Source organism: Gallinula chloropus, assembly GCF_964237585.1.
Source record: "Gallinula chloropus genome assembly, chromosome: 3".
NCBI classification, from domain to species: Eukaryota; Metazoa; Chordata; class Aves; order Gruiformes; family Rallidae; genus Gallinula; species Gallinula chloropus.
The window spans coordinates 19,621,348-19,765,526 of record NC_140087.1 but is presented as its reverse complement, the minus strand read 5'-3'; the positions used below and the strand labels follow the sequence as shown (position 1 = coordinate 19,765,526).

The 144,179-nt window shown below is 39.4% G+C and overlaps 1 long non-coding RNA gene across 1 annotated transcript; it reads left to right on the top strand.

Moving 5' to 3' along the window:
- The first annotated feature begins 40,867 nt into the window (after positions 1–40,867).
- On the top strand, positions 40,868–88,126 carry LOC311190536. The gene is made up of 4 exons (XR_014617219.1): positions 40,868–40,907; positions 72,998–73,071; positions 74,978–75,064; positions 88,095–88,126. It is a non-coding gene; the product is annotated as an uncharacterized lncRNA (long non-coding RNA).
- Positions 88,127–144,179: the final 56,053 nt, after the last annotated feature.

Sequence of the window (144,179 nt, the reverse complement as noted above, 5' to 3'; positions counted from 1 at the left end):
TTTGTGCAAGTATTGAATGAGGTAGGATTAGGACTACGAGCAAGGTGTGGCATTGCTTAATTCTGTAAAGCCTAATTACTACCCAGAAAATGCAAATGGTACCCTGAATTACTTAAATTCTGTTGAAATTTTAAGCCATGGTTGATAATATTTCATGATTTTTTAATGTAGTTCCTTTAGACAAATTTAATGACTCTGCATGCTGCAAACAACAAATTACAATTAATGGATCAAACATGCACACAAATCCTGAGGTCACTCTTTTAATTGGTTCATTGATTTCAAAAAACATGGCCTTCAATGTTTTGAGCCAAAGGAGATTATTGGTAGCTAGCACTGATGCATCTTACTGGGTCTGTTGTTACAGGGGTAAATAGTTCTTTCACCAGCAACTTAAAAAACCTTTGATTTTGTTGCAGAATCATTATTTTCCCCACCTTTCTGCTGATACGGTCCAAATTAAAATCCCTTAACAAGAAAAAGATCTGATTTGCAAGATTTGTAATAGCTACGTTGAATTCAACTGCCTGTGCAGGAAAGATGTGAGCTCACATTATCCTCCTCTTCTTCTATTTGCTCGACAGAATATTTGGTTTATATAGCCTGTTTCTGAAAATACTAGTGGTGAGTGGATGGGCAGAGGCATTAGGAGCAATATTGAATTTTGTAATAAGGGGAAAGGGAGAGATGTGAAGAAAGGAAGGAATATCCCTAGTCTGAGATCTCCCCCTGCGCCTCTCCTGGCATGGTACAGAGATAGGCTGCCTCTTGTACATGGGAAGGAGTAGAAGTGCAACCTCTCCCTAAATAATTAAATGAATACTTAACCTGCAGGTTTAAAGCTTACAGTATATTATAAAACAATTATGTTTCCTTTGCATTGAAAAGCTGAATTGCCATTCTGGTTCTTTTGTCATCCGCATGCGTGAGTTTGGAGCAATTAGTATGAATATATTGCAGGTGCAGTATCTCAGGAAATTACAAGAAGCTGTGCTGTGTTTTTGTACCATAGAGGAGTGCCAGAGCTATAACTCTTGGAAGAGTTGAAAACTGGAGGGATGTGAGCATCTGAAGTGTGATTTTTACAATCATAACAAGCACCAATAGCTGCTATATAATAGGCATGAAATGAATGCCGTATTTTCTCAGATCGTTCTGCTATTCATTTAATTTAACTGGAGATTGCAAACTATTTAATTTCAGATTGTGCCTTACCTTCCTCATGTGCCCAGTTTATCTTTCTAACTGTAAATAAAGGTTTTTCAATGGTAACAGCAGTGTTAGCTTTGATGTTACCTCCGGACAACATCCTATTCCGGTGAAAATACCCCTTTACATGTTTGTTAAGGTAAACTACTTGGGAATTCATCAGCCCAGAGTTTTGTTTGATATCATTTTGTTATATGTAATTGTTCATGTAAAACTGATCCTTGTACCAGACTCTGAGATGCAGTTTCATTTTTCAAGTGCAAGTTCCTTATAAATTCTGGTGAGCATGGTAAGAGGAACATTTCCTAAGCCCAGATCCCAAAGTGACATAAATGGTGACTTTATTTATTTTATTTTTTAGTGGAGTGATAGCAATTCCCATCTGCTGAGGATTTGACCCTTAAGTGTTACATGACCTGATAGTAATTTCTGCTGATGTTCCATTTATCTGAGTAGAACAGAGGGACCTCAAAGACCACGGTGATTATTCATATATGGTTTGATGCCCTTTTATTCCACCACCGAGGCTTAAAGGAGTCACTGTGGTAATAAGATTCATGCCCACCATTTTACCTATGTGAAATCACTGACTTGATAAATGATATTGATATGGAACGTTTCCTTCTTTGAGGGTATGAAAGGAGAAATTAATCCTGGGGAATTCAACACAAAACCCAGTGACCTCAGCCAAAAACATTCGGACATGGGAAAATTTCTGATAACCACTGTTGCACACGCAGAGCGACACACAAGTGTACCCACTGACTTTGACTTTTGGGAAGTGGCAAAGGAGGACGAAATGCAAGTACCAGATCAGAAACACAGCCTATGGCAAAAATAAGGAGTTTTCAGGTTGTCAGCTTGGTGAGTCATCTCCTCAGTGTTTCCATAAATACGACAACATCAGCAACTACCCCTTACTTTTAGCTGCAGTAACATACACATACAGTTCAGTGGAGTGGGAGGAGGTAAGTGGGCTTACGCTGAAATGGAAATACCAGGAGGAGGGTATCACATGAAACAAACTTCTGGAGCAGGTGATACTTGTGAAAGGATAAAGACTATTTGTTCTGTAGAGAGCAATCCTAAAAACACAGTTGCTTGCTGGGGTGTTATATGAGAGAAAGATGCACATTAAGACAGTGCTGCACTGTGAGATGCACAGATGCTTTTAGAGTGCTAGCTTTTAATGCCACAAAACAGGACACTCTCAGCTCCTGTTTAAAGTTTTAATGGTAACAGAAAACCTATTTTTTTCATATAATCTGAGTCTGAGAACCCCCCTTTTTCTGTACTGGTTATGCAGTAAGGAGATTTGTGGGCTCCATAGCACTATCCCTCTCCTCTCTCTCTGGGTTCTCTGCATGGGTCTGTAGCTAATGTGGCAACACCTGTCCTATATTTCAAGTGTAGCAGGAGGCCTTTTGAGCAAACTATCATTTAGAAAAGAACTAGAGATTGCACAGTCCCCTGTGGCTCTGGGAAAATTTAATGGAGTTGGAGACTAATCCCCCCACCATTGCTCCGTGGAGCATGGGGAGCAAATTCCCTTACCTCCAAGCAAGAAGTCAAATGTGCTCAGAGAGGGGCCTCAGTCAATTTTTCTCTTTTCCTCTTTCTCAGGTACAGTTTTCTATGGGAACAACTGAGGATTGACCCTATGGAAATTAGAATTTGAGAAGACCTATTATAAAATTGATTTTATTTCCTTGTCACTGCAAAGTTGTTCCCTATAGCATGTTCTCTAATGATTTATCCAGGAGTTTCAAACTTTGTAAGTACCGGTGGTTCTGTATTTCCCTGGCCTGTCTCACTGACGGATGGCGTAGAGATGGGGATCGCAAGATGCAGCAGAGATGAAGAGAGAGATAGCCAAATAAGATAAAGATGAAATTTCTTTTTTACTCTAGGAGTAAACTACTTGGGAGGATCAAGAGTGAGACCAGCAGCATTTGTGGTGTATATCCTGGGTGATACAGTAGTTTATGACTAAGCTAAGTTTAAAGACAAAGAAAGAAATTTGCCTCTGAGAGAAGCCCAACCACTTCTGAAGTTATCTCCTTTTAAATCTATTGAAACTCTTTCTCCGCTCTTTTCTTAGAGTATGCTTGCACAGTATCTGCAAGAAGAGCTTCTTGTTTCGACTTTCCTCACCCCTATTCTCTTAATAATGTCTCCCTCCATGCAGCCCCCTGCCCACACACACTTCTTGCAAAGCAGATGTGATGTGAAGTTCTAAAATGACACAAGATAAGATGTTCTCAAAGAATCTCTGATCTGCTGAGCAATATCTAGCAAGATTTGCAACTCCAAATGAATCACCATAAATAAAAAAAACCCAAACCTTTCAGCACCTTACAGCTCCTGAGTAACAAAAGACAAAACATTCCTGGTTTTGCTTATCACTTCTTATTGCCAACATTACAGGTGGCTTTGCTATTTGTTCAGTCCTATCATGTTGTCCACCTGGCTCTTGCATTGTCTCAAGCAGCCACAGCAATATTCTGTCTCTTCTTCTGCTCATTCCACCAATAACAAAGTTGGTGAAGGGTCCAGAGCACAAGTCTTATGAGGACCAGCTGAGGAAACTGGGCTTGTTCAGCCTAGAGAGGAGGCTGAGGGACACATCTCTCTCTGCAACTATCTGAAAGGAGGGTGTAGCCAGGTGGGTGTTGGTCTCTTTTCCCAGGTAACAAGTGATAGGGCAAGAGGAAATGGCTTCAAGTTGCACAAAGGGAGGTTTAGAATGGATAGTGGAAAAATTACTTCACCAAAAAGGTTGTCAATCATTGGAACAGGCTGCCCAGGGAAGTGGTTGAATCACCATCCCTGGGAGTGTTTAAAAGACGTGTAGAGATGGAGCTTGGGGATGTGGGGTAGTGGTGGATTTGGCAGTGCTGGGTTAATGGTTAGACTTGTTGATCTTAATGGTCTTTTCCAACCTAAATTATTCTATGACTCTATGAGTCTATGATATAGCAGTGCATGGGTAATGTGATGGTTGAGGATAATAACCTGGTATCTTTTCTGCCTTCTACATATAACATTTGGTATTTGCTATTTTGTATTGACTGTAGAAGTTTTTACACAGACAGCAAATGCAGTTGTGAATTCAATCTCTCAGTTTCTCTTTTCATGAAGCACCTTTTATCTTTTTTTTTTCTTTCATTGCTTTTGCTTTGTTTGTTCAAATTAAATATTTATTGCGCTTTAAAGAAGAATGAACTTTCAGTACAAGATAATAAAGGATTTATCTGATGATAAAACATGTAAATCTTTCCAGAAACTTCAGGAGGATTTTAATATTAATGCAGATCAAATATGGAAATATATGCAACTTGAGAATAGTTTTATGGAAACGGGAAGAGCTGTGGAGTCAGTGTAGGAGTAATCCTTATTAGGATGAGGTTTTGATATTGATAAGACAGATATACAATATCTCAATTTTTTTTTTTTCATGCTTCAATCTCTTCATTCTTTTGTGAGAGGACAGAAAAGAATGACAAGTCTTTTTTTAAAAAAATAAACTGCTGAATAAATCATTAGAGAACAAACTACAGGGAACAAGTTTGTAGTGACAAGGAAAGAAAATCAGTTGTGTAATAGGTCATCTCAATTTCTAATTTCCAGAGTCAATCATAGATTAATTATAGACAATTAATATTTTACTATTTTTAATATTTTAATAAGAATGGATATCCCTCCTCCTGTGGTGCCCTCAGGGTAACTCTTCCTTTATCTTAGTATCAATTTCAATACAATGAGGGCCTAGTACTCAGTATTCCTAACCTAATACAAGTACTTAATTTTTATTTTTTTTTAAATCTTCCATTTAATCTTTTAAAAATATCATTAAAATAAGGCAATGTACTTTATCAAAGAAAAAAACCACCCCACAAAAAAACCCACCCCAAACTAAAATCCTAGATGCCCAAATAATGAGTTTGGAGAAAAATGAGAGGAGACATTTCAGGAGGTTGGATACAGGTGAATTTTTAACTTCTCAGCATCCTTTCCAGATTTTAGAATTATTTTTCGAGAATAGGTCATGATACAGGTAGTGAAATTTCATAGCTTTTGATATAACCATTAAGGAGGAACATGGAATAGAAGGGTATTGGGCTTCCTACTGCATGCCTAAATGGAATATTCCATTTTGGCATTATCTGATCACCAGTTTTCGGACAGCACCATCCTATTTTAAATTGGCTAACTTGTGTACCTGCTTATATCTTAACACCAATCAATTTTGCTTTTATCTTAACACCAATCAATTTAAGAAATATTGACATGATTGCAGATAATTGGGATAGAAAAATTCAGAACAAGATCAAGGACTTAATAAATTACGATAGGCTTTTGAGAAAGTCCTCAAGGATCTAAGTCTTTTATTGTGTGAAGTCCAGGCTTCCCATGCCCAGAAATACACTGAGTACAGAATATTACAGAGGAAGTGTTACTCCACAGCCTCTACTTTTCAGAACTTTGTCTCTTCTTTACAGGTGGCTTCCCTCAGAACGAAATCCTCAAAGATCCACAGTCGTGTTTAGGGTGTGGCGTAGAGGGTGCAGAGCCAGAGACCACCTCATTCTTCTAACACTTTCTTATAATACTCTCTCTTCTCAGCCTTAATGCTACCTTTTTGAAAGAGATTTCAAATTCTCCCAGTGTGATGATTTTGCAAGTCCTCATATGAAACTCATTTGTGCTGCATTTTAAAATAATTCCTTAAAACGCCCTGCTCCCATTTATCATTCAATGTGTAGGTTTCATTCACTTGCTATGTTTTAGGACATGCTCTTGGCTAACTAGTGCAAAGCCTCTGAAGGGTGTTTTGCTCATTAGAGAGGCATTTTCCTGTTAAAGAAATATTTGCCTTTTTATTTTAAAACGTCTCATTGGATAAATAGTATACAGACTTTTCTGAGACGTGCTTTGAGGGCAGCTGCTTGGAAAATGAAGAACAGAGCCTTCAGATCTCTGAAATTAATGGCAAAGCTCAGTGAAATTTGGATTAGACTGTGATGATAAAGAAATCTGAAACAGAAACATCGTTAAAAGATACTGGTAATGGAATTGTGAGTTTATTTGTCTGAAAAACAGATTGCGAGGTAATAAATAATGAATTATTGTTAAGAAGTACATCTGTCTAAAGGGAAAAATGTCTTGTTGAATGCATTTTACATCTGTACTGATGAAATTATTAAAATAAGTACCTTTGAGATAAGCGGATGTAGTATAAGACGACCACATGAACAGAGGACTAGGGGGCTTTTATGTTAATTAAATGGTGGACGCACAGTGAAGAGACAAATTGTTAATATATGCTAAACACAGAAAATCTAGAAGACCATCTGATATGTTCTGTCAGAGGGAAAACATGTCTGTTTAATTAAGGGCTGTAATATTGCATGTATGCTTGCAGGCAGAGATAAGGTAGCTAATCTAGCTTTTCCTGAGGTGCACTCTGTCTTTTTAGTGCTTAAATTTCAACCTTAAGATCCCCCTAATGTTGCTGTTTGTATGGGATTGTTTCTCAGTTTCTGGCACATAAGCGATTCCCTGAGAGATAGATGCACTTCCAAATAATCACTGCTTGTCAGGAAGATAGGTTTTTGTACCTGGCTTTAATGCAGACCTTTATTTTAAAGACAGGTTTCTCAAAGGCTCGCGCTGTCTTATTTCTAATGGATAAAAAAAAAATTAAAAAAAAAATAGAGAGGGTGGAAATGCTGCCATGCAGACATTCCAGACAACATGTCATTTGAATAACCACCCTACAGATCCCGTCCAGCCGAGCTGAGACGTGCCTCGGCAACCTCGACTCAGACTCGAGCTCTCGGATCAAGGGCGGGATGCAGGAGTGGCCGCAGCCGGCGTGTGCCTTGGCTCCCCTTGCTGCAGTGCCTGTGCTTGGGAGAGCGATGGCGTGGGCAGAGCACAGTCTCACAGAGGAGCTTAATTGCGCCTTTGCTGCGCTACACAGGAATAGATGGCTTGACGCCTACAGGAAAATATCAGAAGAGGAATTTTGCAGCAATAACAATAAGCTTTATTTTACATAAAGTAAAAGAAATATTTATTCTCTGTGCACCTTCCCAGGTTTTGGAAGCCATAGGTTGTCCAATTTCACTGAATTTGAGGTATTTGCCTCTGCTCCCTCCCCACTATGGTTGTTTTTACTGGGAGGATGCATTTTCCAGTGCTGTGTTTGTAGACTACACAATACAAATTTTGCTCCTAACCATTACGCCTACAAAACTTTGTGGTGATGGATATCTGCCCAATGGAAATTTAAGTGCCACACATTTAAAGCAGACTTGGCATGATGTGTACCTCCCTTACAAAGCTCCCATAATTACTAATTTTCAGTTGAGTAGGTCTCAGTGAGATCAAAGCAGACTCCTACAAACTTTGCAGTGGTAAACCTGGGCTAGTAATGACTACTACTCTGAGAAATATGAACAGTGAAATTGGTACAAATAACTCCAGGGTTAATTTCTCACTTTTATTTTAAACGTCCAGGTCTCCAGAAGCACTAACGTCATGCCAGGTCTTGTTGAACAAATCTCCAGGTGGGACCCATGGAAGAGCTCATGGAGCTGCATTCAGTGATGGGCAGTCACCACCAATGCAGCTGAACCGATCTGAATCTCTTTGTGCTTGAGCTATAGATGTTTTCCCAAACAGATTAGCACTGATTAGCAACAAATTATCAAGCATAAAATTAGTTTCTCGGCTTTTAGCCACTGGACACATACAACGAATGGATATCTGCAGGAACAGGAAAATGAGTATCCATCCACGGATGGCTAAAATGTTTGGATGTATTTGTTGTTGCAGATTATTGCCAGCTTGGAATAAAAGTGGTCATTGCCAGTTAGTTACAACACCTCTGTCCTTTCAGTAAGCACATTTTTTGTTGTTGTTGTTTAGAAACAGAAGCTTACAAATAATTTCCTTTCTGCCTATCTGTGTTTTTTTAATATAGTCAGCTACATGGTATTTGTTTATTTCTGTTATTCAGAAGCAACCTGCTCTTTAGACAGATCTGCTTGCTTAAAACACTGATATTCATGATGCTGAAAACATGGGGTGAGGGAAAACTCAGTTCCCATCTTGGGCAGGCTCGCAGACCCTGGGTTGCTCTAAGACAAGGTAAAAGACTTAATAGCTATTCAGAGGACAAGTAAGCAGTTGGAGTGCTTTTCCCTAAAGAGAGATGTTATTGGAAAGGGAACTGTTTCATACAGGAGTGAAAAAGAAGAAAATTGGTCCACCTGACTATGAAGAAGAGAGCAATCAGTAAAATGGTTGGTCTTATCAGCCTGTGGCCTCTGCCCTATAAAACAGGAGGACTCTTGCTTTATTTCACTGGTGCCAGGATGAGGATGTGAGGCTTCTTTTAGCCAGGAGAAGCATCCAGTCTTCTCAGCCCTTCTGCCAGTTTGTTTAGTTATTCTAAGCAATCTGATGGTAGGTGTAATATCCCCACAGTTAACAGGAGTATTATCACTTTAATTATCTTTAACTACTAGGCATGCTGTGATAGTAGGCATTGAGAGATTCAAATATACAGTAGATCTGGTAAAAACTGTTTGTCTTGAGTGGACTGCAATGATTTTTTTTTGCACATAAGAGCTAATGTTTATTGCTAGCACTCATCAACTTGGCTACACATACAAATTAATTTGCCAGCAGTCTTATGATTGACATCTGAAAGAAAAATGATGTAAAAATATAGATGGTGTCCTACATTTGCTTACCAAATGGAGACTGACATTTTTAAAAGAACCCCCCCCAAACAAATATTTTAAACTTTGTCATGGTTTAACCTGGCAGGCAGCTGAAACAACCACACAGCTGTTTGCTCAGCCCCCACCCCCCACCTCTTCAATGGGATGGGGGAGGGGATCAAAGAGGAAAAGGTAAAACTTGTGGGTTGTGGTGAAGGCAGTTTAATAGGACAGAGAAGGAAAGTAATGGCAACAACAACAACAATGGTAAAAAAATATACGAGTGATGCATAGCACAATTGTTCATCACCTGGAACTGAACCATTCCTGAACCGCATTGCCTTCTGGCTAACTCATGTATTCAACATGACATCATATGGAATGGAATACCTCCTTGGCCAGTTTGGGTCACCTGTGTCCCCTCCCACATTCTTGTGTGCCACCTGTCTTTACATTGGCAGGCCAGTATAAGAACCTGAAAAGTCCTTGACTACTTGGCAACAACTAAAATATGAATGTGTTATCAACATTATTCTCATCCTAAATCCCAAGCACAGAACTACACCAGCTTCTAGGGAAAAAAATCAACTCTATCTCAGCCAAAACCAGCATAATTTTTTGTTACAAAACCAGACTAAAAAATGAATAAGAAACCAATTATATTTTCTTACACGATGAGCAAAAAGGTGGATATTTATACCTTCTGTATGTGAGTGACTACAAAGAGAGTGCTTCTGTGCTGGTGGGACAAAGGAAGGGAAAAATGTAATTGAATACTTGACTTTTGGTTAAAGAATTTTGGTTTTGCTGTTATCTGTTGAAAGTAGACAGTGTTACAGATATCTTCCTGAGTAACTCAAACTTCTATAAAACTGGATTTCAAAATAAAATTTTCCTCATAGACTGATGCATATCTTCTATATGATGTATTCCTTTATGGTCCCCAATTATGTAGCGGTTTCTTGTTATCTTCCATTTTTTTTCCATTTTGCATTCTCTTTCAAACCATTATAGGTCCTTACTAACACATATTTACTCATCTCTGTTTCTTCTCGTTATACATTTATTTTCCATGTCTGCCCCCTTTTCTACTTCCCAAATCTTTTCCTCTTTTGTTGGTTTTGGAGGGGGTATTTTGGGGGTTGTTTGGGGTTATTTCAGGAGGGGTTTTTTGGGTTTTTTTTTTTGTTTGTTTTGTTTGGTTTGAAGCTACTCAGAAACATGTGTCAGTAATATTAACTTGCATCTTAAATACCCAGCTTCCCCATGTCTAGTTCATAAAAGCAACAGGCTAATGAGAAAAAGATGTGTGACTTCAGCTTTTTATTTATTTCCAGGCTCACTGTGAGTCCTAAGCCATGTGATGCACATGGGTACGTTGGCCTTCCTGGAAGATTCATGGACAGTTACCGCAATGGTATGATGTTTCCAGACAAGCACATATATTACAGGTGCATAGCACTGTTCTCACAGTGGATTCTTGAAGGGTTGTAAAGAGCACCCATGTCGTGGCGATGCACCGGCATTCAGACATCGCTGAGGTATTCAGACATCAGTGGTTAGCCCTTGCTTGCCTTTAAGCAAATCTATTCCAAGCAGTTTATCATCTCTCTGTTTCCAGCGATATTAAACACACAGCCTTGCACTGATCTCTTGGCACAGGAGAATGTCTGTACTTGGAGCAGTGTGTTCATTCAAGATTTTTTTTTTCACCCTTCAGCCTTGCGTGGATCTTTAACGATCTGCTATATGCTGCCTCTTCCTCTAATCTTCTGAGGGAGGCAGCAGGCACAAACTGTACTGAGAAAATTATACCATACCACACTCTGAAATCATGAGTTTGATTCCCGCCTGTCTGGTGGGACTGCTGCTGAAAGTCAGCATCTAAAGAAGCAGCTCATTTGAATTCTGGGTGTACACGTGAGTTAATACGAATGTGCTCAGAGACTGAAGGCTGATGTATCAAAGACACCGTTCAACACCACCTCAGGAGTGTTCCTAATAGTGCGACCATTTTTTCCTTTCACTTCTGTCAAATTTATCAGTGTCTGATGTCATTCTTTCTGAAAGAGAGAGCCTATTAATATGAATAAAGTAAAAAAAAAAGTTGATCCCTATGCATTAACATTTACTCATGGCAATTATGTCTGAGCTTATTAAATTCGTATGCTTCCCCCCTTTCTTTCTTTTTTTCTTTCTTTTTTTCTTTCTCTCTATATCACCCCCTACAGAAGTGGCACCAGATCTATCAAATTGTATGAAGCTGTGTGCATGTGTGAGTGTGTGTACCCCTGCACGTACATTTGTATGTGTGTGTATATATACACCTCTCTATATATGTACTTCAGCACTAATGACTGAATAATTTTACCCACTTTTTGTATCTTGCTGCTAGAGCATTTTCTAGGAAAACTAATGACTGCTTACCTGGAGCTAGACGGAGCTATTAGGCAGGCACATAACTGCATTGCCCCAGGAAGTATACAAGGAAGGAATTGGACCTGTGAGTGGTATAGTTTGTCTTGCCTCTCCCTCCTCATTTGTGAAACGAAGAGGTAATTTACACTTTTTCATGTACCTTTTTCTGGTGCAGGTTAATGTTCCTACACAGTCAGCCAGCAGGTAAGAGAAGGAGCTGAATGGCTCTCACCAAATCCCTTGTCCCTGCAGTCCTTCTCTCTCTGAGCCTGGATGACCCTATCTTGTTGGGCACCCCCTGGGGACATCCCTGTGCCAAAGATGGGACAATATGATAAATGTTGTCTGTGCATGAAGACAGACAGCTGTAAGGTTAAATGCTGCATGTCTTCTTTCCTGAAATGTGTGCTTGTGTTTGCCCAGATTCTTCCTAAGAGCAGCAGCAATCTGTCCTTGACCTCCACTGCTCTGTGCAGGGCTGCATCCTCCTTGTGCTGAGATACTTGGCCACCCCTCCCTGTGGGTTCAGGAAAAGCGTGAGTGTAGGACCTTGTGCCCATGGGATGCACGTCAGCATTTTCCCCACCTGCAACAGTAGTCGTTATGCCACAAACTGGGGTCTTCTGTAGAGGCCCTGTGTAGGGTGGGATTTTACTGGAAATGCAGGTACACCTTGAGGCACCTTCTCAGGAACAGACTGTGACTTCACATCCTGGGTTTGACGCAGCCTGAGGCTGCTCCTCTTCAATGGGACTGGCCAGTTTCTGAGGGGCTGGAGTTGGTGAAGTGAGAAAAAGCTGGTCAAAAGCTAGAGGAGAGATCATATCTGAATGTTACATAAATCTCCTCCTCCTGCAGGGGTATTTATAATGCAATTATAATCCCCTCCATCCCCTTCCAGCTCCATAGTGGGACCTGGAACTTGCAACCAGATGACTCTTTGCATGAACTTTAAACTGCAAGCTTTAGGTTCAGGGATGCAGCTGCCTTCTGCTCTGTGACAGGGTAGGGTGGAGGAGGAAAGACTGGAGAAGCCGAACTCGGATTTCAAGGAGTCAGTTCAGTGTTACTAGCTCAGCCAGGTCAAAGAAAAAAGAGCTGCTCTTGCAGTAATCACTGTAGTACCCAGAGGCTACCGTCAGGATTGGAAGGATGTGGCTTTGATGTTTTCCTAAAATAAATACAAACATTTTTCACTCTTTTAAGCTGAGTCAACAAAAGAGCAGCTAACTGCTCTGTTAGCCAAAAGGCCCCCAGCACAACTTTGGTCACTTTTTCTTCTGATGTGGTTTAAATTGCAGTTTAAACATTATTTTAATTTGTTCTCTTAGTGATCCACTGGAAATTAGAGGGCAGAAGAGAGAAGGGAAGCAGGATGATGGCTTTAAAATCAAGACTTTGGTACCTGTGGACTTGTGTTCAGACTTTTCCTGGTTGCACCCTCAGCAGTTGTATTTGCAGTTGCTTCCAGCAAAATGTGCAGCATCCCTGCCTGACACAAGGCTACTCAAAGTGGACTGCCCCTAGTTATTACCCCATCAGCCTCACTTCTCTGGGGCCTTCATGCTGGTGCCCCCTCAGCTATTTTATAATGGCCTGTTAGCTTCTCCGGGCTTCAAGTGAGATGCTTCAATAGCAACTGTATTTACCATGGTCAAAATAAGATTATTTTCTTTGAAAAACCACTGTCAATGCGTTTCTGTTCACTCGACTACCACCACCACAATTAACTTCTACTGTGCTCCACATCTGTACAGTAGCACAGCTGCTGGAGCCCCTGTGAGCTGGGTGATTTATAAGCCCTGTGTGCCACTTGCCTGTCCCATTCAGCAGGAATCTATAACCTAACCCTTTCCCTAATGGCATTAAAAGTTGCAATTAATCAATAAAAGGGATCAGTTAATATTCTCTGCACGTTAAGTGCCAAACATCAGAATAATATGCTCTCTCATGGCTGACATCCCATCAGTTTGTGGTTTAGCTAAAAAGGAAATTGGCAGGACAACTGCAGTGTACACCATGGGATTGCTCCATAGATCTGGGGCAGTTGTTATATCTGCTGCAGAGAAATATTTTCTGTGCTGAAAAAGGATTTTTTTTTTTTTCTTAAATATATAGAAATGTTACCAGGGAGAAAAATTTTGCTTTCCACAGTTTGGGAAACTTTCTTCCTTTATTTCAAAGACTTAAGTGGCATGGGGGAATCCCTTAGCAGCCATAGGCCCTGGGAATTAAATTTCCTCCATCTGTTCTCTGTTCCCTATTCCCTAAGCAACGTAGCATGAATCCTACTACCATCTATTCCTTTAAGCATCCTCCTGTCGAAAGAGGGAGACTTGATTAGTGTGTGTGTGCATACAGTTGCCTGTCCACATTTGCAAAACCGGCCAGTAAGAGAAGCATCCTCTTGACATTTGTTACCATCTTTGAGCTCTCTGCACTGTATACATGAAAAGGTAACATTTCCATTGCGGGGGGCAATGCATGTGGGAAATAAGGATTGAGATATTCTTACCAGAAACCAGATCAATTAATTTGCTATACAGTTCTTAAAACAGCCTTTCTCTTAAAAAAGGGCTGACCTGGGTTCAGCAAGTTTGTGGGTACATGTGTATCACCAGTGCCCTGCCAATGACCTAGAACAGTTTACTGGCAGGTTCAGTCTTAAAAATACTTTCTTTTCTCAAACCGTTTCAATCCGGTTCATAAAGCAGTAGTACATATCTTAATTCTGAGGTGCTGTTGAGTTTTCTAATTGAAATTGTCTTGATTTAAAAAAAAAATTTGTTGTTGTTGTTGTTGTTGTTAGGGCTGATTTTTGAATTTATTAATATGAATTTATATGCAGAAGAACTTTGTCACGGTGAGGGTGACAGAGCACTGGAACAGGCTGCCATGGGGCGGAGGCAGGGGGTGGGGGGGGTGTTTGTGGAATCTCCTTCTCTGGAGATATTCAAGACCTGTCTGGATGCCTACCTGTGTGACCTGTCCTAGGGAGCCTGTTTTGGCAGGAGGGTTGGACTCAATGATCTCTGGAGGTCCCTTCCAACCCTTACAATTCTGTGAATCTCTGAACTGGGACTATTTTATTTTCCAGAAAATGCCATTATAAAGTGAGCTTCTCTGTTCTTTCAGCTTTCTGGTGAGTAATTTTCAGTTTTCTGTGTGCTCTCTGTATGAAGCTGCCATGTACTTAAAGCCTTTTTTCATCCCAGGCTGCTTTGTCTATATCTAAGTGCTAATGTTTCCTTTCCTCTCACAAGCTACCATTTTTTTCTGGAGCAGAGGGCTATCTTATTGCACTGACTTTCAATGGAGCTGGCCTTGCTTAGACCTGAATATGGGTCATTTTGTATCTGACCAAGACCATTTGGGTCAATGGTGGGTTTATTTTTAGGGCGTGGTACTTGTTTAGAAAAGTCTTGACAGTACAAGTCTGCACCCTATGTTCCTTATGCAATAGGCTCCTCTTTTTCATTCACCTTTGAAATGCCTATAATATGGTCCATGTGTGTAGACTATGTTTTATGGATCAAGTGAATTGGCAAATTAAGCTGCCTGGCTATGGAATTCAGTTCCTTGAAGTGCAGAGCTGAGTCTCTCGTTCCAGTGCAGAAAGGGGAAATTTATAACAGGCATCAGTAGATTTGAGATATTGCAGGACAGTTACTTTTTATCAGTGGTGTCTTAATAACGAAGAGTTTCAAAAAGAGCACCACTACAGAACTTCAAAATCCGCGTCTGGACACAGGCTGGCCTAACATTTGGTTAATAGTTTTGTTGCTTTTTTTTCTTTTTTTTTAGGGGTATAGCTGAACAATGAAAAATGAACTTCATGAACAGCCATGAAAAGGTGAGAGTCTGAAGTTGTCATGTACAAAAGCTTCTAAATGGCCTGGCCCATGAATGTTTAATTTATTAAATGTTGTTATTTATTCTAATTTTTGATCAAGAAAGGGATTTTCAAATTGTTTATAACCAATTTGCACCTGCAGCTGCCTGTAGATCAATAGGGAAAAAAAGGAAAGATTTACTTATAATATTTTATTACAGCAATTTTTATTTTAGCACTTCTATTCAAACACTTCAGTATTCTAAGCAACAAAAAATAGATCTGTGTGTTTTCAGCTAACTTTTGTGATAAAAAGCAACTAAAATGCCAGCCTCTAATTATACATTGCCTTTGTCTATGAGCTGGTTAACAGAAATATGACTCGGGAGCCTGCAGACAACTTTCTGTAGGAGGGGTATTCAAATCAGAGAATGTGGAAATTTCTCTGTCACTTTTTTTTCCATCTGCTACTTCTCATAGTGACAATCTAGCAACCTTTTCCTGAGTAAAAAACAACATATGCATGATCATCATCATTAGTAGTGGAGTTGTAGGGTCTTTGATCTCCAAGACTTGAAGAGGACCCCACTGTGCTAAACACTATGCAAACCTAACACCTGTCTGATTTTAGCTCTAGATGAAGCATCCTGACGTGATCCAAGCAATTTAAGGACACTGGCAATGATAAAATGGCTAATCACCCTCAGCTCATCTCTCTTTTTCTGAGAGACTAAAGTGAACATTATTGTTGCCTTGAGAAGATCCATCCGGACCTGCAGTTCTGCAGAGGTGTGACTCAGGTGTCCAGTTTTACAGTGCCTGAGGGGCTACCTAGGACCTAAGACAGAGAGGTCATTGGAGTCAGTATGCCTTCAAGTCATTAGCAAAACATTTTCTTTCCTCATGATACTAACCAGTTTCCTAATTGCCTAGCCTCTTTCCCTGAAAATTTGCAATGAGTTTTTAAAAGAAGAGGATAGCAATAAAAAATTACTTGGAGGGATTGTTCTAGTAATAGCTTGTAATATATTTTAATGATTCTTTTCATTTACTGAATAACATTTCAGGTAAAATCTCATTCCAGACACACGCAGTTCTGTTATTAATGCCACGGCTGTGTTACAGCAACTTCTTATAACAAGGTATTATTTTATGAGGGCAACTTCATAATAGAAGATTCTTTTTAATTTTCTGTCCATGAAATTATGGCAGTTTCTGGATCTGGTAGCTAAGAGATGGGAATCTTTTATTTGGCTACCATTTTAGATAACTTCATTATTTATGGAACTAAGCGTTTCTCCGTGTAATGTATCAGGAAATAATCTGCATAATCACCAGCTTCTTGCAGAAATCAAAACATAATTCATTTCCTTTTCATAGGTTTAGCTGGTGTAAGAATGTAAGAAAGCTGCTTCTTCCAAATGCAGCCTCTGAGGCCAGAGACAAACTCGTGACTTCTTTTCTAAGGCTTCTCCTTTGCTCAGAGAGGCTGATCCACAGGGACTGATGTAAAAGTAAGGTGCTTAAGACCTAGGGCCTGGGAGGCTGGATACGGCACTTTTCCAAGGTGGAATAGCAACACCGAAGGAGGATATTTTTATAAGTGAAAAAACCGTGCCTGATTCTCCTGTCATTGCTCAGCGACATGCATTTATGTGTACTATTTAAAACCGCCTTAAATGCATAATGTGTGTAGTCTGTGACACTCAGCTCAACAGATATTAAAAGATCCCAGCCTGTGGTAATCATTTAACTTGCTCTTTAAGACATTTGCAACTGCTTCACATTTTCTATGCCCTTTTAGTGTGTGAGATGAAAGCTGGATTGTGGTGATGGCTCAGAGGGCTGCCCTTCCCCTTCCCTTTCAGCTGTTTTTGAAGGAAGGAGGACTGATTATTTTTATTATTATTTTATACTAACACCAAGTTGAAATCATTTGTAGTTATTGAAGTGTTTAAGGAGGATCTGTTTCGTTCCTTGGGGTAAGACAGTAAACTCTTCCATGTGTTGACTGCATCAGTTATCCCTACAAGCTTTACACATGCCTGAGGGGTATTTAGTTAGGCGGACCCTCTCCATTCTAGGGGAATCCCCGGCGGAGGTCAGCCAAACCAGCAGCACTTACTCAAGAACAATGCGGTGGCTGAGCACGCGTGAATGGGAGGTCGTTGACATGGTGCTGAGGAAAGAAAACAAGGGTATTCCTTCCCTTTTCCTCTCCAGTATGAGAGTAAAAACCCTGGTTTCAGAACAGAAGGGCTGGGATTTCCTTGCTTTGCCATCTGCACTCCAAGCAGCAGTGAGAATGAGGTCCTTCCCAAAACCTGACTTAAGGTTTTCATTCTCCAGACCTTTTAAAGTATCGTGTCTGCTAATTTGTAAGGAAACACTGCTCCAGATCATGCAACGGGGAAGTGATGTTTCTGCTGTTTTCCCTCAAAAGGATGGTGCAGAAAGAGAACTTGCCATCCAGCAGGGCTCTACAGACTGAAGAGCCCTCAGGGCTGCTGCATCTGGGTCCCACCCCTGTCCTGAGGTCCATCTTCTTCCTGAACCAGGCACTCATTCATCTGGCGGGTAAGCACCAGCACCTACCCGACTGCATCTGACAGTTATATCGTGTACAGTTACGAGGTGGGGTGGCAGACTGAAAAAGTGGATGTATGAACCTATTTTCATGAGGAGCAGGGAGTCTGACATGGGGAAAAAATTGTACAGGTCACAGTGAGCAAATGAGACCTGCTTGTCCCTGTGGCCTCTGTGTCCTGGGAAAGCTCTCACTAACCACGAGGTTCAATGTTCAGATGTCAGCCCTTCTCTCACAACAAATTCACCTTAACAGGGTTATTTATATACGTGAACAGCCTCACTGGGACCAAAGGAGTTATTTACCCTTGTGCAGTGCCATGCATACACGTTCACGGGATCAGGCCTTCTAAGCACACAAGCAGGTCTCTTTGCCCTGTGTGTTGCTGAGTCGCAATCTGATGTGAATTAAGGAAAGTGAAGAGAAGCATATGGTTACGTGGTGAGAGGGCTGCAGGATGGTTTAAAGTGTTAAAGGTTTAAATCACACCAAGGCTATAAAAATCAGCTTTGTTTATGGAGCGGTACAGAGACCTATTGTACTTAGTATCGATCAATCCATTGAACACCTGATTCAAAATGTTCAATTGAAAGCTGGGGAAAAGTGCTAAATTGAACAATCTAAGTAACCTGTGAACCTGGCAGTCATAAATCAATGGTAATGTTACACATAGTTAACCCTAACCAGTTAGCAAGTTGTCCCAATTATTAGCTGGGTTAACTGGTTCGGAGTTAGATTACCCTTTCAGAAATTGTATTAATACAGAAAACTTCTCTATGCTGAAAATTTCTCAGTGAACAGAGTGCTGGGCTCAATGAAGCCTTTCCCCTCTGCTTCTGTGCCATCTAAACCTTGCTTGAATATCAGTGTGGAAAAAGGACATTTGAAATTAAGAATCAGGCTACAAAAAGACACTCTGGCTGCTTTAGGGAACTTAAAGTGTTGCTACAAGAGATGTAGGATCCACTTGTCAAAGGTGCTTTGTTTGCATCTGTAGGGGCTCTTCCAAACAGTGGATGACTATTTCTATTGCTGGTGCTGTTCTGTACTGGAAGGACTGGTCCATTCTGTCTTCTACAAGCCTGGCCACATTTACCTTTCTTTACCTCCTAAGGACAGTAAAAACTGAACTTTCCAGGAAGGCTCAGAAAGACTTCTTGTTTCTGTTAAACCATTTTGCTTAGCGTTAATTGCATTGCACACCTCTAGTTCTTTGCTGAGTTAGTCCTCCATTAGCTTTAATGTCATTTTATCCTTTCATCTCAGGCTGAAAGGGCTGTAATTGCCTGGGTTACACATATAATTTAAAAAAAGAAGTTATAAAAGTTATAACTTTAAAAAAAATTTTTTCTTTTTTTTTTTTTTTTGCCATCCATTGGAACTTCTCCAGTGTTCTCAGACTTACCAAAAAACAATACTTATGGTTTTGAAATTTCTTCAGGAAGCTTTTTAAAGCTCTTGGTTGCAAATTATGCAGACTTGCTGGTGTAATTTGTTATTTAACATTTTCCTGATTTACTGCTGGAATGAACAACATTGCATTGTCTTCTTATGACAAAACTGATTTTGTCTGATTTTTCTTCAAAGAGAGATCAGATTTATTTACAGAACATACAGAGTTTTGCAAATACTATTGACATGGCTACACTTCTATGTGGTCAAGACCCAAAATCTTTCTTGTTATGCTTAACTCTTATGAAAAAACCTAGTTCTTGCTTCCATCCTTATCAATATTCTGTAGTTCTTATCCTCTGTCTAATGATCATAGAATGGCATGGGTTAGAAGGGACCCCAAGGATCATAGAGCTCCAAGCCCCCTGCCACAGGCAGGGCCACCAACCTCCAGGCCTGGATCTACACAAGGTTGCCCAGGGCCCCATCCAACCTGGCCTTGAACATTTCCAGGGACAGGGCATGATCATGACTTGTAACAAATGTGGGGCTTTTTTTGCACAATTATTTTGATTTATGAAACTGTTTTAACTTCTATACAAGTCAACATTTAGACTAGCCCAGCGTTCATTCTTTTTTTTTTTTTTCAACCTCTGGTAAAATGTTTTAAAACCCTTTCCAGTTATTATCCACATTTCCTGTCTAATTTCTTTCTCCCAACTGATGTAGCTCATAATTGTTTTCAGCTTTGCAAAATTGGCTCTTCCAATCCATCAAGTTTACATATTACTAGTCTGGACTTAATTCTGATTATATATAACAAACAGAAGCAAATTGTGATCACTTTTATCTAAGCTACTGCTGATTTCTTTAGTCCAGCTCTAAGATACTTTATTTTCATCTGTAAGGATAAAATAATGCAATAAGGCATTCCAAAAGCATTGAATGCAGCACTTTTTAAGGAGTTCATCATTTATAGCGTATTCCAAGGATATACTAATTTGGTGGCATGAAAACTCCAAACTATGCTATTCAGATTAAACTGCTGACATTGCATGGTTTATTTTTCTTCTCGTTTTATGGATGCTTACTTAAGGAGATAGTATTCCTCTTCTTTCAGTAATTACTTGCAGAAGGCTGTAATAGCAGAAAAAAAGAACACCTTTTTGTTCCTCATCTGTAACACACCAGTCTAGATACTAAGAATTACTTATGCCTTTGAGTCTATTTCCTACTTTTGTTGTATCTCTTTTACCTTATTTTGATGCTGTAAAATAATTTAGAAAGGACAGAACTGGCTTTCCACAGAATCCTTCCCAAGGAAGAGGGATGGATTAGAAGTAGAATATGTTTAACAGCTCCACCCCAAATGGCATTTTAAGAAGGGCATAGTGCCTGTCTCAGCTTTTTATACTTTCTTGATGCTTTCTTCAATAGATTGCCAGATGGTAAAGTGGATCAGAGTCAGACTTCAGTATGACACGTACCCTAGAAACCAGGAAACTGTCTCTTGAGTGGGAGACACTGCTAATTTCAGTGGATGTGGCTCGGTGTTGTAATTGTTAATGAACAAAGTTAGAAATAACAGCCAACTTCGTGCCCTGAGCTAGGGAAGCTGATCTCATTTTGAGCATGTTCTTCTTCATGTTTGTATCCTGCTAGGGATTTTTTATAGCACTTTGCAGCTACCTCATTTATGATTCTGTTCATCTTTGGTGTGTTGATGTTAAACACTTACAATACACTTGCATATTTTTTAATTTTAAACCCTATTATTTTTTTGTGTGCAGTTATGATTCCATCTTTCAAATTAGATCAATGTTCAATAGAATTAGTCAATTCACATTGCCAAAAATGAATTGCATTTCTCATAGAAACACTCTGCTTTTCATAAAATGACCTTTTTGCTTTACGACTATCACTATAATTAATAACAAAAAAATGATATTTTTTCTGTGGCCTTTAAATGCTCAAGCAAATGCATCTTTTGGAAATATAGAGATTTGTGAAATTACTTTTTTGATGAAAAATGTAGACTTGCTAGTGCCAAATGTTTCATGAATACATGTCAATCTTTGCCACATTTTATTTTTGTTGCTTTCAAAATGCTGAATATAAACTGTTCTGATCCTTCCAAAATAACAGGTTTCTATTTATCTGTTTGAAGCAAACTCTTTTTTTTTTTAATTATATTTTCTGTCAGAAGACTACTCAGCTTAACAATGCAAACTTGATTGACTAATGAGGTGGTAATGTGACACTCACCTCCTTTCACAAGCATCTAGCAAAATGAGAATTGGGAAGACTGGTCATGCACCTCACAGTGGTGATGCTGTGTCAGTTGGTATGGAGTGATGGACTAGAGATAGATGGCGAGATTGGATAGAGGGAGTCAGAGCTGTGAGAGAGCCACATGTAACTTCTAGCCAATGTCTTGAAAAGTTTCAATGACCCTGGCTGTACTTGGGGATGCTGTGCTCCAAAGGGAGGGTGAGAATTTAACATGTGTTGCCTTCCTGGTATCAAAGGACTGGGACAGATTTTAAATGCTAAGGTGATGAAGTGCTTCACTCTGATGATGCAAAACCCCATGTTATATAGGGAAGATAGAGACTGCTAGTGTATGAGAAAGTTCATGGGATCAGTCTTTCTGTGGCACAGCTCGCTGAACACAGCTGTCTTCAGTTTTCAGATTCTTGTGGGAGAGAAAAGCCTGCAGTTCAAATCTTAGCAAAGCAGCCAAAATTAATTTCTGAGGATTATTTCCAGTTCAAAATTTGCACAGTCCTTTCCTGGTGAATGTTTACCTATACCCATGTACCAGTACAGTGGAAAGCAGGTGAGTTGCAGAAATGAAGCTCTGCGTTTAAGGTAGATCACGCTGGGCATGACAATAGAGCGTACTGGGAGGAGACCAGGGGCTCACTGTTCCTGCACTCATCCACTCTCCCTGTAAGAAAGGAGTGGTTAAGCTGGTCATATACCAAGCCAAGACATATTCATCCTCAGAAAATATGCTAATGCAGTGTTGGAAGAGATTAACCAGGACTGTCTGCAATATGCTAAAACATGGTCATTGTGCTGCATGTTTGAGTCAGTGCTACTAAAGACTTAACCACATCACCTTCCAACAGCTAACTCTGCTGACTGCTATCAAATTTATTTTCCCGTGGTAACCCATCCCGCTTCACTGGCCATCGGATTTAGAACAAGAAGCTGTAAAGAGAGCACCGTAAAATCATAGAAGAATGTGACTTGAAAATGTGAAGGATATTCTATAAATAAGCATCTGACTTGTATAAGAGTCAGTCTTGCTATGGGAGTTAATTAACAAACAAGTCATGTCTGAGCTCCTTACTGGTGGCTGCGGTAATCTTCTTGTTTGGTCCAAAGAGCTGAACATAAATAAGATTGTCACAAAGTGTATGGTGTGAAGGAGAATTTGGCATTTGGGAAAACAAATTTGAAGCAAGCCCAGAAGTATCACTGTGAAGTTTTCCCTTTGCAAATGCTGTCACAGTTGGCAGAAAGGAATCAAGAGACTTATTTACAATTTAAATGTGAGCTTGGTCAGAAAGGACATTTTTTTTGCAGGAGACGTGGATCAAATATGTCCACCGGGTTACAATGTTGAGACCACCCAGGCTTTCGCTAATGCTAGTGTTTACATAAAAAGTTAGAAACAAGCTTCTCTCCAATTAGAAAGCCAATATCTGACTAGATGCTAACTTGTTATATACCCTGAAGTCTAAATGTTAATAGCTTTGACCTCCTTCAGTTTAATCTTAATCTCCTTGACAGAGCAAGTGAACTTTGGGTTATGCTTTAACGAATTGTTCCCTTTGTTTTCTTCTACCCCCTCCTTATGTTTCCAACTGTGAGAATGTCACATATTGCAAACCCAAATGAAAGCCTGTCTTCTTTTTCAATCAGTCATATCACTAAGTATATGAGCAGAAAAACCCTTGTGATTGACACTGCTTCAACAAAAGCAGATTCAGTTTGCAGACGATAAGAGGCAAAGTCATACAACCAGTGTTTACAAAGCAGTGAAGGAGACAAAAAAAATTAATGATAAAAGGACTAATCTTATTGTTTTACTAGATGAGAGAATGGTTCTTTGTGTTTGCTCTAGCAGAAGCCCACAGATTGTCTCCCACCCCCCTAGTACACTTTTGGCAGCAAAATAATTTCCAGATTCTGTATCAAACGCTGGCTGGTAGATAAAAAAAGGCTCTGGAATGCTTGGGAAGCCTGAGAAAGCAGAGGAGTGCCCACACTTGATAGCGCGGGCATGCTATAGATGAACATTATCTCCCTTATGAAGGGGAGATGAGGTATATGACCAAGGGAAACAAATATCTTTAGAAGAAAAAGAAACAAAGCTATATGAAAACATATTACACTGGCTGATCTCATGTTTTCTGTAGTATGGTGATTTCACTGTTATCAGTGTAGTTATTCCTGATTTCCTCCCTTTTAAGGAGGTCAGACCTAGGTTAGTTCTAAGCAAAAGGAGCCCCAGTTTTCAACCCATGCTCCTGGAGCTTGTAAGGCAATGCAGCCAGCATAGAGCACGGTGATACCAGTTCCACTTTTTGAATCCATGCGCTGGACAGGGATGACTGGGACAGATTTGCAGTATTGGAGTAGTTTATGTTGTAAGGCACCTCTGGAAGTCACCTGATCTAACACCTGTTTAAAAAAAAATCTACTTGAAAGTAAATCTAGGTAGTCCAGAGCTCTCCCAATATTAACTACTAGAAGGTATCAGGGTGGCCCACCGGGCCTTTTTCAGAACAGCACATCTGTACAGAAATATGTTTTAACCTTGTGTGATGGCCATTATTGACTGCACGAGAGGCACGACAGAGAATTAAAATCCAGGACTATCTCAACAGGCAAAGGACAGCATAACCTTGCTTTCCGGCTCCTCTACTGTTCATTAGTTTCATGGCTTAATTCCTATCTCTTGCTAGCAGGGCCAGACAGCTTTGTCCTTTCAGCAGCTGAAGTCACACTGCTTTACCACAATTAACCAAAGGTTGCTGAACGGGTGTTGACAATTTCTTTCTCTTCAAGATGCAGCCTGCCAGCTCAGTTGTGTCCTTCAGCGAGCAGGAATATCTAGCTGTAAAACAGTTAGTCACCATAGTCTTTATTTCGATGCAATAGGTTGCACATAGAGTAGGTAAAGTGATGGAAGGAAAGACTAGGCGGTTTTAATGATTCTCCCCTAAAAGTCTCTACAGAGTATGCTCAGTGTGTCTATCTAATCTAACCGTCCCCACAGGCAATATGAGAAGCAGGATAGCACTGGGGGGAATAACACATACCTCAGGTTTCATTGAAACATTTCATTTCATCCCATTCTGCCCCACTAGAAAGCCGTTGCCACTTTTAAAGAACATTGCTAGAGTTAAAGGCAGGAACTCTTTTGGGAGATAAAAATTGACTCACCAATACATGAAACTCAGGCAATTTTAATCTTATCTGGTACAATTGCAAATAATGACAAATAATATAGTAATTTTCATAGTGAGAAAGAGCAAAAAAGGCATTCTGGAATGTATTTCTGAATCACATTCAGATTACTGGTGTTTAGCAAGCTACCAAACATCAGCAAGAGCCACAGGAACTGTATCTATGTATGCTTTTAGCTTATGGAAAATGTGAGTATATTTGTTTTAGTGTAAGCTTCTTTCACAATGTGCTAAGAAAAGCCAACGTTTAAAATATATATTTATCTTTTGCTGGTAAATGCTAACATATGGATACATTTAACATCCCCATCACAGTTCAGAAGATGAACAGTGATTTGTTAATTTGTGGTAATGTGATCAGGTGGCTGAGCTCTATCTCACAGTTGGGCTGCTTCACACTCATGGCTTATTCTTGCAAACTTCCATGAATTAATAAATAAGGACCCCGGCAAACTAGCCCTCAATGATTTTTTTCCCCGGAAACATCTACATTGAAAAATAAAACAGAAAAACATTTTGCATTGTCAATTGCTAACAGTTACAGTGCTCTTCTGGAACATTAGTTGCAGTAATTTGGGGTTTAGAACAGAAATGAGTAACTGTAACACAGGCACACACAATGAATATCAGGGAAATCAATCAAATTGTAATAAACTTTTATTAAAAAAAAAGACATCGCCCTCTGGCAATTCATAAAACAAGTCCCCAAATCTGTATAGACAGTACAAATAAACATAAAGTGATTCTTTAAGGGCATAATGAAGGGTTCTGTCAACAACAATAAGAAAACAAAGCATAGATGTATGTTTGTGAAAGAAATTGCACATTTTTTGTTGTTCAGAAAGCCTTTGGCATTTCTTTTTGATAAAAAACCAGAAAGAAGTACAAGATGCAAGAAATGAGTTTCCCATCTGAGCAATGTCTTTTTAGCCTCTGCTTCACATTCTATCAAATTTAAGTTTATCATTGCTCCGAGTGGGTCTTGGTACTCTGTGAAGGTTTTGAACTTGCTATGACACAGTTGAAGTACTTTGAGCTAATCCGAAGTGTCTGGGACTTGGCCATATACCTAAGCTCAGCAGAGTCCACTTTTGTACCGTGTTCCTAGTGGACGACTTCTGAAAGATAGAGGCCTCCCTGTTGCTTAAGAAATATATTTCAAGCTATTCCTTTTCCAAAAATTACATTTTTTAATTCTGTGAAATATTGCTGGTATAATATGTGTTATTAAAATAACTGTTCTTTGTTTTGTTTTCTTTTTGAGTTCCTTTTAAGTATAAAGTTACCAAAGCCCTACATCATGTTTGGTTCAAAAGATGATCAGTTAAAATGGGATGTTTATTTAATAATTATCCATGGAAAATGAATATGAGGGCAGAGGGGTGAATTGAAGGTCACTTAATCAGAATTTGAGCCTGATATTAATTGGACACTTGGATTTTGCTCCTCACTTAGAAAAGCCTGTGGCTTTTGAACTAATAGGGTCTAAACCAAAATGGAGTCTATCATTTTATCCGAGGAGCTATTTACTTTAGAGCAAGTCCAAACCGTAGGGGAAAAAAACTTCCAATGAGCGATATAGGGATTTTTTTCTGAGAAATTAAAGAGAAAAACAAGGCTCAGAATCCAGCACTATGAAGACCTTGTTCATCTTCCATCTGGACCATTCTGAATGGTGCACTGCTGAAAGATAAATTAGAAAACACCTACCTGCCCATCTCATCAGTCCCTCTAAGATCAAAGTATTTTCTTATGTCCCTTCTGATCCTCCTTCTCATCTTCCTTCTTTTCTTCCTCCTTACCTCCTTCTTCTTTTCTCTTTTCTTCCCTTGCTTTCTCAAGAACATCTTAATTCCCAGCTTTGTCGGGTTTCAAGCAAGAGGGCAATTAAAAGATATTTCCAATGAAAAGAGCTTTTCTTAGAACCTAAGTTACCTACTCAATGTTCTCTTCTCTTCTGCTGCTCGTAGTAACAGCTCTCTGGGTGACTGCAGGCAATTTGTTTTCCTTCCTTGTCTTGAAGCCCTTGAGAGCTACATGAGAGTTTCATTAGCCCCAAAATTTTTCAAATTTTTGTCCACATCCTCATATCCAGGTACTCATTCACATGCTATAGTACTTCCACTATACTTCCACTATATCAGACACCTGAAAGTGCAATCTTCCCATTTCAATGGTTATTGTAAAGTCACAGCACCAGTCCTCTTTAGTCTATTGAGAGTTTTCCTGCTTGTAACAAAGGAATAAGAGCATTACACAACAGAAAAATTGTGGTCTTAAGTTTCATATCAGAGCCTGAAAATATTAAGTGCCAAGTAACTGTTAAATATGTAAACGTTCATGTGATTGACCTCTGATAAATCTGAAATGTAAAAGCTAAGGTACATAAACGCAAACCTGTCTGTACGTTCATATTACAACTCAATTGTTAATGACTCTGTCTTTCATTAGGAAAATTTATATTTCTTGTGAAAGCTTAACTCTGGTAACATTTGAACAGCTAATTGGGCTATTCTCTCTCTTTTTTTTTTTTTTTTTTCCCAATGTTACTAATGTTTTTAATGTTATGTCATGGGGTCCTGGGCAACCTTGTGTAGCTCCAGGCCTGGAGGTTGGTGGCCCTGCCTGTGGCAGTGGGGTTTGGAGCTCTATGATCCTTGGGGTCCCTTCTAACCCATGCCATTCTATGATTCTATGATTATTGATATTATTGTAAAGGCAAGATGAGTGTTACTATTGAATACAGTGGCAACATAGAAAGAGGCTGCCTTACCTGCAAGGGCAGATCCAGAGTCTTGGAAAAAAAAAATTAGAATTTCATGCAGGCTTCTGAATCTGAATGCTGATTGAAATTTTTCAGAGCCAAGTGACACTCAGTACATTTAAAGTCCAGGTATCCTAAATATGGAATTAATGGCTCAGTATGAGGCACCTCTTTTGAACACCTGAAGGTTGTAAGAAATAAGGACGGGGATCTAGAATGCAAATTGTTATTCAATGGTTACTTAGCTCTTGCTGTAATAAGAAAACTTATTATGTTTGCCAGGTAACTGCATTCTTCATAGACACCACTAATGTATGTATCCAGGGTTTATTATTGCTGTATTTATAGTATTAAGAATTGATGGAACATGAATTAAGATAAGGCATTTGGAGCAGTAGATAGGACTCTATGTGGGAGACTTTGGAAGATAATGAATCAGAACCCCTACACTAGAGCTTGCAGAGATTATCTGTGGATATGGGATTCAAATTTGCCTTTATTCCTTAGAAGCAGAGTGGGAGGTCAGATCTCCATCTGTTCCCTGGAAGCTGCACAGGTACTCCTCAAAGCTATGGCCTGTGACAGAAGGAGTCCAAGAAGACTTGTGGCCAAATACTGCAGGATCCTGTGCATTGCTACCCATATGAATTATCCTGCTCTTGGCTTGTTTTGGTGGCATATGATTGTGTTGCATCTAGCCCTGGGATGAACCCTCAGCCCTGCCTTGCCCTGCTCCAGCCTACCCCTGTACTGCTTGCACTCATCAGGCAGTGAAGGACACAACTCTGCAAATTGTGAATTCCTGCTGGATTCTAAGTGGCAACTGATTTCCTCTCCTCTGTTTACATATTCCTTTATGCCAAAATCGGTTTTGGTGACAGCAGCACAAGTTCATTCAGAAGAAGTATTTACCTTATCAGTACTGAGTTTTGACACTCTCATTATACTGTTTGGATACTGCAGATTCAGGGATGTGCTTCACAAAGCAGAATAAGCACCTTCAAAGAATTGCATTGAAAGAGCTGTGGGGAGAGACGCCAAGCACAGCAGAGCTGGTGACGTACTTATTCTTTCTTTGTGTCTGAGGATAGTTGGGTAGGTTACTTAAGCTTCAGAGATGTCTGGGAAAACCAGCTACTAATTTTGCACAGTGACACCTTGACAGCAACAAATTCTTGCTGCTTATTACCAATTGATTTTCAGTCCACCTTCTCAGGGGTGACATTAGAGAGCAGCAGAGCCCGGTGCTGATAACTGAACATGGGAACCAGGGAAAAGAGGTTTAAATCTCTTCTGGGATGTGCTGCATCATGTGAAAAGGTGAGAAAAACATACTCCATCTGTGAGGTGAAGAAATAAACATGGCAATGAGCTGCCACTGTGAGTCTGCGTATGTGAGAAGTATATTAAAACCCTGTCAAGCAAAGGACCTGATCTCTGTAAAGATGTTCTCTTCTGTTTCCTTGCCTAAAATGTCTACACACTTGCCCCTAGTTGAGAAACTCTGCTCCATGTGACAATGTCTGAGGTTTTCAATGAGGGTTTAAGAAAATCATGAATGAGACCTGAGATTTTATTTTTAGCTTTGATACCTTATTTTATAGGTTTAATTTTATCAATCTTAGCGAATCTATAAATGTCTTAACTTGTACAGAATGCATTTCATTGCTTTCAATCATTTCTATTCTGCCTCAAGCCTACCCATTCCTTCTGATAAATGGTCAACTATTTCCTAAACTGTATCATTATTTCTTTGCAAATTAGGTTATAGTTCACTAGAAGGTTCTGTAAAATGAGTATAATAAACATCTCATCTAGTTTGTAAATGGTGTCAGAAGATAGCACAAAGTAACTAGTGAAGTTAGTTATAACTTTAAAAAGTTACACCCTCATAGTATAAGGAACTGATTGCAATTCATTGAAGTCATTGGAATGACATACTTGCACATTTGTGGACTTTGGGGTGCGCTCCTCCCCCACCCTCCCCTAAAGGGAATGACTTGGAATATGATTGAAAATGCATTAGACCCTCATTTAGTATCAACGGTTCAGAAAAATATTGTTCTAGATCACACTTGTTTGTATAAGAAATGTTAAGTGATGAACTAAGTGGATATATACATATACATATACATACGTTCTTGTCCTTTGTGGTAGTTTTTTTAGTTTAGAGCTTGTAACCTATAGAAGAGAGACACTTCTTGGGAGGGTGCTGCATCCCCTCCTTTGGGAATACTATGGATTGTATGAGGTGCAAGCAGACCTTTGATGTCATTCATCACACACATGCATCCACAGCTTCATTTACTAGAGTAGAAGGAGAAAAAAAAATGATACCAGGAATATGTTCTGCATAACAGAGAAAAACTTGGAGGCACATCTGCCTTCCATAACAAGGAGCAGCTCTCCGTCTCGCTTGTGGCAAAGCCATTACTGAGCCCTAAACCAGCCGTAGCCATGAGGTTCTTAAAGCCAAGGTCTGAATCAAAAGAAATATCAAAATCCCCTCAGACAGTGCTTCAGTGTGGATATCAGATGGTCAGTCTAAAATCCTTTGAAGAGCCCTCCCACATTCCAGGGTAGCAGTGCAGCCTAATAACAGTGCCAGAGATGAAAGGTTTGGGAGGTTTGATCCGGCAGCTGGAAAACAAGTTGTGCTATGTGAGGCTTACAGAGTTCAATCTCTTCAGCTTATCTGAGAGAAGACTGAGAAGTGGCTTGATCATTATGTTTAGGTACTTACACATGGAAAAGAGAAAAGAGATCCAATAGCAGGGGCTTTCTGAGCTTGTTGACAAAGACCTGACAAGATTTGTGGCTGAGAGTTAGACAAATTCAGACTTGAAATGAATCATAGCTTTCTAGCAGAGAGGATAATTGAACTAAGTAACAGGTTGGAGGAGACGGAGCAAGGATGACTGAACATGGATTTAGATTTTTAAAATAAACTTCAATAAAATTCATCTAGGAAATATGTTTTGATCCACTCTCTGGGAGAAATTCTGCATCCAATAGGTCCTAGAGGCTCAGGTGGAATAGCTGCCATTGTCCTTTCTGACTTTAATGCTGGTGAATGTATAAATCCCTTTTTCGTGTCATCCTTTTGTGGGCCGCTGAAAGGAAATTAAGTTAGGTACAGCCCTAAGAGTGCCCATAACACCTGAAACTCTTTGTTAAGGAAACCCCTGTAGCCAAAGCTCACCAAGAATTTGGGGGCTGAATGAAGAGAAGGGATTTCCACTGTGCACTGGGCAGATGCATCCTCAGGGCTTATGTCTTAATTTGCCCTTATTTCTTTTCCACCTTATCCAGAAACATCAGAAGTGGCTGCAGCTGGAGACAGGGCAACAGATGGGTAGTCTGCAGATCCTGGATTCTATTTTCCACTTATTTACTCAACAGATCTCCAGATTTGTATTTTCTAAGTTAGATCAGCAAACACCTTGGTTTATATTGCTTTTATTTATGGAGTTAGGCTGAAATAATTTGCTTCCAGTCCAAAATTGCTTGGTTATTTGAAGCCTTTTTTTTTTTTTAAACTTCTTAAACTCAGAGGCTGGACTCAATTAACTAATAAGTCCTTCCCTCTATGTAGAGAAAAACCTATGAAAGTTCATATACCTATAAGAATAGACTACTGAAATGGAGAAGATGGGGAGGTGATGCCAACACCGCAGAGTCTGCCAAAAAAACCTAGCGGAACCACCCCCTAGTTTACCATTTCCAGACAGCTGAGCCAGTACAGAACAGAAAGAATAAACAAAAAAACCCCCTATGAAACCAAAATTAAATCACAATGTGGGAATTAACTTACAGAAATGCAAATCAAATCTTAATCTTACTGTGCTGCTGTTTCATTCTTGGGAATGGGAATTTGGAAGGGGCAAGAGTGGTATTTGTAGGTATGCTTGCTTTGAGAGGTGCCACTGTATCTGTGCTGACTTTACAGTGAAAGACCAGGGCTACAATTTATACAGCTGAATGGAGTCGAGGGACCCCAAAGGGAATCACGCTTTGAAGCAAATCAAAGCAAATAAGCAAAGTGGCACACAATTGAAATCACTGAACCAAAATCCACAAATTAAGCAAATGGAAGACTCCAGTGCTATCCCATGCAGTGAGCAAATCCAAAATGCACACAAGTGGAAATTCAGGGTCAGTGGCCGCCCAAAAAGAAATAAATTATGTCCAAAAAAGAAGGCATTTCTGTTCCTAGAATTCAATACTTCACTAATGCTTTAATAAGCAGCGAGCTGCTGCTCTGGCTTCCTATGAGCTGCTACTCAGAAGCCCTCTTCCTGCATTAAGATTTCAGGATGTCCCAGATTCCCATCACAATTTCTTTTCCCATCAAGGGGAATGCACTCCAGTCTGTGAGGAAAAAGACCATCCATTTTTCATTTAACAAACTTTTATCTACCTTGCCTCTTAAGTATCCAAAGTCACACACTCAGGTAAGGTCACTAACCTCTTCTCCTCTTTCTGAAAGCCACCCTAAGATTATACTCAGTTCTGTCATCACACTCCTCTGGGAAATTAATCATTAATGATGTTAGACGGCAATAGTTAATAGTGTCTTATTTATTATGTATGAAGACTGAGATTTTGAAGAGAAATCATAAGCATTAAGTGCACACATTTTACTTAATTTCATTGAGATTTGGGCACCAAAGTCTTATAGACTCCTTTAGGAAATTCAGCCTATAATAAGAAATAATAAGCTAAAATATTGCTGGGAGATGAAACTTAAGAACCCATTTCTTAAAGCCCCAGATTTTATTACAGGAATGTAGGTGCAGATTGCCACATATACCAGATTAATACTTGCTTTTGATTCTTTTTTGACTCGCTGCAGATTAAGAATTAAGGTGAAAGATTGGGAAAAAAATGCCACACATTTGGAGAACTGCAGCAGATGTCTCTGTGTGTGTATGTTACGGGAAGCCATGTGCCCTTTCCCAGCCAGTATCTAAAAGAATGATCTGGTCTGTGTGCTGATTGTATCTTGAAAATCAAAGTTCCTTATAAAAAAATAAGGTCAAAATAAAAGGAAAGGAGGACATGGGTTTTCTATGATGCTGGAAGCCTTGAAGAATTAGAGAGTTTTAGTTGTGCCAGTTTGGAAAGACTGAAGCTCCCTATCACGGGCATAAGATTGGGCTATGGCCAGCTAAGGAAGGCTAGCTGGTAACCCCTTAAAAAACATTCTTAAATTTTTCTTAGTCAACTGTGGGCATTTGGTATCCATAAAACATTTGATCTGGCTCCATCTGCAGAGAGTTCAGCCTGAGAACCAGGCACAAGATCTAATGACCTAGCTTAGCATCACATGTCTTCCTGTAAAGTAAACATAAGAATAAAGAAACATACATGTATGTCCATGCATACGTGCACATACACACACACACACACACTCTTCTCAAAAGATGATTGTCCAAAATATACATAATAATCCTGGTTTTGTCTGAGATAAGAGTTAATTTCCTCTCTAGTATCTACTTAAGTGCTGTGGTTTGGATTTAGTGTGAGAATAATGTTGGTAACAACCTGGTGCTTTAGTTGCTACTCTACACTAAACCAAGGATTTTCCAGCTTCTCATGTCCTTCCAGGTGCACGTGGCTGGGAGATCACAGCCAGTACAACTGACCCATACTGGCCAAAGGTATATTCCATACCATGTAATGTCATGCTCCATATATAACCAACAAAGTAACCTGGAAAGCAGATTTACTGCTCAGAAACAGATTGGGCATCAGATTGTTATTGTTGTGGTATTTTTTTTCCTTTCATTGTAGTGAGCAATTGCATTTGTGCATCACTTGCATTGTTATTATTATTATTATTATTGTCACAATTATTATTATTATTCTCTTTCTTTTTTATGGTATTAAACCATCTTAACCTCAACCCATGAAGTTTTTTTTTTCTACTGTTCTCCCCACACCCTTTGGGAGGGGGGTGGGTGCAGTCGAGCGGCTGAATGGTGCTTAACTGCGGCTGGGGCTAAACTACGACACATGACACTGGTGTGAAATTAAAATCAAGTTGTTTAAGAGAATCTTCACGGTCATTGTCTGATAGCAGTGCAAGTTCCATGAGGGAGGAGGTCGCCAGTGATGGAATAGCTTGGAAAGTAAGGAAGGAAAACACCTGTGGGAGACATGGCATCTCAGAATGGTCTGCTGTCCTTCAGGCAAAACGGCTAGTTTGGGGCAACCACGTGTTTTCAGTGTGAGGAGTGAAAGGAAGGGTCAGAATTAATTTGATATAGGCACAAAAGGCTTGGCAACTCTATACTACTACAGAATAATTTTGTAAAAACCCAGCATCTCATGCAAATATCAGGAGGCTTATTGCTGCTGACAAACATGTGAATAGAATTAAGGAAATGGTTGAGTGATAAAATGGGAGTCACTAATTTCCACTCCCAAGGAGCTTAGATTAAATAAATAAATGCTAAAATAAGTCTTTTATTTTATTCAAATATTCATTAGAGTTTTCAAAGATATGTTGAAAATGCCAGAATGAATCAGTTATTCGGCTTCAAGAACTCTGTGAGTGTTTAAACCACAGAGTTTCTGAACTTCAAAAAAGAGCGGATTTCCTAGGGACAGTCATTGTTCCATTTCCAAAAGGGGAAATTCTCTCATGAGGAAAATCAAGCCAGAAAGAAAAGGTTAAAAGTGTTAGATTGTTAGACCTCATTCTCGTGGCAATTAGCTTTATATATATATGGCAAACATAGATACACACATAAACTGTAATATAGATACACACCATTACTGAAATGCTCCTATACTTCTGTAACATTATATTGAAATATCTTTTTCAACTGAGAATAATAATGGCAATTAGTTGGTATCTGACTGGAACTACATAAAATATAAAAATGCATTTTTTCTTTTCATTTAATTGGCAACCATGTTCACACATTGCCTAAGATACAGCGAGGTTTATACAACAGAGTTAGTGTTGACCACACAGCACAGGACAGAGATACTGGTGCAATTGCATAGGTCAGTCAAATCTCTTGTATCTATGTGACTTGGACTGTTCTGCTTTTAGCTTTTTTGACCACTCATAGTTTCAGTGCCCCCACAGCATGCCTTGTGATCCACTGTGTCATGAAGGAATACCCAAAGGCAAGGATCAGCAACTTCTTGGTGGAGGACCAAAGGGTTGATGAAAACAAATGTCAGATGGCACTCTGCAAGACTGGGAACTGAGACCTGCTTCATCTTGAGAGAGTCATCTGTAAACATCATCTAGCTCTTGGCTCTCGCCATGTTTTGCACTCACACAGAGACAGGAACCTGTTTCTTACCCACTGTTGTTCTTCCAGTCTTACCAGAGAGTACTTAGTACTTCCCAGATCAAGAGGTGGGGGCTGCAGTGACAGGACTATGCCATCACATGGGAGCTTTGAACCTCTAGCAAATGCCTTACGTACACCATGAGATCATATTTTATATCAGGGGTCATACTCTGAATTGCTGTTCACCCTCTGTTTGCACCAAAGAATACTCTTGTAGTTTTCTACTGCTGTTGCCACCAATGCCCTTGGCAGGAAATTAGTTTGGGATCATGTTGTGAACCTGGAAGGTGTCCTACAGCCAGGGCACTTAAATTATCCTGTCTCCAAATGGTTAGGAGACATAAAGGGTGCTTTTAGCCTGAAAATATGAAGTTTTCAGCCGAAACTGTCAGATTTTGATGGCTTTTGTGAACCATCATGGCCAGTGAAAAAGTACAGGTGTGTGATCACAAGTGGATTCTCAGAATATATTGAAGAAACCACCATTTTGGGTGTCATGGCATAACCTTTTCATGCCTGCAACAGGCTGAGCAGCACTGCTGGTAATGATTGTCACTGATGCATGCTGTATACTAAGGGTGCTACAGATCTTTTAATAGATGCCATTGAAGATAGAAATTTTAGATTTTGGTAGTCTCTGCCTGGATTTTTATGTCATGAGGGAAACTGAAGTGTTAGCTGATAATTTTTGGTGTAGTTGGCCAAAGGAAAAAAATCCAGAGGGAAATGGGAGACAAAAATTGAGATACACTCAAAGCCATCAAGTGCTTGTTGAACCCCTTTAATAACTGTCATATTTAACTCCTCATCTGGAGGGAAGAAGGGGAAAAAAAATCTGTCAAATGACCTTTTTGTCAAGTTTAACAGGATGTGCATATAGTAGTCCAGTTTTTTAAAATGTAGGATCCTTTATTTACCCTACATGCAATTAATTCCCTCAAAAGTATTTTCTGTTTATGTTGAATCCAAATGCCACTGAATTCAGGAAAAAATCCTTTCTTTTCAATGGACTTTACTTTGAAGCTGTAAAGAAGGCAGACAAATATTTTAGTCTAATTTACACCTTATCACCTTATTATGCTTTGCTTTATTGCTGAGGGTGTAATGATGTATAAAGACCCTAAATTTACCTCTTATAAATCAGTTTTGGATTTAACCCAGAACTATAATGGTCTCAAACTATGTGTGCTGTGTTAAATGTCAGGATTTGATGATAGTATAACCCTTGCAAACTGGTACAAATGGGATGGTTGTGTCTAGTGCCTGGATTATTTATGTTAGTAATTATATAAAAGGAAGAAAAATCACAGAATTTGAGCTGAAAAAATAAGTTTGTAATAGCATCACCAACAATTTAGTGTATAATCTACACTCAAAATCTATTCTCAATATCCAGTTTAAAATCAGATGTTTTCCAAATTTTCCAGGTTTTGGAATTAATGTAATTTGTAAGAGAGCACTATCCATTCTGTCCAGTTTATTACCTTTGTCATGTATCAGAGACCTAAAGACCATTAAATAGAAGATACTGTACAGAGTACTGGATTTGTAAGTAGATAGGGTCTTTGCTTTGAGAAATCTTTTGTTCAGTGAAGAAAATTGACACTTTAAGAGCAGGAAAGATTCTCAGTAATGTGCACATACATGTGTTTATCTTTTTCTCCCTTTTCTACAAATACACATAAATGTTAACTTATTTTGTATGTCTTAATTTCTCACAGATATAACTCTTAGCCAAAAGGTCATTCAATTTATCTGTTATTTCTTGAATAATAGTTCAATAAAACTATCTTCATAGTTTTATTCAGGGGTCCATGTTTTATAGTATTTGAGATAGTAAGAAGGCTTCCATTTATTGTTAGCATGCTATTTTATTTTGCTTTTATGCACCTGAGTGTGAGAATTGTGGTTTAACTCAGTAAAGCCCTTTGAAACCTCTTCTTACCTAGACTTTCTTCTTGTTTAGTCCTAAAACTCAGCATTCACAGTTGTCGTAGCACTGTATCATCAACACTTTTACCAAAAAATGAGTCAAAGCAGTAAAAGAGATAACTCTGCATTCTGACAATAGTTGTGGATGATAATGAAGGCACTAATTTGAGCAGTGGGTTTGCAATGTCACTCTTGGCATGTGACACCTGCTAGGCAGGCAGTTCTTCCTATAGACTTCTGATTTACCAGATGTACAGACTAAAACTTCATGTTCCCATAGAGCACATTTCATCCTGTGTGATGTCATCAGCCAGGCACTAAAAACCCACACCAGTCTTGCAACTGGAGACAAATTCTAATCCAGCTATGGGCTTGAGTTAGTTCTGGGGAAACCCTGCTTTTGAGACCTTTTATATAAAGGGGCAGAAAATATTCCCAGGCTTCCTTTCTCTGTGTTTTGCTCTGCAGCTCAACCTTGATTTGAAGAGTCTGATGCTCAGTGGTCACTTACTCCCTAATACCTTGGGAGCAGGTAGAATGTTGTAAGTGAAATTGAATGGAGTAAAGCACCAAGGGGGGAAAGCTGTCAGGAGCAATTGCTTAAAACTAGAAGGAGAGACTACTTAAAATAAGGTCTTGAAGTTAGAGCATAAGGTAGTTATTTAATTTTTTGGCTTACAGTATCAAACTTGTCATTACACTTTTAGGAAAAGTCTGAGAAAATTGTCGAGTACATGAAAGTAGCAAAAGTAATTTTATTTGATAGAAGAGGTTGGCATTGGTAAACAGATACATTCATTCAATGCACCATTAGCCCCAGAGAAGAAAGATTGGATTCTGGCCAAAATAGAAAAAAATTCTACTAGGAAAAGGAACTGATCACAGCCAGATGAATTATAGCTATTGTCTAAAAGAAAATGGGAACTTGTCAATACTGATAAATTCTCATTTAAGATATTGGTGAGCCTTCTAGGAGACATTTGTATATATGGCAGCACAAGCATAATAACACTAGTCACTACAAGTATTGCTAGAACTGGCTCCATGTGCCACAAGCCACAGCTCACGCAGGCAGTGAGATGCTCCCTGCCATGAGGTGCCTCCAACAGAAGTGGAAGAGACTGAGGAAGGAAATAAAGCCAGTGGCATGACCCAGGTTTTGAGGGAGGTCTTGCCTGTTCTCCCACAGGAGGGCTGTTTTCTGGAACATGGCATGGAAAGCAGGTGGGCTGAGCATGGACAGAGTCTTACAGCAGGCAGAAATTGCACTCTACCTTAAAGTTTGGATGAAAAAACTGGGACCTGGGATAATGTGTCTGCATGAGGCATTATGCAATAATGGTGCAGATGGTAAAGAAGGGAAGTGGGTGATGTAAAAAGAAGAGAGATGGAGACAGTCCCTGAGAAGTTATGAGCCAGCATAGAGCCAGCTGCTTGAGACAGTAAAAAATTCAACCTAATTTTCAAAAGAAGCAACAAAAGAGCAGATCAGCTTTTGATAGAGCACAGCAGGGAAAGCGTATAAGTCATCTGCAATCGATAATTTTGCCATAAGGCTAAGCTACTTCCGTGATAAAGAACTGGCTTTGATGTCAAAAGGAGCAGGTGCCTGTGGGAGGTCAAAGTTTGAAATGAGATTACTCACAAGGATCAGAAAGATAATCAAATCTGCCCACTTCTGTGGCAGTGACATATCAGTACAAAAGACTCAAGTTCTAAATAGCCACAGTTAGGAATGAAAAAGGATAACTGCAAAATCCTGATGAGAGGACAAAAGGGAAGAATGGTTTCTGAGGGCAACTCATTTCCGACTGACTTGAAAGGACCAAGCTCACTGGCCTGTTAAATGGCTTTTGCTGTTCAGTTGAGAGGGAACTGGAAGCAAGGACACTCAGACCCAGATACACAAAGAGGCATCGGCCTTGCAGGGTTAGTAGGTCTTGCAATTTCAGGAGTAGAGTGCACAGAGCCCAAGTAAGGGCCTATGGCCCTGTGCAATGAATGGGGAAAGTGGGACATGGTGACTCAGAAGAAGCCAAAGTGATCTGGAATCAAATTTTCAGAAAGGCATATATCCCACTTTTCTCATAAAATTGCCCACAACCCCAGATTAGGCACTTGTGTGCAACTGAGATTTGCAAACACAAGCATCCTTCTGGCCTTTGATACTAATTCATCCCCATGTGGGTGTGTTCCTTTTCTCTCCACAGACACTCAGCTAGAAGTAGATGTGAACCTTCTACACAATGTTCGATGGTTAGACAACTTGCACAAGAAGTGTGACTTCTGGGTCCAAGGGTTTGGGGGCTTAAAACTCCATATCCCACACTCTTGAGAGTGCCCTGGCCTCCAGAGCAGAGGTCAGGCTGGTGTAGGAGGCATGTTGCACTGGACACTGGACCACAGTTAACGAAATTAATCTAGGGTCAGGAAAGCCAGGAAATGGGTTAAAGGAAGAAATAGAATGATAGAATGCTAAAAGTTGGAAGGGACCTCAAAGATCATCCAGTTCCAACCCCCTGCCATGGGCAAGGACACCCTCCACTAGATCAGGCTGCCCAAAGCCTCGTTCACCCTGGCCTTGAACATTTCCAGGAAGGGGGCTGTGACCCAGTCCTGAGCCATACCTGGGAGGACATAATCCTGACATCTTGTAAAGAATGAGCCAAGAAACTGTTCTGGAAAGCATGGCTCAGTTTTGTCACCCCAAAGTCCTTTATGGATCTTGATCATGCAGATATTTGGATATCTGACCTCAGAAGCACAGCTAAAGCATGCAGGCAGATTAGTACAGAGTGGAGTTTTGTGTAGTTTCAAAATTCTTCCCTGTTCAAATCCTCTGGCAGTGGTGACCAAAGTAGCTGAAGAACTTACAGACAGGGTCTGGAGGACTACCTCGCAGCCTCTGAAAGAGGTGCAGAGCGGGTGCAGAATGTGCCAGAACAGGCTCTGTCCCATCTAACACTGAGATGTCTAAGTGGGCCTTTCATGGCATCCCTGTGGCAAGACGAAATGGCCTGGATGAGTCTGGCTGAACAAGCAGAGTCAACTTGTCAGCCTACTCAGATGATACCAGCAAGACAAAGTTCAGGGTAAGAGCATCACGATCACCTTTGTCAGCCCAGAACGGCATGTTTGTTGCTCGACAGCTGCCATGGAGCCTGAGAACATCAATAACAGCCGTATTTCCTCCACCTTTATGTACCTTTTTTCCCTTTTGTAACCATGTCAGCTTGTTTTGTCAAAGGCAGGGAAAGAAACTATCATTCACAGCTCATACCTGAACAACAGAACTAACTCTTTCATCCCAACGAAGAAAGATTACTTGACAGAATCAGAGAGTGTATCCAAAACCCTGTCTCTGAAAGAAGGACTTTGATACAGTTTGATTATTCTTTTTCCTTCGTGCAGAAACTCTATTTCAGTTTCAGAAGACTCTTTATTTTGTTTTGATTCTTTCCCTTTTGTGTATCTTAGTCAATAAATGTCCAGACTTTGGCACTGATTTCTCCCTTGCTTGTCATGGCAACTGAGTAGTCCTTATTCTTCAGACCCTGAGCCTTGTTTCATTGTTTGATATTTTTCAGTAATGTACACACCTTTGACAGCCTGGGCTTAATTATTCTATCAAAATTAATACATTAACAATTATAATAATTATTAACCATTGTATGTAACAATTAATCCACGACATTAATACAACTCCAGGTTGTAGATTTGCTGTTTCAGCAGATCTGATCCCTAATGAACATTTTTAAAGATATGTATATGTATACATAAACACACACATTTATATATCACCTTTATATATATTTATCAGAAATAAGAGAAATTAAATATTGGCTTGAGTTTTAAAAATTCACTCAATTTCAGGTGTTTGCTTTTGTCCTGATTTTGGTCAGGATGGAGTTAACTTCATTTGTAGCAGCGGATGGAATGCTGTGTTTGAGAGTTAAGATGAAAGCAGTGCTGATAACACCCTGATGTGTTTAGTTGCTGTCAGACAGTCAAGGACTTTCTCAGCTCTTCATATTTCTCTATCCATGAGAAAGGAGGGGCGAAGCCAGGACAGGTGACCCAAACTGGCCAAAGAGAATATTCCATGCCAATTACGTCCTGCCCAGGATATCGGGGGGCTGATGGGAGGAAGGCCGGGGGCGGCTCCGGGACGCGCAGTTCTTGGGGGACGGTCGGGTTCCGGGACGGCTCTGGGTGGCACGGCCTGAGCTGTGGGTTCGGTGAGAAACTGCATTGTGTAGCAACAGTTTCAGATATTTTTGTTCTAACGTCCTGTTGGCATTGTTATATTTTATCTTTTTGCTATTTTAGTAAACAATCCTTATCCCAACCCACGGGCCTTTTAGTTTCTTGGTTTTGGGGTTATTTGCCCCTTCCTTTTCACTTCCCTTGCCTCTCCCCCCCCCTCCCCCCATCTTCCCTCTTCCCCTGCTCTTTTCCTTTAAGGAGCAGGCAGCTGCGTGGATCTTGGCTCTCAGCCAGGGTAAAACCACGACAGCTTTCAATGTCACTTCTGCACTCTGAAATTATATTGTAGAATATAAAGGTTGAAATATGGACATACTTCCATGGGCAGTGGTTCTTCTACTGATCCCTGTCTACTGGAGTAGTTTAGGTGGGTAAGCCAGGCTCACAAACCGGTTACAAACTTCACAGCTCAGCCATGCCATTTTCTGTCCTACCATGAAGTGAGTTTGTGGGTTCTCGTACACAGCAACTCAAGGTTGCTTACTCCTGCGTGGCCCTGATGTATCCTGCCCCAATTCTCCTTATGCCTACTGGAGAAGCACAGCTGATCACCTGCCTTTGAAAACTTGTGTTTTCAGGCACTGCACACTTTGTTCTCTAAAACCTCATCCAATTTATATGAAAACTATGTCTACTAAATGATCTCATCAATTTTGCCCCATTTTTGTAAGTCCTTCCATAACCTTTCCTGATGCCCTCAGTAAATGTCTTCAGAGTTCATATCTTTCTCATTGGTAGTTTACACTACCAATGCTTTGTGCTTGGCACTCATGCAGCTATCTATTTAAAAGTGCATTTTTAGCACAGGGATTTAGCCATCTGATTTCTATTAACAGTAATGGGAACTGCATGGCTAAGTCAATTACCACGTACTGTGCAGAACATTTACCACTTAGTACCTTCCCTTTGTTTTCCCTCTAATATGTTTTCTAGCCTTTCTGAAATTAATGTACTGGCCTGGGTATTGGATAAGGGTCACTAAAAATCCTGCTTATGTTGATGGGTATTCGTTGTTGTGTCTGCTGACAGAAGTGAAATACCTCTCCCGGTACTGCATGGCGTCAGCAACGGTCTTTGAGCCTTTCATTTTGATGCTGCTTCGGATTCACTCACAAAGAAACAGAAGAGTGGTGTGAGGGTACCACCACAGACTCCTAGATGAGGGCTCTCACTGAGTGTACCGTGGCACCTCTCAAATTCAAGTGCACGTTAAGTACCCAAGAGAGAATACAAATGAACCTGAGCTCAACTCTTGTCTAGATTACACAAACATGTCCCTTTTGTCTGCTGCTGTGTTCCCTACTGACAAGTGCAAATAAAGGCAGGACTGAGTGAATTCAGGAGGGTAAAGCCAAGTTTAGCAGTGGATAAGCTGAATAGCAAGAATAGCTGGCAGAAGCCACAGACTTTTGGAAAGATCAATACCATGGCAGCAGTCAAGTTTGTGTGTGGTCTTGACATACCAACACATGCATTTTTGCTTGGGGAGATGGTGCTTTTTGCCAATAGTGTTTGTGTCTTCTCTGGATCACAAAGAGCCTTTATCCTTTTCGTTTTGATAAAGACTTACTTAGTATGACCTACATTTTCACTTTGCCACTGTAAAAAGAGAGCAGAATTTCTGTCAGAATGGTCAAAGAAAGGAAAGAAGAAATATGCCAAAACGTCTGTTTTAATGTCAAGAATGAATCATTTTTCTATTTTTCTTTGCAAACTATTTTTAAGAAAGTAAAAAATGGGCAAAAAACCTGCAGATGTTGATCAGCTTTGTTAGAAATTATTTTGTTTCATTAGCTCTGTTTCAAATCTTCCCAGATGTAGGCAAATTTTTATGAAGGTAAGGCAACCCAATTAAAATGAAGAGCTGGGAGTAGACTAGTAGGTATGCGAAGAGAGAAGCCGTAAAAACTGCTGGAGTAGCTGACACTTTCCTCAGCAGGAGCAGCAGCAATGAGAGGAGAGGGCTGTATGGATAAAACATAAGTATAATCCTGGATGGTACACTGTTTGAGCAGCTTGCCCTTGGATTTTATATGCAGGGAAGGTGGTCTCTTACCCCTGCTACTCTTAGATATTCAGTTGTCTGTGCTTAAATGTGGATTGTTAGAAGCAATTCATCATGAGGAAGAATATCTAGCAGCACAATTATTCACCTCCTCCAGATACATTTGTGTCCTATTTGCTTATCTATCCACTACAAAATGTAGAAATACCATAAAAGAACTGGTCTCTTGCTGAGATTAATATTCTGTGTTTAGCTTCAAACTATCGTCTAACAGCACTACAGCCTCTCTGGTCCTCCTGAACTTCAGATCTCACTAAATAAGATCCTTGCAAGAAAGATTTTAAAGGCCATAATAAAAATTGCATTTAAAATATTTTTAGCCAACACAACTGATAATTCCATGTAGGAGAACTTTCTCATGCAGGAAAAATTTGGTCAAGGAGCTCCTATAACCATGGACTTTGCTTGTTAGCAAATTCTTTAATACTATGGAAGTCTTAGAAGGTGTGTTGAGATTTGCAAAGGATGTGCTGAGAAACTGTATTCTGTTCCCCTGAAATCAATCCTGACAGAGTCTTGGTAAAACTAATGGAACGTTATCTGCCATGAGTTAAGGAATGATTCTGTAGTTAATGCCAATAAGGATTCATTGTGTAGAAAATAGGTCCTGTTGAACAAACCTGTAACATAGCATAACTGGCTTCTGTAAGCATCACTAGCGTTCCCGTGAATAAACCTGACTAGTCCTAACCTGCTATAAAATTAATATGAGAGATAAAAAGGCTTTAATTGAGAGAAGAAAAAACAACCCAGCAGAGAACAAGGAACAATGGAGAGCTTGAGTGCTGTCTGACAATTTGGTAGATACTGTGTTAATGTGGGGTGCAGTTCCTCGGGAGCCTGGCTTATGCAACTAGGGTATAAACTACGGTTGCTGGAAGGGAATGCATCCTAAGGAGGGTGTGATTTTGTGGTTTTGATACAAATTGAAAGCATGTAAATTATACTGAAGTACATTTTTATTCAAAAAGAATCTATTTAAAAATAAACTTCTATCAGGAATATCAAAAGGTAGACTCTATGACAGATTAATTTTTGTCTACTAGTCATCTGGAATGAAAACTCCTGATGAACTACAACCCTAAATGTCATGGTTATACATTTAAAAACAGAGTGTAGGTCAGTATTCCAGAATGAGAGCCTCTATTTGGGAATGCAGTGACACTGGAAAGGGTCTGGAGGCCATTAATATAAGCAGATGTCTCTTTGCCATCCGCATGAGGGGCTAACATAAGTCTTGGCTGTACAAAGACAGGAATATCTGTTAAGAATTGTACGTGCTTTTATCTTCTGTGCACTTCTAATGAGACCATAACTATAAATAAATAAATAAATAAATGCACACATGAGCCTTTCTGGTGCTGCAGTTTAAAAAGCATTCTGAAAAAGCGAGAAGCATTCAAAATATGTTAAATGAAAGGTTTGGGGTTTGGAAAACATATTTCATACTGAGAAACTTAGGAAGATTCATCTATTTATTTTGTTGAAGAGAAGGCTAAGGGATAGTTTGATCACACTCTGCGAGTACCTACCTGAGGAACAGAGTTCTCACGACCAGTTCTTTAATCTAACAGTAAAAAACATAACGAGATTCAGCAGTTGGAAGCCATGGCAAGACAAATTTAGATATGTAATATGGAACTCATTTTTAACACTGAAGGTAGTTAAACATAGGCATAAATTACCTAGGTATGTGGTTGATTCTCCACCTTGTGGACCCTTTATTTTAGGATTGAATGTCCCTCTGAAACATGTGCCATAGTTCAAACTGAAATTACTGGGAGGTTTCTGTGGCTATGTTCTGCTTAAAATAAAACAAAATAATCTTTTGATGGTGGCTTTCCAGCTTAAAATTTATGAGTTTTACCAAGAGTGTTAAAATACGAACTGAATATTAACCACTCCTAGTGTCTACCTGAGACCACAGAAAACATGAAACTTCAGATCTGAAACACAAACAGCATATTTTTAATGGAGTGATGATTCACATGTTCATAACTGTGGAAATGCCAGCTCCTCCAGTCCATATCAAAACAATAAAAAAATGAGAAAAACAGTCATATTAGAAGTCTTTAAAAATCTGGCTAGAGCAGTGGGTCATTAAAGCCTGATGTAAGTATAGGTTTGGGAACTCAGTTATATGTGCCAAACCTATGCAAATGGAGATAAAAATCCTTGTACCAGAGCAGATTGCTGAGCACTTAGCTTTCAGCATGGCTTCTACAGAAAGCTCCTTCTGAATTCCTAATTTTAATGCCTAAATCACATCAGATTTTTTTTCCCCCAGGCACCTGACCTCTTGCTTGTATTTCCTATTTCATTCCTGTATCTTTGACAACCAGGCCAGATGCTAATTTACACTGGAACTGTTATGAGGATGAAGAGCTCTTTGACATAAGTGCATACCAGTGCTTGACATTTCCAGTGACAAAAAGCTTTATCTGTTTAGTCATCACACCCATCCTATGCCTAATGGCTTAAAAAATGTAACTGTACCCTGGCTTTTTCTGGACTAATGCACAACCTATTCACAACCTTCATTTTTCATTGGCAGTTTTTAGATATCCCAGTGGGTTTTTTCTTCACAGGGGAGTCCATATGCATACTTTAAAGAACCTTGGGAATCTGGTGTCTTTGAAATTAAGTCAAACAAGTTTGTGAATCTCTGTGTGATGGACCTGACTTTTTAAGAAAATGACACAGGGAGTATGTCTTGAAGACCATATAAATGATTTTGTTAGTGGCCATAGCTTTCACAGAATTCACAGAATTTTAGGGGTTGGAAGGGACCTCCAGAGATCATCAAGTCCAACCCCCCTGCCAAAGCAGGTACTCTAGGACAGGTTGCACAGGTTGGTGTCCAAACTGGTCCTGAATATCTCCAGAGAAGTAGACTCCACAAAACACCTGGGCAGCCTGTTCCAGTGCTCTGTCACCCTCACCATGAAGTTGTTCTTCTGCACATTGGTGCAGAACTTCCTGTTCTCCAACTTGAGGCCATTGCCCCTTGTCCTCTCCCCATAGACAGCTGAAAAGAGGCTGGCCATTTCCCTCTGTCTCCCACACTTCAGATATTATAAACATTAATCAGATCCCCTCTTAGCTGTCTTTCTCAAGGCTGAATAGCCCCAGTTCATTCAGCTTTGAACGAAAGTGGAAGAGTCAAACCATGTGAGTTAGTCATGGATGACAAACAGATTTTATTCATCCTGGGTCAACTTTTTGACTATCACTTCCATGTCTTAGTCACCTTGCCATTGCTTTCTACAATTAATAATGGGACTCTCTCCCACAAAATATAATTGTATAAATTGGCATTTAATTTAATCAATCAAGTGCCATGCTTACTTGGCTTACCTGTTCTTGGCAAAAGGAGGGGGAGGAAGGCAGTTACTCCTGGGATTATTTAGTTTAAATCTTATAAAGATTGGAAAGATTGGGATGAATAAAGTAAAATAAGAAAAAGGAATTGAAGAAGTGCTGATAAAGAGAGGTGACAGAAAGGTAAAGGCGATTTGTAATTTGTATTTTATGGATGAAATTAAAAGAAATATTGTGGGAGTAGAAAGGGTGGTTAGTATGAACTGAGCCTGTGTTTGGGCGATAGCTGAGAGATAAATATAATGTAGAACTTGGCACGGATACACAGACGCCTGAGCAGCTTCTGGAATCACTTCTCTTTCAGTATTCATCACGTATATCACAATGGAGCTGTTTGAGAGGTATAAATAAATGTGACTCATAAATTTAACTGCGTTAGGCTAACAAGTTGCACTAAACTAAATAAAATAAGGAGAGAAATCTGTTAAACACAGAGTGCTGAGGTATTACACAAGAAATGAAATACAGCTCATGTCCCCAGCTGGAGGAACACTTGTGGTGTATCTTCACAGGTTATTTGGGAACAGGTTGGCACACGTGGTCCATGAGAGCTTTGAGCAGGCATCTGCTAAACAGGTATAAATCACCGCCAAATGGACTAGTGTAGCTCTTATTTCTGAAGGGAACAGCTAAAACACATTTGCATTATATTTTCCCTTCCCTCCCTTCTTTCCATGTCTGTGGTTTAGTTTCTTTATTTTCTAAAGGAGGCAGGGCCTGAAGCATTGACCAGGGTTGTGGGAAAGTTCAGCTGTAAGCTCGGAAAGTGTCCAGCTCTACAGGCTCGAGCACATTGTTTTGTCTCTCTTTGCCTCTATTCTCACGTACATTTTCTTCTTACAAGTCATTGCGTAAGATGCACAAACTGCAGCTGGAGTGGGGACCAAAATTTAGGAATCTCACACCCTTGTTGCTGGGCAATGGGAGAACTGTGATGCATAAATAAGCTGATTTATGTGGGCATAACCCAGCAATGAGAAGAGGTTAAGACCTCTGGTTGTGCTCCTTCTCAGATGTTACAACAGCTTATGAAGCAGGTCAGGAACTGCCTTAAATCACAGTGAAGTTCATTCTAAGAACATGAGTTCATCCCACATGTGGTGTTCTTCACAGAAGCTCAGCTGTTGCTTGATCAGGACTGAGGGTTGTTGAAGAAGGCAGGGTAAGCTAGTCTTCTCCCACACACCTTATCCTGCTGATTCCAGCCCAGCAGAAGAGCCCATCTTTCCAAGGGTGAAGATGCTTGACAGAAACTTGATAATTAAAGGCCTTTCCCTGTTAATGGAACTGACCTACTCTGTTGTGCTTTGCATTGAACTTGGGGCTAAGCAAGATGTGCTCCATCTAACAGCATGTGCCAAATTGGGTGTGGAAAACTGCTTAGGCAGTTGTTAGGGGAATTTTTAGAGGTGTTTTTTTTTTTTCCCCTTTCTTTTTTTTCTTATGTCTAGACATTAACACTTGAACACAATTTAGATACTTAGTGTCATTTTTTCTCCTGTAGAAATCTAGTTTTGGAGAGATTATTTCTAGGAATTTCCACTCCTTGACCACTGAGGAGATTCATTTACCAGGGCCTTACAGAAGGTCAGATATCTTAGCTTTTAACTTTAGCTCAAAGCAGCACTTCAAAACAGCGTGGGAATTTTAATGTTTTGTAGATCCAGTCCTGCACCCCTTCTTTATGAAAGAAGAATTATATTAAGATCTGTTTTGTAAAACAGGCCAGTAAGTTTTGCTTCAGTCCTATTGGGCCTGCCTCTGCCCCTGCATAACTTACAGAGAGCAAGCTAAACCTAGCATGTCTCCACTGGTTCTAGTGAGAATTTGACTTGAACAACAGCTGTGGACTTTGGCTCAGGAGAAAAGGAAATCAGCCCTGAATATTTTGTAAATCACAGGGAAAAGCTTTGTGGTTGGAACCTTTTTTTAAGCTTTTCTTTGAAATAGCACCAAAGCGAAGTTGTCAGAGACATTAATTTTTTTATTCATCTGACAGGGTGTATGATTTTCTTTCGTCCTTTTGTTACAATAAGCATTTACCTTAAACCCTCATATGTATAAGGTACTGATGTATATAATTTCTGTTTTGTCTGTTTATTATTTGACTATTTATTATTATTTTGCCTATTATGCTGTTTCCACTTGCAACCCTTTTTAACAAGTGTTTCCATACTGCATAAACTGATGTAGCCAGCTGCATATTTCTGGATCTTCTGCACTATGTCTCATCTGAATTACCAGCAAAAGACTTTTGCAGGTATTATTTTAGTAGAAAAGCCCTGGCCAGTTAGAAGATGGAGAGCAGAAATATCGCTAGTTATCTTCCACCCATCTTCTCTTAGTAATTTGTAACAATAAGGGATTGAAAATGAAATTAAAATTCTTTTGTAATTTCATTATCCTGGAAGTGATTTTATAGCCTGCTGAGAATTAAACGTTGAAGTACAGCACAGTGTACAAAATAATTCCTGTTTTAATACATCTTTATGGCCCTCAGAGGAGCAGAAGCACAGCTCAGCTCAGCATTAGCCTGTGTATTACTCAGCTTTCCAGGTCTGTAATTCAAAATGAAAATTAAACAATATTCTTTTTACCAGAGTAGCTCATCCAGAACTAGCTAAGAAAATAATTTTTCATTTTGAAGGGCTCTTACTCAAACCCTTTCAAGCCAGGTTTTTTTTTTTTTAATTGTTTAATCCCAAAATTGAAAATCCAGAAAGAACCCTCTGTGATAAAATATGTGGAGCCCCTATGCACTAATTGCATTGCCTGCCCATTACAGCTGACACACACTAGTTAAAAAGCCTTGATACTGTGCGCAAAAGCATAACGCCTGAAATAAACTAGCATGGTATCCAACCCTGACGAGTTCTGCTCAGGTATCTGTGTAAATAAAACATTAGTATTTCAGGATTATTTTGACAATTCCACCATTAGGTCCTAATGAATAGTAGAAATCATGTATCTGGTTAACCAAGTTTCTGACCTCCGCAGCAGATGTAAGATCAGAGAGCAGGGGCCTTGATGCTGAGAGCAATACAGATGACAGAAAAAACAGCCAGAAAGGGACAGTTTGGCTGATACATGAGAAGCAGAGAGCTCCCTAACTTCTTTCACAGGAGTGTCTCCTAGGGTCTGGCGTAAATCCAGCCCAGAAATAAAATGGGCTCCCTCCCTAGTTAATCCCTGAATTTGCCTACGACTTCATTCTCAGCAGCTCACCTCCCACGTTCCTCTAGTCCCTTGCCAATGGCACTGCAAAGCTCCCTGCACATGCTTTGCCTCTGATTTCTCCAGGATTGGGAGCCTCCAGTCTCCTCTGGGACACTGTGCTGGCTTCTCTGCCCTTGCTTCATGGTCCGTGGCAGGAACAGGACCAAAGTTTAGGAACCAGCTTGAATATGATGCACACTGGCAGAGGCACCAAAGAAATAGTTGCTGACCGACGTTGCTCTGCTGCTTGGCTTGAGGGACACATGGAGAGAGCCATAGCTAATGTCCTGTCTCTTCAGCATGTTGTGAATACAGCAGAAAATTTGACTTGCTTGCTTCACACTAATTTCTTCTTTTTCCTTCTGTGATTTTCCCCTCTGATTTTCTTTTTGTTTGTTAGCTTGTTTTGGCTATTCATTTTAATTCATTTGACATGAATGAAGCTACCAATCTTCTGAAACAAATGAAGATATTCCGTGATCCATAGTCTTTACGTTCTTTGCTGAATCCAGGATTTTCAGTGTCAGCCCCAGCAGCAGTATCTGCTGCTTTTGAAGTCTTTGAAGTCTCCACAGCTCAGGCTGAAGGCGTTCAAAAGGGAGAAAGTAGCAGGTTGAGGGAGGTAAGGGGGAGAGGAAGGATTTTTTTCTTTACCTACAGACACTCTTTACACTGTGAATGGTAGAATTAGAACACTTTTAAAAAAAAAGCAACTCATTGATTTTTCCCTTCAAAAGAAGTTTCATCCTAAAACAGGTTTGAAAGCTTTCTTAGGTAACAGACAAAGTATGACCTGATGAGGTTGGAACTGCAAATGCCCATTTTAGGGGGTGAGAAAGAAAGGGACAGGATTTTTTAAGATCTTCTTTTTTCCACTGTTTTCAAATATCCTTGATAGGAATCACAGTGACTATATATTTTTTGGGAAAACCACGAGAAGAAACACTCTGTGAAAACAGATTCAGATTGTAATTTACAGATCATTGTACTGCAAATTTGCCTGGCTATTCAATTCCTGGTGACAGGGAGGAGTGTTGTTAGCTCAAAAGGCTCCAGCTGGGCTTGGGGGGGTTACTGAGCAGCCGTATAGGGAAAATGGGCTTTTTTCAGAACTATGCTTGAGGTGGGAGGTTTGATAGAGAAGGCTTGTGAAGGGCAGCAAGGAGTGGGAGCTGTCAGGTGTTTAGCTAATGCCACACACAGTGCAGCCAAAGGGTAGCCACTGTGCAAGAGGGAGATATGCAGGCAAATTTATGTGTTCTCTGGACATGTCTGCTCTAAAATAAGGGCAAGGGTACATGTGACACAGAGCTTCAGCTAATAAATCCAGTGGAGAGGGTTATCTTCTCAGATGTGACACTGTGCTAATGTGGTCATAATGCTTCTGGACCCTTGGTACATACTCTAGGATATGTGCATGACGTACAAAGATCCTGATTAGCTCTCAACCCATCAATGCAAAAGACTTGACAGCTGTTAAAAAATATTTTGGGGATATGTTCTTGAAATAAGTTCTGAGAGACTGGAGACCTACTGATTTATTAAAAAATGCCAGCTTGACAGCTTGAGTTAGAGGAGAACTAGAAAGATTTTGAATATTGGCACTGTCTTATTCAGAGCTGAAAAACTGGTATTTTGTAAGAGCGAACTGAAAATCCGGAGGAGAGAAATATCTGATTGGGTCTGTCAAAATGTTTCAAGATCTTCCATGTGATTGTTCTAATTTGGAAACATATGTGTCTGTTAATTCAGGTGTCTCCTAAAAGGCATTTTGGCCAAGAAAAGAGACCTTAACGGTTTTGAAAATGTCAAAAGAGAATTGAGTGAAAGTTCCACGTCTTTTCAAAATGGTAATGAGAAAGGGTTATTTCTGATGAAGTATGTCAGGGAAGGCTGGGCCTAGTTTTACTGATGCTTTCTAAGAACTTCCTTGCTGCTGGAAAAACTGCAATGTGCTTTTGGCAAAGTTGAAAGAAAGCTGCCAGCTAGAATGGAGACTGCAACGGGGTCCTCAAGGTAGGAAGGAACATGCCTTAAAATTAGAGTGTAGCCTGTGTTACTTATCACCTGGAGTAATTACATTCATCAGGTAAAAGATGCTACCATCCAAGGAAATTGACTGTTGGATACATCCTCAGGCAGAAAGAGACTTTGGTTATTAAGGGCAAAAATAAGAGCAGAATAACTATCTGCTATTGACAATGATGACAAAAGCAGCTCAGGAAATTTGCCTGACAAGTGTATGGGATTTTACTCAAATATGACCAACCATATTTCTTTTCAGTGTTAGTGAGATGTAACGGGAGGCAGAGAAACCTTTATACACATTATCTCCAGGGCAATGTTATATTAATAGAAAAGGACCGGAGCATCACAGAAAGTAATTTCTTTCTGGCTTATGTTACAGTATGTGATAATATATGCAGTATTGTTGGATTTCTGTCATTCCTTTGGATGAAAATACAGCAATGAATGATAAAAATTATACCAGGTCTGTGCAATGCAACTGTTCTTCAGCAAGGTTGAGTGTTGTATGAATAGTATGCTTTTATGAAATGGAATACCTCAGTTTTTAAGACTAGAATTGTAATGAAATATATGAAAAGTTCCCTAATACCCCAGTTAGGAAACCACACCCTTCTCTTTACAAAAGAAGATTAATCCTCCTTTCTGTATTTGCTAGTGCTTTTCTTGTCTGATGACTGAATGATGGAAGTAATGGATCTTTTATTGCTTCATTTGGGTAACTGTTTTGCAGTTGAATATGTCTTTTACTGTCACTTTCACCCCATTTAGAAGCCTGTTGTGTACATTTATTTTCTTAATCTTAACCAATAGTTCCTATCTTTAATCCTTTAAATAGGTGATTTGTTTCACCACTTAAAGTTTTTAGATCTGCCTATATGCTATCTCTATGCTTTCTTTTTCTTTTTCCTTGCTGCTTTCATTAATGTGAATCATCTGTCACATAATTCCAAGTATGTCTCTCTCTTTCATTGTAATGTGATGATGATGCTGCAGATTGAACCTTGTTTCAAGAAGACCTGCACAGACTCCTTGGCAAATTATGTCTTTTGAGTTTCCTGCAGAGGCACACTCAATTTCCTATATTTATAGTTCTACCTTTGAAATGGTTTTTTTTGGTCTACCTGAATTTGAACAAAACTGGACTATTGGCTGTGAGCAATCAGCTTAATACATTTTAACTTGTCCACTACCTGCAGCATGTGTTCTACTTTCCAACTAATTGATGAAAATTTACATGTCGTGGGAGGGGACTCCAGGAATTTCAAGATGGTAACATGAATATTTTCAGTGGGGACATACAGTCACAAGTAAAACAGTGGGGACATACAGTCACAAGTAAAACAAAATGGTTAATCATGTTAAAAAAATCTTTCCTACTAGTGTGACAGAAAACAGTGTTTCAGGTACTGGTTTTGTATGATACAATATTTGCATTACCATCTCACCAATAGAACATTTTTCTTTGTTTTCACAAAGGGTTGTTTTTTAAACTAATGAATCATCCATTATGCTCTTAAATAAAAACTAGCCTTTTGGCCAAATGAAACATGTGCAGCCTTTGTTCAGTCTGTCAGTTGCAAAAGGAATTAGTGTCAGGTGGAAAAATAATAATTACTTTCCTTCCTGCTCACATGATATTAAGAGGAATAAAATTTGGCAGGCCTGTGGAGTAAACTGAATTTTTCTTGTTCCTAAAATCTTTTATGTTTTACATTCTGCATATTGTTATGATCTGAAGGAGCTGAGGTTTTTGATATCTACAACATTTGTATTTGCCAGGCCATTTAATAAAGCTTGTGAGCCTTATGAAATGAAGGATTTTTTCAGATGTGCGACATAGTAGCATTGACTTGAAGGCCTGCTTGTTGAGGTGCATCTCAGTTTTGAAGTTATGACCTCTTAATGCTGGGTTTGTATCTCCTTAGTGTGCAAATTTAGCTTAACAGATGGTGTAAGTACAGTCATGCTGGAGACACCGTATGTGTATCTGTTTTGATTATTGGGATCCACATGACTGTTCTGGAGTTACACAAGCAATGGGGGTTTTCAGATCTCCAACACCTAAAGTGAGCAGAATGAAACTGTATTTCTTCAAACGTCTTTTAAAATTAAAATGAACAAACAATCATTTGTTAATGTATGAAATGAATGTGTGGCTCCAGTGGTGCTCCAAGTGGAAGCAAGATTTTTTTAGAATAAAACCCCTGTTCCCAGGCAGTGCCCTGGAGGAGTCAACTATTGATGTCATTCTAACTTATGAAATCCACCAACATTTTCAATCTCAGTTTTGATCTAATTGTTGTAAAAACGTCCTATACACTAAAAGCTACTGATGACCTTCAAAAGTAGCTAACAAAGGCTTGTTCTCTGCTTTAGCAGATTCAGTATTTCAACTACTTTTCAAAAAGGTACATTGGATTCTTCCTATGATTGTGGTTGATGAAGCGACTCTGAGGGATAGCTCTACTCTCATTTGTCCATTTGTTAGTACAATATTTTTCTTCAATAGCTAGACAATTTTTTAAAACCCCCAACCCCTATACATTTTCAGAATCCCTAGGGGTTTCTATTGCAATTTATGAACTTTTGTCCTCTTACATTTCAGTTTTGAGTGATTTTTCTCTTAAACCTATTTTTATTGTACTGTAAGAATTGATTATGATTATCTTAAAACTATTCCAATTTTTGCCAACTATTCACAAGATTGCTCTTCTAAGACTTTAGCATTAAGTTGAAAGATTTAATGTTTATTTAATTGTATAAGCTTATTTCTCCTATCCATATTGCTGGTAATACAATTGCTTCTATGATATGCATTTGAAAAGTTGAGAGTCTTTGTTCTCATTCTATCTTTGGAGCTCCATAAAAGAATGTATCCAAGTTGTAGTTAATTCTTGTAGAAATATCTTTGAGCTTACATAGTGTTGGATCTAGTTCTTCTAAACTGAATAAAGAGAAGTTATACTAGGGATTAGTTTGGTCAATTGTATGGAACCGAAACTGTTTTGTGGAATTTCTGTCCTACACATGGTTTTAAACCAGTATGGCTATTGACTATGACTTGCTCTTTTCCAGATTTGCAGAGAATGATACCTATGTTTAGCAGATTTTGCCTTGTTTTTCCTTCTCTATAACACTCTCTTCTCATTCCAGCTTGGTGTGGTGGGATGGGGGACAGTACAACAAACTGCACCACTTTCTTTGTGCAATGGCTTTAATCTAATACACCATATGGAACTTCATGGTAAAGTTTAAAAATAAGAAGGAAAACAGGGATAGAAAGTAGAAGTAAAGCAGAGGAGGAAATATGTTTTATATCAGATCAGAAATAGACAGAGAGTCATCATTTGCTGCAAGATCCATTTCAAAGTTGTACATTAAAGAAGTTAGGGACACCATCCTCACAGTTCATGATAGATGCTGAACAGCATGGTCTCTATAGACTGGCGCTGTGAAATCTGAGGCTTGGCACAGCCACAGAGGAAACAGGAGGGTTTGAGGCATGTGTAGGAGCAAGTCTGGAGAAGCAGTAGATTGATTAAAGTTGCCAGAGTTCCCATAACAGTCCCTTCTTTAACACATGCTGAGCCTGATGCAGGTTGACTGATAAGCATACCACTCCTTTCCACGTCTTATCAGACCTGGAGTTAATGCTGGGCAGAAGGGTAGCTGGCACAGCTAATGTGTAGGCTTACTGCACATGAAATCATCCCACCACTTAGCGATTTTCAGCTATCAGCAGCCCAGACTTGGTTTTGATGCTAGGAACTACAGCTGCATTTTAGAGAGGACAAGACTTTTCAGAAGAGGAAAGCCAGAATTCTCACCATAGGCTGCCTAGAAATGAAAATGCCTGCTTCCCATCTGGTGTTCCCCACACAGATTTGCTCTGCTGCCTGGAGAGAGACCAGAGTTCTCCATGGTGTGAGGAAGGCCAGCAGAAGAGGCACCAGTGATTTTGTCTGAAGGAGCCTTGCATTCTCCAGTTTGGAAGATACTTAGTCTGATGCTTCCATCAGGTGTTCCTCTTCTCCGTACAGCACTAGGACACGCATTTCTGCAGCTAAGATATTCATGGGGAGGCTCGCAGTAGTCCCAGGATCCAAAGCGCAAGTGAATAAGAGAAAATGCCAAGGAAAGAGTATGAGGTTCAGGAGAAAACCAGAAGCTGGATAGTTGAGGACAACGGTTACAAATGAAGGAGATAGTAGAATGGTCCTACCAGCCAATGGCAGGTTCTGACTGGAAACAGGGATTTACTGAGGAAAGATGTAAATATTGCAATTCTAACTTGAGTGTTGGGTTTTACCTTGGCCGGCAACTAAAACAACCACACATCTATGTGTTTACTCCCCCCTTCTCCTAGTGGGATGAGAAAATTGAAAATGAAAAAAAAAAGGTAAAATTCATGGGTTAAAAGGAAGGCAGCTGAATAGGACATAAAATATAATAATAATGACAATGATGACAGTGATGATGATTAATATACTAAACAAGTGATGAGCAGCATGATTGCTTACCACCCAAAGCCAATGCTCAGATAGTTCCCAAGCTGCCCCACTGGAAAACCCCCAGTTATATATGGCGCATGATATCACATGGTATTAAATATCTCTTCAGTCACTTTGGGTCATCTATCCTCACTGTGTCCCTTCCCAGCTTCTTGCACACACCCTGCTAGCTGACAGGGCAGTATGAGAACCTGAAAAGTCCTTGACTACTTGGCAACAACTAAAAACATCAGTATGTTATCAACATCATTCTCATCTTAATTCCAAAACTCAGCACTGCACCAGCTGCTAGGAAGAAAATTAACTCTATCACTGCTGAAACCAGGACACCTGAGAAGCAATAAACATTTTAGGCAGAACTTGAAGTATTTTTTTTATTTTCTGGTGCAGTCAGCAGATCTTCGTGTTCCTTTCAGCCAGGCACATCCCATCTTTGTAGTAGTAGAAACTTATTTTTTCACTCTTGCTATTTACACTATAGAAAAACATAAACACTTTGATTGATCTGCAGTCAGATGTTCCCCTTCCACAGCTCAGCACAGAGACTGTGATGAATGCAACTCTGATGTTGATGGCAGATAAGAGGGCTTATCAAAAGGGGAGCAACAAAGTGACAGGCAGTTAACCCCTCCCTCTTTCTTTGTAGGATGTACTGCAGCAGTGGATAAAGCTTAAATCTGGCGTAAATCAGACTGCACTCAATCAAAGAGCTTAAATGACTTACAGTTTTGTGCACTAAGCCCAAGTATGGGTTTATGTTTTCATTTTCTTGTGTGCAAAAAATTCTAACATCTATGGTCCCTCATGCTTCATGGTGCCATTAGATAATCATACGGGGACTTTTCTTGTTACCATTATGATTGTGGTTATTGCTGTATTTATTGCTTTCTGTCTGTTTATTGTGTCTAAGGAGATCACACATAGATGCTGTCAACTGATGAATTTCCCTGGTTACCCAGGGTGGGACTGGTTAGTGGTTAGTGGTTTCAAGCTGTTTGCTTTGTGGCCTGAAAAGTTACAGAAAGAGGTAAAATGAGACACAGAGAAAACAGGACTTATGGACACAGAGTTTGCTGGGCTTCTGCAATTGGGAATTCCTGAAGAAGGAAAATGTCTGCTGTTAATGGCTTTTATTGAGTTAAACTTGCTTGGCTTTCTGTTCCCTTTCTGTAGTTAAACAAAACAAATCCAGGTGCAGGTCTGATCCCTGATACTGATTTCTCAACCAAATGGAAACAAACCTGGAAACTGCAATCCTGCCCACCCCAACCAATCCAACCATGTGTATTAATATGACAATGGTGTTTGCATTCTACAACCTGAATATCACCCTTGGCACTGAATCTCCTGTGTGCTGAGAAGTGGCAGCAACAAGGCTGAGCAAAACACCTGGCCTCCCAGTTCTCTCCCTGGGCACAGCCTGGCATCTCCCAGTATCTCAAGCGTCTTTATGCTCCCATTACACCAGGGTATGTGCAGCTTTGAGTTCAGTACTCGACTGAAATCACCCTTCTGCAAAACCTTCATGAGAGGTCAGATTTGTGTTAGGCAGAGCCAGGGCTTCCCAGCCTGTCACAGAAGTGATCATTCTTTGCTGAGGCTTCAACTGACAAAGAAACTTCCATCCCTTTCTCGGCACCGCAGCACAGTATATTTAGGCTGCATTGTTTTCATCTCATCCTTTTCCCCACCCTCGTGGCAACAGCAAGCTAAACGAGCATTTTTTCATTTCAGAGTCCTATTTGTTTCTGAAAGAGATGAATGTTATTTAAAATTCCATCCCACCCACGATGTGAAACTAATAGATCAGCTTAATTACGGGAAAACTGCATGTATGGGTATTAAGGAAAAAAACTGAGAAAATGTTTTTTGAATGTTGATTGCTAATGAGATCTAATGATACCAAACAGAGTATGCTGCTCTAAGCATTTCAGCATGATAAATGTTTTAAAATTCTACTGAAAGAAACACTGAAATAAGTTACAGTGTCATTTAGCAAGATACCCTTGAGTGAAAGTAAGAAGCACCAGGAAGTACTACTTCAGAAAGCAGGCCAAATTATACATTAGATATATATTTCCTTCTGAATATACTTCCTTTCTTCTTAAAGAGACAAAATTCCCAACTGGTTTCACTGGAGTTATGGCTAAGCAGGAGTAGCTTTACATTACAGTTGACGTTGGCTTTCTATGATATATGAAAAAGACGTAAGGTTAGAACAAAATGCTGCTACCTCCTGTTGCTCAAAACAGTTGAGTGGTCAGAATTAAATTTAGTGAGCGATGGGAGTTACATTTAGTGATGAAGTATCTTTAATGCCTATGAAATACTTCAGAGAGTGTTATGTGACTGGCAGCCTTATAGTCCCAAGAGATGCCTGGAGCCAGACGTTTGACAAGGCTTCTAGGGGGATATTTTCAGGCAATGGTTAATGCTCACAAAAGGAGGGAAGATCAAACCACATGTTTCAGCAGAGCTGCTTCAAAGCTTCACAGTGGTGCAAATAAAATCCAAATACTGTTGCTAAAGGATAGCAGACTAGACCGTGCTGGAGTAACACTTTTCCCACTGCGGGAAGCAAAGTAAGGGATGAAGGGCTTTGCTAGGCTGGAGATCTGGAATACTAGACCTTAGCTCTTTGACATTCAGAAAGCAGCAGCAGACCTAGTTTTCTACAGCAATATCTAGAAACCAATGCTCAGATGTCAAGGAAACCTGACACTGCTGCTGCTGACACCCCATAGCCCTTCCTGTCCTGAGCTCTGATATGGTTAAAACAGGCAATGGGTTCATTTTCACTGATTCACAGAATTCACAGAGTTGTAGGGGTTGGAAGGAACCTCCAGAGATCGTCAAGCCCAACCCCCCTGTCAAAGCAGCTCCCTAGAACAGGTCACTGGTCTTGAATGTCTCCAGAGAAGGATACTCCACCACCCCCCAGTTAGCCTGTCCCAGTGCTCTGTCACCCTCACCATGATTCTTCCGCATGTTGGTGCGGAACCTTCTGTGCTCCAACTTGAGGCCATTTTGCTGCCAATGCACTGCTCCCCATGTACGGGTAGTGCCGATTCCAGTGCAGGGATGAAGCACTGATTACTCCTGGTCAGATGGGCCATGAGTTATGAGCAGAATCCAGTTCATGGTGCTGTGTGCATGTTGAAGAGTCACACTATTGCACCAGAGCCCCAGGAAAAAAGCAAACACTCTCTTTATTTGTTTTTTTCTTCAAATGGTTGTGTAGTTTGGCTACAGAGAGAAGCACAATGGGGAAGCAGTGATTTGTACCAAATAGCTCTTGTTTCATTTTAGAGAAACACTTACTTGAAATCAGTCATTGCTGTCCCTCTCTGGTGGCAGATTTCTATTTTGCTTGTAGCGAAGACCCATAATTCACTTAGTTAAGTGTTTGTGTACTCTGTATTACTTTGGTGATACACAACACAAATAAATCTCCGACACTTGCATTTCTTAACACAACTTTTATTTATGTGTACATAGAAGTATTTTAATAGTGTTAGGGTTATCAGAGCTAGTGTTACACTTGATAAAAACTCCAGCAGAACTTAGATTCCTCCTTATATCCACAAGAAGTGCTCCTTCTTTGCCTTATTACCATCCAATCTCATACTTCAAGTCAGATTTTAGAGCTAGAGAAGACCTCAAAATTTACCATATGTGAAGGATTAATGTAATACAAAATCTTCCAAATGAATAGAAAACAAAAGATATTACTGTGATACAGTGAGCATCAATATAGACTGAACTGAAGATCACTGAAGGCATGGGAAAGATTCTCAGTTACCTTGACAGACTTTGAATAGGATCATGTTTTATACTGAAAACTCTGAAGCGATTATTTGCTTCGTGTGTTTTTCTACTTCCTTTCTCATTATTGTATTCTCTGTCCAGTAGGGATTATAGCTTTTGTGTATAAATTCTTGAACACATTCTTAAAACATCAGTGGCATATATATATAAAAATCCTAGAAAAATATGTTTTAACAACTTGCTGCACTATAATCTTCCTCAAAGGAAGTGAGAAGCCCAGTTTTTTGGCTGGCCCTAATAGCCTTTACCTAGCTGAGCTGCTGTAGCATTGCATGGGAATTTGAAGTTCAGGCATATCAGACATTGACTTTTTATATAAACTGAAACTTGTTTAGAACACTTGTAGTGTGAATAAGTTTTTACTCTTGTTTGTATTTCAGGATGATAAAAAAATGTCGGAGATTTTCCATGGGATACGAATCCCACTTTGTATGGATTAATCATTGTATAGAGTGGATGTGGAATCTGAGATGCTTTGGGCTTTGATCCCTGATCCTGCAAAGCATTGAAGTCACACTATTTTTTTCAAAAAAGAAAACACAAAACCCCCACAACTCCCCTGTAAGACAGAGAATTTTGTGGTGTTTCTCAAGTAAGTGGAAACTAAGAGTAACAAATATTTTGTAAGAATGGACAAAAAGCAGCACCAGAAGTCATTAAAAAGACTCCTGTGAATAATCAGAACAATAAAGTATGTAAAGTAGAACGGATATTACAAACATAAAAATCCACACAAGCAATCCTAGAAACAAGTATAATACACCCCTGGATGCTTCATAAAAATGCACACTTCCTATCCATGATATAGTTAATGTTCAGTCTATGTTTGCATACAATAGTTACACAAATGTAAGTATATTTATTACCAAACTGCCAACAGTCTAGGCATAATAAAAGAAAAAAAACACACACTTTGTTTTGTAACCTTACATATCCTGCAATGCATCTAGCTTGCTTGTTTCAGAATTGCAGTTATAGTAAGTGAAGGTCTACCTTTGTTTCCTATTGCCAGCCTTGGAACACCAGCCAGGTAGGTTAACTTACATTTCTATTTATCACTACACAGATACAATTCTTTCATCAGTTTTCTAACCTAAGAGCATGAGCTTTCAATTTTATGTAAGCTATCAAGGCAATCTCCTGTATCATGTTGTCCCCTTAATATATTGTTATGGTATTTTGTATCTCTTATAGCTTGTAAGAGCATTTTGCAAAAATAACTCATAAGCTTTTTCTCTCAGTATTTTCTTTTTAAAAGAAAAGGCATACTGCTAATACTGGCTTGCAATATATCCTTCCAATTCACTAGAGAGATTTGTTATGTCTTCTCTTTTTTCTTTTCTGGTCATGTCTACATTGGAAGAAAAAGAATAATAGCTTTTCCTAAAATCTAAAGGATGTATGAAATATATTAGATAAAAGTTACTTCAAATCCTTTATGCAAGTGAAAAGGATGAACCTTGTGTCTTAGGGACTGAAATATTTGGGATTCCTATCGGCTCCATTCAACAGTGCTACCAGCTCTCTTGGTGTCCCCTTTCTTTCTGCTGTGCTGACACCAAGAAGGATTCAGGTCTTATCTTGGTTTCCCGTGATAATTATGGCAATAGTAACAAATAATAACAAAGATCAGTGTTTTCAATATCACTGGGAAATTTTTCCCTTTAGTTAGTATACAGAAGCTAAGGCTTCCTTTTTTGTTCAAGGTACTGAACATTGGACTTTTCTATTAAAATACAAATGGGAGACAGAAAACAAGTATCACAGAATCACAGAATCTTAGGGGTTGGAAGGGACCTCAAGAGATCATCGGGTCCAACCCCCCTGCCAAAGCAGGAAAAGTAGCTAAATAAAAGGTATATTACCTGAAATACCAGCATAGCTGCTGTTCTTACAATAATTTTACAAATAGTCTAATAATACAGAATAAAAATGTAAAGACAAGGTAAAAATTATTTGAACTGTCCTATGACACACAAACAAGAGCCGTGCAACATAGCTCATGCTGATTAGTGGAAAGAAACAGGCATTCCTAGGGCTTGATTTACGACATTGCTATGTAAGTAAACATCTAAATTTGCTCAAATGAATTGTGCATCAGAACTGCTATTTCTCTTCACAGAAAGTCTGGTGGGGGGGTGGGCTAGATGGTCTTTCAAGGTCCCTTTCAACTTCTAATGTCCTGTGATTCTGTGAAAAGAGAATGAGTAGCTTACATGTAGACCCCTATGTGGTGTACTAAATTTACACACATATCTCATGTAACCTAATAAATCAGGAGGGATGCAGGACGTAACAAATTGTGCTTTGTGCCATGCCTTGAATTATATATAATGTTGTATTGCCATTGGTATAGGATGAAAAAAACTGAGTAACCCAACAAAACAGTATATCCTTTGAAGGCAAATAAATGAAATGCCTGAGGTCCACCTGGTATTTAATTGTTAAAATAGAAATTTTCATTTCACTTCCACTGAAGACAAATTTTGAAATAATGAAAAGTCTTGCAAAACAGAAATTCTGTGTTTTTACTGTCTCTACTAATCAGTCATAGGGTAATACAGGTGATAATTCCATCACAAGATAAGGACCTCCATCCAACCAAGTCTTTCTCTATGGAGTTATTTTAAGTACAGGCTTAAATTTCCCATTAATTTTTCCTTGCTCCAGGGCCTAGCTTAACGATATTTTTGGAGTAGTGTGCCATGTGCACAAATATTGATACAAAAGATAAAATTCAAGTGATCCAGCAGTATTTCTACATTTTTTTGAAGTCAACTGCAGTGTAATAAAAGTGAGCTAGGGCAGTAGAAAAATATTGCAAAGCAAATACACAAAGAAAATAAAATCAGATTATCAGTATTACATACATTAATGTACTCAAAGAAGATATTTTGCCATCTGAAAATAAGTCACCAGTTTGAACTAAATTTAGTGAAGCCAGTTGCTGTTGACGGCACTAGAGATACATTAGAAAAACTTCAGAGCAAAGAGTACACTTACATTATCTCATTGTCCCTCTAAAGTTTCTGAACTGAGGGTGGAGGAAGGAAAAAACTTGACTTTGAAACTTGCTTATTTTCTGCTTAAGAGAAGAGATGGCATGTGCATAAATATCTCCCTCTCTTTCTGTTGTACATTTTTCCTCTCAATAGCAGTAGAATTTCCACTTCTGGGCTTGATGGCCCTTAATCAGTTTTCATCAGGTGACAGATTCATGTTCTCCAGTTGTATGAAAGTGTCTGGCATAAATGTCTGTTGCTTCCATAGTCATATTCTTTTAAAAAAGTGTCTGTCACAAGAGAACTTCAGGCATCAGAACTGCTTTTTTCCCCTTCTTTGCCGCTATTCTGTACCACTGCACTAATGTCTCATTATACCTGTACAAGAAAGGCTATTATCCTTCACACGTTTAGCTGCTGATCTAAATGAAAGTACATTATCTAAATAGTTGAATCAAGAAGCATACAACTAAAGCTCATTTCAGTCTGATCTGTATTTCTTGGTGCTTTAGCAGGTTAACAGCTTCCTGTGAAATTACTTTATTCAAGGGTTTTCACCATAATTTGGTCATAATGTGGTCTAGACCAAATGGTAATAAGAACTTGCAGAAAATCTGCAGTTCATTTTCATTTTATGTCCCAGGAGGAAAACAGGTCTTTTCTAAATAATTCAGAAATTGCTTTCAGAAACAATATGCACATTATCAAGGATAGATATAATAGGGAATTTATCTAACAGCTGAGAGTCAGTATTTCAAATACTTATTGTAGCACATGAATATTGTGATATTGAATATCATCCTATTAATATTAAATGATCAGCTAGTTAGGTCCCAGCACATTTACAGCAGTAATACTGGAAATAACACACAAATTAAGTTCTTTTTGAGTGTCGGCTGTTTGTTTCATGCTCTCAGAGGATCTCAGTGGCACTGGACTAGTATTCTGTCTATGCCAGCGTATGTTATTATCACTGTGGAAGTTTATACTGGAGATCACTTTGTCATTAATCTAGACTTCTGGAAAACTTCAGAACAGGAAGAGCATGTCATAGTACAAATCAAACAAATATATCATCTAAACCCAACAAAAGTGGAATTCACATATGCGTGCTGAATTTCCACTGTACATGCTATTTCTGGTTGTGATACCAATGTTTGTACATGATTTAGACTGAAAAGATTTAATTGGCTTTTGGAGGAAATTAATCCTATTTTGCACAATTTTTGGATTTTTTTCTCATGTGGTTGTAAACTTTGTATAAATAATTTCACCGGTAATAGCTTTCATGTTACATGTAGATAAAAACGAGACTGTCCATTGCAATGCTTTATCAAATATACATAGTACCTTCTCTTTTTCACCAAAAAGATTCAGGAAATTTATCCATATTTTATATATTTAAAAAATAGGCCAGATGTTTTACCTCTTCAGAAATCAATAAAGGGGCTTATTCTTCTGTTGTACCTCTCTGGCTACACCCACATTATTTTCAGTCTTCCTAGCAGTTTAACACTGTGTTATATTAAGCAAAGATGGATAATTCTTAATAGCTTTCTCAAAAAGCAGACACCTCCTGCTTCAACATGGCAAAAAATGGTTTTGAACACAGATCCTTAACCTCACATAGGCTTGAGCCACTAGGCCACAAAGAGATGTGAAGGACAAGGGAGAAGACAGGGAAGCATATGAGCAACTCAGAAGATCTGAAGTGGCCATAACTCCTGGTTGGGCTATGTTACATGGGTTCCTGGGCAACGACTTTATTCACTGGTGAAACTGCATCCAAGAGAGTGTCCAGCATATATGCCTAAGCGTAGAAAAAAGATGATGACTCTCTAGCTGGGGGGTTACAAAATCTGTTGGGTTACATGATATCAAATGGATGTGCTGACCCTAGGGAAGACCTGTCTGCTAGATGGAGGATTCAGAATAAAATTTATTCATTTGACACAGATGTTCCTGAGTTGAAGGCAGCCTTATGTGTGCCAGCTTCAGCACCAAATTCTGTTTGAAGTATGAATGTCAGTTTATGTCTTCCTGTGGTTACATGACTCTACCTAACAAGGGGGTGCATAGATAGTGCTGGGCATTACTGTATCCTTATAGAAACAGGCGAGGGATCTAAACTTTTCTTTCTACTCTCTGAAGTATGTCTTTTGTTAGAGATACCTGAACTTGCCCTTAACAAACTGGTGCATCTCTCCAGCATAGCTCAGGCATTAGCTCAGGACTGGGAAGCAGCACAGCCGTGTTATCTCAGTATGCCACCCTGGGGAGAGCATGTCTGGCTTTGTTGCTTCCAGTTTTGGAACATGCTTTGTTGCTCTGAGCTTGCGAATCTCTGTGCCACAGATGTTTGCATGCCCTGAAAAGAAAATCCAGCTTATTATACCGCATACATCAAATGTGACATGTAGTTGCTGCCCTTATTGCCATCCCAGTTAAAATAATAAAAAACCTGAAATTTGCTTACTTATTTCATATCTTCAGTCCTTCTTACTTGCCAGACTTGCTGGCCTCCTCTTTGACCTGTGGCATAACTCTCATGTCTTTGCTGTGGAACTGCATTTAATGTTTTGAACTCTTTCTCTACTCAGGATATCAGCTTTTCACTTTTAGGCTGGGTACTTTTTCACGTTGCTGTACAGGCAGGAACTTTCAAGTCATAAACTCGAGTTTTCTGCTTTTCCAACTACCATTTCCAATTTTATAGTCTGAAAGTGTTCATTCATCTAGTGCAGCAAAAGTTCTTTCCTTTCTTGTTTCTTTTTTTTTTTTCTTCTTTTTGTCTCCCTACCTCTCTGTCCAGACTTGTCTTCTTCTCACTGTTCCGTTTACACCCACTTTCATCTGTCTTCTTTTCACTGGTCTGTTCCTAATTTTATTTTATTTTCTACAGATCTTCAGTTTAAAAAACTCACCTCTGACTCATTCCCCTCAAAATGTATTCAAAGAAATATCTTCATTCCTCGTATTTCTTCAAGACCCCTACAAGTGGGTTTTGTTTCTGAGGTTTTGGATAGATATTTCACTTCCATGACAGATATTTCAGGGTTCATAACACTGCATCAGAAATATAGCCAGTCCAGACTCATAAATCAGTATTACTAAGGTGTATCTGAAGAACTGAAACACTTTTATTGCAAACATCAGTGATAATATGGGCCTCAGAATTGCCCTGGAATATGGATGAGTACAAACCATTTAGGAACAAATATTCTGGCTGATAACTGACAGCCAGCCAAAAGCAGCCCCTGATAAAGATAAATAACCTGTACTCAGGGAAATTTTTTGCATCATTAAACATGGTGAGCATATTAGCTAGCAGGGGGTGGAGCTGAGTCCCTAAAGAGATAAATCTAAATTATATGCGCTGCAGTGATCATAACAGTAATGCACCATCTTGGCTAACTAGCTGACATCAACGGGGAAGGGAATTTCAGATTTAAATGAACCAAACTAAAGAGCTTTGCAGTACACATACAGATAAATTGGAGCACATTCATGAAGTTTTTAGCCTTCTGTAGTTTTTCATTGGTGCCAAAACACAAGGAGTTTAGACTTTTCTTGTCAGTCTTTGCATAGTTTTTTATTTTCTTACGTGGTTTGATTAATTACTCCTTTATTTGCTTTCCATTAATCACCTTATACCACAGTTGTATCAACTTCTGCCAAAAGCTTATAGGTGGATAGTAGAAGTTTAGTGGCGGTTTTCCATAAACAGGAAAGTACACTTAGTGATTATACACTTAATATTTCAGAAAGGGGAACTCTAAAATCAAAGGAAAGCAAACACTTAGCTACACAGACACATCTGAACAATCAAATTAGGTTTTGTTAGGAGAACATAAATTGGAGGAAATGTTTTCCTCAGAATGAATGAAGTATATTTTTATAAGCATATCAAGTGTATTTTCTTAGGATGAGAAATGTCTTAGTAAAAGATAATTGCCTTTTTGTTTTCTGAGAAAAGTTTGGGTTCAAACTGCTAGGAGGTACATGGAGTAAAAAGATGAATATTAATTGATTGGAGCTGCCTTTGTGTAACTTGCAATTTGGTTTTATTAATTGAGTTAATTTATTTCCTGTTGATATAGCAAGTAAGGAAATAAACTGGATGCAAAATTTTCAGACTAATTCGTTCTCAGGTACGTTATTGTCCTGCTAGTAAGTAAATATGTTCAAGAGGCTCACAGATAGATCAGTGGTTTTCCTTCTTATATATAAACATCCACTCGCAAACGATAACGTGGCCTGAAGTAAGAATCAGAGTGCAAAAATGTGACCCGCAAAGGGCACTGCTTTTGCACCACTCCTTTCTGGGTCTGCTCCATTCCTCTGCTCCAGGGCTGTGACTGCAGCTAAACAACTGCTGTACGTGCTCCTGGGCATCAGACCTGCAGTACCTAACCATCCATCAGATTGCCCAGGCTGTTTCTCCCCATGGGGAAGAGACAATGAAAGGCAGGAATTGCTTACTTTGACGTTAGCAAGGAATCTTTCAGCCAGCTCCCTGTGAGGCTTGTGTTCCAGCTGGGAGGGCTGCATCTGACTGCAGTCATTCCACGGCCTGGATACATGGTTTAAATGGGCTGCTGCAAAATGAGGAACTTCAAAAGCTTTACCAGTGGCCAAGAGGGGCTTGTCCCTTAGAGGAGCAAATAAAAAATGGCAACTAGCATTTTATGATGCTGTTGCACCCTGCGGAGTTACAACTTCTCACAGTGGCTGCATTGTAGTACATGGTATTTAGCAAAATAAGAGATATATCAAGAGAGATGATCAAGTACACTTGCTAGACAAGTCCCCGTAAGGTAACAAACAGAAAAATTACAACTTGACTGTGCACTGAAACCGCTTAGCTGATTTCCAGCACTGGGCATTCAACAAAGTGGACGGAGGGAGGAAACCTTTTAACTGCACAAACCCCTTTGTTTTCAAGTTCTGATTCTTCAGAGCACCTCAGCTTGTACCTTAGCCCTCCTGGTTCTGCACAAAGCTGAAGTTATGTGTTTTGCTACCTTGGGGCTATACTGAGGAGGTTGGCAGAAGAAACTTTCCAAGGAGCTTACCAGATCATTGTTAGCATGAGAATATTATAAGGAGCAAATCCTACTTTGGTAATACTCAGCTGTAAATAAAATGTAAGGCTGTAAGGGGAAGGAAGCTGGTTCAGGTCATGCTGTCAGTACTGCTGCCTACGACACTGTGCTGTTGGGAGCAAAATGTGGTTTTCCATGGAGCACCTATGAAACAGGGATTTCATATCCAATTTTTCTGTCAGGAAGCACTTTGATTTGGTTCAGTAAAACAACGGGCTTTGGTGCTGAATGGCAAAACCCCAAACGAAAGACCTTGTTTAGGCAGTCTTGATACAAAACTAAAAAAATCTCAGCAAAAATGATGTTTTCGTAGAGTTCTCAGTTCTCTCACTGTTTAGCCAAAAATTTATGACCAATTCTGTATTACTTACATGAATATGGATGCTCCAGTCTCGTCTCTAAAAATAGTACCTATCGCCACAGCTCTTGAGAAAGTTCTGGATTTAGAACAAGAAATGTTTTCCAGGTCCTCTAAGCACTGCTTTGCTTTAAGCACACATTCATCTATTTTAAAAAGTTCCAACTTTTTAATTTGACAATTTTGTCTCCAAAAGGTGTGCTGCAATTGGACTTCATTTAGGCTTGTGAGCTGTAAAAATGTTTTCCCAGATCAGTCCTTCCCGTTATGCTTTGCTCTTAGAGGAACTGATTCAGCAAGGTGCATGAATCAGCTTGGGTGTAATTAGTTCAAACGCTGGAAGGGATTATGATTTCTTCTTCATCTCTACTCATGTTTCTAAAGCTACAGACTCACTTATATAGTATACTAAGTCGAGGACTTGTTGTCTTTCTCCTAGATTAATTTGCATTATTTTGTCTTAATCTTTGCTTCTTTTCTGTGGTTTTTCTGCCTTCATGTTCTTGTTTTGCTCAGGCTTTCTGTTCCAACATGTCTGTTCCTCATTTCTTATCTAGTATTTTAATTCCATTTAGAGGTTCCTAATGAGTAAGGTTACTAAGACAGAATAGAAAAGTAAAATCAACTTTGAAGACTGAGCAATTTCACTCAGGTCCTGATTGAGCATTACATTTCGGAAGACTCAGAAAATTTTTCACTGTACAGAGAAAAATCCAAAATCCCTTGAAGTGAATAGAAATTTTTCTACTGATTTCAGGGGCTCCTATGTAAGGACTACTCTGATATTTCCTCTCAGTTTTGGAAGGGTCTAGCAATTTAATAATGCTATTTAGCTGCCCAAGTAAAAAAAACCCTCCAAACAAAACCAAAGGAAAAAACCCCAAAGCTACCCAGGGCAGTGCAAAATACTGTATTCCTTGTGTTTTCTACACCCATAATTTTGCAAAAGCCATGATCATGAAAGATCCAGGGAGGAAAGATTAGCCTTGCCATCCATTTACTGAAGGCAAAAAATGCTTTGATATGTTTCTCTCAAGCTGTGAGTTATAAAGCTTTATGAAAATAAAGTAGAAAAGAACCCCAACACCCTTGTGATAAAATTCTGAGTAAGCAGTTCCATGCGGACTGTCATTTTCTTTCCTAATTGCAAATGCCTTCTAACACCTTTCCATCACTTTATTCAGCATTTTTAATAACCAACACTAAATGTGAGTAAATCACATTGACCCTTAAGGTCCATATATAGATCAAAATAAACACACACAGATTAAACACGTTGTTGCTTTTACTGCAGTGATATGCAAACAATTATATACCAGGTCAGTCTAGGGCACCATTGATATTGCTTGCCAACCAATTTATTTGTGAAACCTCTGACCCCCTTTAATGTGCTTCTTCAAAGAGGGAGACCTAAGAGGCTCTTAGATATAACTGGTGGAAAATTGGCTTTTTTTTTTTTTTTAACTGGTAGATTTTTAATATTTTTAATTTTTTATTGCTAACTTAAATGAAAGATAAACTTATGGCAATTTAAAATCTGCTTGGTGATGATTTTCTGAGATATTGAAAACCATACAGATTTGGATTCAGAGGAAACCTTGAAAAGAATTAGTACAGAATGTATTAGACTTACACTTTTCCACTAGCCATGGAAGTATACATCTGTCTGCCCTTCAGGGATATTGTCTTTCTTGAAAATGTTGTCACTTTAGCTAAAAGAGTGTTTGGGCATGAAATTAAGTTCTTTTTTAAAAAAATACATTAGCAGTATTTGCTTATATTGCTCTTGTTATTATAACAGTTAGACTCTTATATTGGAATCATCAATACATGATTCAGAGAGGGGAAAACAACTTTAGAGCTGAATACAAAACAGAGAGTGTAAATCGTGACAAAACATTAATCTACCAGGGTTTAAAGCCAATTATATTTTTATTGCACTCTATCCTCAGTAGATCCTCAAGAGAAGTACATACAATACTAGATTAAAAAAATGCACTCATTAGGATTCAAAAAATGAATTTAAAACTTTTAATGTCAAGTATTTCTAATAATTTCTGAATTTAATTAGCGAGCAGCATACTCAATATATATATTTTTAAAAAAAATATATGATTACAGTCTAAATGAATGTTAAAAATTAAGTGTAGCTAAGATGCTTATATTGTATGCCTTCTTGGAGAAGGTATAAAGATACATGTATTCATCATCTGATTCTTCAAAAGTTATCATGAACCTGTATCTTTTCTTTGTACGCAACCATTCTCAGTTCTAGCTCTTGACCTATTTGTATCATTCATATGAAAAGAGGAACACAAGAAAACCCATGTTTACATTTGTCTGCTATCCTCTAATATATCTCTGCCCATTATGTAACTGACTGATATTTTTCAGCATCCTGAGCAAGATGCTTTTTCTGAGACAAGCATGCATTATCCTGTTGGGGTTTTGTGCTGGTTTTTTTGAATATGCATTTTCCCTTAGGAGCCAATTCATTATCGTAGATCATGATGTAATTGTGGTAGGCGGGTGCTGATCCCTTTTAAATGTCGGTAATAAAAGCCAAACCTCTGAATGGTCCACGGAAGCAGACTGGAGTGTGTGAGATGATAAAGGGGGAGTGAAAGCGCTTGCAGTCAGGAAAAGGAAGCCATGATCCTGCATTGCCAACCACAGATTAGTAACTGGCAACTACTAATAAATTCAGCAGGCTCTGAAGGCTTCACAGAAGCTTGATGACACAAGGTAAAAGGGACTGCATTTGTTCTGGCTGGGAGATGAGTTCATTTGTCCAAGCAGCTCTTTGTATCCTTTCCGAACGACACTTGCAACCCAGTTTTGCATACATTAACCTGGAATGGCTGTTTTCCACCAAGCAGCTGCTCTCCTCTAGGCATTCAAAACATTGATAGTTGTGCAGTCTAAGTAAATAAGAAAGGCAGCGGGTTGCCCTTTGTGCCCTTTGTGTGGGGTGGAGTTCATTTTCCTCACAGGAGCTGGTATGGGGCTGTGCTTTGGATTTGTGCTGGAAACAGTGTTGGTAACATGGGGTTGATGCAGTTACTGCTGAGCAGGGCTTACACAGAGCTGAGGCCTTTTCTGCTTCTCACCCCACCCTACCAGTGAGGAGGCTGGGGGTGCACAGGGAGTGGGGAGGGGACCCAGCTGGGACAGATGAATCCGACTGACCAAAGAGCTATTCCACACCATATGATGTCATGCTCAGCATGTAAAGCTAGGGGAACAAGACAGAAGAGAGAGGCATTTGGAGCAATGGTGCTTGTCTTCCCAAGCCACAGTTACATGTGATGATCCCAGCTTTTCTGGGGATGGCTGAAGACTTGCCTGCCCATGGGCTGTGAGGAATAAATTCTTTGTTCCATTCCCATCCTATTGTGGGGGGAATGAGCAAGCAGCTGGGGGCCTTTGTTGCTGGTTGGGTTCAACCATGACACCCTGAAGGAATTTTTGGTCATGGAGTTCATGGCAGTTCCTTCTGCTTGTACCAGTTTGTAGTTGGTGCCAGTGTCAGCTGGCAAGCCACGAGCTGGGGACATCTCAAGGGGCTCTAAGATTTTTTCTGCATTTTTGCAAGCAGTCATTTATGTGTGTATGTATGTATGTGTGTGCATGCATATTTAGCCCTGTGCACAAATTTAATTTCACCAACTCTGCTTGGTATCACAGAACAGAACATTAGGAGTTGGAAGGGACCTCGAAAGATCATCTAGTCCAACCCCCCTGCCAGAGCAGGATCAGCCAGACTAAATCACACAGGAACACATCCAGGCAGGTTTTGAATGTCTCCAGAGAAGGAGACTCCACAACCTCTCTGGGCGGCTTGTTCCAGGGCTCTGTCACCCTCACAGTGAAAGAGTTTCCTCTTACATTCACATAGAACTTCCTGTGCTCCAGCTTGCACCCGCTGCCCCTTGTCCTATCGCTGGCCGTCACTGAGAAGAGCCTGGCTCCATCCTCCTGACTCTCTCCCTTTATATATTTATAAACATTAATGAGGTCACAGGCAATAAGGTATCTGTGTGTAGTTTCTGTGGCAGGGTGCTGGAGGTGCTCCCAGTGCTGTGCTGCAACCACAGGAGTTCATCCTATGCTCTGGTGTGAGATAAATGTCCCCTTGCTCTTTTCATTGATTACAGAGGCAGATATCTGTCTTTCAGATGGCTAAAAGTGTGTGAGATGAAGCCAACCCCAAGAACTAAGTGCATTATTATGCTTTTCTTTGATATTAGCAGATTTGTTTCTGTGAATTCAATACTACTTGTAGTGGTCAATATTTTCATTGCCTTTGCCACATATCTATCATATGAGTCATGGATGTATTCCTCAGACCTGTTTCATGGTTCATGCCATAAATATTCCTTGCAGCTCTCAGCTTCTGCCTATATGTCAGATTAAATTGGGGTGAAGAGGCAATTAGTGCCATGAGATCTGAGTTCAGTATTTTATGCCATAGTGAGCTCAACTGTGGATTCAATTGTGGAAAACGGGCTAAGTGTTTTGAGTGGTATTATTGCCTAATTACACTTACCTAATTACTTTTTAATTAGGATGAGTAGCCAAGGACTCAGTATTCCCAATAAGAAGAGGCTTCTGTCTGGAGGAGTTGACAGCTCTTTGGAAGGTACTGCACAGGAAAATTATCAACTTCAGTCTGCTTTGGTTTTTATAGCTCTTTCCCGTCATTTTGTGTATAGATAGACAAAATAATGACTCAGTTTTAAGTGTACCGTAAATTCTGCAAATATGGATTACTTTTTCACTTCGTTCCTTTTCTCTCAAAGTTATTTTGCTGTGGGAGTGTGTTCACAGACTGACATTTCACAGAATTCTTACAATGCTTAGCATTAAAATGAAACATAGACTACACTATCTCTGCATATATTCCAGAGAATGTTGTAGCAAAGTCTATGACTTTGACCTACTAAATGTTTTAAATTTGATGTGTTAGCCATTTCCAATCTCCTCCATTTCTAATTTTGGTACTTTGTGAGTAGGATGTAAAATAGTCAGTCTGTCAATACATGTAACAATGAGAAGGACAAAAATGACAGTGTAAGTGAACAGGAAAATAGCCTTGCTGGAAACCTGGTCACCTCCAAGTGTGCTCACACTCCAGAAAGTGTTATTGCAAATGTTTATACTTGTCTTTATGTTTCTTTCTAATCAAATGTATTCAAATTCTTTTGTTAAAAAAGTTGCCTTTCCCCCCCCTAATTTGAGAATGAACATTTCTCATGTTAGACTGTTATTTTAAATGCATACAATATTAGAAATAAAAGTTGTACATTCAGAAGTTATGATAGTTGAATGTTTCCCTAGTCACTGCTTAATATGTACTTATGCAATGAGATCCTTGGGACTGCTTACATGCTTAGGATGTAATGTGTGTATGCACTGCATATTTCAGAATTGTCCCTCAGTTACCAGTTGTTTTAATCACATGCAAGTCAGGATGAACTTAGTTCTAAATTTGTATATATAACCCAGATCGCACAGTTTCACGGGAATAAAATATAATAAATCATATTCTTCAGATAAGCAGATCCAATGATTCAAAAGACACAAAGTTTACACATCTGTTGGATAAAGCACTTCCATGTTTATACAATAACTTTCCAAAGAGGAAATGTGCTTTAATCACTCATGTTTTTTATTTCTCTGCCTGATGTTCCCAGAAGTAAGTTCTTCTGGGCATCACATTAAAGCACGGAGAGATCTTAGTCAGTGATGTTGCAGCATCATTCCCAGCCATACTTTGCCTTCCTTTGCTCAGATAGTGAACAAATCAAATTGTGATGTCTAAATTCTCACGAGAAAGTCTAGTAAGAGCCAAATCTGATTCCAATAAGAGGCCAAATAGAAGCTACAAATATAAACATAATCTGGTTACTGCTGTACAACTGTGACTTTGCAGAGTTTGCTGGATATTCTGTTTTGGATCGTTCTGTCACCATGTGGATGTACTTAATCCAGAATCCTGCTATCAAAATAAAACCAAAAGAAGTTACATGGAATTCTATTAAAGAGGTGTTGCTAAAGCATAGTGACAGAACATAGTACCAAGTGTGATTCAGTCAATTATATTCAATTAGTTTCATAAATCTAAATGCTAAAAGCTTCAGAAGGAATTAAATATTTCCATTTGTAGGGACAGAAAGAATAAACATATTGTTCTCCAAAAAACTGTGTTGAAGGATCTTTAGCATACTTAATATCAAGGGATTATGATGATAAAAGTCCTTTGCACATTTGCTCACTCTAGTTTGTTTCATCTTGTTCAGCTGCTCTCTCACTATTTTGTATTAAGCATATATTTTGAAAGGATCTGTGCCAGAACATGTTTGTGATGATGGAAAGGTCATAACCTTTTCAATACCTCTTTATAGGACGTTTACCTTTAATTATTTCCACCTTCTGTTTCTGAAACTTCAGGTTTCAGTTTTAAGAGGAGTAATTTCTGTAAATGCATTCTAATATCTTCCCCTGTATCCTTGTTCTATCATTGTAAAACGGTGGCATCTTAACAGGATTTTGGCACCTCTGTTTTTGACAATCTTCCTTTGGCAGAACATGAATTACCTGGGACAAAGAAGTTTAAGGTGAATATCAGAAAGGTAAGCTAGACACTTTAATATTGACTACTACTTACATTCCAAAGGACCTCATGCAAGTTCTTATGCAAAAATTTCAGTATCAGGTAAACACAAGATTTCCTTATGCTATTGCTTGGTCTTCATCTCCTATTTATTACAGTTGTGCAATTTTAGGGGGGTTTGTTTTGACAGCTATTTTTTTGTGAAACTTTATGCTGGGTGCTCCCTCAAAGGTGGCATTTTTCACTTTGTCTGGCACATGTATTTGCTTCTGTGATTCTGTTAAAATGTGCATAAGGATCCTTCTTGCTGTATGTACAGATTTTTCTTCTTTAGACTTCAAGGCTGTCTTGATTAGCTGCCTCATTTCCTAAAAGTCCTGCTAGCCAAATATTATTGACATTTTCCTATTACTCAATACATCTCCTCTCACAGATGTGTTGGATTTAATTATATCACGCCTGCTTTAACTTTTTTTGGCCGAAGTGGTGTTCCTTCCAGATGCAAATCAAACCAGATGTGCTACTTAGAGCCCAATCCCAAATTATAGAAGCTCCCTATTCTACTAAAAACTAGTATCAGGCAAGAGCTGAGTGCAGAAATCTGGGGTCTTGGTTAGATGCAGTGCCCTCTGCACAGTGGTCTGTGGCATGGGTCAGGAATCAGGAGCTGCAGAAGAGCAGCTGTTTCAGTAGGGGAAGGAACCAATGAAACTGCTATACTCATTGAACACTCCTCTTCATCTCACGAAGAAAAGGGACAGAGGAGAAAGAAAACTCATTTATAGAAAAACTGGCCTATAAACATCTCTCAGAAATTGCCAGCTGTTAACCCTCATTCTTAAAATGCGAGTCTGATGTGGTGGCTCCAGTGGTTTAGGACATTAATTAAGAGAGAGAGTTGCATAAAATGTTCTGAATATCTTATGCATTTTGACATGGCATTACATTCCCCCAGACCTTGCTATTTTATGTAGTCCATGGACTGAACACTGGCTAATTACCTGCTAGGACTCATGGCCATAAAAATAATCTGGGTTTATATTAGAAAAACTATTTTAAAGATAATGTATAAAAATTCTAGTCCTTTGCATGCTGACCACATTCCTGATGCTTTCACAAAATTCCCTCTCTAGCCTGTGTTCCTTGTGGAAAGTTTTATGGAGTTTGTTACTAGAAATACTTCTAAATACCCACAGAGAGAGGACTTGTTAAATAGGCCTGTGGAAAAGAACAGGTTGTGGCGAAATGACAGTTTTGGAAATCACAGGATTCCTCACAACCTAAGATATTTCTGAGGAACAAATGCATGGATTCTAATCCTGATCGTTTTACGGTGAGAAAATTTTGACAGGGCAAAAATAATTGTTCTTCAGTTTAAAAAGAATTTGGTGATAGCTAGTGATGCAGTGCTCTGAGTTTTAACCTGTCATTTATAAATGATATACAAAAAAATGGAGAGGGAACTGTTTACAAATGTACTAAGTTCAGCTTTCAACATACTTGAAAACCTTGGGAGAGGTAGGAGAAGGATGACCTACGTATATTTTCTACTTTAAGAAACCAGTGGTCTTGCAGGCAAGCTCAAAGTAAACCATCAGACAGTCTTTCTAGCTTGCACATGAGCTGATGACCTTGGATTCATTGAATTAAAAGAAGTGCAATGTTCACCCGATGCTTCCACACAGGGAGCAAACTCAATGGCTTTCTTCACTTTTGCATTTGAATCAGTAATTTTTACTATGGCAGAGTGGATTTGAGACAATGATGATCAAATTACAAGTAACAACCCAGTTGCTAAGACCTAAGGGCTTGCCAGGGTGTAATCCTGATTGCTTGCAAATTTATGAGAGTTTCCTGGGCTCAGGAATTAAAATGATGCTTTAACAGTTTTCAAAGCCACCCTCTGGCTTAGCAGAGTTTGCCTTTTTACAGCTTCCATATCCAAGGTACTCACCCCCACCTGTAACACCCTCCTTTGACAAGACTGGGCATTTTAGGATACACACTGGTCATTACATGGCAAACTGGCACTCCAAAGAGGCATACAGACAATTTGCCAAAGAAGGAAGTGAAAAGGTGTCATGGTTTCCTGGGACATATTTTTAATTTACAATTCTGAATTTTCTCCTCAGTATTTCCCATGCCTTGTTTGACCCTTTGAAAGAGTGAAAAAAGATTAAGTTTGTACCTAACCATGGCAACAACTCCGAAATGGGGGACATGAAAACAGACGTATAATCTCTAGTACGTTGAAGTACGTGGTTAACTAGAGCCCAGGGTCAATGTCTTAGGATTGTCTTCAGTATCCTAGGATGAGTCTGGAAGAATGTTGCTAACAAAGCCATCCAACATTTTCTTCTGTCTAGGAGGACTAATCCTAAAACAATGTCTCTATTCAATTGATTTTGTGCTGATTCATGCCCTTGTCTACTGAAAACCACTGGAATCATTCTGTGAAACAGGAGATACTTGTGTCTTCTACCTGGGCTTGTGCTGCTCCTGTTTGCAAGGATGTCTTCCTTCCAACTGTGTTCCACTCAGGGACATTTACAACAGAGAGGTCAACAGTCATACAAAACCATGGAGCAATATTGTTATATTTAGTACTGGGAAATCACGAAGACAATAGTGGAATAATCTCAGCTTGTGACTTGAGGAAAGATTTACATGTGTACAATTCGAACAAAGACCAGCTGACACAGAACCCAGATGGGGAGATGTGTTCCTGAGGCAATAGCTTTGCAAAAGGTTCATCTAGGATTTTAAGTAATGAATGGCTGACTGAGACCACTGTTATCTCAGAAAGTCTTAAGAAGCAGGAGCTGTGTAATTCAATTTCTAGATGGAAAATTTTTAAAATAGTAAAGGAAAAGTGCTAAAGTAAATGAGAACTAGAAAATATAATGGAAAAGAGAGAAATGAAAGACACTGACAAAAGCTTTGAGAAATATACTGATGAATGGAGAATGTGAAAAGACTGAGATCTTGTCTGTTAAATGTCTCTGTGGAAAGAACAGTATTATGGGGGGGGGGGGGGGGAAGTTGTTAGAAATCTCAACTTTAGCTTCAGGTGATATTCAGTCTATTTCATATCCTGTAAGGCCATGTAAATTAGATAGAACAGTTTGCAGATAGGCAACTTGCTGAAGACCAGTGGGAAAATCTTTGCATTATTTACTATCCAGATGTAAAATAGAATTCAAACCTGAGCCTCTTAAGTGCTCAGAAATAAAGACATGTCCTTTATTAAATAATAAATATTACAAATAGAGACATCATATTGAGATGTGCCAGTGTACTAATGGCAAATGGTCTTAAGCCTCTGCAGACATGACTGCTTTTAAAGCAACAAGCATTATTGATGAGAAGTTTGTCTTTGATTGTCTGGTTTGTGCCAAACGGGATATATGTTCTTCATCCAGAGCAGTCTTACAAAATTTAGTTACCAGAAGAGATGGGCAAATTTGAGATATTTGTATGTTTTAACTGTGCAACTATTGTGCTGTTAAGTTTGTGAAATGCCATCAGACACAAGAAACTTGTGAAATGTATAGCTTTCCCCAAAAATTGTAAATCAGTGGGAATTTTTGTTGTTGATTTGCTAGGATGCACACATCCAAAGGGACTTTTGATCTGCTTCAGAACTGTATATAGGAACCTCTGCTGAAAGTCAGCATGTAAGACTGCATCAGTAAAAGATATTTAATAAGATTGATGAAAAAACCCTCTCTTTTTAATGTAACACTAAATAAATTTTGTTTGTTTGTTTTGGGTTTTTTTTGTTACAGCACAGATACTTGTGTTACAAAGATCCGAGAACTATAACATTGGAAGAGTTAAATACATAAAAATCAGGAACATTAATCACAACACTAAAAAACTGGGATACTCCCTTTTCAATGCAAGAATAGTACATTGCTCTCGTGACAGTATATTCTTTCTTTGATATCACAGGACTGATTTTACTCATAACTGGCAGGGCAGTAACTCCACTCTTGCAATTCATGTTGAAATAAATATTGCATTCATCCTCTTAGAACTGAACCTAACCCAAAGTCAACACAGTTATGCTTCTGTATTTACAGAGTTGAGGGTCAGTTGGTATTTCCATTATACCCTTTATTTTTAAAGGTCTTAACTTGGATTTTGCTTTTTTGTTGTGTTTATTTTAGGCTTTCTTTACTTAAAATATTTACTGCATGGAAACCACATGTGTATGCAAAATAAAATATGCATGCCAAAGAAAAATCTTGGTCCAACTTTAAAATATATGGTTTCTCAGTGCCTGGAAAGAAACAAACCCCACCAATTCCTCTCTGTAGCCCAAAATAGACTTGGTCCAAAGATAACAGCCTGGTCCCAGTGCTAATTCCTGGGAACCAGGTAATTTTGACAGAACTTCAGGAAAGTAATAGGGATTGGAGGTTTAAAAGTAAAATATGCATGGCAGTTCTTGTATTCATGCCCACGTACACATAGACAAAATCAGATACACAGGTGATATTAGTCTGAGTTACAAGTATGCCAAAGACAGGGATCCAAGGTCAGATTTTTATTTTTTTTTTGTGCACAGTACTGAAAGCTCTGGAATTATCTAAGTAATAATCTCCACTCACACAGCATAATCTAGACTCATTCCCCCACATGCCAGCTCATTCTTTAGCTCATGCCCAAATGTATCAGCACAAAGACAGATATTGCAGCTGAAAATGGTGCATAACTAGCAATCCAAATATTATAAAGCAGTATCTTATTACGAAGATTTGAAGTATAGTGCACTGGATGTCATTTGAATGTGAGAATTGACTTGCCAGTCTTGCTGCAGAGCCAGTACAGAACTGCTGAATATCAGCAATGCCTGAGGAGACTTAAACAAATCAAAACCCTTCAGGTCCATCGTGGTAAAAGATGTTTAAATTGGTATTGGATGCACTTCTGTACCATGACCATCAACCTGGACCATTCCTTTCTAAAGTAATAATCCAACCTTTATTTTGACTTCAGTTAATCCAACTGATATGGTTAGATAGTAAGTTGCCATACCATTTTAGAAGATAGGTGGTATGTGCAATCAGGTTGAGTTGAGATAACATTACCTGTGAGATAATAATTACACAAGAGGTGTTTACATTGCTATATCAATGCTCTAGTCTTTTGAATCCATGCCTATATTGTATCAGGACAAGTTCTTAAAATATTTTAGGAACAGGACAATGTGGTTTTCATAGGACAACCTGGCCCCTTTAATAAAATTTCCTTGATTTTTTTTTTTGAAAAAAACCCTCCACCCAGACTTCAATTTTTTGACATTAATACAATTTACTCATATTATTAAAGCAGACTTGCCACATTTCATTCTTTTGCAAGTATTCCACCACTTTAATTACAGTCAGCAACGCTGTTCCCTCCAGCACTGTTTAAAAGGAATGATACCCATCAAAGATTTTTAAACAGGGAGATGCTCTGTCCTACCTTTCTTGTAAATGTCTCAACTTGATAGAAGCTGTGATAGAGTCCTTTCTTTCTTTACTTGGAACCCAGAAGCAAAAACTGCCTTAGTTCTGTGGAGGAAGGGGGCAAGCAAGGAAGCCGTCCATGGAGCAGGTGGAATACAAGCTCGGAGAGCTGGGTGTGGAATGGTGTGTGTAGGGATCTGTAGGGTGAGCTTCCTTTTGTGTGAATTTCCCAAAAGGCTGTGAGCTGGCAAGAGGACCAATTTTGTTGACCCTTGTTATGCGAGTCTGACCTGTCAATGAGATTTTACTGCTTGCTGAAAGGAGCAAAAGCATGGCTTGGTGGGCACTGTGCCTGGCCTGGGATTCACAAAGGTCCTGCCCTTGCTCACTGCAATGGAGCTGTGTAGGTTGAGCAGTGAGATGTAGGAGCAATGTCCACAGTGCTCATGGCTCCCCTGACTTCAGAGGACCGGTGACAACTCTTGCTGGCTGAACTATCGTGCAGGAGACTTGGAGCAGCAAGCAAATTGCAGGGTGGAGGCCTGTCTGCTGAAATGCTTGCTGATGGAGTCCCCAGCCTGAGTGAGCAGATGCTAGCTAATCTTGGCGTTTGCTGCAGCAGGATGAATTTCCTGTTGACAGCGCTGGGCTGGAGATCTGTAACGATGATTAAGAGTACCTACTGAATCACTGTCATTTTGATTGTCATGCTGTTGGTGGTGGTATATGCAGGGATACACCACAGGTTATTTTAAAGTCTAAAGCCTGAATGATTATCTTGGTCAGAACAACATGAATATTTTCTAATCCCTTAATTTGGTGCCGGAAGGAAACTGGGGTTCGTGTTGCCCCCCGTGGCTTTTCTTTTCTGTGTATTAGATGAAGGAAATGAAGCAAAGCCAATTCCAGTGAAGCTCCAAGCTTTTGAATGAAAAGTACTGGAGGTCCAGCAAACTAAATAGGAATGTATCAGCTGAAAAAAAACAACCCATAAAATAAAAGAATAATGTTTAGAAGGGCAGAGACAGGAAATTACTTGTGAGAAATGTGTAACACTGAGTGATTTCTTTTTTAAATGTATGACGCCAATTTAGTGTTTAAAGCTGCTCAATGGCTGGAATACAAACTTCTTGTGAAATATATTAGGTGTTTAGAGTCACTCAGTGGTTAGTAAAAAACCCTCCTAATGAAACAATGTATTAATTGCTCAGGGCCACTCAGAGCAAACACACATAAAATATTTAGATGTCTGGAGATGCTCAGCAGCTTGATAACCAACTTTTAATAAAGTCTATTCAGTGTTTAGAGTTGATCAGCAGCTAGCAAAACAACCCGTGCTCAGCAGTAGAAATGCAGGGCTAATAAAATACTGAGCTGCTCAGTGGCTGCAGCAAGGTTTTTAAAGCTACACTAAAATTAGGGAGACTAAATTAAGCAATAACAGTAGAGGCAGTGGTAGTTCCATAGGATTAATGGCTGGCTGGGATGAGTTGATGGCCTGTGGTTACATTCCAGGTCATTAACCCCAGCTAGTCATTAGTCCCCAGGAAATGCCCAGCCTTGAGGTCATTATTACTATTGTAAGCAGTTAAAAACCCAAAAAACAAACAAACGAAAGAAAACCCCCCACGAAACCAGCCAGACAAACCCCAACAATCCCTCAGCAGCCATATATGTATTATGGTACTATGGATATATGTAGTGTCTATAGATATTTTGAGGAGAGATGTCCGTATTAACACACGCTTCTCTAGAAGAACTGCGATGCTTTAGAATTAGTAAGATTACTGGGGAATCCACTTACATTTCCACTTGCTATATGAATCAAAACAAAGTTCTGGTGCTCTGCACCTCCTAGCTGATGCTGTCTGCTATCCTCAAAGGCAAGAAGGAGCACCTCAGTTGGGATACTTGGTGTGGCCTCATTTGGGTTAAGTGGAAGCTGCATTTGGGAACATTTTAAAGGCCCTGTGTCCTTCACATACTGACCTATTTTCCCTTTCCTTTTTATGAATAGCAGAGTGGCAGCATTACATATTGTTATACTTTGAATTTATTTTAGAAATATGTACCCAGAAGGATACTAAAAAAATTCTCAGAGAGTCTACAAAGATTACTGGGCATGCTGATGAAATGCAGTTTCCCTTGGGATAACGGCAATATTCCTGGGACAGCAATATTACATGGTAGTGTTTTAACAGGAGGAAGTGAAAATAAAATTTAATTGAAACAACAGGGAAAATTTAGGAAGGTAGGACATAAATACCTGCTGGAGTTTGGCCAGGATTAACTTCTTCAAGTCATTCTACAACTCATTCTAACTGTTGAGCCATGAACACTTTTGTCCTGTCATGGGTTTAGCATTTGCCTTAATTTTCTCAGTTAAATCATTTAGGAAGTTGTAGGTAGCTGCCATACTACACATTCTAAAACTAAAAACCATACTTGCATCCTACTTCTGATATATATATAATTTTACATTTCAGGACTGGGATATAACTTTGCAATCACCAGGAGACACCATGATTCTTTAAATGCAATGAATTATGCTCTGGATTATACTCTGGAAGCATTTACCCCTTTCTATTGATCTAAATTAGGCACCTAAAGCAGACAAGGAGTACTTCCATAAATAACTTACAACAGTAAGACAAGATAGAAAGGGAAAAACAGATACCCTTTTAGCAGGAGGAGGAAATCTATTGGGGAGTAGGTTTTGTTGTGAGTGGGAGCATCTGTTCTGGATTGCCCAAAATGGTCTGCAGATTGAGGAATGCAAGAGATTCTTCCACCTCTCACAACTGGATATCCAAAGGCATCTGGTCATGCCTATGAGAAATTTTTTCTTGTATCTCCATCTGATTAACAGATTAAGCCCCATTTTTTTTCTTTCTTTCTTTTTTTTGTTTTTTCTTTCTTTCTCAGAGTGATCAAAGTGGGTCCACACCTCCTAGCCTTCTTGTTGAGGTTGTTATAATGACCTTCACTCTTCAGTTTAAAATATCAAAGAAAGAAGAAGTCTCAGAAACTGAATATGAATCTATGTGCTGATCTAGACTCCTAAGTTTGATTGTTGTGTTCACATGCTTCAACTACACAAGGGTCTTTGCAGATGAATTTATTTATCCGTCATTTGTACACAACAGAGGCCTGAGAGTATCAGCACAGTTCACCAGCTAACCATGTCTTTAAGGTATAGTAAAATGGACTCCTAAGTAATGGGACATCTGAAAAAAACTACCTCATTCTGTGAACCTACAAAATCTTACTTAAATCCCAGCAGAACTGTTACCGTCTTTGACATGCTATCCTTCCAATCTATCTCATAAATTCAATCTACATTGGAATTTGTGGGGTTTTGTTTTCTTTATCTGAGGTCTTATTAAAAGGAAATAAATTAATACATTTTAAAAGAGATGATGAATAGCAGAACAGCTTAGAGCCCATTTTTTACATTCAATCATATGTCACTAGGTCCTTCAGTTTTTAACCTTAGATAAATCTGTTGTGCTTTCCTGTGTCTGTTGGGTCAGGGTGTAGAACCAAAACACGGACAGAAGTAGTGTTATATATGCAAAATTTTGCTATGGGCAAAGTGAAATCACAAGTGTAAATTTGGATTTTATGATTAGGATGATTAAAATCTTATAATAGCAATCAAAGAATAAATATTAGTTCAAATATAATTGTTGTAGAAAAAGAAAGAAAAAGAAAATAAAAAATACTACTGAACCAGAAAAGGCTCAGTAGAGATGTGTCCTTGACTTATTATAAGCATTACATAGCAACAACTAAAACCATCACAGTGTTATCAACATTATTCTCAAACTAAATCCAAACCATAGTATTATACCATCTACAAGGAAGAAAATTAACTCTATCCCAGCTGAAACAAGGACACGTAGATAAAATTGGTACACACAATATCATGGACAATTGAAGGTGGGGTGGCCTCAAGACCTGAACCACTCCACTCACTGGCATAAAATCTAATATTTTTTTACCAAGTTAGATAGGCATTGAGGGCAGTGATTTCTATTCCAAGATTTCTATTTTATCATACCCATACACTCTGGCAAAACACTCATGCCAACCAAGGCCCTCGCCCTTCTGGTCCAATCTCAACCTGCACCATGGACATCAGGAAGCAGGACAGTCTCTCCATCTGGTCAACCTGTCCGAGCCTTGGCAGATGGCCTAGCTTTCACATATAGTGGTGGCACCTTGGGCTCAGCTTTCTGCACAGTGCTGGGTATGCACAGATATGTTAACTTCAAGGCACCAGTCTCTTAAATATTTATTGCTTTCTAGGTAGATGGGCAGTATAAGCTGTGAATAACATTTTTGAAAACATAGGTGCAGGCCAACCTCTTTGACTTTCTCTCTGTGTAAGACTTAATTAGAGGTCATTACCTTGGTTGCTATCACTTTCTGGCCTCTGCCCCAAACATGTTACAAGCACATAGATTTAATGGTTAACGGTTCCACTGTGATAATTACTTGTCCTCCTTTATTTTTCTACTGCCTACCAGAATGATCGTAAGAGTTACATCTGTTCAGGCACAGTCCAGACATTTTATGCGGTGCTTCTGGGCAGTTCTTGTATGACAATACATGATTCCTCCTTTCCCAGCTGTTTCTGTCCTTCCACCACCCCTCTGCTGTCCACTTGGGGTGTGTGTATCAAGGTACAATTCACTATTATCTTGAATCCTTTCCTGGGAAAACCATGATGTTGATATTAATGGCTGCTTCTTCCTCATCTTATTTATCTATCTGTCTGTCTGTCTATCTATGTATCTATCTGGATTAACTAGGGACTGTTTTTATGTTTTCTAACATGCTGTTCTATTTTGCTTTATTTTTTATTTTATAGCTGGACATTGTATCTGTATTTATGGTGTATTCTATGTATATCAAATTCTTGTTCTTGCATTCTCCTAAACCATTTTTTTCCAGCTCCATATCTGCATTTCTTTAACTCTAAGTGTCTACAGTGCTAGCCAGTGTCTCATCTCTTATCAGCTCATGCCTACTCCTCCACACAGCATCCTGCTCTCCTCTACAGTACATTCCTACGTTATAGTCATAAATACCTAATTCACCCCAGCCTACGTACTTGATAGTACTGGTCATTAGACAAACTCCTCTTACAACACATGCTTTTTTGAAACAGAGTTCCTGGTAGTTGAAGAACGGTTTGGACAAACCATTCCTGACAAACCCTGATCTTGAGACCTTGAAAATTCAGTGAAAAGCCTGTAGCTTGTTTTTAGCAAAAATAGTATCAGCTTGGTATTACCAGCCTACAGGGACCACAGGAGGACTCTCCTCCAGCAAAGAAGAAGCCTTACTTCCTTCTCTGCTTCTATCCCTCTGCTGAGCTGTGGAAGATGAGAGGGAAATAAATATGAATCCATATTTCCCTCCCTTTTTCATCTACAGAAAGCTACGTATATATAGAGCCTTATGCCAAAACCTTTGCAAACTCCTGAGCTGTTGGCCTCCTGCATCCTGTAGCTGCAAAGCTGAAACATTTTGTCCTAAATTGCACAGAAGATTGCAATGACACAAAACATTAACATTAACTGCTGATGAACCTATTTCATTACTTTTAATAACATTATATCGGTGTTTGTCTGCTCAATGCAGTGATAACTTAGTGAAGGGGAATTAATTTCACATATTATCCACATAAGCAATAATGAGGGAAATCAGTTTCCTCTAGAGTTGCAGAGAGAAGTTTAATTAAATTTGGGTATGGGCCAATAGATTTCAGGTTGGTCACTTGCTTTCTGGCTGACAGTGGGACCTTAGGTCTCCAAGACATGAGTCAAAATACTCATGGCTAAAGCAAGTCTTCAGGACTTTAGAAAAGGGATCATAGAATCATAGAATCTTAGAATCATAGAAACATAGAATCATAGGGGTTGGAAGGGACCTAGAGAGATCATCAGGTCCAAACCCCTGCCAAAGCAGCTCCCCAGCTCATATTGCACAGATAGGCATCCAGATGGGTCTTGAACATCTCCAGAGTTGGAGACTCCACCACCTCCCTGGGCAGCCTATTCCAATGCTCTGTCACCCTCACTGGGAAAAGTTCTTCCTCATGTTGGTGCAGAACTTCCTATGCTCCAACTTGCAGCCATTGACCCTTGTCCTATCTCCACAGACCACTGAAAAGGGGCTGGCCATTTCCCCCTGCATCCCATACTTCAGATATTTATAAACATTAATAAGGTCCCCCCTTAGTCTTCTTTTCTCTAGGCTGAACAGTCCCAGTTCACTCAGCCTTTCCTCATAGGGGAGATGCCCCAGGCCCTTCATCATCTTTGTAGCCCTTCTCTGGACTCTCTTCAGGAGATCCCTGTCTTTTTTATCTCAGGGAGCCCAGAACTGGACACAATAGTCCATGTGGGGCCTGACCAGGGCAGAGTAGAGGGGGAGGATCCCCTCCTTCGACCTGCTGGCCACATTCCTCCTGATGCCCCCCAGGATCCCATTGGCTCTCTTAGCCCTGAGGGCACACTGCTGGCTGATGGCCAACCTGTCATCAACCAGGACCCCCACGTCCTTCTCCACAGAGCTCTTCTCCAGCAGGTCATCCCCCAGCCTGTACTGATACAAGTGGTTATTCCTTCCCAGGTGCAAGGATGAGAAAGCTATACTTTGAAATTAATGCCATGAAGATTTTTTTGTTGGTGGTTTTATTAATCTTATACTCTGGAGAGGCTTCAAATAGCTATGAACACGTGTACCTAGCAAACTGTGGGGAGGTGATATTGGTTAACTGATTAAAAAAAGCATGATGCAGTCTGTCATTGCTGGGATATTCTGGTGTCTTACATGATAAGAAAAGTAATACACAAGCAGGCACATGTCAAAGATAACCCTGGGCTTTGGAGCAAAGATGCTCTATGTTGTATGTACTCACGTAAAGTGATTAGCACTTTTGAGTACTTCTTGTAAATCAAGTCTCTCTCACCACGTCTACTATGTTCAGGGGAAACAGACCCAGTGAGTACTGACTGGTTAGCTGGACGTGGCATAGGTCACGGGGTTGCTTCTCATGGTACCAAATCTATCTGAACAAGTAATAATTTAAATACAGGTGTTATTAGAAACTTAATATACTTTTGAATCAGAGAGTTCTGAAAAATCAGCTGAATTGGCTAATCAATTAAATATTGAATTGACAGAAAGGTATAATTCCACTTTAAAATGCATGCAAATCAAATTCAGGTGATGCAGTACTCCTGATCTATAATGAAATAAATTACCAAAGGACTCATGACTCATCTCAAAACTTCCCAATATACTGGCACTACCAAATTAGAAGACTATTGGACAAAGGTCTTTGGAATGCTTCTAAGAAAAGAAACAGGAAAGGCACACAGCACTATACATGCAGCTGCATACTAAAGCTGTGGGCTCAAGCCTGCTCCAACCTAAAGGAACAAAATTTAGGTAGTTGATGTAAGTGGGTCAAGGATCAAGCTGCAAATCATCTGTGTGACCTTCACTTTATTGTGTCTCCCTTTCCAGTTCAGTGTAAACCCAGAATCTGCCTGACAATACTTTTTTTTCCTCTAGGACAAAGGACAACTTGCAGACTAAATGCTGAATATTGCCAAGGGGCTGCTGTAGGCTCCAGAAGCCTGGCAAAGGCATGAGTGGAGGAGTGAATTTGTGGAGGAATGAGCAGATTTGTTAAAGCTGTACTAAGCTGTTACTGTTTATTAAATTCAATTTGTCAAAGGTGTAGTATAAATTGCTCTATCAGTTGCTTGTAAATGGCATCATTCTGTATGGGAAAGGGTAAAGAAAGGGTAAAGCAATGTATTTAACTTCCAATAAACATCTAAAATATGTCATCCCAGAGAGCTGGGACTGACACATTCACCAATACAGAAATACAAGTTCTGTGTCTTCTGTGACCTTACCCCTCTTCTTCCTTTTCCCCACATTTCTGGGGCAAATACGAAGCCTGGCAAGACATGCCTATGAATCCTGGGCAACATACATTGTCAAGAAAGAGCTGAAATTGCTATACCAAGTCATCATATCAAACTACCAGGAGTCACATTGTCAATAGTAAATTGCTATGTCGCAAGACAGCAGGTAGCAGAGGAAGCTCCTAGCAGGGAGAGATGCATCAGAGATATGGTAGCTTACATCCCACCGGAGAGGATTACGAATGAAGCCCCAAAGGAACATGAGCAATTTGATAAAATTAGGACAGAGATTTTAGTAGCACAGAAAGAGGCTTTTTCAGTGAAATCCTCCCCTCCAATGCTAAGCACGTCAGGTGAGAGTCTATGTTGTGCCTCTAGGAGATGCAGCACAGACCTCAAAGCCAAGAGTCAAGAGGGAGAATAATGACTTTACATTACCTCTGTATCCTCATAATTCTGGGCTGCTCCTGCAGAGCTGGCCTGAATTTCTGCAGCTAAGTGCTGCGGTCATACACCCAGCACATCCTATTCAAGTCTGTTTCTGTCCCTTCTTTGCCCAAGACTGTGAAAAATTTTAGTCTAAATGTTTAGAGCTGAGAAAAGCAATAAGCAAATGAAGAGTCTAAAAGTAAGAGTCACAAAAGCCTTATTGATACTTTAGGGTTTGGGTTTTTGTTTGGTTTGGTTTTTTTTTTTCTTTTTTTGAACAGACTGGGTTCTGAACCCAAAATAAAAACCCCAAACCAAAAACATTCAAAGTATAGCTGGCCAGTATACCTATACACTTGAGAAGTTATCCCCATGTCAATCACGGTACATAGCAAACATCTAGATCTATGATTTTTATTTTGTAAGGCTGCAAACCTGTATTTTGTATTGTCTTCTGACTGTCTCAGATAAATGTGATGCTATTATCTTTGTAAATTGGTAATGGAGTGATAGGTCTCTGTGTATAGGTATTTTAAAAATAAAAATAATAATAATAATAAAAGGAAACAGCTTCCTGCCCTACAATCTTATTCAAAATTAACATTTCAAGTGCAGCCACCATCTCTCATGCTTTCCAAGTGGCTCGACTCCCATCCCTGTAACATTTTTTCTGATTAGCCTGCTGTCCTGTTTAATCAATAGAGCTACAAAGCCAGCTATCTCTCACTCTATGGTTATCTTTCATTGTACAGTACATAATGCCGCTAGTCCTGCTGATAACAAAGAGCACACAGAGGGAACGTGGCACTGCATGTTTGTTATCTTCTACTCAACTAAACATACCTCTCTTTCTCTCTTGGCTCTTATCAATGCAAAAATGCTGAAAACAAGTTACTCCTAGCGTTAACACTGCACATGCCACACAGCTGGGACCGAGGGTTTTTTGCCTGTCTCAAGGCTGCAGTTTGCTGACACTACAAAAGCCTGCCAATTTGATACATCACCTCGTCAACCTTTAAGAAGGCAGCGCAAAGCTGTACTGTCGGCAGCCAGCCTTCTGCAGACGGCAGGAATGCTCTGGATACGCGGAGAGGGTAAGGCAGGGAGATTGACCCAGAAGCTGTTCATGTTTGACCTCAGACCCACAAAAAAAGAGAAAGTAATCCAGTTCTATTCTTTTTCATTTCCTACAAAACATGAAAGCTGATAAGCTTTGGTCTCTCCCACGGCAATAAGAAAACAGTTAAATTGAACCTTCGCTTCGGTTAGAGAACAATCTAGCGGTTTCCCTTCTCTCAGGCCTGCCACTCACAAAGGGTGAAAGCACCTTGTTTAAAAAAAAAGACCATATTTCATGTCTTCCCTGACAGAAAACACCCTGATGGATGTGGGTCTGCTCACTTTGATCTTGGAATTTTAACCAAGAGATATTTCAACTGGTGCCTCCAACATACATTGGAGAATCCAATGTTCCGCGGTTAAACAGAACTATGACCATGTGTTCAAACAAAATTTGAGAGAGACTCAAAATTTTTCCTTTTGGTCCCAATTGTGTTGTGCTGGTTGCTCTTTAAAAAAAGCTTACACTGATGATTATCACTTTCCACAGCTTTTTACTGTTTGCTTTACTTCAAAGGAAAAGACTGGAATGGTCCATAAAAAAAATGCAGAACGTGAAAGCTCCTTAAAAAGAAATGAATAAATGCTTTTCTCTTTCCTGGGGGCATAAGTGGATTGTGTTTATGTATGTGCAGTATATGTATGTGCAGAATACTTGTTAACTAAGAATGGTTTGAAGAAAAACAACCTGTGTGTTTATATATAAGTAGAATATCCGTCTTTAGGAGTACACATGGGAGATCATGTTGCATGTTTTTGCAACATGGCTTTTATCAGAAATATTAAAACTTTGCAAACATATAAGGAAAAAAGAAACATAATTTTTGCTTCAGTATTGTGTTTTATGACACTCAATCTTCAAAGTACAGTTATGCTTCTGTTGGAATCACATCAAAATTTTTGAATTTTAACACTGTTCTGAACTTTTAGATAAGACATGATCCTACAGGTGTGGTTTATGTGTGGATTGATAGTACAACCTTTGATAATGTATCTCAGCAATGGAATCCGAAGCTTTGCATAGTATTTATGATGTGTTCATAACCCCATTACTTCTAGCTCTAGGCAAACACTACATATCTCCATTCAGATTTTTAAATAAATTTACTTCGAGTGTGTTGATATAATACTTGAGTTTGCTTTCTGCAAATATTCAACAGATGAGTGGGACTAGTGTGAAAAACTTGAGATAAGCAAATTTACTGTCTAATAATCAAATATGTTTTTAATGCTCGTGTTGGATTTTGTGCTGGATTCTGCATTTTGGACCTCCTTTATGTACTCTGCTGATTAGCTAAAAAATAATAAAAAAATCATGCAATCTCAAACCAACATAATAGTACTTGATACACTTAACTAGCCAACACAGACATTTGAACACTCATAGTGAACGGAGTATTCAGTGAAGTAAAATATTTTTTGGGAATAGTTGTGTCATATGATTACTCTTGCTAAAACTGTCCATTGGATAGTTTTAATTTAATTTTTAATTAAGTTAACATAAATTAATATGCATTGTAATCTAAACCCAACTCTACAGAGCTAGATAATTTAACTCTCCAAAAAGTGTGTACTATAATACAGACAGCTCAGTTCTTGGTGATTTATAATTGAAATTTTCCCAACTGGAAAACTCTTTGTATAGTAGCTTGTAAGAGAGCCAAAATTAAGGACAAAAGTTTCTATACTGGATATCTGTATTTGGGTGACATGAAGAAGTATGTGTATCTGTCCATATCTGTAAATAATTAAATAAATATGTGCACATTTGTAAATTATTTTGAAATTAAGGTTTGGCTATTAAATTAATTTTAAGAAGTATGCAACCTCTGGAATTACTAAAAGATATAAGAATAAAACAGTTGACAGTGAGCTCATCAAAGCCCCTTTTGGAAGTATACACTTAGCTAGATAGATAGTACAAAGTCTGAATACTTTCATTAATAAGTGTCCCGTTTGTGTCTTTCTTAATCAAATATACATAAAAATATTTTTATAGAAGTAAAAAGAAAAGTGAAGTAAAAAGAAAAGAAAAGTAAAAAATTGGATGTGTATAAATATTTTGGAGACAGATTCTTAGCTCATGAAAACAGTCTCACTTCCCTAATCTCTAAATGAAACAAAGTATTTTAGCCAACTGGAGTAGGTCTAGAGTTGAGTATGATATGTATTAGTTGTGGTGAATCCCAGATTTTATTACACAGATTATCCCAAATGAGTACCAGTAAAACCTTTATATCACATACGCAGTTAAGTTTAACATAAAAAGTATTTCAGAAATGGTTCAGGAGGTTTTATGATTTTTTTAATTGATACTGTTATTGCACTTCCTTCTATATTAAAGCCAAATTAACTTGCTATTATGAGACAACTACATAGGCCTCAGAATGATTACTGATACAGTTCTGAACCTCTAAATGATCTTAAACAACTTGTCTATAAATCACTGGGTTCCACTGTTGAGGTCTAGCATATGCCAGCATATCCAAACTAGGAACATTTGCTAGTTTGGATAGAAAAAGCTTACCAGCTTTTTTCCGCTGAAACTAACATGCTTCTGCATTCTGGAGAATAAGGAGTACCTCAAACATCTTGCTTCAGAATTTATTGTCCATCTTCCTCCTTATCAGAATGTAATTGGGAGAGGAATGGGCATGTTTTGTGGTGAGCAAAAAAACTTGTTCAGTTTTGGGTGAGGGTTTTTGGGGGGGGGGGTTGTGGTTTTTTCTTTTTCTTTCTCTTCTGTGTAAGAATCTTAAAAAATAGCAGATGTTTGAGAGCTGCTCAGAGGTTAAGAATGCTAGAATGAATCCTGACAGAGACAGATTAGTAGGCAGAATGCAGGTGAGGCAGTCAAAGGTGCATGATAAATGTAATTTATCACATGGATCTGCAATGTACCACATGAATATCAACTCCACCTTTGTGCAAGTCTATTGTCTAATGTGGTAAATTCATCCCCTGTATTTTCATAACAAATGTGAATGGTTAATACCAGATCTCATGACCAAGTAATTATAGTATTTTCCCCTTAATTAGTAACCAGAAGAAAACAAAGTCAATTTATGGAGTCTTAAATTAGGAAGACATGAATTTAAGTGGAAGAAAGACTTAATCTGCAGTCTGCTTTCCATGCAAATACTCTAAACATAAAGAGCAGACTCATAAATGGACATATGATATCTAGTGGTGTGTGGCAGTGCAATATGAGTAAGTTATGAGACCATTGAAGGGAATTAATAGAGATAATGCTGATAAAACTTGTGAGTGTGTGTGTTTCTGTGTGTGTGTGTCCTCCCCCTCTATTGTGCCATGGTGAGGCCACGTCTGGAATATTGTGTTCAGTTCTGGGCTCCCCTCTTCACAAAAGACAGGAAATTACTGGAGACTGTTCAGAGTTAGGGCTACAAAAATGATGGGTAGACTGCAGCATCTCTCATATGATGAAAGGCTGAGAGAGCTGGGGCTGTTTAGCCTGGAGAAGACTGAGAGGGGACCTCATCAACAGTTGTAAGTATCTAAAGGGTGGATGTCTAGAGGGAGGGGCCAGACTCTTTTCAGTGGTACCTAGTGACAGGACAATGGGCAATGGGCACAAACTGAAACACGGGAAGTTCCATCTCAACATGAGAAAAAAAACATCTTTACTGTGAGGGTGACAGACCACTGGGACAGACTGACGACCAGAGAGGTCGTGGAGTTTCATTCTTTGGAGATACTCAAAACCTGCCTGGGCAATCCAGTGCAAACTGGTCTAGGTGATCGGGCTTTAGCAGGGGGTTAGTCTAGATGATCTCCAGAGGTCCCTTCCAACCCTGGCTGTTCTGTGATTCTGTGAGTCTGTGAAGTCAGAGGAGGCTTTCTGCTGTGTATGTTTGTGAAAACCTAGTATGCTGAATGCACATACTGCCCCTCTGGTTGACCTGACAGACATTAAGTGGCTGAAAAATGCCAGAGAGTCTGTGATACTTCTTTAGATGTTAGTATCAATCTCGGCATCCCTACCTCAAGATATTTTTAAAAAACAAATATGTTGAAAGAAATACAGCAAAAAAATACATATGTAAGTATGTATTACCTAAACATAAGATAAAATACATATGAAATACTGTTAGCCATGTGCTAGATGTTAGATGAACAAAGGTAGTTTGATGCAATCTGAAGTTGAATATTAAGTAGCAAATATTACTTCTTCATCTATAATCTCAGCAATTCCTGCTGGCCATGACTGTTGTGGCACATGGAGCTCAACCAGTACATGGGCTAGTTGAGTCTTGCTGAAAGTACCTCACTTAGAAGCATAGTATCACGGAATGATTTGGGTTGGGAGACACCTTTAAAGGCCATCTAGTGCAACCCCCCAACTCGTCCAATAAACTCCCTAGATCACAGCCTACCTGATGTTTTGTGAAGCAGGAGCTTGAAAATTCACCATGGAAAATCTGTCCTGGACTGTCTGTATAGTCCTGGAAAGAAATGAGGGAGAAAACATCACCAGTGGGGAGTGAGTGGCACACAGATAGACTTCAGCTGTCCCCACTCCTTGTGTCATGCATGAATCATTAGGTACAAAGCATATGTCTGGCATTTTCACCTCGAAATCATCCCTGCTTTCTATGGTGTGGTAATACAATGCTGGTGGTATCTTAGAGACAGCTTTTTAAAGTTTCCTCTACTGTCTGAGAATCTATTGAAGAGCCAAGTCTTCCATATCTGAAAGTAATGCCACAGAAGAACAAGAAGATGAAACTGAAGTAAATGCAAGGAGACAAGGGACTCCTATAAAGAGAAACAGAGGGCAAAGAAAATGCTGTGATGACAAAACACAAATAGGAAGGAAGAAGAGTGCCCAGATAGGGAATTATTTTAAAATACCAAAACAAAACAGAACAAAAAGGCACATTAGAATAATAATACCAACATAGTTTGGCTTTGGGGTTAACATTTGTAAAATTCTCTCTTTGGGGACAATGTGTTTTCAAAGGTAACAGATAATTATTTCACAACCTCAAGAGCTATTTATATTTTCCCTACTGGCAATAAATACCTGTGGTTCATGACAATACAGCTAGTACTTTTGTTTATATGTATATGCAAATAGTGTTATTTATAATAGTACTTAATACTAATATTGCCACCTCAGTTCAAGCTTATTGTCTAATTTTCCTCCAGCTCCACTTTTTACATTAAAAGTATGTTAATACACTTCACCCTGAACTGTGGCATATTAATAATATGCCATACTCCCATAGCAATACCTATCTGTGGATTTCAAAGGACCTTGCAAACTGTGAAGCAGATGCATTTCTCAATCTCTTATAAATCATAAGCCATGGAAAAAAAATAAAAACCCTTTCAGGGATTTGCCTGTATCAAGAAACAAATTAGTAAAAGAATAAGCTAGGCTTGTACTCAGAGTTATCTCTTCTTGGCTGCTGTTTGTATTCAACACCAATCTTGTGGTGGAAATATTTTCTTTGTTGAAGCTGTGCTTGCAGAATGGGGGAAACAATCCAAACACTTAGGCATACCTCAATCACACTTTTCCCAGCATGCTTTTGCTATTTCAGAACTAGGCAGAGGAACAAAAGTATATGAAATGAATGGCAGACCCACACAGGGAGGGCTGGCTTCTTTACCTGTGAATGGTCAGCAGTCATAAACAGACTTTAGCCTACATGGGCCATCACTGCTACCAAAGGACATCCTTGAAAACATGAAATAGCTAGTGCCAGAGGTGGTAGCAAACTGGGCTTCAACAGACATTGAAGTGCTTTATAGAAAGCTGACCACTTCAAAGGAGGGAAATTCTTTTAAAAATATCTTTTTGCCAGGTACCTGTGTCACTGCGGTGGCAGTGTTATACATAAATTCAAATCCCCTCAGTCTGAGAAGGGACAAAGAACAGAAATCTGCCACCTCTCCTCAAGGGCATCCTGCTGGGCTTTTGGGTGAAAAGAAATGACTGCCTCTGACTGAGATTTGTATGAAACGCTTTGTTTGGTGAGTATTTCTGAGACAGGGTCTGTGGGGGACAGGCCCAAGAAAAGAGGCACAGCTACTTTCTGACAGAAGCATTTCTGATAATTTTAGAAAAAGGCTCTTGCCTGCAGACACTGTCATCTGAAAAACATGTAAATGGTGTTTAGGGCAGTGGCTGGGGCACAGGTCCTGTCCAAATGAGCATTTTCCTCATGGTCCCTGATCTGCAGGAAGCTAAGTTTTCCAGAGGTGCTATGAGACCACCTCTCAGCTCACTGTTTATATGTGATCTCACATGAGGATGCCTTTTTTTTCTGCATTTTGTAAGGACTTAGTCATAGGTCCCTAGATAACCACAAGTATCAAAACCAGGCACACTTGGCAATACACAACACACAAAACCAGAACTACTCCAGGGACCTGGAGTACATTAACGTAAAAAATGGAGTCGGTAATAGATTTTAGGGGTATCCAAATTTAGGTGGCAGCTGAGTGAGGGTTTTAAGGATGACAGTTTGGAGTTTAAATGTCGAAGGTTCTTTTTTTTTTTCCCTATAAATCTGACTCCTGACTGCTTGTATAGAATTGCCCAGCCTCATGGTTGAGGCTTCTGATGGCAGAGTACCAATGGCTGTCGTAATGCACCAATTCTTTTGTGCACCTAGCCCTAGATGGCTAACCTTCAGCAGTAATTTTTAGCAATTTTGGCTGAAGATCTGAAGGATACGCTGGCCCTTTCTGACACACAGGTGCTTTAAGTCTAAATTCCCAGAATATTGCCATCAAAGCTTCATTTTATATTGTTTCTCTTTGCTGGTTAGCCACTTACCCTGAGCCACTCAATGTTTCATTTTATTGGTTATGAGGATTGATGAGGAAGATGAAGATGAAGATGAAGATGAAGATGAAGGTGAAGATGAAGGTGAAGATAAAGGTGAAGAGGAGGATGAGGATTTTCTTTGGCCTGGCTAGTAAGATGTTTACATGATAGTAAGTTGAATAATTTTAAAAATCTACTTGAAGGGTCTTAAGGTCAGACTTTTATGTGTTTTCAAATATGTGAATCTATACAGCTCAGCTTGTGCATGCTTTACTTTGACATGTTATTGCTTTCTTGGTATTTTTCATTAAGCTCAATGCCAAAAGCTTCTGAGTTGCACGTTACTGGAGTCCAGGAGAGTAACCCAGGCAAGCATCTCTATGTGCTTGCCCTCATCTTACACTTTTTATGAAGCACTTAGGGAATTGGGTACTCTTGGAGACAGAATGCTAAATTAGCCTGACCTTGTCTCTGACCAGGTACAGCTGTTCTCACGTTCCTAAAAATGCTGACATTTAGCATTTGAAAGTCATTTTTATAAGGCAGTATTACACTATTTCCTTGTATAAAACGTTAGATCAATATTAAAGTCGTTCCATACATGATGTAATGGAAACTTCTATTATGTTGTGGAATGTTACACAGGAAAGCCTGCAGCACACAGTACTGGAAAATCGGGGGAAACTACCTATATTTTCACATGAAGAGTTCATGAGCCCATACCCTTTAAAAGATGGGTGCCTTGGGAATAAGTCTTCAGATAATTTGATGTAAGATACTTCAGAACCAGGAGAGTCAGTGTGAGAAGGAGAACAGCACACTTAGAGGACTAGAGGCAGGGAACCTGTGTGAGAGCACTCCTGCACTTCCCATGTGCTACTGACTTGGGTTTTATCTGCATGAATACCACTGGCTAGTGGATAAAAATATGGCAAAACCCTAGCATTTTAAGGAATGGAGTCCTGTATATTAAAAGAATGTATATATCAGGAATTGATAGGAATGCTTATTTTTGACTTCATCTATTCGAACAACATTTCAGTATGTAATGCACCATGAAAAAGGTCACCTAATTATAGCAGTTTTTCATTAACTCACCTGATTCCTGCCTGTACACGCACAAGCCATTCATCAGGTGGTATAGCCTATTAATATACCTCAGCTTTAACATCTGTATGCACAGGCTCAGTAATAATGTTTCACATCTACCTTTATATTTATTGCAAATGTATTTTATTAGGAGATTCAAACCTAGCACACAGAATAAACCCACCCACAGACTGTTCCTTAGGTCTTCCAGACATTTATGCAGGGGTTGAACTTTATATATTTGAAATAGCTGTTGACATTTTTTCCACCTATTCTTTTAATGAAATATGGCCTTTAAAAAAAAAATCATGGAAAGTCTGCAATGTTTTCAAAACTTAAATAAATACAATACCTGAAACAGAACATTATTATATTTACTTTTATCTTTTTCTTCTCACCTCTCATTTTACTATTCCAGACTGGACCACAATTGTAGTTAAGTCCATTTTACTCTTTGTAGACCATCGGTTTTAGAGGAGACAGAAATCCCATGGCAGCCCTCAGCCTGGTGTTACCGACCTGAGGTGCAGCCTCAGGATGAGAGGGGACACTGAGCTCCACAGTGGTGCTTGTTACACCCTGAGCAGTAACAGCACCTCTATTTTAGTCTCCAGCACCATCCTCAAGGCAAGAAAAAAAAAAAAAAATCTCTTTCTTCGGGTACCTGTGACAGTAGCGTGAAAGGCATTTCGAAGGTATCACTGATTTCCCTGATGTTCTCAGAGGGTTGCAGAATATGACTTCTCTAGGCAAATAGGAAATCTGAACAGTATCCAAACACCATAGGACCATATGAGCACTGAGGTCTGACTGCATAAGCGGGCAGGGACGGAAGATGCTGATGAGCACCATCACTAATCACATCAGGATATGACTGGAGTCAGGTATCAAGAAAAGCCTTATGAGACTCCTGGCTCATTCCTCCTATGGTCATTGTGACCCTCCTCATCAGGTGCTAAAGCGCCCCGCACAGTGATCAGCAGCAGAGCATCTCTGCATCAGACCACCTCTCTGATGCTGGGTCTGTTCAGCCAAAGCTGTTTGTGCCCAAGCCTGCAAGCTAGCAGCTGTACCACAGCCTTGTGTCCAGGCCCAAACATCTCTCAGAGCTGCCTGGCTTTTCACATCACTTTTTGCTTTGAGACCATGACAAATTAGAGAGCTGGGCAATCACCGACTGCATGAAGTTTAACAAGGGCAAGTGCTGGACTCTGCATGTGGAAAGGCACTTGCCTGGCTAAACATACAGACAGGGGGATCAGACACTGGAGGCCAGCCGTGCTGAGAGGGATATGAGGGTCTTGGTCCCCCAAAGATGTTAACTTTGCAAGTTAACCATGAGCCAGCAGTGTGTTCAGGTATATCATGCACAGCACGGCCATCTGGTCCAGGGAGGTGATTGTCCTGCTCTGTGCTGCACTGGCACGGTCTCACCTCAAGTACTGAGTGCAGTTTTGGGAACCACAGTAAAAGAGGGACACAAAAATATTGGAGAGTGTCCAGAGGAAGGTAACGAGGATGGTGAAAGGTCTGGAGGGGAAGTCTTATGAGGAGATGCTGAAGTCCCTTGGTTTGTACAGTCTGGAGAAGAGGAGGCCGAGGGGAGACCTCATCACAGTCTATGGCTTCCTGATGAGGGGGAGTGAAAGGGAAGGCACCGATCTCCTCTCTTTCATGACCAGTGACAGAACCCAAGGGAACAATATGAAGCTGCGACTGGGGAGGTTTAGGTTGGCTGTTAGGAAGAGGTTCTTTACTGAGAGGGGGGTGGGGGCACTGGAACACGCTCCCCAGGGAAGTGGTCACAGCACCCAGCTTGGCTGAGTTCGAGAAGTATCTGGATAATGCACTCAGCCTGGCCTGTCTGGTCCTGTGTGGAGCCAAGAGTTGGATTCAAAGATCCTTATGGGAATATCCAGCTCAGGATATTCTTTGATTCCGTGATTTGCTGGGTTTGTACATAAACCTTGATTGAGCTGGAGGGTGAGGGCATGTAAGAGGGTTGCAACAGAGTGTGAGTAAAGCCCAAACACACTTGCATAGATAAGCAGTGCAGCCAGAGCAGGGAGACAGCAGAGATGCTACTGACAGACTTGGTTGCACTTGTAAACCTCTGCAACATCAGACATGGCCTTCAATTTTGGTAGGATGCAAACACAAAGCTCACATTATTTTAGTTTTACTGAATGACTTAAATTTGTAGAATAGAATCTAAATTATTGGTTTATGGCAAACAGATCTGCAATGTTCAGATTTGAATTTCTTATTCCTGTTTGCTGTTAGCTGATTATGCACAAAATGTAGGATGTCAATCCTTTCAATGATGGCAGTTGTTTGCAGAGATGCAGTGGGATTATCCATATTCGCTTCAGGGCTTTGGGGCCCGCAGGACATCCTTCAGGTGTTAGGAATGTGTGGCTGGAAGCTTGCTTCTTTTCTCTGTTTCAGTCTAATAAAAGATGTTAGATCTCCTCAAATCTTTCACTCTCTTCTATCCTTAGATCATAATTACAAAAAATTACTTTCTACAGAGGCGAAAATGAAGGACTTTAAAATGCCTTAAAAAAGAAAAATGAATTCAGGAAGGGCTATTTTTAACGTTAGGCACAGATTTTTTTTTTTCCACTGGAGATAATTAATCTGTAACTTTTCCCTCAAAATAAATGTCCAAAATTACACACCCCCCCCCAAAGAAAAAAAAGAAGCTTGTAACAGATGGAAAAAGTCACAAGACTAAACGATTGGTGCTTCACATTAAATGTCTTTTTCATAAAACAGCAAGCAGCGTATCTACTTCATGGCAGTCGTTACTACATCAAAGTACTAAAAGAAGAATACAATTACATTGGGGAAAAAAATATACTTTTTCTCCTTATGAAAAGAAAGTTGTCAAAAGGAGGGGGGAAAAAAAAGGAAAGAATCTCCCATGAAGACAGATCCTGATGAGATGTATGATCTTTTTTGTTCTGGAGAGGGGAGGGGAGGAAGAGAATAGAAGAGAGGAAACAGAAAAAGCAGCCCCAGGATAACAAGCTTTGTGTGAAGCAGAAAATCATACCCTTTGAGGGTCATTTTCTTTGAGTTGCTGCCTCGGGGAGCTAGGAGGCAGAGATTAAACGTTGGAGGGAAAGTCCCCGTTCGCTTGCGAGGCATCACCGTGCCCTGAAGCGCTCTGGGAAGCAGGGGAGTCATCTCGTTCTTTCCCCGGGGTTGAGCGGACCCCGGCAAACGGCTGCCACCCAATCGCGCCCTTCTCCCTCGACCCACCGGCCCGAGGCGGCAGGGCGCCGCAGGGCGGGATCCCGCCACGGCGCCACCGCGTCGCCGGGCGCCCCCACCGCAGGGAAGCCGCCCTTTCCCGGCGCGGGCGGCAGCGCAGCCCGGCCCCGCGGGAGCGCTGGTCCCCGGGGAAGGGGCGCGTTCCCCCACTAGGTGGCGCCTGCGCCCCGCACGCCGTTCAGCCGGGGCTGCGTCTGTCGGTCCGGGCAGGAGGCGGCTGCACGCGAACCCGAAAGCGTCTGAACCGACCGCCTGGTGTGGGAAGGTCACGAGATGTTTCGGTTTTGGTAGTTTGATCGTTTTCCTTTTTCCTTTCCTTTCCTTTCCTTTCCTTTCCTTTCCTTTCCTTTCCTTTCCTTTCCTTTCCTTTCCTTTCCTTTCCTTTCCTTTCCTTTCCTTTCCTTTCCTTTCCTTTCCTTTCCTTTCCTTTCCCTTTTCCCCCCTTCCTCTTTCCCTTTGCCTCTCCTTTTTCCCTTTCCTTTTTCCTTTTATTTCTCCTCTCCTCTCCTCTCCTCTCCTCTCCTCTCCTCTCCTCTCCTCTCCTCTCCTCTCCTCTCCTCTCCTCTCCTCTCCTCTCCTCTCCTCTCCTCTCCTCTCCTCTCCTCTCCTCTCCTCTCCTCTCCTCTCCTCTCCTCTCCTCTCCTCTCCTCTCCTCTCCTCTCCTCTCCTCTTTTATATTTTTTTTAATAATGACCCCAGTTTATTACGCATTAAGCTAGACAATGAGAGAGAACCACAGAACATTAGGAGTTGGAAGTGACCTTGAAAGATCAGCTAGTCCACCTGCCTGCCAGAGCAGGATCACCTAGACTAAATCACACAGGAATGTGTCCAGATGGGTTTTGAGTGTCTCCAGAGAAGGAGACTCCACAGTCTTTCTGGACAGCCTGTCCCAGTGCCCTGTAACCCTCACAGTGAAAAAGTTCCTCCTTATATTCACATGGAACTTCCTATGCTCCAGCTTGCACCCACTGCCCTTGTCCTATCTCTGGCCATTACTGAGAAGAGCCTGGCTCTGTCCTCCTGACTCTCACCCTTCTCTCCCATCACATCCATCAGTATGCTCTTTAACACAGCTGATACTACTATATTGTTGGGTTTTTTTGTGTTGTGTTTTGTTGTTTTTTTTTAAAAAAATCAGATTACACTTAAATTACTGCTAGTTCCTCCTCCCCACCCCCCCTTCCCCAAAATCCACCCCCCAAAAATCCTCCAAAACCCCATTGGCAAAGTCCAGTGAACTGCTGGGCCTGAGGGTCACTGTTTCAAAGTATACATACATGAATTGAAGAAAAATGCTGTGGACCATACCCCACTCCTCACCCTGGTTAAACTGCCCCTATGTTGTGCAACTAGAATTGTATATCCTTGGTATAGGACTGGGGGAAAAACTCATTCAGCCAAAAAACGTAGATGGAAGGCAACTGCATCAGCCTGCAAACGTAGGTTTAAATAATCAGGCAGCAGCTCATACTTATACCAAAGTTGGTAGGTCAGACCAAGCCCTTTGGCTGACTCTGAATGGATTAGCTGGCAGCTGTTGAAAACCCTGCCCAGCAGTTTCATTTCCATGGCCTTTCTGGAAGCGACACTTTCTTTGCTTAGCACAAGAGTTCTTCTCCCCAGTGTGTTCTGAGTCAGGAGTGGCAGGACCGGCTGGACAATGATGATTGTGTAGCATAGTAGCCTTTTAGGTTTCAACCTTTTCTTCTTCATAGGGTCAAAGATAAACCTCTTAGATGCTTTGAAAAGCCTGACCCGTGTCTCTAGAAATAACTGAAGTGTCCAGCCTGGATCAAAGAAACCTTTCCTTCAAAAACATTGACAAAACTGAGATTTTTTTTTTTTAAAAAGCTTTTGGCTCTGATGAAAGCTGAATGATGAAATCAGTGTGTATTTGATGGGAAGTGTTCCAGCCAGCTCTAATAAGGAGCTCTACTCAGTATTTTAATGACAACCTTTAATAGCAAAACTCTATTTTGGCTCCTTTATGTTCCTACCACTGTACTACCTGGGCAATCTCCCAGTCTTTAATGTATTTTTTCCTCACAGTATACCTGGAAAATGCTATTGTCCTGGCTTTACAGATGAGAAATGGAAGCACAGGAAGGTGAGGCAACTTGCTGAAGATCGTACAGTTAAGTTTGCAATGGAGAAAAAAATCATTCCCCTTGTCTAAAATCATAAAATAGCTTTGTGGGTTGGGGTACCTACTGTTATTTTTTCTCATATATGATCTGCTTGTTCCAAAACTTTAGAGTATGTGTAATCTGGCAGACCACTTGTCCCACAGAAAAGAAATGTAAGAGAGACCATTTGTAGGTGAGCTGTATGGGATGCTCTGTTGGTTCTTGGGCTGCCTAGAAAGAGTTTATTCTGATTTACAGAAAACAGTCAGAAAAAAAAAAACCTCAACCCTTTTATCCTTGTGTTTCTGTCTTCCTGCTCCTTTCTTCCACTCTGTGTTTTTGGGGCTTGCATACTGCAGAGGCTACCTGTAAACTCCTGCTTCAATTTTCTGTGAAGCTTTTAGCAGGTGGGAAAGTCTTTCAAAACAGGATGAAAATGAAAAAAACACCCTGACAATATTTGGTTCACTAGAGAAAATCTTCAGAGTTTCAGGAAGCAGAGGAAGCAGCAGAAACTATGCATAACTAGAAAAGATCGTGTTCGCTTATGTGGTTTGAAATCCATGCATTCCTAATATAGTCCCCTTGTCTGAGATGGCAGACCAGCAGCCTTTTATAAGTGAGGGTGCTGATATTTTCAGCTAGTCCTCAGTTTAAAGGCAGTGACAAGATTTAAAAGGGAGAAAGATAAGCAAAGTTTTCTGGTGAGAAACACAGCCCATAATTCTGAAGACACTGAGGATGCAGGAAAGGAGCTGCCAAGTGTGAATCATCAAGTATGATCTTATTCTTGAAATAAAATGTAAATAATGATGGTGTGGTACTATATATGTTCACATGTTCTCTGTTTATATGAACTCTGCAGTAATTTTGTAAGTTGAATTAACGACATTTTCCACTTTCTTTTTTATTCTCCTGTCTGCAGGTGACACAGAAGGATCAATATATAGTTTTGTGGTTTACTTTTGCTTTCTCTGTCCTATCTTATGTTTGAGTATACATGCCTGGATATGATCTATTTGTATAAAGAATTTACTGAGGAGTAGTGTCTTGTTATTGTCTCAGACGAGAATTATTCTTATGATCTAAGTGCAGAACTATTGTCAATTAATTGTGCTATCTCCATTTGTAAACAGTCTCAGTGCTGCAGTACAAAACTGCCTTATCTCAAAATCATGGGGAAAGAGGAGAAGGCTCTCAGGTAGCTAGTATCTGCCTCCCATGTCAAAAAACAAGAATGAACAGGGTGATATAGAATCATAGAATGTGTAGGGTTGGAAGAGACCTTTAGAAGTCATTTAGTCCAACCCCTCTGCAGTAAGCACTAGATCAGATCGCTTGAACCCCAACAAGCCGGACCTTGAATGCCTCCAGGGGTGAGGCCTCCACTATATCTCTGGGCAACCTGTTCCAGTGATCTACCACTCTTATATTGAAGAACTTTTTCCTAATATCCAACTTGAATCTACCCTGTTTGAGTTTAAAACCATTACCCCTTGTCCTACTGCTACATGCCCTTGAAAACAGTTCTTCCCCTTTCTGGTATTGGAAGGATGCAATAAGATCCTCCTGGAGCCTTCTCTTCTCCAAGCTGAACAAGCCCAATTCTCTTAGCCTGTTTTCATAGGAGAGTTGCTCCAGCCCTTTGATCATTTTTGTGGTCCTCTTCCGGACACATTCCTTCCATGTCCTTCATGTTTTGAAGGCTCCAAAGCTGGACACAGTACTCTCACCAGAACAGAGGGGCAGAATCACATCTCCTGATCTGCTGGCCACACTTCTTTTGATGCATATATATATATATATATATATACACCTGTGTTGGGTTTTGAAGGACACAGAGTATTGCCTTTTGTACTCACTGAAATCCTCAGATATATCAGATTGGAATTGACTTCTTCTGGTGGCCGCAAAGTCACAGATCACCATGGTCAGATCTGAACCTGATAGGATGGAATACACAATCTAACAGGCAATTTTTTTGGAACAGTAGTATGGAAGGGTCCAAAAGTAAGACCAGCTGTGAGTTGGTTTGTGGTCTGTGAAGACTGGGCTACCCAGCTTTAAGTTGAACAAGCGACCTCCTGAGTCTCAGGCTCCAGCCTGAGTTTTCCCATGACCTTGTGATTATCCCATGATCCTAGGGTCATAAAAGAAGAAAATTATTTGAGAACTTTCATCTCCTTGCTGCTTCTTCAGGACCCAAACAGCTGTTGCTTTTGTGAAGAGTAGAAGATTATGATTTTTGTTACTGATGTGAGGAAGACATACATTGAAGATGTCCATATACTGCTGGAAACCTTATCTTTTACCATCTCTTCCCGTAGGTTCAGATGAAGTTTGAGTAGTTTGGGAGAAAGGATTCTGCTGCGGGTTTTTGGAAATGGAGCTGCAACTTTTGCAAAGAAGACCTTGAGGCACAGAACAGCACTTCTATTTAGCTGTGTAGGGAAATTGCCCCTTTTGTATGTTAGTACAATGATGGTGTGAAGCTGTGGGCTTACAGAAACACGTTAGTTTAGGTGTATGGAAACAGGATAGGCAAGTGTTAAATGCAGATGCAAGTCCTATAGTTACTTCTATTACAGGGAATCTTTGTTTCTTTCTTTTTCCTAAAGCTTGGGAGTATTTTCTTTTAACTTAAGTATCTGAGAGTAGCGAGGAAACTGAAACTAATTCACAGCCTAAGAACATCCTTCATCACTTCTTGCTTCTTGTCAGAAAAACAATTCCCTGCCATTGGAAGCTTGCGCCAGGAATTTCCCTGCAGGCCCAAGTTTCCACCTCCTTGGAACATCAAAATGCTGAACTTGCAGTCTGCAGAGAGAAGTTTCTTCCCAGAGAATATGAAAGTCATCTTGAAGTGTTTGTGCTTTTTTAAAATATATTTTATAAAAAAAAATCTGTATGTATAATGTAATATGCACCTTTTTCCTTGCTTTTCCCTTTCTGCTGCAATTGCCACTGAAAAGGTTGTGATGCACTTCCTTCTTGTGTGCAGGGCAGCTGCAGTATGTGCATGGCTCAGCTGGGGGTAACTGTAACCAAATAATGTTTGTAAATGTTCCTGTCAATAAAGCTTAACTGCCCTTCGGCATCTTATTTGTATATATTGGCACAACTTTGGGGAGTAGAGACTTTATTCATGAGCACATTTGAAAGGAGTAGTATCAGGAGAACCAAGTAACGTGTCACAGAAATGTTTGTACACAAATTTTCTCTCAGGATAATCTTTTAAAAGGTTCTATTTTGGTGGTGCAATGTTCACTGAACATAGGCTGAGGTTTTGCAAATAATTTCAGGGTAGGAAAACGGGATTTTTTTGTTGTTGTTGTTTTTAAATGGAAAATGCAGGTCACCCAGTTCTGGAACAGAAATTGTCCAGCATGATTCACCAGGGCAGTCATAAATGAGTGTTCATTCACCAGTTTGTGAATAAACCCCAGGCTAACATGTAGACATACATTCATTAAACAGTACAATAATAACATGGCATTGCTACAGATAATTTACTGCTAAACTTTTCAGATAATTAATTTGTAAAAATTAATTTGATTAGCTTTGATCTGTGTGCTAAGTACCCATCATTAAAAATTCAGTATTTTATTTTGCTGTGGATTGTTTTTGTATATTCCCATTAACATTATCTATAATCCCTGGTTTAGCCAGATCAATTATCTGTTATCACTGATCCATTGCCTAACCAGATAACTTCCATTCCCTGAACCATAGATTATTTAGCTGTGAGTTTCTCCTCAAGAAAACCCTATGGATCAATTGCAAAGTTGGGCTCTAATTCTTTAATGTAACTTGTAATAGATTTTTCTATCTGCAGAATGACTTTTTACTGAATTCTTCTATTAAAAATGCTTGCAGCTGTACATAAGTAGGAGTATGGAAATTCTTTATTGAAATGACAGTCAAAATTCCAGAGAAGAATTTAAGCCTAGAAAAAGTCAGGTGCAAAATTTTCCTTAAAATAATTTTTAAATTTAAAGCTGGGTTTTTAAAATAAAAAATGTCTGCTTCTGATGAAAGTAAAATATGTTTAAAATAAAATATGTTCCAAATTGAAGCATTAAATCTGTAATTTAAAATGATTTTTTATTGAAAATATGTTTTCCAGATTCCTTAAAAAAGAAAATAAATATAATTGGTAGGAAAAATAAAAGAAAAAAAAAGATTGCTTTCTCTGGGAAAGAAAAAGGTTGGGGTTTGTTGGCTTTTTTTCTATTAAGCTTCTTTAAGGAGTATAGATTTATTTCAAGTCTTCATTTTGCACAGACTTGCTTCTTTTGTAGATGCTCCCTCTATAACTGGGAAGTTCCATGTTCTATTAGAAAGCTTTTGAAAATTTCTCAGAATGATCTCCTGGTGTCTTTACTGTTTGACATGAAGCACTTCAGGACTGCAGTTGTGAAACAAACAAAAATGTGCAGCAGAATGAGAAAACTCTGGTTTCTAGTTTAAAAATGAAATAAATTCACAGTTCCCTATCTAAACATTTAGGATGAAGCAGTGCCCCCTAAAGTTGCATTTCACTGTTTACTTAATGACTTAGGAACCATGTAAATATATGGTACTGTAAGATCATCTTCCTGCTTTCAAAATCACACCATCCTTTTGTAGCTCCATAATTCAAGTTTAATGTTGCAATAACTCCAGAATGCGGTGTGACAACTACAAATGACTCCCTGACTGTGGCACTTGATGCTGTACGGGGGCGGTTGGGAAGGACTCCTAACTTGAAAAGACATTTGTCATCATATTTTCTGACAGTCATCAAGGGCACGTCTTTCATGGGGAGACACTGAATGATTCCCAGGTTTCAACTGTCACTATGCTTATCATGTTTGTGAGCGGGTTTGCAGAGGGGATGAAGAAAGAGAAGGGTTTCCACCGTTAGAATGCAGGCAAGGAGAAGGCCTTGCCCTCTCTGATGTAACTGTCTTGGCCCTCGTCTAACATGACATTTTGCCCTCCCACAGAAGGGCCAGGCAGCCCAGGCAGAGGGACCTTGGGAACAAGCGCTTCCCACGTTTTTAAGTCCCCTGGGCCTTTATCTGCTGCTGAAGCTCCACCCTTCCCTTCCCAGCCAAAATACAAGACAGTGTCTCTGGCCCTCTTAAGAGGCAGGGAAAGGGGCAGGAGGAGCATCCATAGCTCCCTGCCAAGTTGGAGAGATGGATGCGGCCCAGCACTCAGATTCCCAGGCAGGAGGGGAGTGAACCACACTCTCACACACATCATTCTTGCAGAGGGATGGGTGAAGGATTGCTAAGAATCTGGTCCCTTCCTATGAGCCAAGAAGGTCATGAACCCCACATGACTCTCACAGAAAAAGTATTATTAAAAACAAGCAGGAGAAAAAGCTTCCTAGAATTTGGTCTGCAGAACAGAAAATAGCATTATTGCTGGAGCAAGAGCAAGCATGAAATCCTGGAAAACACCCATAAACAGGACATATTTCTATTAAAAGTTTTAATTTCCAGTAAAGCTTCTGTGACCCAGGTCTCTGTTACCATACAACATTGTAAATGCTGTTGAAGCCAAGAGTGCCATTTGAACGGAGTAAATCAAGTAGATAAATACACATCGGTCTAATGAATCTTCAACCGCATTTGATGTAATATGCAATATATACTTCAGACTTGCTGCATATCTCACTCATAGGTCCCTATGCTGCATATTATGTCTTTTGGCAGAAATGTTGTGCAAAGTTCCAGTGTCATTTCCCAGCTGTGACTCTGAACAAAATTCCACAAAATTTGAAGCACTTCAGAAAGCAGAGAAATATCACCCATGTTATGGATGGGGAAACTGAGGCACAAGCTGGTGAAGGAACTTGTTCTATATAACTTGAACTTCAACCTGAGTAACACTGTAGATTGCTTAGTTTCATTTTTCTCCTTGTGTTCAAACAGCTTCAGATAAAAAACTGCTCAAAAAGTGATATTGCTTAGCACTCAGCTGCTAAGAATAGAACGTTCTTCTGCTGTGTGATTTTCTTAAAATAAAAAGAAAATGATTGATTGAAATTAAGAAGGATTATGTATTAGCTCAGCTGGGAGACTCATTACATGAGAATGGAGATCTTACACAGGCATCTCTATTTATTATGTTAATTTGCATGCCACCTCTCCTGCGGGTACCCTGCTTCTGCCCTCCTACTTGGTGAATGGAAGGTGAATTGTGAAAACAATGGAGGCAGGGCTTAAACCTGTGTGCTAAACTGAGCTAGGTATAAACAGGAAAGAGAATTGGAAGATATTCCTTCAAAGGTAATGGTGAGGTGGGAGAGCTGTTCAGCTCTGAGCTGAATTGGGTCAGGTAAATGGTGATCTAGTACGCTGGTTAAAATACTGGTGATTGCATTGCGTCTGTTGTCCATCCGTCTGTCCCTATCGCCGCCCCCCCCCCCCCCCAGTAATAAGTGGTTGGCAACTCCTATAGAAGAAAACTGAAATAAACTCCTGCTATGATTCTGTGATTCTATGATGATGTCTTATATCATGTGGGAGTTTACACTGCAGCTTATTGAACGAGGTGACTCCTGTGGAATGACTAGTTGCCTGGTCCAGCTGTCAAGTGTCTGCCTTTCATTTAGGCTCTTTGTTATAATGTCAAAATGTCTCTTGTGCAAAAAGGCCAAGAGAGAGAGATGGCTGGCACGGGCAGAGCTCTGCACTGGGTAAAGCCTGCTTCATCCCCAGCTAGGATCTCTGCATGGGAAGGTGGTAGGCTGCATGGGCTGAATGCCATGGGCACAGCATCAGGGGTCTCTGCATTGTGCCGTTGCATGATGAATAGGAGGTCAACAAGCACCAGTGGAATTTCTTAAATCACATTGACTCCTGGAAATGACAAATGACAAAACTCCTATTGACTTCAAGAGAAACAAATTCAGAGAATAGGTCAGGGTCACAAAAAGCCCCATGACAGAGCTGGAACAGAAACTCTTGGATTTTTGTTATTACCTTAATAAAAAAAATCCATCTTTCTTCCCTTTCTGAACTGAAGCTCCTCCCCTTCCAACAGATTTTTTCCTGACATATTTGGGACAGTTTATTTATGGTACCAATTTACCCGAGTAGTTTGAATACTTGCCCTTTCCCCAGGAAATTTTTTTACCTTCTAGTGATCCACATTACAGACCATACCTTTAACAAGGACTGTTTGAGGAATGGGGGATGTAGGAGGGGATAAGTTTGTTAATTTCTGTAGAACAACAGAGTAAAATTGTACTTTTTATTACACTTCATTTCCACCCCTTACCTTTCTATGGCCTCTGCCTCCTTACTTCTATAAACCAGGACATTATTGCCCTAAACCATTAAATTGTCCTTTTAACAGGAGCTGTGTTACTATCCAGCCTGAACAGCATTCATGCTGAATCCAGTTTGTAAACATTCCTGGGGCACTCAGAGGACAAATGACTGCACGTTTGGAAATACCTGATAAAATACAGTATTTCCTATAGCTTAATAGAAACTTAGGATGGTGTCCTGAGAAGAATTTGTTTAGCAGACTGGGAAGTCTTTTCACCACAGAGGACAATGTGTTGAGCATCAGCCTGGAGTGGACTTTGGGTTGCATGGGAATTTATTTGCCAAGCACCGCAGAATATAAGGGAAGGTTGGGGTGGCTGTGAATCGAATGCATTATTCACATGAGCATATTGGATGTGTCCACTGGTGTGAAACTGTGGTTTGATGAGACCGTGCTTTTACAGTGCAGTTCTGATTGATAGTGCGCTGACTAATGACTGGCTAACGCAGGCATCGGTGTCAGCCAGGGCTGTAACTGTTTAGCTTGGAGAGCGTGAGGCTCCCATTTCAGAAGGGTCATTCTGGAACGTGCAGAAAATGTTCTGCCCTGGGAGAGCTTGAGAGAGGAGAACTAAATCATGAGGCTGCAAAGGCAGTAACCTATTCTTTTCTCCAGTGAGACACCATCCTCTGTGTGCACGGCGGATTTTTTTCACGGGTGGCAATAAACTTGCATTAATCCACTTCTTAATCCATGCAAACTGCACCATGGCTGTTTAGGCATTGTACTTGGACCATGTCAGGAATTTCTTATTAAATGACTTGTCACTAGAAAAATGCTGATTCCTTGATACAAACTGTTTTGTGAAACAGCATCAATGCTGTGAACCACTGCCAAGACACAGAAAGCCTTTAATAGAAATTCACCTGCTGGACAGATTCTTTGTTACTTCATCTGCTGCACTGCTAAGAGAAGAAGATCCGTAAAGAAAACTATTATTATCTTGAATGCTTCTTCTTACTGCTTTGAGATACTCTTGCTGGAAGACACAATTATCCAGAAGGGCACATATACAGAAACAAGTACAATTTTTTAACCTAACATTTTAACACCTGACAATGGATAACAGTTTAATATGCATTATCATAAACAGTTTTCAGTGACATATAAAACACACCAGTGTAAAATGGCATATTTAAAGTATTAACTAAATGCATTGCTAAATTAAACTACAATATTTCCCTACGTTCATCTCATAGTATGCTATCAATGAAGATTTTTGTCTAACTCCCCAGCTTTGACTGATTTCTGAACACTTTATTGCTATGTTTGTCCAATTTTATTACTATTCTGCCTTTCTCCATATGAAGATTTCCTTGTTTGCAGTCTTGAGATGCCTAAGAGTGTGACAATTGTCTCAGGTGAAGACCTTCATTTCTCAATGTGCTTCTGGTGAAAACCTGAGCTACTTCATTTACACTTCAAAGACCCTATATAACCTGAACCTGAGCATTTTGGCTGTTGTTCACAGCTGAAATGACTGTATGGTCACATATACAGGGCTTAACCTCTAAGGCTGTGCCATGATTTGCACCTGTTAGACTGTATTAAGCAACTTCTTTTAAACTTGAAACTATACAATAATCAATTTGCTGTTAAATAAAAATAAACAACTTTTCTTCCAGAGTTTTCAAGACTGTGTGTATCTTCTTTTTGTGTTTCTGTTTGAAACATGTTAAGAATCTGTGTTTGAGCTGTCACATAAAGTCAAATTTACAGGACCCTGGCTGCTGGGAAAAGACAACAGTAATTCAACTAGAGACTGAGCATCCCCTGAAACATGAAAGCTCAGATGTCTCCTGTTATCAGCTTATCCAGCTCAGAGGAATCTGTTGTCCTGACAAATTTATCCAAGTTTGTATTGCAGGAGGTCTACTTTCAGTGACAAAGTTAATCCCTTCTGAAGGTTTTCTTGCTCATTTCTAATATACCTCTATAGAAAGAAGCATTAGAATTTGTATTTTCCATGCTTGACTTTAATAAAAAGTTTACAAGCGACAATTACCAGTGATCATAACAGCTTCTGGTGATACAGTTCCTTTTATTGTGGAAATATTTATATTGTGATGGGGCTTTAATGTACTTGAAGAAAAGGTACATGGTAATGGAAAGTGGTACAACTCTAAGAGAGGTTGTCTAGATCTATCCAAGCAAATCTCAGTGTGGGTTGTTCTGGCTTTCCACAACTTGCCTCTTCTTCTCTCAGTCTGCTCTTGTTCCCCCTCCCTTGCATGTTTGCTGACAATTGCCCAACATGCAACAATTTGGTTCAGAGAATTAAATGGCTATAAAACTGTTGCTGTCTTGGCAGGTAGGCTTTCATAGCTTGAGTGCCCATGGGGTGGCTAATCGACAGCCAGAGCAGGCGTAAGGGGCAGGGCAGGAATATGTGGCAGTAGGAGGGAAAAGGCAGGAAAGGTTTATTAAGGCTTAGGAAAGGTTTATAATGCTTTAGCTACAGATGTTTGGGACAATTTGCCTGGCTTGTGCTCTACCCTTATTGACCTCTTTCCTATGGTACTATTGGCACTGTACAAACTGACAAATTTGGGACAGCCAGACCTCCAGCTACCAGGAGATTACATGATCCCTTTGCCATCCACTGAGAATTGAGGTCCATGAATTGTTTAGCCAATAAACTCCAGTGATTCCCAGTCACACCAAGGAAAGATGACAGTGGTGCTCAGCACCAGTTCAACTAGCTCTTATCAGCCCCCACACTCTGCTGGGTATTGAGTGGCATCTGGGAAAGATGCCTATCAAGAAGGGCCTGCAGGAACCCTTCCTTTGGCACCAAGTTTCCTTTCAGCATCCCCCTCCCCAACTATGACTAAACTGGTTAACTAAACAGGACCATGGTACAGACCCAAACACTCCCACATGGTTTTCCAAACTTACATTTCTTACACATTTTTGGCAGCTTTGTCTTGAGCCAACTCTTACTCTCCCAGAAAATGCCTGGTGTCCTGGTTTTGGCTGAGATAGAGTTAATTTTCTTTCTAGTAGCTGTTCCAGTGCTGTGTTCTGGATTTAGTGTGAGCAGGTTGAAAACACAGTGATGTTTTTAGTGTTTACTAGGTAGTTGTGGTGTCTTTGATAAGTGATACAGCTTGCTAATAGCACTTTCTCCTTCCATAATTTTAAATGGCTTTTCTTTTTTTTTGCCTCTTTTGTCTGTTCAATATAAAGTCAAAAGATTTTTCATGGTGATGATTGACACATGACTAAGCAGTTTAGATCTCTGTACTAGAAATCCCCAAACTTCTTCAATTGCTTAATACTGTGACAAGATTAGATTGGATATTAGGAAGAATTTCCTTGTCAAAAGGGTTGTCAATCATTGGAACAGGCTGCCCAGGGAAGTGGTTGAGTCACCATCCCTGGAGATATTTCAAACACTCATAGATGTGGTGCTTAGGGATATGGTTTAATGGTGGACTTGGCAGTGCTGGGTTAATGATTGGACTTGATTATCGTAAAGGTCTTTTACAATCAAAATGATTTTATGATTCTATGATTCAAAGATCACATGAACCCTTTCTGTCTATAAGCCTATTTATGTCATTAAAATTAATACAACTGGTCTTGTGAGGCTGCTTAAATATAAGTACTGAGAAGCATTATTATTTTATAGGGAAATTGTATTTTTTGAAAAAATACTGTATAATAGTTTTGCATGTCCTTCCAATTTTTGTATTCTTGCTGGGCAGAGTAGATTGAAAAATGAAAATACTGGTTTCGGATATTTTTGCAAAGAAATTTCCTTTGGGTGTTTCTGGTAGAAAATTAATGGGCTTGATTTTTTCCCTAGCTCTAATGTATACTTGCTGTTATAATTCTGACAATCAATTCAGTATGCACTACTCCAAGTTATTCTCCATTGCTTTGCTACAAAATTCCTTTAGAGGAAAAACCATTATTTTTAATTGGTTAATTTATTCTTCCTTCTTTGATGGTATCTATTAATGAACTTTATTTAAAGAAATAATTAAGCAATAGAATACCTGCTTGCTTCCTCTTTCTCCCTTTTGTTGCTTTCAAGTCAGTGCTAGTGGAAGAATATTTAACAAAACACCTCATGGACTGAGACTTCGATATTACTTACTTTCCCTAACTTTGATTATGGAGTATCAAGTGAGAAAGACTACACAGCACATATACAAACATAACTGTGAAAGATCTGTAATGTGTAGGGCAGAAAGAGAACAAAGAAGCTCTGCTTGTTCTGTCGAAATGCAGTACGGATTCTGTCACCTGTTCTCTAGCTGAATATGCAAATACATTTTGCTGTCTGAGAATCCCTTTTTTCATTTTATTAGTATTGCTTATGAAGTGATGCAGAGTGGCTAAAATTACCAGGATTCAGAGGTGCTTGAGGCCAAATCCCACACTGGATTGGGTAGTCCATTACTCATGGCTTCCCACAAAAATGATATCCAGTCATCAGATGTTCTGACTAAGGTAATAGGGATGGTCCCTAAAATTCTCTCATATGTTGACAAGGAAAACAGTCTTTTGTTTTTTCTTTTTGACAGACTTAGTTGGAAATTGCCCACATCAGAATTCCAGGGTTCTTGATGCCCTAACAGACCATATATTGATTGTAACACTTGCTTATTACTGAACAAGCTGGATATTTACCTTCTACAATTCGGATTTGTGGTATGCACTCAGATATCTTCTCAGGTGAGTGAAGCAGAGTCTGTGCCACATACGCAAGGCATTTCTTGTGCAATAACACTGGTGATGTCACAATGGCGAAATTGTATATTTACTTGGGTTACTTATACATTTTGTCAAATCTCACAGAATTTGATCGCCTTCACCAGTCCTGTGAATCTCTACAGTCTAGAGCGTGGAGGTTTAAGCACTCTGCCTCACCTCTGCATGCATATCACATCCTGGAAAAATATTCACTGTGACCTTAAAGACTTTGGGATATAAACATAGTAGATGATGAGGACAAAATCTGAACAAAACAGGTGGAATATACATGTCTATGTGTTAACTGTCCACCTAGGCTTTTTCTGTTCTAAGGTAGGGCTAGCAACATCCCCCTGAAGATTTTCAGAGGCATCCTTGCCTTGACAGAGCTAAGTCATTCCATGTCCACTTTAGTGCTCACATCCCGTGAGACTCTACCCACAAGACATTCTTCAGCATCTTCAGGTGATGCTCACAGGAGAGGATTATCCAAAACCAACCAACCAAAAAGCAATCCCTAACCCCCCAGCTAAAGCCACTACTTTCTTTCAAAAGCAAAAAGACTTATTCTGTCTCTTTTTGTAATGTCACTGTTAGAAATGTGAGTTCATGTTTAATTCCATCTCATTCATTAAACATACAAACCACATACCAAAGTATCTGTTAGTGCTATGCGTGGCGGCTGGACCCTTCTGAAACCGAGAAAAGAACTATCTGGTTCCTGGGCAAGGTCAGACACCATCAGACTATCACACAAAGCAGGGTCAGCTCCTGCCACCAACTTCTCTGACTACTCTTTCAGAAAGGTTCATAGTTAAAAGTATATATGTAGGCACTGGCCTGTAGGAAACTCTTCAGTTCCTGAATCTGAAAAATTTCCTCCCAGCTGTTTGAGGGCTGGAATGTGTTACCCTTTACAATGATGTCATCTATATACTGCAGGTGCTCTGAGACTTCACCCTGTTTTAATGCAGTCCTTTTATGGGGGAGAAATGTCAGGTGGTGTGGAAAACATCCCAGGGGTTACTCAGCTCACCTGTTCTGGCTGCTTGGGGAGGTTAACTCTGGCCTGACCAGAACCAGGACACAGAGAAAGGTGCTATAATGGTGTACTAGAGGTTGACTTGAAGCCAAAGGAGGCGTACTTTGGTACTTTCTAGGGTGGTTCTGGCAGTAACATCCTCACACATTCTACTGAGTTTTTCTTGTGCCCTTGGAGGCAAATACATGAAAAATTACTTCAAGGGATCCTGTTGTACTCCCTGTAACAAAATAATCATCGAATTATAAAATCATGTAATGCTCTGGGTTGGAAGGGACCTCAAGGGTCATCTAGAGTTCCAAACCTCCTGCAATAGGCAGGGACACCTTCACTAGACCAGGCTGCCCAATACCCCATCCAGCCTGGCCTTAAACTCTGCCAGGAATGGGGCTTTCATAACCTCTCTGGGCAATCTCTGCCAGTGCCTCACCACCCTCACAATAAAGAATTTCTTTCTACCTTCTAATCTAAACCTACCCTTTTTCAACTTGAAGTCATTATCCCTTGTCCTCTCACTGCACTCCCTGATGAACAAGCCCTCTCCCACTTTCCTGTAGGATCCCCTTAAGTACTGGTCTCCCTCATTAATGTATTCATAAGAATCTGATCTCTTCAAGGTGATTTTATACAATTAACTTTATTGGTTTAAACATTTTGAAACAAGCTTCTGGTTCCAGTGTACATCCTTTTTACATATAAAAAAGAATGGGTGGTATGATATATAGGCAGTTTGGTCCTCCATCTCTCCCTGTTTTAAGATTCACCAAAGAAGGATCTGTTCTCTGATTCTTTCACTTTCTGCTTTTGTAGGCATTCAGTGAAACATGGGTATCTATTCTAGCAGGCATCAGCAAATATTTTCTCTCTCAGGTATAGGTCAGTTCTTTTACTTTTTTTTTTTTATTGACCTGTATTTTTCCTAATACTAAGAGCTTTATTTTTCTTGGAGAAGTGCCTCAAATAAATGTGGATATTATGTCTTATTTGATATTTACCAGCCCTTCCATTACAATATCAACTGTGAATTGTGTTCAGTTTTTGCTATCTTAATGGCCATCAACAGAGCTGTTAAGTAAGATTAGATTTAACATGAAGTTATGAAAACTTGAGATTCAGAAAAAAAATATGACTGTCTTTATTACAGGTTTATTTTTTAGTTAGAGATTGCTGAATAAAGACTGGCATCAGAAAAGAATTTTTCAGGTAAAAGATGGCAGGATTATATTGAGTAACTATATGTTTCTATTTTTCCTGTTACTGAAAGAACAGAAAATAATTTTCCTGTATGTCCATGATAGCAGAAACAACTCGGAAACCGACTAACAACCATGTATAACAGGACTGCTTTCCTATTAGAGAATTTTGTGATGTTGAGTTTGCAATGTAACAGAATCATAAGGTTGGAAAAGACCTTTAAGATCATCGAGTCCAACCAATCCCATCCTATGCTAAACCATATCCCTAAGTACCCCATCTACCCTATTTTTAAACACATTCAGGTATGGTGACTCAACCCCCTCCCTGGGCAGCCTGTTCCAGGCCCCGACAACTCTTTCAGTAAAATATTTTTTTCCTAAGATCTAATCTGACCCTGCCCTGGAGCAGCTTTGTGCCATTTCTCCTTGTCCTATCTCCTGTTACTTGGCTGAAGAGACCATCCCCCACCTCTATGCACCCTTCCATCAGGTAGTTATAGGTGGTGATAAGGTCTCTCCTCAGCCTCCTCTTCTCCAGGCTAAACATCCCCAGCTCCCTCGGCCATTCCTCTTATAATTTGCCCTCCAGCCACTTCACCAGCCTGGTTGCCCTTCTCCGGACTTGCTCGAGGACCTCAATGTCCTTCTTATGGTGAGGAGCCCAGAACCGCACACAGTACTCGAGGTGCAGCCTCACCAATGCTGAGGGGCACAATCACCTCCCTAGACCTACTAGCCACACTATTTTTGAGTAGATGGTTAAGAAGCCTGTAGATGGTTAAGATCACATGGTTATAAGTGGCAAAGTGTTTGGTTTTCATTTCACTTTTCACGATACACAGATGTATAAATGAAAAGTGCCTCTCTGCTAATACAGGTTTCTTGCAGAGGCAATGCTGTGATTTTTTTTTAATATGTCCATATCACATATAATATGACAATAAAGACTAGCATCTCTCCTCCGTGAAAGATAAAGATGATCATGTTTCTAGTATAACTTATATTTTTACACTTTTAAAAAGAACTTTCAAAAGGACTTGGCATTTCTCCAGTCTCACTGAAACCAGTAAGGTTTTTACTGATGATGTCAATCAAATGAATGCAAAGTTAGGTGAATGCTGAGCGCTTTAGATATTCTTATTTCATATCTTTTTTGTGTGCAGCAGATGTATTATTAAATGTATGAATACTTCCTCTACAACTCCTACATCCTTTCAGAATGATTGAGAAGATCAAGAAAAAAAATTAACCTATAACTAATTTGTATGCAATCAATTATATTAAGACCAACATCTAAAAAGACAGGGAAACCAGGTGATAGTAGCAAGATCACAGAATCACAGAATCACAGAATTGTAGGGGTTGGAAGGGACCTCGAGAGATCGTCGGATCCAACACCCCTGCCAAAACAGCTCCCCAGCTCATATTGCACAGATAGGCATCCAGACAGGGCTGGAATATCTCCAGAGATGGAGACTCCACCACCTCCCTGGGCAGCCTATTCCAGTGCTCTGTCACCCTCACTGTGAAAAAGTTCTTCCGCATGTTGGTGCGGAACTTCCTGTGCTCCAACTTGCAGCCATTGCCCCTTGTCCTATCTCCACAGACCACTGAAAAGGGGCTGGCTGATTCCCCTTGCATTCCATGCTTAAGGTACTTATAGATGTTAATTAGATCCCTCCCTTAGTCTTCTCAAGACTGAACAGCCTCAGCTTATTCAGCCTTTCCTCATAGGGGAGATGCTCCAGGCCCTTCATCATCTTTGTAGCCCTTCTCTGGACTCTCTCCAGGAGATCCCTGTCCTTTTTAACCCAGGGAGCCCAGAACTGGACACAATACTCCAGGTGGGGCCTGACCTGGGCAGAGTAGAGGGGAGGATTACCTCCTTTGACCTGCTGGCTACACTCCTGATGCCCCCCAGGATCCCCTTGGCTTTCTTAGCCACTGAGGCACACTGCTGGCTCATGGCCAACCTGTCATCTACCAGGACCCCCACGTTCTTCTCCATAGAGCTCAAGATTCTCAAAGATCATCAGGAAAAATTCTGAGTCTATTTATGTGTAGTGTTTGTGGTGTGATTTCATCCTTCCTTCCACAGAAGCACAGTGAAAGTTCACTGACTGTTTCTTGAGGAATGGGAAGCATTTGCACATAGGTAAGAGTTATCCAGTCAAAAACCATTGCATGTAAAATAGTTAGGTCACTTAATCTACATATGTCCAAATTCAGGGTTCTCCTCTTTGACCAGGTCTGCCCTATAGCATCTAAGAGAAGGAGGAGACCACTGTGTACATTATTACTTGTTTTTTCAGAAGAGAGAAGCACAGCTGACAGGCTAAAGGAAAACACTGGTGCCTGCCAACAGGCTCCTGTCTTGGTTATGGAGATGGAGGAACTAGAGTACATATAAATGTGTAGACCTTTTTAGGATGATTTTAAAGTTATTTTTAGTTAAATAAGCTGAAGGTCTGCCTGGTTTTAATAAAAATAGAAGCTGTCCTGCTGGAAACCAGATTCTGCATTTGATTTTCTTTATTGTTCTGTCGCTAGCCTTAATTTGTGTGTGACTGCATGTGACAGCATTGGGGCTGAGGAGAAAAGAATGAACCAGAAGAATGAAGAGTCAGAGGCAGTCTCCCTTTAAAAAAAACCCAACCAAAACAAAATCTGGACTTGTGGAGATTCTGCAGTTTCTTCCATTTACCATGTGAAGCTTGTAACCTTTTCTCATCAGGATGACAATTCTTGAGAAAATTCATCTAAGTGAAGCATGATTTATTGAAAAAGTATATATTTCAGAAGGGGATTGCTGTCTAAAAAAGCTCCACAGGGACTCCAGAGTAGTGTCGTCTAACAGGACACATCCATACCTTCCTTGTACCTCTTTAAAGCTCTCACTGACCTCAAGTTAAGTCAGTTCTCCCCCATCCTTTTGGTAACCTTAGACACTTTGAAAATAATGGTATATTCATATTGACTATTCCCTGCTAGTCTCCTCTCTTGTATAAACCCCAACAATGCCTTCATTTGAAAAGGTGCTAATGTGACAACACATAGATGTCTCGGAAAAAAAAAAAATTGCTATTCTTATTGACTGTTCTCCCAGCAGCCCATGTGCACGTAGCGTATAACATTTATTTACAGCATAATTTCTTTTTTGTTTTAACTGGGTTAATTCTTTGTGATTGATTATCACTTTATAGCAGTAGAATAAGGTGACCATATGCTGAGTTTTCTTCTTAATCATCATTGTTGTCTTCTCTTCCTTTTTTTCTAGGGCAGTTTTAATTCAGCTGAATTTGCATTTTTCCTATTTGTTACTGATAGACTGCTTTCAGTGTGCTGACTGTAAAAATTCTCTTGGAAAGCTGCCTGGTTTCTCTCTAGAGCCTGATGTAAAGTCTTCAAAGTAAGATTAAGAGTTGTTTGTTCATTTATTTATTTATAAACCGTGTCTTCAAGAAGGGGAGATAGGTCTTTTATTACATAGACCCTGAATTTCTAGTTCAAGTCTTCTAAAGATACAGGCTCATTGCATCATTTATTCAATAGAAACAGAATTTTTCCATTAGTTCCAGAGGGATCATCTGCTACAGTGTGCAAGAATCAGCAAATTTCTGGTCAGTTAGTGTTTTTCATTGCTGGTCTTATTAAATGTTCATTGATTGAATATTTCTTGAAAAAATGCAGAATAATCTGGAAAAGTAAGGATGTTCTATGGATTAGTTGTCATCGCAATGGTTGAATGTGCTATGGAAAAGCACTCTGGAGCAAGTTTAAGAATTACTTCCCACATGGTCTCTACCATTCACCTACTGTCAAACTCACCAAATACCTCTCATTAAAGTCTTCAAATGCTTCATCTCAATCTCACTTTAGTTAATAAAAGCTTTCCCCTATAGATACATAAAAAGAATGAGGATTGTAATTGTGTTAATCTGAGGTAGAAGGAAGTCTTTTTTTTTATTCAGATCTCTAAAACATAGCTGATGAAGGTTTGCAAAGCCATCCATAGTTATCAGATGTTTAGTTTTTGCATTTAGAAGCCTTAAAATTATCTGTCAACAGGAATAAGTGATGTCATGATGTTTCTCTGAGGCAGGGAAAAAATATTCCTCAGGGGCAGGGCCTCAGGGATGTGACATATTTGGGGGAGTGACTGAGCACGATTCAGTCTGAGTCACTGATATTTCAACATCTGCATTTGGGCATCTGAACATGATCAGCAGAGTTAGAAATAAAATATTGATTTCCTCTCCCCTGGTTGTATCTTGGTTAAAAAACCCCAAGGCTTGTGTGGTATTTATTACCTTCTTCCTTTTTTGTAGACTCAGAAGTAGATGATATTGCAAATACAGTCTTATTTAAAAGATTAAACAAAATAATTTTAGCTCTAAGTTGCCTTCATCTCCAGCATAATGAAAGGACTCTGTGGTACAGGAATAGATTGCCATAATGGAGTAGTTTACTTCTTTTAAAGCAGCCCTGCAAATCTTTTAGAATTGCTGGAGAAAATGAAATACACAGCTCGTATATGGGCCTAATCCTGTGGCTGCTGAAATCAGTGGGCATCCTGGCAACATGCTTTTCACCAGAGAGCAAGTTCTGCCTAAGGAAACTACAGTATAAAATCAAATAAGCAAAAACTTTGGAAATGCTTCTGAGAATTGCAAGGAAGAAACATAAAATGTAGGATATTAAAAGTGAAGCTAGAAGCAGTGCAAGCTCATGGTTTTTATTTGTAAAAGAAAGGTGGAAAATAAATAACTACTGAGGATAGATAGTGCAATTCTGAGTTTCAAATTAGGCCTGTCAATGAACTGTTTTTTGAAATTTTTTAAAAGAAGATGATGACTAGATGAAAGTATATTTTTCAAGTAGGAAAGTGTCAAATCCAAGCATTGTGTGAGCAGGAAAGCATTTAAAAGGTCAAAATACGACATATCCTTCAGGCAGTTTCGCAAGGTGTCTGGCTTTCTAATTTTTTTTGTCATTCAAAATATGAGCAAATTGGACCAAATGCAAACAACCAAACTCAGATGGAATAACTTTGAAGTAGTGAAAAGGAAAATTTTTGTTGCATCCCCAAACTGATTTTTCACTCATAAGCACACACATTGTTTTGCATTTTCAGGCTTTGTTAGATTAAAAAATTTGCGATGCCTTGAACATAATTTACAGTCCAGCTTAAAACAATACTATGTGGGCTATTTGTGGGCTAATATGTATTACCTTAATCCTTTCTGACAAAATGTTCCATTTGTTTGATTTAGATTGTGATATTTGTCAAAAAAAGGTGATAAAGACGGGATTATAAACTTGAATAGAAGTACATGTTTTATACTAAGTGTTATTGAGGCTCAAAGAAGTAATTATATCTTTATTTATTGTAATGTCTGGGAGAGAATGAAAGGTTTTACAATTATTTTGACGATCACACTTAATTGAAATGAGAATGTGTAAATTTTATGTAAGAGTAAAACAGATGGAGGTACTATAATATAGTTGCAATTTTGTCTGTGTTAATTCCTCTTTATAAGCCTGAATCTCCACCTCATTACCTAACATTAATGAATTGATGCCACACAAGGTTCAGCTAAGGGAAACAATAAAGAAATTGAATGCACCAAGTAAAGCAGCAATGAAATTATAATCTAAAGAAAAAAATTACACAATTCACCATGTCAGTAAGGGTACAGGAATGATTGGTTATATGGATCACTGCTCCTGCTGTGATGTATCAGAAATCACTGGATCAATCTCATACACACACATCCTTGGAGTGAGTGTGACTAGGAGAACAATTATTTTGCTGCAGAAAAACCCTGAAAACATTTGTCTCCATCCCCTGGCAGTTTCATAAATAATGTCATGCCTTCAAAACTCATGGATTAAAATCTTCCATTTTAGACTACATTCAACTATCTCTGCTACTGTACCAAATCTATGCAATTCTGTTAACTTTAGCAGTGCAAGACACAGTTATGGTGCCTACTGAAAAATGAAAACATTGCACAAAAAGAGGGTGAGAAACAGAGTGGGAATGACCTTGGAGAGGACTGTCTTTTCTCTTATTTAACTGATGCAAATAACTTCCTGGTTTAGGCACTAGGCTATGTACTGAAGTTAGATGTGTAAATCCGGATTTGATTTGATGTTAAATGTGAAAACTGTGAATATGAACATACATCCCACACCTGACGTAACGTGTCTGTTTGCATGTGGCAATATACTGCTTTAGTTCCTAAAGAAAACTGGAGCCGAGAATGACACTTCAAGTGTTGCTCATCATCAGTGCACAATATAGACAAATATTCCTACTCTTACCAGAATTATTACCGTCTACCTTACAGGGCACACTCAAAATCACTGGGATGGTGGAGGCCTCTTTGGTCTTCTAAAGTTACAGGATTTGCATTGGAAATGCTTAACTGCAATTTGCTCTTACAAATCTCAGGTCTGTTAGAAACCACAGTTGAAAAGACAGTTCCACGTGCCTGCAAATAGAAAAAGAAATAGCTCAGAACAAGCAGAAGGGTTTAGTTTTCACTAAAAGTCATGGCAAGGTACTCACTCCATTTCACAATCCTCCCATGAACTGGAAGAAACAGTTTTTGTTTGTAAGTAATATGAGAAAGGAAGAGAAAGGAAGGTGAGTGCTTTTTTTATAATAGCCATTTAGTCAAAGCACCAGAAGGTAGTCAAATCATTAATACTCATGAATTTTTTGAAAGACCAGTGACCAACTCATTTGTAAGTTATGGGGCATTTGTGTGAGTTTGTGTTAGACTTTACTTACCAGAGGTGTAGATCAGCATTACAAATATTAGCCGCGACCGTGATTTACACTTCTGTTAGATTCCTCTCTGCCTGTGTCCCAATGGGAAGCCCATTCTAGTGAGTGTGTAATGCAAAAACATCAATCAGATAAATACAATTTAATTCTAGTGCTGTTCTTTCTAGGCTCTGCAGATACCTATAGATTCAAAAGGTCATGGAATTTTTGTTTAAGAAGTAAATTATGCATCTACTGGCTATTTTAGCACAATTTAAAAACTAGCTGTAATAAGCTGTGATGAGGAGCAGAGAGAAGCCTGAACGATTTTCTGAGTCTTTGTACTTTGTTTAATTTTGTGTAAAAGACTGTAATGCAAGTACTGTATACCATCTAAGAGATAGTAAAGACTGGCAGTAAAAACCATTGTAGTATTTAAAAAGTGGCAATTAGTTCAACAAGTGGCTTTTGTTTTTTTTTTTAACAAGCGCATGATAAACAAGGCAGCAGTGAAAGAGCTTCATGAGATAGAAGGTAAAAACTAAAATGAATGATTAGACAGAATGATTGGTCATGTCTGTCAAAACTTTATGTGGTATGTTTCTCTTTTGCTGCTGCTATTTGTGTTCCAGTTCAGAAATAAAGGGGATTTCTCTCTCTCCCTCCACTCCCTGTCGAGGCAGACCATGCAGATTGGCATTTTGTCCTGTGTCTAATGAATGCACAGAAAAAATGAGAGTTGATTTTTATGATGCATCGTTACTTTTAATGTAGAAGGCATCTTTATCTCACCAGCAGTAAAGTCACCCTTTGTTTTTTTGCCCCATTCACTCAGGTCTGTGTCAGTTATTTCGCATGAAGGTCAGGATGCATTTTATGTTCATAGCTCTCTGACACAGGTACCCGAGGCACTACAGTAGTCCCATGATGTTAGAAGGTGGGCACACTAGCATGTTGTACACCAACGTGGTTTTAGGGAGAAGCGGCTGCCCTTTTAGCTCCATGATGGGTGTATCTCCTTCTGATTTACATTCAGCTCTTGTACACACTTTCTGCAGCAGCACTACATAATTTAGTGTCAGGAAGAAAACACCGGGCTAGCTCTACATATGGTAAAAATCTGGTTAGTATGTGCTATTTTTTCTCTGCCTAGAAGAGGGTAGGGAGGCAGAGGGGATGAGATGGGAGCAAGATTATGTCTTGCCATTCATCTGATTTTTTCTCATCATGAATATCTACTTTCCTTATGACCCCTGCAAAATGGCATTACCGTTAGATGGTAAGAGAACAGACCTCTCTAAAAATGTAACACTTTAACAAATTGTTTAGCAGTGACTGCATGCAGCCATCAGGCAGAAACACTGACAAGGATGACAGAATTTCAATACAGAATGTGAAAGCATTAAAATAATCTGAGGATTGACTGGAAAAGAAAAGCCTGATTAAATTTTCCTGATAGCTTCTGAAGCAGAAAAGAAACCAGACGTCTCTGTGTCTATATTTATTACTGGAACCTCTGTTCATTCTTCCTGGCTACCGTAATAGAGAGGGGATATTGTCTCCTCTTGGGAACTGAGAGGCTCAGACTGGAAGATATTGTCACTGTTCTGCTATTGAGTCTGAATTTCTGGTTTTGAGAGAGAATGGGAAAAGTGTTCTGAACCTTTGCCCAAAACTAAAAATAAACTGGCTAACTATTTCCCCCCTCTTTGCGGGGATTAGAAGCACTGAAATACCATAAAAGAGGCAGGTTTTAACACTCTGAAGTTCAGGCCAAACAGTGTTAAGGGAGGTCAAGGGGTGTCTAAACTTGATTCCTAAACGTAAAAGAAGTGGAAGCATTCAGATAAGTGTCCATGCTATCTTTTTATTTTAGTTAGAACAAGCTTTTTAAGGTTCATTCATCACTAATTCCAGTCAAAGACAGTTTAACAGCCATCTCAAGATTTGTCTGTTAATACCAGATTTTTTTTTCCTTTAATTTTTATGGCTTCATTAAACCTTTAACAGTAGCCAAAACTGAGTGAATGGAGGATGGATGAAACATAAATTCTTACATTTCAGCTTTAAAATGTTTTTATTGAATGTGATGGTGACAGAAATGGGAAGACTAGTAAATTATTTCTAAAAAATACAATATCTTGTTTTCTATTGAATAAAAATTAAGTAGAAATTGAAGCCACATAAGGTAGGGATCCACTCTGTTACCTTTAGGCATGTACAGTGTGGATCGCTATTTTCAGTCTATTTCCATCTGGAGTATATTAGATATGAACTTTACTCGTCATTTCTGCTAGTCTTAAAGTATAAGGTTTTACTGGTCTTAAATGTAAGACTGTTGCTAGTCTCAAACTGTAAACGTGCCCTTTTACATTATAAAAAGCCCTTGCAGTAAGTAGCTGAGACACAGGAGAGACCCCACTGTAAACATCTGCATTTGATGAGATTAATCTTTCTTGTGATACCTATTTGCCATGGAGCTGCTGTGCACAAACTTCAAATCTCTCAGGATTCTGTCAACAGCTGAAAAAGGAGCCATTTTATTATCACTGTAGTGGAGACTAAAGCCACATCTACGTTAGCATTTTTGTCATTATGGCTATGCCAGTTAGGGGAGATGATGCGTAGTGACATTTTTATACTGACAGAAGCAGCAATATAAGCAACTATATTATTTTATGCATGTAGTCAGCATAAAATGCTTTGGCAAAATACCACTTTTGTTGGTGAGAGATGCATCTCTGCTAGGAGGAATTTCCAATTCATTAAGAAGCCTCTTATAATGGAAACTAGAGCTAAGAGACAGAGCTGACAATGCTTTCTCTAAAATGTATTTTGTCATGATTATTTTGTCCTACAGTTGACCACCTTAAAATATTCTCCCTAATGTTGTTTTATTCCTCTTTGCTGAAGGAAAAAAAACAAACAAAAAAAGTAAAATAAGAGATATTGACATGGTCTGCACAGTACCAGGCTTGCTGAAGTCAGATGGGATTCACCTTTCTCAAAGGGAAAAAAGGGTCTTTGCCCAGGAGGTAGTGGGGCTCAGGCTAAGTTTAAACACCTAAGAAACCTGACAGAGCACAAGTCCATAGGACCTGATGAGATGCATTCATGGGTCCTGAGGGAACTGGTAGATGAAGTGGCTAAGCCACTGTCCATCATATTTAAGAACTCATGGCAGTCTGTCAAAGTTTTCACTGACTGGAAAAGGGGAAGCATAACCATATTCTCAAGAAGGGGAAAAAAGGAAGAGACAGGGAACTACAGGTTGGTCAGTCTCACCTCTGTGCCTGGCAAGATAAAGGAGTAGACCCTCCTGGAAACTATGCTTAGGAAAATAAGGAGGTGACTGATGACAGCCCATGCAGCTTCACTAAGGGCAAATCATGCCTGACAAATCTGGGGGTCTTCTATAACAGGGTGGCAGCACTGGTGGGTAAGGGAAGAATAACAAATGTTATCTAACTGGACTTGTGCAAAGCACATGGTACTGTCCAGCACAACATTCTTGTCTCTAAATTGGAGATACATGGACATAAATTTGACAGATTAACCACTCAGTGGATAAGGCCAGGTTGGATGGGATTTGGGCAACCTGGTCTAGTGGAGGGTGTCCCTGCCCACAGCAGGGTGGTTGGAAGTAGGTGGTATTTGAGATTCCTTTCAACCCCAAACCGTTTTATGATTCTGTGATTCTATGACAGATCTGGGAAGCACTGTGAATGAAATACACGAGGGACAATATCCTTCTGGAAAAATTTTGCAGAAAAGTATTCAATTTATTAACTTCTTTTTAAAAAAAACCCCACAAGACCAGAAAAAGGTTTGGAAAAAAATCAGAAAGCTCTCTGATTTTCTCTCTAATACTGAGATAGTCTAATGTCTTCAAATATTGCTGTAATATAATTATGGTAGGATTGAATTTATGAGGTAGCAGGATTTCAAATTTTTAAAATGTAGAAATCCACCAAATCCTGCACAAAGTGAATAGATCCAGCTCTGATCTTTTCAGCTGGTGTTTGCTATTCCCATAAGAAGATGATAAATGTACTGAGACTGTTCTCTAACACTGAGGCCACTTGCACAGTGCAGCTGCATTTCCACACCTTTAAACCCTCTTACTCTCCAAAACAAATGTCTCCACAAAAACTGCCTCTTGGATGTGCTCTCCAATACTGGTTTTATGCCTTCACCCATGTGTAAAGCACCTGCTGAGTTGAGCCAACACGGGGTCAGGCAGCATGTTTAAACGGAGCATGTTGTATTTTACCTAGTGTTTCCCAAATATATATTACTATCATGAGAAAGATTTTACATCAAATGAGGTTTCTGGACTTGGAGATATTGCAAACAGTAATAATGTTAAGTCTTTTGTACCTGTACAAAAAAATAACACTTTTGCAGATATGGACAGCTATGTATGTAGTTGGACAATGTGATTGTTGTCTTCCTCATAGTGCCAAGTGTGCAGACTTTTAGGTGTTTTCTTTTCTTTTTTCTTTAAAATGCTGGATGTGAGACAAGTTAGGGTCAATTGCAAATAATAATAATAATAATAATAATAACAACAACAATAACAAAACAATAATATGCTATGAAATCACACAATAGTGTGACATAGGAAGAAAGTTGGCTAAATGAAAGTGTAAAAGCAATTAGAGGTGAGTGGAATACGATCTGCCTGTCAGCATTTTGCCAATACATGAAGGCAATGTCATGCCTTTTAGGTACAATGCCATGGAAATTTTAACAGTTAAAATGCTCAGAATTTTCAGTTTCATGTATCACAAAAAAAACCCAAATAACTTTCATACATATGAAATAGTAGTTATATTTTTTGTGTTGACATAGAAGGAGGATTGCAATATAATGTCTTCTTGTCCCTTTTACAACATCCCTGTGCTGTTTCTGGAAGCCTGAATGATTCTTTTTCTGTATTATCTTTGAATTCTTGTTATTATAGGATTACTTTGCTTTGGTAGTATCTTTTGGTGAATAGAGTTTAGTATTTCTGAAGTAGTTTGTTTATAAACTGCTTCTACTTTAAGAACAATATTGTGTTGCTGGTCAAATGGGGTTTTTAAGTGGAAACACTGTACGGCTGCAGGTTAAACACAGCTCAAGAAAATCAGTGATAGTTCTGGATATCTCTGTGGATGGCTGGCATTTGAGCAGTGGGCAGAAGAACAAGATATATATGTTGGCATAAAGACTCGTTAAGACATGGGATACGGAAGATGTGATGAACAAGTGGGTTTCATACTAGAAAATGAGTAAGGAGAGGAGAAGGTGAACTGTTTCACATGACTATCTAAGTCATGTTCAAAGGTCAAAATGGAAGATCTGAGGTGGAAGGAAGCTGCTGTTTCAATGACAAGCCATAATTTAGAGAAGTATCACTGACAACCTTGGAGAATATGCAAGAGTGCTGGAAAAGGAGGAGGGCGAGAAATCAAAGTCAGAGTTAGTACACATATGCACATTTCTTGTGCTACTAAATAGAGATTGACAGAGCTTCAGACTTCACTGTATGCATCGCAGCTGTCAAATGTGCATGAAAAAGCTAAACTACAGACAGGACAATTAATTCCCTCACTGGGGTTTGAAAGAGTATGTATGAGCTTTTAGGAGGATATGGGAGTGGAAATGAATAGTACTATATTCAACACCTACACTGCCCAAAGCCTAAGCTCCTGCTTAAAATCTTCCCCAAGAAATAATGGGCAGGTGCGAGTCTACATTTGGCTCCCCTCACAGCGGTATCTATCAGGGAGAGGTCAATGACATGTGCAACTACCTGCTGGCCACATATTCCTCCATCCAAGGAGGCTCTGCTTTTCCTATAAACTCACAGCTCGGAGGGGTACAGTTGATTGGCTTTCCTTCTGTTCAGTTCCTCTTCTTTGATTTACAGCAGTCTCCCACACCCTTTTCATAGGTCCTTTTCTAACTTCACTGATAAGGGATTTCTCTGTGTCCAATTAGTAAGGCTAGTGTATCAGGCTGGAACTAGATAATTAAAAGAATGAACAGAGACAGAGTGACCTTGGTTCTCAAACCTCCATGGGCAATTTATAAAACTTTAAAGATTAAAAAAATGTATTAATATTATTATTTTATCCCTTGTTCATCAGAAACAGGGTGACTGTTCTTATATAACTTCAAGGCCTCTCTAAAATAAAGAAAAAAGTTAATTTCTTTTTCTTTTTTTAACTGTCCTTTTAACAATTTCCAGGATAAAACCTCACCTTTCAAGTTTGCAAATGAGGGGTTGACTTTACTGTGCTTTATTTACAAGCATATTATTTGTTTTGAAGGGACAGCAGGTATTACTAGCTGAAACACTATTGCCTGCTACCAAATACTCTGTAAATGGCCCTATTCTTATAGTAAATCCAAAGCAACGGAAACCACAAAAAGCAGGAAATCCCATGCCTCCTTTTACCTTGCTTGCTTTTATGTTTTTTGTTTAGAAGGAGCAAGAGAGATGTGCTGCCTGGGGTAAAAGAAATGCTGTGGTACAGTACATACTCGGCTGTTCCATTTCTGGGACTTAAATAGCGGGGTATTTATACCTTTAGGAAAGAACAAGGGCCTGATTATACAAAGTGCCAAAAACTAATAGGGAAGGTGTACGTTTTAGGGTGGAAATTCCTCTTATCTAGCTGTAACCACCTCAAAGAGAGATAGTTCAGTTGTTTAGGTGTCAATGATAGACAGGAGATGGAGCTATCTAAAGCTATCTTATCCCAGGGCCCATAGCAAAAAAAGATGCTGGGGAAAGACTCTCTAGATGTGCCCTTCTCTCTGCCTGGCTGCTTGTCTCTCTTTTGATTATAAATGTAGCCCAGATGGCTAGCTTAGACTAGATGCTTAATTTTTATATAGCTGACTAAAGTTAGGGAAGATAAAATCCACCTTGTTTGCATACAAGTTTAAAGAGATCTTTTGATTAATGGAGTGTTGGTAAGTTGTCTTATAGTGATGAGTTTGAGCTTTTGTAACTAATTTAGAAAAATAAGCACATAACTAATAAAAATAATCTCTTGTTATCGGACGTGTAGGTCAACAGATGTCGAAGAAGGAAGGAAAAGGCTTATTACTGCAGACATATCCTTGGCTTTTAGATGCCTTGAGTTTCCAGTTTCGTATTGGATTATTTAGTCTCTGCTTGTGTGTCCGTTTGATTCCACGTATCATGTTGTGCTCTATTTGCTGGGCTAATTTATTTTCCTCTCCTCTGTGTATGTGTCTCTGCTCTGTGTGTATGAGTTTTCATGTGCGTATGTTCATGGGATGAAGTCTGCTCAAAAAAAAAATTTAGCTATACTGGCTGGAAATAGATAAGTAGAAAATTTAGTATTTTTCTTCTCAAAAAACAAGCAAAGGACAAATCTCTGGGTTTTTACCCAGGAGCTGTCTGTTCTATGAAGGTGTTCCCATTTCAGCTGTAGGAATTAAATTTATCCACTTCCAGAATAAGCACTTCCCCCACAAATTTATATACTCTCATTTTTTTAATTTCTTTAGAAAGGTCCCTGAAAATAGATAGGGTACGAAAATATAATTCCAAAAATCAGTATTAAAAAATTCCTGGCTCTGTTTAGATGTCCCCATGCGCCTATATCTAGAAGCTGAGGCCAAAAGATTTTTCAAAAAGCTTTTCTCTAAGTATTTCAACAAACAGCCCTGTCATCATTCAAATGTTAAGTTTCACTGCTCAGAAATAACAAGAAGAATTTTCAGTCATGTGTCTCACTTCTGGGGTTTTGTTTTCTTCATGTCTGATGTGCTTTTTCACATATGCTTACTTCCAAGACATATTGCAAAGTCTGGTCAGCGGGGTTTTGTTATGGTGTGCAGGCATGGTGTGCAGGCATAGTGTGCATCCCAGGTTTTTAGCACCAAACATTACTCTACTACTAGACAAATGTAACATCTGATTCCTTACAAACAACGAAGTATCAACATTTTACTGGTAGGCGCTCTTTAAGGCTCCACTTAAAACATAATGGCAGACATAAAAGTATGCCCTTAAAACCACTGCTGCTCCTAAATCTTCCCTACAGCTTTCAAATTTTCTTCCCTGTAGGTTAGCATTTTTCCTTTTACTGTTACACTCTTTCTGTGAGTTTTTTTGCTGGTTTTGAAATAAACTTTCCAATTTACAATCTGTCTATTATTGGCACACAATTATTAAATCCCCTTCACAATTAAGTAATTCTAGTGTCTTGAGAATTTATTAGCTAGGAATTAACTCTTTGTTCACACATTTGCTATCTATGCTACAGTCCCCAGAGATTTTCTTCATAGATCTTGTTATTCCATAATGCTAATTGGTGCCAGCAGAGGATCCTTAAATGCCAAGCTATTTTCAGTTGATCTACAGCTCTTTCACTAATGAACTTGTACCATAAGCAGAATAAAGCTAGAGCTCCGGCAGAAATGTATGTATTTGGACTTCTCACAAATGCTTCTGTTGAATTGGCAAAAGGGTACACTTGCTCATAAAATGCATGAACAAATTTCAGCTGGCCAATCAACATCTGTTATAGACATAAATGTGAGCCAACTTTTCTAGTTCTAACACTCAGTATTTGGCCCAGAGAGGATGATTATTTAAACTTTTCATGGCTAGGTCCCAAATGCAGTCTCAGAGCCAGCTATCCCAGATACCAGAAAGGTAGACCATATTCCATATCCTGTGGGAAGGATACTGGTTAAAGCCTTGGTTTCCTTTCAGTCCCGTCTTCCAGCTCTTGGCATTTTTTAAAACCTGAATTCTTATTTGCAGTATAGTAACACTTTGAAGTTAATAAACCCAATTGTGGCTGTTACAAATTCTACTTAACTGACCTTGCAAGTAGTCAGATTCTTTGCTGTTATTTGGCTACAGCTCATCGTAGAAACTACGTGTATGAAAAAATTGGTAAAAAAAAATCCTGAGAAAATGTAGAGCTTGAATGATTAAATTTTTTTCAGGGGAGATTTTGATTTAAACATTCATGTTCAAAATATTAACATTTCAGAGGAAAAGCTCAAAGCTGATAAAATGTCCTTTTTTCCAGTACTTTTGCTTTTGTCACAATTTTAAAACTTTCCAATTTCATGACAAAGGCCTATATCAAAATAGAGGCATTTTCTGAGGATACAGATTCAGTGTTCTGAGCTGCCCCCCTATAAACTTTTTCATTTCCTGAGCCTCTCATATTGGAACAATAGGTTAGATGCTGAGCTGCTTTTTTTCTGAACGAACCAAGGAAGAAAAACATTTCCTGTGGGAGACACTGCACTGCCTGCAGTACTCTGTCCTGCAGAATGCATTAAATTATCTTTGAAGGTTATCAGTAATATTCTGCTGAATATCAAGAGGTGTCACTGTTGAGCAGTAAAAGACTTCCCCTAAGCAGAGTGAGCTGTCCTTGTGAGGTTTTAATTTCGTCTTTTTTCTTGCAGCTGTAGAAAATGGTCTCCAACCCAACTGCCTATTAAGGCCGAAACAACTTCACTTACTCATAGAGCACAATAAACAAATTATCCTTGTTACAGTGGTCAAGGGGTGAAAAACATCTGAGGTCTTGCTTTATTCTAACTTCAACATTGACGCCATATTAGAATAGGGCAATGTGTATCTTGTACACAGAAGTATGGATGGACATATGCTTACTAAGTCAAACAAGCACATATATCTGGTCTTCTAAGAATGCTGAAGTTGTTGTAGGAAAAGGAGGGTTTGAAGAAGGACACAAAGGAAGTAGGGATTGCAATCCAACCTCAGAGGTGACCAGGCTGTGGGTTAGATCCTGAACATTTTGGTGTAACTTTGTCACCATTGATCTTTACAGACAGATTGCCTTTCTGTCCCTGGAATCTTACCTAATGCTACTCAGGCATCGTATATTTTGAGATGTCACTTCTCATTTTTAAGGATAATGGAGCTTCTCCCCATTCATCATTGTGCCAACACTTAGGTCCCACAAGATCATGGTATCATCGTACATTTTCTACACAGAAGCAGATGATGGGAGAACGTGGAATTTGACTCATCAAGCATATTCTTCCCTGACTTGAAAAAAGAGAAATATCTACCCTTAGGTTTCCCATAGGCAAAATTTGCAAGGATAGGAACCCTGGGATACCAGGGCAAAAACCATTTTCAATGCAGGTGGTCAACATTATAGTCTTCAATCATTCTGAATGGACCTTTCTATATTCCTGTCATCTTGGTGCAAATTCCAGTGTAGTTGCTGAACACTTTCTTGTACTCCTGTTTGTTTACATAAGGCTTAATATTTTTTAAAACTCTCGTGTTACAGATAGCATCTCTTTTATCTGCCATGATGTAAATATAAAGTTTCTCATTGTTAAATTTAAATCCATGTTCTTTTTTGAATGGCTTCATTGAAGACTCTCTTAGCCTGAGGTTATTCTATACCAAGTAGCACATGTAGAAGCTTAAACAGGATAGAATTATTATTATTAATTTATTAAAATCAGCTTCTGAGTGTTCCATCTTTAGTCCATTTAGATTGACATGGAAACAAAATGAAGTATGGTTATGTGAAAGTATTACTGAACCATTGATGTAAGAAAATTTTATCTTGATGGAGTATCTTCAAAGGGAAAGAAATCTTCCTCATGGGAAAAAAAGTAAAAGCTTTTTGCCTTTTAATATAGTTATGAGGAAGGACACAGGTCAAAAGTTTTTCTTTATGTGTATACAGTTATGGAGCCACAAGTCTCTCACTAAAATTGAAGCTTAGAGCAGAAAGTCTGTGATGAAAGTACAGAGTTTGCTTTCAGATGTTTGTCATCTTTTTGACATGGTACTTTGTTTCCAACTGAAGAGCTAAATAAGCCTAGAAATACTCAAAAAATGTTCAGCCACAGATAAAGGCATACATATCTCCCCGTGAGGAAAAGCTTAGTCCTATTGATCTAGCAAGGTCTGGTCAAACTATAAGATGAATACTCTCAGAACTAAAGGGTAACTTTGTGTGAGGGAGCATTTTGACCCCTTTGTGGCTTTGTGGCTCCTGGTATGGCAGGGGATTTCATGGCACACTGACCCTGGAACCTGGAAAAAACACTGGCAGAGAGAGCAGGGGGACAAAGAGCCAGTGTTTCATGGTATTGCTATCCAGTTTTATGAAGGGGGATGAAGTCAGACTATTTCCATAAAAATGTTTCAATTGTGGTTTAGTTCTAACAGAGTTTGGCCTCTGGACTTTTTTTGTACATATAAGAGGCAAATGGCAGGGGATTTTTACCATGTTTTCTCCACTCCAGTTGCTTATTAAAAATGTGTCTCTCTCTGACTGTTGAGATATGACATATGAACTCAAACCTGGGAGTCTGAAGAGACTCCTTGGACACTGCTACCACCAGTTTTGTGCTAGAACTTTACAGTGAATTACTTGGATAACATGGTACTTGCACAAGCTTCCCCATCTGTGTGAATATGGTTCTTTAATCCTGATTGGGGACATAACTACAATTTTCACAGCAGTTTATCTTTTGAGTGTGCAGGCTGATTCGGCCTGCCTGCTCCTCAACACAGGAAGCCCCAGCTCTCTGTCCTGCAAGGCTGGGGAGGCTGATGGCTTAAACCAACTCTTCTGAGCTGGCTCTTCGCGGCTGGCACCAACTGGGGTTTTTCTGCCACCAAGGAAGAGAACTTTATAGGAGTTTGTCTAGGTTTCCTTTGAGAACTGGAGATCTTCTCACACTGCAAAACTTAAGTTCAGCAGTCACAGACAAAGCTTTGATATAAGCTTATTAAAAACACTAATTAGATCCCAGGATCATTTCTTATCTCCTTACATATTTATCTGTGCTTAGATTTGAGTGTTCATGTGATTCAGGACCCTGGAAACCTTAAAAGGGCCACATCACTGAAGTGAGATTTTCTGCCTCTGGTCCATTTTTATCAATAAAACAGGGTTAATGTACTGATCCATCTTCTCCCACTGGAGTGTGCATTAATAATAAATCGAGCATCATTAACATATGTTCAAGAATGTTTGGGAGTGTTTAAGTTTCATTTTACATGAAGCGACAGCTCCTCTAAAATTGCTGTTGTAAAGGAGGCTATCGCATCATGCAGGAGTCGATCAAAGGGGAGACTCCGAAAAATCATGTACGTCAAGATGTTCATAAGTACATATTTAATATAGGATTCCTGAACCCAGAGATCATGCTGAAATGGTCTCAGCTAAAACCAAACTGAACTAGTGGGCTTGGATTTAAGTGTCTAGTTTGAGGAACTCATTTCTGAAAAGTCTTTTATTGAGGTCTTAATTTTATGGCAAAGAAAGCCTTAGAAAATGATGCCTGTGAAAACAGGCTAAGCTAAGTAGAATTAAAACAACTAGCTACATTCCTATAGGTGGATTAATGTCTTTATTTTGCAGTGTTCTGGTCTCTGGATTCACCATGTGATGTCAGAAACTGAGTGTGGAGGTAAAAAAAAAAAAACACCCACAAAAATATCACAAAAAAACATAGTCAGTGGGAAGAAATGATTTGCAAGGAAAGGCCCGAAGACTTCAATCAGTTTGACCTATTAAAAAGGTGTCTGAGGCAACCTGCTTACAGTTTAATGATGACTTCTAGAAACACATGGCCAAAAATCCCCAAGGAAAAAAACCCAATACCTGAGATCAAAAGGGAGTACTATAGGAAAAGACATAATCAATATAAGAAAGATGAAGCTAAATACATAATGAAAAAAAAATCTAAAAATATTCATGATATTGATACTAATGAATCACTGCAACTTGCTGCTGAAGAAAACATTAGTTCTCTGTGGCCTTATGTCAAGAATGGATGTCTTTGCAATATATTACATTTGTATGGCAAGGTTTTGATAGGGGACTCTGTGGGCTACAGGAGTGGCTTCTGTGAGAAGCTAACAGAAGCTTCCTTTATGTCCAACAGAATCAATACCAGCCAGCTCCAAGTGGACTCACTGCTGGCCAAGTTTGAGCCCACCAGCAACAGTGGTAGCACCTCTGGGATGACATTTTTAAAAAGGGGGGAAAAATATCCCACGCATCACAAAATAATTGCAGCCAGAGAGAGGAGTGAGAATATATGAGAACAACTCTGCAGACACCAAGGTCAGTGAAGAGGGAGGGTGAGGAGGTGCTCGAGGTGCCAGAGCAGAGATTCCCCTGCAACCTGTGACCATGAAATGGTAGAGTTCAAGATCCTGATGTAGTCCCTTTTTCTGACTCCAGGAAACGTAAGTCAGGAACTTCATACCACTGAAAGAAATATATGTACACTGCATAACTTGAAAAAACAAAGAATTCAGCAGTTCCACTACAGCTTGAAAGCAGGGAATCCAGTGATTACTGGAATACTCTCATTGCTCCATTGCAGGAGAGGCAGGTTGGCTCTGGATGTGCAGCCACAAAGTGACCCTGAGATACTTGAGCTACACTGTGCTGGCATCTGTTCTTCCAAGACCTGGTACAGGACAGCTATGCTCTCTCTGCACAAATAAAGTGAAGGTCAGGAACCAGCATTTGTCTGCCTCTGCTCTAATGGATCCTCAGTTCTCTCAGCTAAGGAAAGCAACAAAGAGCAGAAGGAATTATTTCTGAATCTATAAATATACTTTTTAATAGTGAAAGTTAATCTGGGATGCTGTACGTAGACACTATGCTGGTTTTAGCTGGGACAGAGTCAGTTTTCTTCAGAGGAGTTAGTTTTGGAATAGTGCTGAAAACAGTGCTGATAGCACAGGGAAATTTTACTTACTGATGAGTAGGACCCACAAAGTCAAGGCTACTCCTCACTCCACCCCACCAGTGAGGAGGCTAGGGGTGCACAAGAAGCTGGGAGGGGACACAGCCGGGACAGCTGACACGAACTGACCAGAGGGATATTCTATACCATATGACCTCATACACAGCATGTAAAGATGGGAAAGAAGAAGGAAGGAGGGAATGTTTAGAGTAATGGCATTTGTCTTCCCAAGTCAGTGTTACATGTGATGGAGCCCTGCTTTCCTGTGGATGGTTGAAGCCCATGGGAAGTGGAGAATTAATTCCTTGTTTTGCTTTGCTTACATGTACAGCTTTTGCTTTACCTATGAAGCTGTTTTTATCTCAACCCATGTGTTTTCTTACTTTTACTCTTTTGATCCTTTCCCACCAGGGGAAAGTGAGTGAGCGGCTGTGTGGGGCTTAGTTGCTAGCTGGGGTTAAACTACGAGAGAGATATATCACAAAAAGCATCAACATACTAGAAACTTGGCTACTGTGTTTAGAACAAGATGTAACATTGGGAGATACCTTCTGTATCCTTAGAAATTATTCTCTTTCATCAAAACACATACAAACATCAGCCAAGCACAGAAGTAAGAAAGTTCTTTCTCTAAGGCTGAAAAAAAATGATGGCTTGAACACATAACATGTCTCAGCAGTGATGCTGGCATACACATAGAAAAAATATTGTTCTTCATTGAGTGAAGAAAAATTGGAGTTTTCTCATTTCTGAGAATATCTACTATATACATCCTTCTTTGTGATTCCTTTTCAAAAGCTCAGTAGAAAGTTTGGTTGTGCTTTCTGCTTTTTACTCTTTTATTTTTTCCAGTTCAGTAATTTTTTTTTCATTTGTTTTTCTTCTAATTAGGAGAGAGATTCTTCTCCTCCCTTCCCCTATGTCTTTGAAAGAACTAAGGAAAGGCCTGTTTATTTCTGTTGCACTAATCCCTTTTTCTTATGGTTGTGCACAACGCTTAAAATGAGAGCATCTGCATGTCGTCTCTGAATATATTGATTTTGACAATCTCTCAAGAGACAAAACATGGAAATTAACATATTCTACTTTCTTATCTGTGATGAGTTTCCAGTTCCAACCTTCTTCTGCACCCAGCATCAGCTCTTCATTTCTAGTCATAAAACTTCAATCACTTCTATTTATTTATTCTGTAATAAACAAAAAGTTCTGCTCTTGCTTCTCTTGCTTCCCTAGGTCTTGTGTTTGTGGGAAGGGTACAATCACACAACTGTAGTCTGAGAGGGGTCCCAAGGGCACCTTGTGAGAACCCCTTCCTGCCTGGCTGTGGTCTATGAAATAAATATGGGTTTAGAATAAAGTTGTTCTGCATTTAGTTTACTGGGAAGCAAGGAGAAGAAACAATGGGTCATTTCAAAGGATGTTCTTGGGGAAAAAGAAAATGCTTGCATCTTTTTGTACCTTGGACAAAGTTTAAGGGCTTGCTCAGCCTGGCAATCAATTTAATGTCTCTTACATGGAGATTTAAGGTAAGCCAAAGTACCTTGCATTTGCAGCAGGTTGAGAGTGCATACATCTACTAATATTAAGTTGCTTTGACAGAATTTATGAGGCTGTAACATGTAAACCTCTCATTCACCACAGCCCTCAAATGCCAGCAGATTCTTAAGGTGTTAAAGTGTTCCCAAATGTCTTCAAGAACTTGTGTAGAAAAAATTGCTAGAGTAACAGTCAAGATTACTTCCCCCTTAAAGTCCAGCTAAAAGTTTTGATCTCTATGTAATCTAAAAACTTTGTAGGCAAACTGCCCAACTTCCAGAAGAAAAAATAACATTGAATAGGTTGAAGTCCATTTTAGGCTTTAATATTTTTTTTCTTTAGTATTTCCCATTAATGAAAGAACTCTGATTGAAATGTGGGATGAACAGCCACACAATGACATCACAGCGTGCACATGATAATATAGGCTCTGGGGTGGTGACTGTTAAAGTGAGGTTAAACTGTAACATATTATTCGCATGTGACATAATAATAAAGGACTTTAATTTACAGCAAAAGATGTTTCTGAGAGACATCTGGTTTGGGCAAACCTACTTGCTAATTAGAGTGGTCTTGTTTAGAGCAATTCTCTTAAGCATCTCAGCGTGATGAATGTCATGATTAATAAATTCTCCATTAGTCCTCACTGTAGTCCACTACTGCTCTACAGGTCATCCAGCACGAGTAGGCAAATATGGTGCCACAGTGTTATCTTTCTTTTTCTTGTCTTCCTTTTTTTTAGGACGTTGTCTAGCTGAGCTTTTACATGGATGACATAAGATTTTTGGTTCCCTACAAAGGGTATAATAATGTCCTTTCCATAACAGAATTTCTATTTATCCACACTTTCCTTCTGCCAGAGGTTCCATCCACGTCACAGAAACATTAAAGAACAGCATATATGCCCAAGTTTCAGCCATTTCAAACAATGGTGGCTAAGATAATGGTATGTACTCTACTGTCTGTCACTTTGCCATTAGAGAAACAGCTTGTAGCAGATATGCCAAGAGGATTTGAAACATCTTGGAATAGCCAGTTGCAGTGACACAAGTTAGTAACTTCCATGCCCATCTAAACTCTTCTGCTGGAAGAAGAAGAAGACCTCATACACCTAAATAATACTTTTATTAATCGAGAGTTCAAGCTTTATCAACAAATTATGCTTTTTGTAAGTTTAATCCTGGTGTGATTCAGGTAAAGTAAATGGATGCATCTTATTCTTACTGAGATCAAGTCTGAATTGTGAAATCCTATTACTCTATGACATCTAGTGACTCTGATTGATTGCCTGAACTGGACAATTCCTCTTTCCCAAGACATCCTTTTTAGGGCTGCATTTCATCCCTGAGGATGAAACATTGGACAGGATACAGGAATGTACCCAGAAAAAGCAACACTGAAACAGCACATCTGTGGCAAAATGTTTTGCATCCTTAACACTTCTTTATCAAGTGCAAACACATCAAGAAAACACTTTAAAAATATACCCAGTTGAGTAGAAATAGCAGCATTTGATATTAACACAGAATATTGCCTTGGAGCTCTTGGAATCATTTATCACGAATGAGAACATTGTCCTTTCACAACAGAGAAAAACCCAAACTGTTGAGTGAGCGAACGATGTGCCCTGGAGCAGATGCAAGGCAACAGTAAGACAGAAATACTATTAAAAACTGTTTCCTGGGATATGCTGATGCACCCTGCTCCCTCTTCTCATTCTGAGATGTCAACAAACTTTGTGGCTGCTTTTGTAGGAAAAGGAGGAAATAAAGAATAGAATGCATCTTTGTGTGAGATAAGTGCAATGCACGTTTACCTTTTTTGAAAGGCTAAATTTGGCATTGACAAAAAAGGAAATGTGTCTCAGAAAACACATACTTACAGTCACACTCCTAAAAAGACTATGTGACCTGTTCTTCCTCTGTTGGTGAATTAAATAGGAGTGGCCAGATGTGGGTATGGTCATGAACATACAAAAGAGAATCAAAGATAGAGAGGGCTGATATTCAACAGAATTTTTTTGAACTAGGAAAAAAAATAACTGGGACATGGAACAGTATTTATAGAGTAGCTGTAAAGAATAACAAATATACTCTGGATTCCAGGCTTGTCAGAATGGAAACCATAAATTTGTAGAGGGAAGATTAGACTGTTTTAAGCAGAATCATTTACACTCAGTGGATCACTTTTTCATTATAGAAATACTTCCTCCCAGAAGTACTTTCATTTTATTTAGTAGCTTTGAAAAAGCCCAACATCTGTTGTAGAAGCTACAATGTGATGAACAGTTAGTGTACCTACAGTATTCATTTGTTTTGGTCTCTGCTTGAAAAATGTTATCTCAGGATAACTGCCTGAGTGTCACCCATTTCTGCGCTACATGCACCATGTGCTCTGTGGATCCCCATGGCTCCCCAATGCAATCGAATGTGCAAAGGAACAGTTACTGCTCCCTAAGAATTATTGAATCTCAAGGTGTATCACTAGTTGCACAGTCATTGCATTTCCTTTTCTTTTTGCAAATAGGGCATAAAATGCAAAGTTTCTTTATGTTGTGGGGTGGTAAAATCTCATCTTTGAAGAGAACAAAGTAATACTGGTTTTGAATTCTAGAATGGTAAGAAAAACAAAGAAAAAAAAACCCATATCCATAGAAGTATTTTATTTAACCTACTCCTTGTTCTCTGGGGGAAGAAAATTTCCTTTGAGGTAAAAACCTTGTATGCTGTTTCAACTTGAAGTGAATTGGTTCAGCTACTCAGAAGGTACAGCAGCTCCAAAATGGGTTTATAATGGAAAAGCTGGTAGATTCTTAAATTCAGAAGTGCACATAGACACTTCTAAAGTAAGGAAAAATGTATTTGAAAGATTCTTCTGGGAAGACATTTTGTTCCTTTGAAAGTGAAGTCAGTAACAGCAGAACCTTTTTGCATTCCACCTTCCCCTGATGGTTCACGTCTAACCAGCTAATTAATTAACTCGACCTAGTTGCTAATTAAACAGTTGGAGAAATGGGTTTGAGAGAGAAGTTGGTTCAAAAAGATGTAAGGAAACATAATAAATGAGTTGTAAACTATCACTTGAAGTCTGGATAGTTAAGATCCAGTCCTCTGCTGTATTTCTCCTTAATATAAGTAGGTGTTAATGTGACCTACAAGCACAGTAGTACTCATCACAGTGATTACAAAATAGACAAGTCACGAGCCATTTCTGAAACAGAAAAAAATAACTTCAATATCTAGAATGATTGCAGCTTTTATGATAACATGGATGTGATTTTTAGAATCCCAGTACCAAGATGACTGTCAGATCCAATCAAGTGGTTGCTAGTGAGTACTTTGTCCAAAAAACTTTAGGATTTATTCCCACTTAATCTTGACATATTTATTTTCCAAACATGAATTTGTTGCTTCCTATTGTTTGATACTTCTTGCAACTTGCTGAGCACTACAGACTAATCTTGAAGACCTTCCTGTTAGCACATAAAGCTCATCCTATGGCGTATCGCTTCGCTCTGCTAGATAGGGTCTCCAGTGTTACTTTTGCTCATGCAGTAGTGTCACCTCTAACTTTCACTATCCTAGCAGCAATGATAGAGCAAAGGAAGACATACTAAATTGCTTATTTTCCTTAGTAGGCATAGTTTGAATTCTTAAATTTTCTTCATTTGTCAGAACTTGCAAAAGGTCTACTGTGGGGGGGATTTGGGATGCTGGCCTTGACACATAGGTGTGTGTGTTTGGTTTTGATAATTTTGTTTATCTAAACAAGGCTTTAAGCAACTTAGAATCATAGAATGGCCTGGGCTGGAAGGGACCTTAAAGATCATCAAGTTCCAACCCCCTGCCATGGGCAAGGACACTTTTCACTAGACCAGGCTGCTCAAGGCCCCATCCAACCTGGCCTTGAACAGTGTCAGGGAGGGGGCAGCCACCACCTCCCTGGGAAACCTGTGCCAGTACCTCACCACCCTCATAATAAAGAATTTCTTCCTCATATCCAATCTGAATCTACCCCCCTTCCAATTTAAAACCATTTCCCCTTGTCCTGTTACTACATGCCCTTCTAAAAAGTCCCTTCCCAGGTTTCTTGTAGGCACCCCCTTCAGGTACTGGAAGGTCACTGTAAGTGCTATAAGTTCTCTCCTGAGCCTTCTCCAGGCTGAACAGCCCCAACTCTCAGCCTGTCTTCACAGGAGAGGTGCTCCAGCCCTGTAATCATCTTTGTGGCCCTCCTCTGGACCTGTTCCAACAGTTCCACGTCTTTCTTGTAGTGGGGACTCCAGAGCTGGATGCAGTACTTCAGGTGGGGTCCCATGAGAGCAGCAGTAGAGGGGCAGAATCACCTCTCTTGCCCTGCTGATGCAGCTCATTTCTCCAGCTTCTCCAGGTTACTCTGGATGACATCTCATCCTTCTGGCATGTTAGCTGCATGACCCAGCTTGCTGCCACCCACAAACTTGCTGAGGTGCACTCAACCTCATCATCAATGTCACTGATGAAGATATTAAATAATTCCATCCCCAGTATGGACCAC